Source organism: Perca flavescens, chromosome 20 (assembly GCF_004354835.1).
Source record: "Perca flavescens isolate YP-PL-M2 chromosome 20, PFLA_1.0, whole genome shotgun sequence".
Taxonomy (NCBI): Eukaryota; Metazoa; Chordata; class Actinopteri; order Perciformes; family Percidae; genus Perca; species Perca flavescens.
Window position 1 is genome coordinate 28,062,258 of NC_041350.1, and position 144,179 is coordinate 28,206,436.

Genomic DNA, 144,179 nt, shown 5'->3' on the forward strand with positions numbered 1-144,179 from the left:
GGATGGATGGATGGATGAAAATTCCTTCATATTAAAATAGTGTTATGTAAAATGTAAAATTTCTAAGATTGCACTCAAGTATTTAAAATAAGCTTCGTTTTCAGCCTATTCCTTTTTCGGTTTAGTTGCGGTGGTAAATTGTGGGAAATCATTGTTTCTTTCATGTATGTTAACCAAATAATATTCATCATCATCATCATCATCATCATCATCAAGTATATTAGGCCATATTTCTACGGACTTTTCTAACAGTGTAACTATGTCACCACCTCTTAACACAACTGCCAACTTAACAACAAGTAAGCAAAAAGTTCAAAAATGTCCATAGATTTTAAAGTAAAAGTGCAACATTTAAGGTAAATACGTTTTTGTGCATCTCCTGAGAATTTAAAACCATAAGATGAATCGACTAATATATAAAAAAAAAAGATGAATTGACGACCAAACAAATCATTAGTTTGCAGGCTTCTCAAAACCCTGTTAGAGTTTGGAACAGGGACACAGCTCAGGTGTGAAAGTGCGTTACGTGGAGGAATATGAAAAAGGAGGTTTCTGAAAAGGAGCGTGCATGCTCAGCACATCGTGCCTGGACGAATGATGGCTAAATAAAGGCACAGGAGAGGGAAAAACAGGTTAAAGCAGCTTCAGAGTCAGACCGAGGTCTATCTTTGAAAAGCAGTAGTCAATAGGTTCAGTAAATCCGCCAGGATTGAAACATAATACTTGTGGGGTTAAGAGGTGTGGGTGGACTGACTGACACTAACACCCCTTCCTCAAAGATCATTTTTGTCTTAAGCGTTCAGTGGTGGACAGAGCAGCGTTAACAGGCGGCTCCTAGCGCTTAGCCAAGCAGTTGTGAAAACACACGGACCCCGGCGCCAGGGATCTCACTGTGCGTTTTTTTTTTTACCAAAACCGAGAAGGTCTGGCTGAGACCAAGGGGCTTGGAGGGGGCAGTGGGGAGGCGAGAGTGAATATGAGGGGCTGGAAATTGAGGAAGATTATTGTTCAAGGCTTTAATCGGGTTTCTGAGGCGAGGCCAGGCTCAGCACATTTAAAGGGAGGTCTGGAGTCAAGTAATACTCGGTCCGTCTGTGGAACTCCTGTCAAAACAAACTATCGTGAGAATGCAAAACCGGCTATTGGCACAGGGGAGGGAATAAATGCAACCCACAAGACCAGCAGAGGTAGTTTAGAACAGCTAACTGAACACTGGATTTGAAATGGACAGTATAAACTAGATTAAAAAAATATGGAGTAATACTCTAAAATGGCCCAATTTAAAGCGCCCATAATATGTTCATTTTCAGGTTCATAATTGTATTTTAAGGTTGTACCAGAATAGGTTTACATGGTTTGATTTTCAAAAAACACCATATTTTTGTTGTACTGAACAGCTCTCTCACTGCTGCAGATCCTCTTTTCACCTGGTCTCTGTTTTAGCTACAGAGTAAGACCTCTTTTCTGTACTATCTTTGATTGCACTCGCACATGCGCAGTAGCTCAGATGTAGATCATGTCAGCTAGCACCATAGACAGTAAAAGAAAGGCTGTTTCTCCAACTTCGGTCAATTACAAGGCAGGATTAACTGGGAGACTTCTTCTAAACGAGGGCGCACACGTAAGTAGTTCTTTTCTAGATTATGGTGAACTTGTGTGTGTTATAGCAGTGCTTTGCTATTGAGAACGAGGTAGCATGCTAGTGTTGCACGCTAACGCTAGCATGCTAACGGTTGCGGTTAGCCAGCTAGTTCGGCTAGTGACGTAGAAAGCCGTGCAGATTTTGAACAGCTCACCCAGAGACTGAAGGCAGGAAACCGTATCTCACTCAAAACAGCATGGATGTCAAAGTTTGTATGCGTGTGGAAGCACCAGAGACACAAAATAACAGCCCAAATCCCAGAATTTTTTTTTTCATAATATGGGCACTTAAAATCTAACTCTAACTGTAATATATATAGCTCATTTGCATCTAATCAAACAGGTAAACATGTACAGTGCCAATACAACATGTTCAACCCTTTAATGTCAAAGTTCAAACAGGGTTCAATAGAGAGTGATCTAAATGAAGTGTGGATATGTCTCTATAAGTTTTGTATATGTGGACACTACAATTATTTCCCATTGTTCTGCACAAAACTGCTCAAGCTTTATGTTATTGTTATTGTCCTAGACGGTATATACAGTATTCTTTTGCACAGTACATGGCTGGATGTAAAATATAATGTTCTAAAATCTAAATCTTCATACTTCTCCAATTGGGTTATGTTTTTGATTCTATTTTTTATTTTTTTTTGTTTGTTTACTGGATATCTCAAAAGCATGACAGATTTCAATTAAGTTTGGTGGTGGGAAAAAGGGTTATATTTTAGAAACCGTTTCACTATTTTCTCAACAACCAATGCACTCACTTGAATTTAACAAACATACACACGTATCCCATGATTTTGATGCAGATCCATATCCAGATTAAAAAAACATCTACTATTAAAAAAAAGCAAGATTAGAGAATTGTGCAGCCTTGGCGGAAGCATGTGCTCTCTGAGTGCTTTTTAGATTCTGTTGTATTACAGGTGTGTTATGTGTGAGTGAGCAGGCTTCTATTTGTATTAGTTTACAGACTGAAATAAGCCAAGGTAACAGAGAGAAACAGGAGGCTGTTATATCCAAATTTGTTCTGTATCTATAGCACTCTGCAGTTAGTGTTGTTCATGCTGAAGTGCTCTCAAAGCTCTTTCTATTACTGTGGTTTATTTGCGGTCTTCTATTTTGGATGCGACCTATTTAAGAGTGATGTGTGTTTATGCAGTCCTTTCGCCCCCGCAGAAACACTCAGGTTACTATGCAGCAGTAATTACGCTCCCTGCTTTTAGCTGTCATAACACAAAATGTTTGGGCCTCGGAGAGAACAGCCTGGGGTGTCACGCTGAACAAAACCGCTTACCAGACATAGTAACCCGTATTTAACTGCAGCGGCCAGCTGGGCTGCAATATAGTAACGCTGACAGCTGGAGGGAGCATGAAAGTGGGCAAACGTCCACTCATTCCAGACAATAAAAGAAAAAGAGAGGCAGATTTGGGAAAAACAGAAGGATGTGGACTGACTGACTGACTTTGAACTTGCTCTCAAAGAATCCTTTTGAACGTTATCACTTTCTAGATTTTGAGAGGCAGACAAGCAGAGAAAGGCAGGGAAACTAAGAGGCAGTCAGACACAAAAGCAGATAGAGACGAGAATACGCCAAAACTGAAGGAGACGAAAGCACCAGTCCTCATCAGCGTGAGCTCCGGTCCAGCTGGATCCTCCTTCATCCAGGCCATCAAGCCAGGTCCGCTGAGGTGTTATTACTTTGTCGGGGCGGACAGGGCTGTTTACGGATGATGGATGATCCTCGGGACGAGTTGGTTCTGAAATCAGCAATAGCGTCCCGCCTGTGCACAAACACATCTTTAAATAACCACAACAATGTTAATGCAGAGCGTTTCTTTACTGAAAAATGCAAAAAAAAATTCTACTCTATTTCTACTGCTAAAAACCTAAGCCGGAAAAAAAAAAACTAACCAAACGCGATGATATACTACTTTAGACAATTTGCGCACCAGAAGAATGAAAGGATATTTTTTCTTCCTTCACCAAATTTGACCAATTTGTTCAAGTCTTACCTGTCCTGCTAGACAACACGAAGAATCAGTTATGAAAGAAAAAACATTCTAAAGATCATAATGACAGCTTAACAACTAGCAACCAGCAGAGGCTCCAGGAAGTCACAGCTAAGAAATAGTCTCACACACAATTATAATTTTTACACTTCCGGTTTTGTATGGATAAAACAAATGAGATACAACATGTTATAAGAATAAGTGAGCTTAAGAGATGCGTGTAGACAGAATGTGTTTCCTTCAGACTGAGCCAGGCTAACCGTTTCCCCTTGTTTCCAGTTCTTATGCTAAGCTAAGCTAACCGGTCGATTGCTCCAGCTTCATATTCGACTGATACACTTGAGAGTGGCATCAACTTTCTCGGAAGTGTTGGCAAGATCAGAAGATCAAAATGTCAAGCTATTCCTTTTTAAAAATACAGCAGCATGGTTCCACAATACTTTGTTACTATGGTATCCTGTGGGATGTCTTACACTTAAAGCAACACTATGTAACTTTTCTCACTTTGGTCCCCCTACAGGTTGTCTCATTGGAACTACCCTACAGGTTGTCTCATTGGAACTACAGCTCCCGCTTCGGTCCCCCTACAGGTTGTCTTATCTCATTGGAACTACAGCTTCAGTCCCCCTACAGGTTGTCTCATTGGAACTACAGCTCCCGCTTTGGTCCCCCTACAGGTTGTCTTATCTCATTGGAACTACAGCTTCAGTCCCCCTACAGGTTGTCTTATCTCATTGGAACTACAGCTTCAGTCCCTTTACTTTGAATCAAACAAAAATACTAAATATTCAAAAGGTGAAACCAAGCCATTTGTGTCATTGCATGATGGTCAAAGAAATAACAAGTAGAATGTATAGAGACACCAAGACTGGTCTTCTGTAGTAAACTCTACACTTATTGTCTTTATATTTTTTCTTCTTTCTAAGTGCATTAAAGAACAATATCAGCCCTATTAGAGGGCCATCCTCTGCTGTTTCCAAGGTAACCACCAACTGCCTGCCCAGTGAATGAGGTTCCACCATGCAACATAAACATCCTCACATGTTTTTCTAGGTTTATTTCCAATTACGGTTACCCACCATTGTTAATCACACCATTACTCTCGGGACTGCTCTGAGTCTGACGAATTGATTTTGAGTATTATCATCATGATTGCTTTAATGAGACACTTTTTTTTATATTCAACTAATGAAGCTCACTTGTTTGTTGAACTGGAATTAGCACTGTAATCATCCCAGTGCTTTGTTTTGTGGGCTGCTTTAGCATTATTGTTTAAACAATCATTCCCATAATGCATTTATTTTTTTTTTTTGTATCTGAACATAGCCTGATCATCATTAAAACACACTGGAGAGGTGCAGACTATTTTTTTTTATGCTCCCGATGTTTGCACTTTGAAATATCGTTACACGAATCAGGTCATTTGATCAAGTCTGGAAGTTATTTCTGTCGTGATCGCAAACACAAACTTTCTTAGGGTTTGTTGTGCAGTGACTTACACTTGAGTGCACGTTAAGTGTGTGTTTGGAAGGTAGCAGCTCGTTCCCCTGGGGGCAGAAAGACAGGTATTCAACACACAAAGAATCTAAAGACTGTCACATATCCGGTCCGAACGCTGAGCTGTTATCCACCTTTGCTTAACACTACATATCTTGGATTCTTCTCTCTCTGCTGCCTTTAAAGGTCTCTGATAAAACTTTTTTATTTGTTTTCAGCCAAGGACCCCTTACAAGATAGAGAATATACCAGGGACCCCCTCATGTATGACCCTTGGAATAACTGACAAAGCCAATTTTTCTACACTTGTATAGTCTTAGTTATGTGAAAGAACAACACAAGAGAAATAATAAATCTGAAAACATTTGGCAGAGTGCCAAAGACCCCACTTTATGAATCGCTGCTTTAAAGTGAGGAATTGTTTAACAGACACGTATTTACATCCACCCAATACTCTGTTCCAAGAAATTTCGTCATGACAGCCACTCATTACTACTTTGTTCCTTAAAAACTCAGCTATCTGCAGCCCCACTTGAAACATGACAGACTTCATCACAATCACCTTTAGTTGCTTCCACAAATGGCATCTGTAAATGCAATGTATTATCACTTCCAGCGGTTCAAAAAGCAACGCTTGGTCAGTTGCGTTTAGGGTTTGTTACTGGCGCAAAAAGTCTCCTTTAGAGTCTAGCAATTTGGCATTATTTTTAGACATGCTTGGGAGGGACTCTGGGCATCACTTTTTGGCACTCTGGGTTTGGACGTATGTTTAACTGACATGCGGCACAAAAACGGGACAGTTAGGTTTATGGAAAGATCGAGGGTGGGGTTATAAAATGTAAGTTTCAGTGACATGCGGGTCAAGAACGGCACACAAACCCTATCTCCTGGGTGAAAGTCCTGTATTGTTTGACCCATCCACCACCCCAACCCGTCTCCTGATGCGATTTCGGTCTTTTATACTACTCGCTACCGTTGTCGCTCCTAATGCTACGTCATCTTATAGCGCCGTGGTTGAGCTGCTGCTCTGCCCAGTGCGTTCCATAAAGACGCTAAAGGGCGATTTTTGCGTCGGTATCCGACGCTGAAAGCCACTGACCAAGCGTCAGTATTTAAGAAGTTGGGAATGAGAGTGAGTTGGTAAATGATGAGATAATACAAGTGAATGGGAAGTCAGAGGCACAGATTATTAACTGGAGTAACTGAATAAAGATTTTGAAAAAAGCTGACCATTCTGATTTGTGGCCATGTCACTTTTCAACTTCTCAACATACACAATTGTGGGATATTGAACAGCTTAATTATACAATAATGCATGTCAGGGGTGACCGTGACCGTAAGATGTTTTTCTATAGGTCCAAACCCTGCAGGGGTTCCATACCATCACTGAATGTCAAGGTGTAAATGTTCACCCCCAACAACAAACCGCACATATCCCAGCTGAAGCCATGCTGCTTTTCATCTTCATCTGCAACATGCATAATGTATAGCATATAGTCTTTGAAGGTTGTACATGAAAGCTTATGTGTTACATAAATGCAGCACTAAAACTGGTTTATGGTTTATTTGTCTCCTTATTGCTCCCTGCTGCTATAATCCTTACAGAGTAGCATCATCATAGGGTTGCGGGACGTGAATCTTCACACGTTGTCCCTGCTGGCCTATTTAACTTTTCTGACCAGGGCGTTTGTACATTGACTGAATAAGTGAAGCAAAAACATCTTGATCGCTGGCAGCAGGATAGGTTATAAACCCCGCCTTCTCCATAAAAATGTTTCTCAAAGCTGATTTCTTACATTTTAGGAAGTTCTGATCGTTAATTAGTTATTTGATGCTACTAAAGCAGTGTGAAACGGGACTTTGATACCTCAGCTCCACCACCCGATAACTACCTACCGATAAGACTCTGGCTCACGTTGTCCATCTTTATATACAGAATATGGTCTTTACTGCAGTGAAAACACAAAAATGTACTCGGTAGGGCTTTGGGGTATTTGCACAGAATTACTGTGACTGTACAAAGTTTACCAAGGATGAATGCACCTGTAATAAACAGGCCCCCAGGAAGTGTGCCAGGCTTTGAAGTAAATTGAACATAGTGGCCAAATGGTGGAATTGCAACTCCCGGCCCGTCATGTGATGCCCTCTGGCTCAAAAAGACCTTTCCCCGTAGACTTACATGGTGAAAGAGACGTCTGTAAATCAGTGGATAATTATTTTTGAGCATCATGCGTCACAACCCCACAAAATGACTTGTTTCACTTTCAGAATTCGTGCCAAGCGCTAAACAGGAAGTAGCCATCTCGGCCGGCGAAGCTCTCTAGTGTGCCTGCTCTATTGGCCACATAGTGATGATGTAGTGCCGATCATCCGGGCAATTTTGGCTCCATGAAGGCTTTATGCACCACTCAGTGACTCTCATAGGAATGAACAGGGCTCCGCCTCCAACGCTGTATCCAGGTCTACATCTATGGTAATAAAGCCAGTGTAAAGTACTAAGCATTAGGGTTACATTTAAATCTCCTGTTGAATGTGAGGAATATGTTTGAGGATTGTATATATATATATGAGGATCAATGTCAAGAATGCACACCAAAACATACAAACAATGAATGGAAAGGTTTTTTTAAATATGCTTTAAAATGTTCATACGTGCACTGTCAAACACAAGAGACTTGAATCCAAAAATGAAACTTCAATCAGTGATTGTGACATCTGTTCCTCTCAGCTTTGCCTTTGAATCATCAGGGTGTTGCATTCAACTTGGATTCCTTTGGTTTAGTTGTGGCCATCAGTGTGTTGTAAGATTTAGTAGTAAAGGGTGCTGCCAATGGAATGAGATAAGCATAATAAACATGCCAAAAAGTTGAAATTGTGATTTTTAGATACTCCTAGTTGACGTAATAATCTTTATTTTGTTCAAACTAATACATTTTCTACTGTTCTCTATCCCCAATTAACAAGACGCAACGCTAATATAGTAAAAATATATATATATATTATCCAGCTTATAGAAGCATTTACATTTGCTGGTGTAAACTTGTGTCTGTACTTACCTGAGTGAAACTCAGTGGTACAGAGGAAGTGATGCAGCTGGCTTTCCAAAAGAAGCAAGTCAGACTTTACAGTACCTCCCATTATGTTTGATTGACAGGTGAATAAAGCACAGAAACACCACAGAGATTAGCTCTTAGCAACGATGGAGACAAAACAAAAACAAGAATAAAAACACTGTGCCACATGAAAATGAAATCTGTGTGGTTGTGGCATTATTAATACATCAATAGCATTTCATATGCATGTTATTATTGTGATGAGTAAGGGGCCCTTAGAAATATATCCATATATGTTACAGTATGTTTTTCTTGCTCTAGTAAGCCATGTTTGAAGATATTGTATTCATTCTCCAAGTAATACTGGTAGTCCAGCGCTGCACACACTTTCCCACAAGTTAGCCCATAAAGTGGAGAATGTGCCTAATCCCGTGCAGAGTTATGACATATGGTCAGTGGCTTAAGTGATCTGGGCCATCTTAAGATGTAGCTGGAATGCAAAAGGGGGAGAGGGAAGGTAAATAAAAGGAGACAACGCTGAGCAGATTTGGAAAAATATTGACACGACTGACCTCGGTGCTTAACTGATTAAAGGCGGTAACATCTCACAGCTGTTTACCTCACAACTTTTAAAAAAAAATCAAAATTCTATTCCAAAGTAATTGCACATATTTTGGGGAAAGATTCATCCTTCAATCACTATGCAGTCGAATGACGTGTCATTGTTTTTTGGGTTTAATTGCAATGCTCCATTTCTAAAAGTTGCTCTAATTCGGGTTTAGTTTGTAATGGGTAATATAGGCAGAAATTAATTTTGAAGCCACCCCAGGCAAAGAGAAGAGGGTCCCATTCCCCTTTATTTAGCCAGTGTGGTCAGTGTGATCACTTTTCTCAATGTTAAACAGTTATATTGTACATATTTGTTTCTGTATTAATTGTTTATTTCACATTAATGTTTAATGTGTTCATGTATGCACAACCAAGGCAAATTCCTTGTAAGTATAACTTACTTGGCAATAAATCCTTTTCTGATTGTGATTAAAGGTCCACTCTGGAGTTTTTGACCACGAGGGGCACTATAGAGTACTTTTCTGATCATATTTTTTAATGCATCCATGTTGGTGACGTTATATACATATCTGATCTGTGTTGGTAGTAATGCATCATAACCAGGAGCAGTACACCAATACAAGTGGAGAAGAGAAAGACAAGATGATGTCAACAGTGCAGGTTTTAAAATATTAAAAATGACTGCAATTAATTTACAAGGTATAAAATTATACGTGCCTCTTGTCTTAATGTAAAGATAAATGTAATAAACTGCATATATTTCCAATGAAACTGGGTTCTGATATGAATGTGGTTTATTAAAGCACCACTGACTTCCCTGGTTGTAAAAACCTGTTTTGGTTTACAGATTCAAATTACATCATTTCTGGGCCTGATGTTTAAAAGTTCAAACTCCCCACTCCCACTTATACCGGCAAATGTACAAATATGCAGATCCATTGTAATTTTTGCATCAAAACTCATCCCAAGTGGTAAATGCTTGAACTTGTCTGGCTAGTAAAGTGCAGTCTTCCACACACTGCAGAGGCAATACCAACAATTCAGAACATATAGAAATGACAACGATTGTAAATAGCACTTCCAGGGCCATTCTCTTCAGATGGACCCCACTGGTATGGTAAACCATATCATTCTCACTTTTGGTTTCTCACCATAACTGGTTCGAGACAAACTGATGAATGTACGAAGACTTCAGAGAGTGGGAGCTACTACAACTGTTATCTATTGCACGTTTCCCTCTTGACCTCAAAGCCCACATGATTGCTGAGCTCCTGTGCTGATCAATACAGATCGATACTCAATAACTCCTCTGCTTGTTTTGGCTTGAGGAGAGGACTCTGAAGGACAAAGTACACTCACAGAGGAAACGTGGAAAAGAAGCATTTCTTCAAGATAGGGAATTGAGAAAAAACCGTAAAACAAATATGGATTCAATAAATGAACAACAGGCATTCAGCGCTGCTTTGAAATAAGAATTTTCATTTCAGTGAAACAGCTGATGTGAAAATGTGGCCAAAAACAGGAGTTACATCATTTGTTATTCATTACATTCTTTTTCTCCCAAATTGGATGCTTTCATCCTAAAAAAAAAAAATCTTTGAAACAAGTTGATGCCGATACACTAGAAGAAAATATAACTTGATCCCAAATTGGGAAATTTCAGTGCTACAGCAGCACAAAAAAAAGACACACAGCACACATACAAGAACATAAAAGAAATAATAAATACGACGGAATACAAGAACAACTGTTCAAAAATAAAGATTAAAAAATACAAAGAATGTACAAAGTATGTACAAGTGGGTGAATAAAAACGTGCAAGCTACTCAAACCTATGTTGCACATAGTGCAGTATTCTGACGTATATGAGTCTTATCTGATGCTCAGTGTTAAAAAAGTTGTTTTGCCTGTGGTAGTAACGATTTCTTGTAGCAAGGATGTTGTTAAAATTCCATATAGTAACCTTGAACACCTTATTTTTCACACTGCAAGTGAGCGTGGTAATGGGCCTGTGTTGTACCTTAGCAGAGTTTAACTGGGTATTTGGCATCACCTGAATGAAGACAAATGACAAACAGTGCATAAAGCAGCCTACAGCGTTGCTGCCTTCAGCTCCTCCTCTGCTGCAGATGTGACTACACAAAGATTGTAAAGAACCATTGGGGGGAATTTGAGGGGGTTTGAACCCTCTAAAGCAGGGGGAGAGCACCAACTCAGCTGCACTGCGGTTTTAAATGAGACGTCTCTAATTGACAGCCTGCTCCTCCTCGGTGTTTCAGACGGAGTCTTGTCGAGGGTTCTTCTCTGTTACGCCTGTTCTCTCTGCTGGCCTGGGACTGATAACAAAACCCCCTCTTTAAAACAATCCACACCCCCGTCACATAAACACACACACACACACACACACACACACACACACACACACACACACACAGCATGACACAAGCACCAAAACACCCACATGTAATGCTTTGCACGCTTGTATGCATCATATTGAGCATGAGCGCACACACACATGAACATGCTTGCACACAGACACTTTCTATCTCTTTGTCTCACAAACACGCACACACACACACACACACACTCAGAGGGAGGGAGGAGCCAGCGCTAAAAGACTTGTAATTTGTGTTTTGCCAACAAAGGCTGGCTAATCCTGCAGAGGGCTTTGTCACAGCTGCTATTGTGTGTTTGTGTGGTGTGTGTGTGTGTGTGTGTAAATGGGGGAGAGAGAGAGAGAGAGAGAGAGAGAGAGAGAGGTTGAGGAAAGGAAAATGTGAGGGAGAGAGAAAGAGAAAACACGAGGGACAGAGTGTGAGGAAGAAAGAAAAAACCAAGTGTGATTGCTGTTGCGTCTTTTATTAATCTGTGTGTGTGAGTGTGTGTGTGTGTGTGTGTGTTTGTGTGTATCACTCTTTGTCCCAGCTGTGTGTGCATATCTGTGGGGGGTGGGAGTGTGTATTCGTCGCCTCACCCTCCTGCAGTTTTCTGCATGACAGAGCTCATTTGGGCCCATCTCCCTTCTCTTCCACTCTTCCACTCCCCCTTCGGCCTGGCCTCAGACCTCTGCACCTCAGGCGGCCCGTGGTGCCGAGTGGGTCGCGGGGGGTCACGGGGGGGGGACAAGAGGGGAGAGAGCCGCAACGCTTGTTGGAGTCATTTAGCTTAAGACGGAGATGATCTCTCTGATGTCTGCCAGGGGGCCTTGGCTGAGTCGAAATAAAGTCACCAATGTGTGACAGGTGGAAAGAGAGCGGGCTAATAGCTTTGGAGCGGCGAGGGCCTTTTTGTCCCATTCACAGACTTAAAGAAACCACGGACTCAAACTTACCTTCCAGTGACAAACAGAGAGGCAACCCTGCGGGAGGCTAATCAGAATTAGGCAAATTCATCGGCTATCCCAAAGTGTCTCCTCAAGCGTAATTTATGCTTCTGCGTTAAATCTACGCCGTGGCTTGTATACGTAGGTACAGGGAGACACGGACCCTACAGCGTAGCCTGACGTGCCTCTCGCAAAATGTAACTACGCACATCGCTAGGCCGTGGCTTGGTAGCGTTGCATTCCCCCCCCCCACGGACTCATTTCCTGGTTCTCCTTCTCCATAAACAACATGAAATCAAGGAGAGGGTTAACTTTTCCTGCTACACATTTCCCACCGTGGTCAGAAAGAACAAGGGAGACACTTTGTTTCTCTCACTATGACTCTAGAGTCGGTACTCGCTCCCAAGCTAATCGCCATCACTCTCTCACTTGCTCTACCACACACTCCCTAACACACACACACACACACACACACACACACACACACACATGGCGGCCCTTAAAAAGGTCGACGCACACACCAACTCAAGCATAAACTTCAGGCCACTTAGGTAGTCTACGGCGAAAGCTCTGCTTGGAACCTCCATAAATCACGCTTAAGAGGTGGAGCCCAGGTAACACAGAAATGTCATTGTGTCAGATCTTTTTGTGAGAATTTGCTGACGGGCCTCGGCGTTCGATCCAGAGGCCTCAGGGAAAGCAACTGACATGCAGCGTTCACATTTTTTGCTCTGTTCAGCGAGCGCTGCTGCGATGGAGAGGTGCTGAGCTGCTCTTGGCAAATTCCCACCGTCTGGGAGCAGAGCTCATAATCCCCATGTGGAGTTCAGTGTTTGTGCGCTGATAGCATGTGACAGAGCACGCAGGTGCAGCGGTGGCCATGTGCGAGGTAACAGATGTGCAACATTAGATTTTAACACTGCAGCACAGTCACCAGTCGGGGTAGATAACAGTTGTGTTTATCAGTTAGCTGTGATGTAGCAATACATGGAAATGTGGGTAGACTATGACCAATCAATGAGCACTCTGTTACACATGCTGTTTTTGCAATAGACAGATTTTATTTACTTATTTTAAGCTATATATTTGAAGATTTGGAGCCACAACCTCCAAACTACCTTCCCACCCTGCTGGGCCTGCTGAGGTACATCAGCTTTCACGCAAACACTAAATATAAAAACAACACAAAAACTACCATAACCCAAAACTTTAAAACATGCACCTAAAGGAAAATGCTCAAAAACTAATTAATGAATGCATAGTTAAACTTTGAATAAAACAAGTGAGTAAATAATTCAATGCTAAACCAAATAAATAATCAAATGCATAAAATTAATTAAAATCCTAGATGTTAAAAACTTGGAACACGCAACATGGAAGTGTCTTATTTCTTGGTTGGAAAATTTTTTTTGTTCAAGAGACCAAAAAAAAAACAGGTTTACATACTTAAACCGGACTTGAACTGACAACCTCTCTGTTACCAAATCTACTCTTTAATAAGCCGAGCTCTGAGGGCTTCCTGAGCTACAGCAGACAATAAAAATAGATATATGGAGTTCAAATGAGAACATCAGCTGGAGGGTTTATCAGAATTAAAACAAATAACTGAATGATCTGAATAAAAACCAATCAACCGACAAAAAATGATAAAAAAAAAACTAATTTAGAAACTAGGGCTGAATGTGCAATATTTAGTTGAATGTTTAGTCTAACATTTCTTATTCCTCTTTTTATCATTAAATTGACTGTTTGTTTCATAAGATGAATGCTGGAATAATGTTACATATCACAGATTGTTCACAGAAATCTCGTATTTTCAGTGTATTTTTCACTTATTTTGTATTACTTGGTGGTAGAAGGTGCCATATGGAGATGCTGCTATTGAACTGAGGCAGATCAGAAATTTAAGTTTACAGGAAAAGTACTGATATTTTTTATTGGAAATTGTTTTTGTATTATTACAACTTCTGTGTTTGACTGTTCAATGTTCCATGCTTATTAAAAGAACAACACTTATTGCTGCCAGGTCATATCCATGTTCTCATCCTTGTATCAGAATATAGAGCAGTTTTGATGGTGTCTCATGTTATAATGCTCCATGACATGTTTTATATGTTACACAGTACACTAAACTAAAAAAAAAAAATTGCGTAATCGCAATATCTGCCAGAAAAATTGCATTTCTTCTCCAAATCCTTCAGCCCTATTAGAAACAATGACTAAAACTAAACACTGGGTGAATACCTCTCTTACAGAGCGTTTCCCATCAGTTGCATAACAAAATGTGGACAACTTGTCCCACCACACAGCTACGCCTCCACTCCAACACACAGCCAGCTCACCTCAGGTATTACTGTGCCTTTTATGTGACAGATCGAGGCCAGCTCAGGCAAAGGGATGATTGATAAACGCAGTGACATACCTGCCGTCTGCCAACAACACTCCCTCACAGGCCTTTTCACTGCTCAGGGCAGGAACTCAGGTGAAACCGCCTCCCAGCACGCTTCTATGTGCACACACAACGCTTTATGGTCTTTATGCATGGCGCAAATAAAAAAATGTATTATTGTCCCAAAAGGTGCTATTTTGTCACACTGGTTCCTGTGAAAAAGGACAAGTTTTTGTTGAAGGTTGTCTCGTATTGCCAGACCGTCCTCCACAGCGCCGCGGTGGAGGGTCTGGCTAGTTCACACAGCATTCCGGGATGGGAGAACAACGTGCTCTGGTTTATTGGCATTTCTTTAAACCAATCACAATTGTTTCGTAAAGGACGGAGCAATGGTTCCTCTGCAAAATAGCCTTTGGAAGGAACTTGTTTTGGTGGAACATGTGTACTTCAAAAGTAGTTTTAGTCGTGCAACAGAAAACTCCGATTGGACAGATAGTCTAGCTAGCTGTCTGGATTTACCCTGCAGAGATCTGAGGAGCAGTTAACCATAGTCCTCACAAACAGACGGCCAAAATGAGGGACATCCGGCGGAATTTCAGGCAGCACCGGAGCAATCCCATAAATGAAACATTGTCAATATAGACTATGTTAAAGGTGACAAAATATGCTGGCATCTAGGCCACATGCCCTTATACCTAAACTACAGAATAGGTTGTTTGCCAATAGGTTGTTTGCCAGTAACTCCCAAAATGACACGTATGACCGCTCTAACCAGTGACATGCACACGTTGTTAAACGTTTGCAGTTTGAAACATTAACACATTAACATTGTGAATTGGTTAGAATTAGGAAAAGATCATGATTTGGGTTCAAATAAGTACGTTTGTTACATAACTTAAAGCTGCATTGGGTAGAAAGCAACAAAAAAAAAGGCCAGATTCTAAAGTAGAGTGCAACCTCTTTCTGCTGCGTATTACAATGGTGGGCTCAGGGGATGTCCATAGCCACCATCGACTATTCATTTTTTCTTTGTTGTACAGAACCATTCCTCATAACAGCTAAGTTTCCTTTTGCATTTTAAGTTCATTTTCACCTGGACTGTTTAGCTTGGGTTTAGTGAACAGTGGTGGAGTCAGGGGCGATTCTAGGATCAGAGCTTTAGGGGTGCCTGGCAGTCTTTTAACGTAGTTTTTTTAACGTTATTCTACTGTTCATTTTAACATCATTTTGGACCATCATGATAGGGCAAACACTGAATTATGTAACTAGAAAGACGCCAACAATTCTGAGAAAATTTACTTTAATGCTAAGCCATTACTACACAGGTGAGGTGGTTTTACGATTGAAACTTGGTATTTACCTACGAATAAGCAGACATTTCCAAAATGCAGTATCAATAACTTTTGAAAATTACAGATTTATGCGATTTTGGTTGCGGTTGCCATGCACTATTTTCTGAAAATGGCTCAGATTTAAGGACCTAGGCATCTAGATTCTGGGTTTAGTTTCACTGTCATATTCCTAGAGTAGAACTCCTTAGCTCACAATGGATTAACACAGACTATTTTGTTTGTTTTTTTAACAATAATTTTTTTAAGGGTGCCAGGATCATATTTAGAAATGCTTCAGCACCCCTAAAAAGGGGCTAAAATCGCCCCTGGGTGAAGCGCAGAGGTAAAACAAACAGTAGCATGGAAACAGTTTACACAATGTTCAGTCACAATTCATGTGTTCCATGCTGTGTTTAAACAGTGGTTAAGGAATTAGCAGTGATCATTCACACCTGTTGTCATGCACACCTGTTTGTACGGCGATGAAGTAACGCTTCACAGCACATGGGATAACATCCAGTTTGATTGGCAGATTGTAAATCAAGTCTAGCTGACGTCAGTCATCAAGGTGCTTTGCGCAGAGCTTTCAGCCAGGCTTCAACCAACAGGTCCAACTGGCTGTGTGAGAGTCCACACGCCCCCCACCCTCCCTACATCTCCACCTCTCCTCCCACGTTGCTGCACTTGCAATCCAGCGGACGAGCCTGGCAGGTCTGTGCAGAAACATGAGAAACTGGGGTCAGAGATTCCACCCCCCTGCCCTCCCACGCAGTCATTAAAACAGCCACATGCAGCAAATATGGAGAGAGAGAGAGAGAGAGAGAGAGAGAGAGAGAGAGAATATCTCGCTCTGTCAGATGAAGGCAACATATTCTCCAATGTGTTCATGTGATAAGAACTGGCAGTAGTTGAAAGGGCACCACACTGCAGCACAGCTGAATCATGGGAGAACGCGGCACCAATGTTTACAGCAATAGCCAGTGTCATTTTAATTTGTTACCCTTCTTACATCAGACTCGGGGGCGGAAAGTCTCGCACGCTGCTCTTGCTGCAGCATCAACATTATTAAAGAAAAACTCACGTTTCGCTCCCTCTGGAGTATTTCCTCTTATACTATTTATTATACTCTCGACGAAGGTCCAGACGGACCAAAACGTTAGTTTTGTTTAATAAATGGTGATGCTGCGGCAAGAGCAGCGTGCAGGATTTTCCTACTTTTCCAAGTCTTTGTGTATTTTCCAACGCACCACAGAAGAATTGTTGGACGTGCAAATTTTCTTACGTGAAAACCCTTCTTAAATCACCCAAACCCCAACCATCCCCCACCTGTTTGATCACCTCTGCGCTACATTGGCACAGCTGTGTTGACGTGCTGGCGCTGACCTGCACACACACACACACACACACACACACACACACACACACACCCACGCACAGGAATACGCACGCACGTGCAGATGCATATTCTCCCATCTCCTCTCATAACTGTATCTTTCTTTTAAGCCCTCGATTGTTGCAGCGGCTTTTTGATGTCGGTGAGAAACTAAGGGAGTGGTTCTGTAAAAAAAATAGCAGGCTAAAAATAGCTTTTGAATGAGAAGGGGACAGAAAATAGCCTTTCATATGTCTTTGCAGCGCTCCTCGGTTTGCTCTCTTCTTTCTTGTCAGGCACAGAGAAGAGATCCTGAGCTGAAAACATGGATGATAAGAGATTATGTAGTACAGGCTGGGATAGGGAATGGGTCACATGTTGCAGTCGGACAGAATTTCTGACCCTTGACACCTTCTCATCAATTCTATTGCTCTTCTTTTTTTATCTGTCAGTCTGCTAAGAAAGCAGTAAAGCCTAAGTGGTACATCACACGTTTATAGCTTCTATCTGTTAGGTTTACATGACGTGTTGAACCTTTAAGGACTCAATCGCTGTCAGGAGTCTTTCTTATAAAGGATTGTTAAAAAGCTAGAAAGCAAATCTGTTAGTTCCTCAAAGCTGAAATACTTATTTTTTCCCAATGTTGCTGCATGATGATGTGATGTTTGAACTAAATTCATAACAAAAAGGAAGTATACAAAGTCTGACTTTTGATGTTGGCTTACAGCCAGATAGATGAAAACTGTGTGATACAAAGTGACGTAACTTTCGCTTAGGTATGCAATGGCTCGGGTTTGAACAGATTTTTAGGCATTGATCCAGACCTCTGACTCAATGCTAACACCTTAGATTTAATTAAATGTTTAAACAGCTGTATTATTGTCCTCAGTAGGCGTGTTTCCATTCACCTATTTTGATGCGCATTTCGTTAACCTGACAAGCCAGACCCACATCAGATATTGGGGTCTGGAAACACACCATTTACAGGGCTCAATCCGAGGGGCGGGATAAACGGTTGTCTTTCAAATTCTCTCTGCACGCAATAGGATAGCGCTACAACCAGGCAGAGCAACGCTAGTTGATAGATTAAACTTTTGCCGTAGCCGGTCGGCAAAACTCGAACACATCTTCCATTTTAAGAATTACTTCTTACTTTGTTCTTTACTCAAAGAAAAGCTGAACTCCAAGTCTTCCAGAGTTGCGGCCAAAGCCGATTCCAAAGACCATTTGTTGAAAAAGAGTTGATGCAATGAATGGAAAATGGAAATAAGTTCTGACAAAGCAACATTTTAACTCACAGGACTGATCAGCTGTTTCCGTTGCCGGTGTCTTTCTGGATATTCCCGTAACATGTCCTCATCTCTGGACGGCATGACACATGGCTTTTTCTAGCTGACATGAAAGAACAATTACAACTCGCTCAGTTGAACCAAACTCTTAAAGACCTCTCTCCATGTTTCCAGTTAGCAACCTCCTTCTACTCTGTTTACTGGCGGATTGAATGAAAACACAACTATTGACACCATGTAGATGGCAAGAAGTACTACATATGACCCAAAATGTGTCAGGGATTATGTTTATATTGATAACATTAAACCATGATCAATTATATGCGATATTCTGCACACACAAAAAATACTGCTTTTAAACCTATATCGACCATGTTTCATTTCCGCGATTGTTCAGAGGTCACCGGAAATTCCGCCCGATTTCCCTCATTCTGCCTGGATGTCTGTCACCTTCCGCTTACTTTGTGTTGGTGTTCTAACCTCCGGTGAATTTCTGAGGACTATGGTTAACTGTTCCTCAGATCTCTGCAGGGTAAATCCAGACAGCTAGCTAGACTATCTGTCCAATCTGAGTTTTCTGTTGCACGCCTAAAACAACCTTTGAATGTACACGTTCCACCAAAACAAGTTCCTTCAAGAGGCTATTTTGCAGAGGCACCGTGGCTCCGTTCAGCACTTAGAGCCGCCCAAGACAATTGTGATTGGTTAAAAGAAATGCCAATAAACCGGAGCACGTTTTTCTCCAATCCCGGAATGCTGTGTGGACTAGCCAGACCCTGTGGAGGAAGGTCTGGCTATGCGAGACTATTACCAATGTAGCAGCTATGCGGTGTGATCAGAGCAAGATAAACCCGAGACCGTGGCTGAGAGGAGCAGCTGAGCCAGTAAGAGGCCGAGAGACAGCTGAGTTTATGTAACCTTAACACAAGAGCTTGTATACTGTTTTGGCTGTGTGCCTGCTCACTGCTGTGTTCAATGTATGTTTGCACAGTGAAATGTATAGTGTGCTGTCTGCTGTGTCTTGGAGCATCCTCCGGAACGGAGCGCGAAGCCCTGCTGTCATCCTAACAGTGATGGAAGAAAAAGTCTGATTAGTCACTTCTGTAAAAGTAGCATCAAGACACGTTACAGTTATACACTACAAGAAACAAAAAAGGGTAAAAAATTTCATTTCAAACCTATATTTAAAACTCTGGCCGAGTGCACAGCATGCATTTCAGCAAATAGACAATAACATTTAAATTACAACAGATCACAGTTTAAACAACCAGGTGAAGCAGACACAAGAACATACATAGAAGTCATTTATCAAAGCCTTAAATTGACTGATAGATGGGGGAGAGACCAATTCGTAGGTGCTTCGTGCCGCATTCCAGGAATGTAGAGCGTCAAATGAAAGAGCAGTCTTGCCAAGCTCAGCCCGATATGAGGGACTTTAAGTAAAAGCCATTCACTGGAACGAGTGTGAAATATATTTACAGATGGATTTAAGGAGATGGAAATGTAATGGGGTGATTTACCAAAATGTGTTTTACACATGAAAACCAACCAATGAGCGTTTCGCCTCATCTCAAGAGATGGCCAACCAGTCATATCATACAAAAGACAGTGGTGAGTGTTATAACTTGCATCCGTAATAAAACTATGGACAGAATGATGGAGTTTTAACGTTGAAGACGCAGCATGCCTATAAATCACATCTCCATAATCAAAAACAGGCAAGAGAGTATAGCTTCCACGATTCTTTTCCTGCAAGATATGGGAAAGCAGGATTTGTGTAGCACAGATGCATGTAGAAGCAAAAGAACCAATTTTCTGTGGCTTTAATTCTTTCTGATTAGTTAAAGAAAGAAAGATACCAGTAGAGGAGAAATAATATAAGGACACAAAGAAGAACAGAAAAATGTAGAAAGGCACTTGGAGAGCGCAGACCTCGGCCAATGCCCATGCCCTATCTCACAATGTTAATGCAGTGGGAATTTTCCTAATTGGGAGCTCCTTTTTTATTATTATTCCAACGTTACAAAAATGTAGCACTATGCCCTATCTCGCTATTTGCACAAAAATGATATACAATTTTTGTATCGGATGTGTGTTTGTACGGATCCACTCCAAAGTTGAATGGGTTCTTCCTTGGCCCATGCCTCACCCTTCCACCAAATTTCATAAAAATCTGGCCAGAGGTTTTTTCCATAATCCTGCTGACAGAAAAACAAACCAACAGACAAACCAAGCCAGAAACACTACCTTGACGGAGGTATAGATGGGAGAAAATAAGGAAGGAATTACGGAGAAAAGAAAAGAAGGAAGGAAATAAAGCAGAGAAAAGAAAAAACGGTTTGGAGGGAAGGACCCAAGAAATAAGGAAAGAAGGGAGAATATAAGGAGGGAAGGAAGGACAGAAAGAAGTAAAAGAAACAAGAAATGCAGGAAGGATAAGAGGAAAGAAATAAGAAAAGATGGGAGAATAAAATAAACTTACGGTCCCATGGCATGAAAATGTCACTTGATGAAGTTTTTTAACATTAATATGAGTTCCCCCAGCCTGCCTATTGTCCCCCAGTGGCTAGAAATGGTGATAGGTGTAAACCGAGCCCTGGGTATCCTGCTCTGCCTTTGAGAAAATGAAAGCTCAGATGGACCAATCAGGAATCTTCTCCTTATGAGGTCATAAGGAGCAAGGTTACCTCCCCTTTCTCTGCTTTGCCCGCCCAGAGAATTTGGCCCGCCCATGAGAAACAGCATTGCATTTGGTCAAGGCCACACCCCCAACCTCCATCTTGCCCCCCCCTCTCTCCTCCTCAATAGCATTTAAAGCTACAGACACAGAAATTGCACATCCTAAGGAAAGCTCAGTGTGGGACTGGCTCTAGTGGCTGTAATTCTGCACCAAGGCTGAATTTCGGGAAAAAGACTTCAGACCACTGAGGCCTATATAAAAGAATCCAAAAAGCAGCATGTCACAGGACCTTTAAGAAAATTAAGAAAGGAAAGAAAATGAAAGAAGTGGGATATAAGGAAGGAGAAATGGCCGTAAAAATGAATGATAGTGGAAAAGATACAAGGAAACTGGGAAACTAAGGAGGTAAAAAAGGACATTTAAAAAAAATAAAATAAGAAAGATGTAGGGAAAGATGGTTTGAAGGAACAAATATGGAAAGAAAGAAAGAATGAAAGCTCAGAAGACTCTGACATCTTATATGTACAATTAGTGTGATTGTGATGTTGAAGTTTCTCAGTTAGTATATCTCACATAACTTCCTTTGCACTTCTTGATGATCTATTTTGGACAGACTGTGTGAGTGGTGAGGGAGGTACAAATGCACTGTAATCCAAGCACAGATCCGTGTCTCCACCATCTCCACCTTGATTCAATAAAGTTCAAGAGAGCTTTTTCTTTTCTTTTTTTTTTCTTCACACTGTCTGGCTAGCAGCGAGGCAGTCGGCCAACTCTTCCAGATACACAGCAGGCTGTGGTTCGCATTTAAAAAAATAATAAATTCTACTGAGCTTCTTGTCAAGCACTCCCATCTGCCTATTTAACCAAGATATCACTTGACGGTTCAGGTCTACCGATTAGATAACGCTGCTTTGTTTGATCCGACTGAAGTGTTTAAGCCTGTGCTGGAATTAAACAAGGCTGCATGGGAAGAGAAATCTACCCAAAAATGTTGCCTCTTTTATCTGATTCTGCTTTTGTTTACTCATTTCTACAAATCTTTCTTCTTCTTTTTTTTTTTTGCTGCTATGCAAACAGAGACAGAAACTCATAGCCAGACGTTTAGCTCGCTCCCTGGCCTCACAAGAGCGTTGCCTCTTATTTGATTTTGTCCGTGTAGTTTAAATATAAATGGATATGTGTGGCATAGTGCTTCTGTTGTTTATCCCCTGTAAACAGCAGGTTTTCTCTGAGTTCCCTGGGAAGGGAAGGCAGGTCGATAGAGAGAAGAAGAGAGCTGCTTTTTGACTCTTGGAGTTGTATTTGGGTGAGTGTAAATGCAAACACAGCTGAGGGCTTGTTTTGTTTCCTTCTGTTGACTCTCAGTTTTACACCTCAGCTTATAATCAGGGCATAAAGGAGGTAAAGCCGGAGCTGGAAACGGAGACGGACGGAGTGTGCCAAGGGCCCGGGCGTAGAACAACAACCCTCTGTGTGCTGGGACAACACCCACGAGATTTGGCATCTCAGTGCTTTTGGGCCAAACCAGCTTTGAATGGCGGCAAATAAACGTTAACGAACTTGGTTTTATTTACTCGGAGGACCAATTCAGTGGCTTTTCACTAGATCGGGAGGATTCAAACCTCAAATTCAGATGGTCCAAAGTAAGAAGACAACGTTTAGAACTAGGGCTGGGTGATAAGTCCTAAATCTTCTATCCCGATATAGATCATTTCCAAAACATCCTCATACCTAAACCACAGAATAGGCTGGTTACAAATCACTCTCAAAACGGGAGTGTGTCTGTTCCCTCAGCCCTATGTTCCCTCAGCCCTATGTTCTCTCAGCCCTATGTTCCTTCAGTCCTATGTTCCCTCAGCCCTATGTTCTCTCAGCCCTATGTTCCTTCAGCCCTATGTTCCTTCAGTCCTATGTTCCCTCAGCCCTATGTTCCCTCAGCCCTATGTTCCCTCAGCCCTGAGTTCCCTCAATCCTGGGTTCCCTCAGCCCTGTGTATCCTCAGTCATATGTTCCCTCAGCCCTATGTTCCCTCAGCCCTGTGTTCCCTCAATTTGATGTTCCCTCAGTCCTATGTTACCTCAGCCCTATGTTCCTTCAGCCCTATGTTCCTTCCCTCAGCCCTATGTTCCATCAACCCTATGTTCCTCAGTCCTATGTTCCCTCAGCCCTATGTTCCTTCAGTCCTATGTTCCCTCAGCCCTATTTTCCTTCAGTCCTATGTTCCCACAGCCCTATGTTCCTTCAGTCCTATGTTCCCTCAGCCCTATGTTCCTTCAGTCCTATGTTCCTTCAGCCCTATGTTCCCTCAGCCCTATGTTCCTTCAGTCCTATGTTCCTTCAGTCCTATGTTCCCTCAGCCCTATGTTCCTTCAGTCCTATGTTCCTTCAGTCCTATGTTCCTTCAGCCCTATGTTCCTTCAGTCCTATGTTCCCTCAGCCCTATGTTCCCTCAGCCCTGTGTTCCCTCAATCCTGTGTTCCCTCAGCCCTGTGTATCCTCAGCCATATGTTCCCTCAGCCCTATGTTCCTTCAGTCCTATGTTCCTTCAGTCCTATGTTCCCTCAGCCCTATGTTCCTTCAGTCCTATGTTCCTTCAGTCCTATGTTCCTTCAGCCCTATGTTCCTTCAGCCCTATGTTCCTTCAGCCCTATGTTCCCTCAGCCCTATGTTCCCTCAGCCCTGTGTTCCCTCAATCCTGTGTTCCCTTAGTCCTGTGTATCCTCAGCCATATGTTCCCTCAGCCCTATGTTCCCTCAGCCCTGTGTTCCCTCAATTCTATGTTCCCTCAGCCCTATGTTCCTTCAGCCTTATGTTCCTTCAGCCCTATGTTCCCTCAGCCCTATGTTCCCTCAAACCTGTGGTCCCTCATTCCTATTTTCCCTCATTCCTATGTTCCCTCAGCCCTATGTTCCCTCAGCCGGCTCACAGTCACGTTTTGTCCCGTAAATTAAGCTTGGTGTTAGTTTATGCAGCATGCTAATTGAATTCTCATTCCTATCAGACACACATCAATCACAGCCATTCTCACATCAAGGTGGCCCTTTTAAAAGGGACTCCCTCCTCACTTGATCCCATGCTTCACTGACGCTGCTCTACTCACTGCCGCTGCCGCTGGCAACGCTTTGCCTCCACCACCCCAGCCTCCACCTTTCTAGTTCAGAGTCCTAACCTGACCCAAAGTTTAAAATGGTTTTCAATGTCTTTCTTTTCGGCTCACTCTTTTATAGCCAGGGGCGGTTCTGCATTGCGCTCCCTGTTTCAGCTTAACATGCTGCTTGGATGGTCCAGGGAGCATTATCAAGAGCGGAGCCATCAGTGCCAAGCATACCTGTATTTCCATTTGTTGCAATAAATGGTTAAATCTATGACGACAGTGTACCTGACTGAAACGGCAACATCTCATTCTATTTTCTTAGAATATCATACGGAATTGGTGTGCATACATTTTCGTACGATATCGTACAAAAACCTTTCATGAGAATGCGTTGAGTTCATACGGTCAGTTTCCTCATTGCCACAAGAGACAACAGGAGGAACTTAAGGTCTCATCTGAGAGTTCTGAGCACAGTGATCTAGTGTTGATTTACTCTCCCTCGGTCTTTAGATGGATTTCTGAGCAAACACCCAGGAGCTCCGAGTCAAGCTGTCAAGCCTCCCCAACAAGGCCTTCCCCTCTCACAGCGAGGAAAACATCAAGCCACAGTGCGAAAATGACTCGCAGCTCGGGGCTCTTCAAGAGAAGTGTAATGGGGGAGCTTCTGTGCCAAGCAAGGCTCACTTCTCTCTCCCCCTCTATTGCAAAAAACCCGCTTCCATTACGGAGGCCATTACAGCCAGCAGAGCCGGAGAGACAACACGAAGCGCGTGCCGGAACCCCTGCAGAGAGCGCTCAGCTTCAAACCTGCTGATCTCATTTCGTTCGGAGGTGTGGGTGCTCAGCGCTCATCCCATGTGGTTACATGAGATTCACTGCACACACATCTCCCTGCGTTCTGACGCCTGTAATGTAGAAGCATATGCTGGTAGCAGGCTGACATGTCTGCGACTGGGGTAAACAGAAATGACTAGATAAGATCTCCTTAAACAGCGGATTCGCTCACAACGTTTTTGCATATTGAAATTCGGTGAACTCTGCAATTTGCTGTTTTGAACCTGTTCTTAAGCCACACAGTAATTTGCTTAGAGCAGGGGTGTCAAACTCAGTTTCCCAGAGGGCCACACTGGAAAAAGAGAATTGCAGTGGGGGGGGTGCAGAGAGGTGTGTGTGTGTGTGTGTGTGTGTGTGTGTGTGTGTGTGTGTGTGTGTGTGTGTGTGTGTGTGTGTGTGTGTGTGTGTGTGTGTGTGTGAGTGTGTGTGAGAGTGTGTGTGGGTGCGTCAGCAGAGAAGAGTTTTGTTTTTCCTAATATGAGCAGTTGTGGAGAGCTGAGGTGTGTGTGTGTGTGTGTGTGTGTGTGTGTTTGTGTGTGTGTGTGTGTGTGTGTGTGTGTGTGTTTGCATGTGTGTATGTGTGTGTGTGTGTGACCTCGTTTAACTACATTCGTGGGGTCCAAAAACTGGGAGTCCAGTATACTTGTGGGGTCCGTACAGCTTTGTGGGGCTGGCCCCAACAAGTTTAAAGGGCTGTTTGAGGGTTAAGACTTGGTTTTGGGATTAGGGATAGAATTAGGTTATGGTTAAGGTGAGGGTAAGGGTTAAGGTTAGGCATTTAGTTGTGATGGTTAAGGTGAGGGTAAGGGGCTAGGGAATGCATTATGTCAATGGCGGGTCCCCACAAAGATAGTGAAACGCACTATGTGTGTGTGTGTGTGTGTGTGTGTGTATGGCTCAGCAGTACAGAGCAGAGAGCAGTGGAGTGTGAAGTGTCCTGGGTGATCAGCTCCCTCCCTTCATTCGGCCGGGATCACTCGTGTTAATGATTAGTCCGGCTGCTTTTTGTCCTCCTCCTCTCTCACACACAAAGCCACCGGCAGTCCATCGCTGGTTGCCCCACGCACAGCCAATGTGCAACAACACACAGACCAAAGAGAAAACAGTCAATGCTGCTAGCTCCTTAAGGTTGTCAGTGGAAATATGCGCCATGATAACACCGTTAGGTTTTCAAGTGATCCTGGATTGTATTCCCTCTTTGGATCATGGCAGCTGATAGTAATCAATCTCAACTCGGAGGCTTTTCTTGTTGTTGTTTAATTTTTTTACTCCATTTTAAATGAAAAGGCCTCACCTTTCATCTCCTGCTGATCTGCTCCCTGGAGGGCTGGGGGGCGAGGAATGTGTGTGTGTGTGTGTGTGTGTGTGTGTGTGTGTGTGTGTGTGTGTGTGTGTGTGTGTGTTCCTTAGAAGTTAGGGTGTTGTGGGGGGGGTGGTGCAGAGAGGAGTTTTGTTTTTCCTAACATGAGCAGTTGTGGAGAGTCGAGGAGTGTGTGTGTGTGTGTGTGTGTGTGTGTGTGTGTGTGTGTGTGTGTGTGAGAAGGGGTCATTTGGTCAGTGTGCCCATCAGTACTCGAGCTGTCTGACTGAGCATTCTCACCATCTGTATGACCTCTCCTCCTGACCGCCTGGCTTTTGTTCCCGAGCTCGCCCCCTCCCCCCCTCCCACCGACGGCTCTCACAGAGCACCGTTAGTCCAAAGGCCCTTCATCATCACTCTGCTCTCTTCTTCTTCTTCTTTGCTTGCTTTAATCAGAGTGGCTTGTTGTTTCTCCGTGTACTTTCCCATGAGGTTGAGCACTGAGGCATCATCACCAGTATGTAGTAGGGGAGGGCACACAAAAAAGGAAATCGGTATGGCCATTTTTACTGTGACGATTTTTTTTTTTTAATTGATTCTTTCCCCAGAATCAATATTTTTTTTTATTTATTTTATATTTACCAATGATTGACCTTAATATTTTCTGTTTAACCCGTTGCGTTTTCTTCCATTGGACCATGCACTTCCTCCCAGGTCAAAAGTGAAAATTTTCAGATGTTTTTGTATCTTTTTTCAACCCTTCTGGCATTTTTTTCAATGTTTTTGGCCCCTTTTTTCCCCCCGTTTTACACTTCCTTTCACTACCATGTATAAACACCACTAAAACCAACTTATTACTAGTTTTACACTTATTTTTGGAATTCATGGTCAATAAACCTTATTTTAGGAAATTATACCTAATCCTGGAGATAAAAAAGCAGAAATTATGAATTATTCAGACTAATAATAAAGGTAGGATAATCCCAGAAGGGTATACAGTATGTCAACGTTCAAGTCAGGATACTAATTCAAAACATTGTAGATTTTTTTTTTTCAAATGCGAAAAAATTTAACAAAACGCCTAAAATTCAATGAAAGTAGCGATCCGATCATTCATTGTACTTGCGATGCGCGTTGTATGGAATCATCTGTGTTATTTTTGGGTAATTACAATAAGGTAGTAACAAAGAAACCCATATTTCTGATATAGACATTTAGAAAACGGGTCAAATTTGACCCGAAGACAACACAAGGGTTAAACAGTACCGCCGACGGCAACTTCATCTTATCCATTTCCAGCAAAACGGAGCGAAAGCAAAAAATGCAGAAAATCCATCTAATGTACTTCTTTACGAATGAAAAAAAAGCCAGACTGACTGACACATAATGTGCATTTTTTTCAAAAAAATAATTAGTTTCTAGAAATGTCTCATCATATATTGTTTCGCGCTAATTTTTCGCACTACTCAATAATTGAATCGCAGTACTTTGAGAATTGCAAAAAAAAAATTTAAATCCCAATACAAATGGAATCGGCACCCATGTACCGTGAAAGAATCGAATGGGGACAAAAGCATCCAGTATGTACAGTAGTGTGTGATGTGTTTAAAGGGATTTACCGGAATGATTCAGCACTTTTTGAGCTGCGTTGTTATACGCAACGCGGTCTCACGGCAGTTCGTGAAATGGTCACGCTATTGATTTGTGTTCACGGGGACGTTTTTCTCGGTTTTTTTTTCGTGGTGGCCAGCACGAAATGGTCTATACGGAGATTGCGGGGGAGGACGCCTCACACGGCGGGAGACGGCCGCGGGGGACGCACGACAATAACGGGATGGCGGAAGTTGGGTTAAAAAACAACGGGGAATGGACGCCTTACACGCCGGGAACGCGTGACAATAACGGGACGGTTAACGAGGGAAAGAAAACGCCACACGCGGGGCGCGATCCCCGGTCTGAATTGTTTGACCCATCCACCACCCCAACCAACCTCCTTACGCGGATTTTCAGCATTTCATACCACTCGCTACTGTAGTCGGGCTGTGACCAGCACATATGCTTCCCATTTAAATACATTAGTTTATCAATAGATTAAATAACGTGACCATTTCACGAACTGCCGTGAGACTGGGTTGTTGTACGAGTCATAATTTGCGTTGTCCTATTAAAGCGGGAGAATACAATATGCAAACATGTCATTGGTATTTTATATTTGCAATTCATTCAGATCACTTTGTAGCAATTTGTTTTCACTTTGACTTTTTCTTTAGTTCGGTGTCAAAAACAATTTAATCTACTTTGAGTCAAAGCTGTTTCTAGGTACTGTAAATAAACATTATTGCCATTATCGCAGACTTTTGAGCAGTTTAGTTGATTTAAATGCCAAATTTGTGGAGTAGAATTTGTGGAGTAGATGTAGAACCAGTTCTAATATAATCTGCTACACAAATCTTTTTTTTTTTTTTTTTTATCCAGATCTTACTTTGATTTAGCTTTTTGCGTGTGAAGTATGGAATCAATTTAGCCTAAATTATTCAAATAAAACAGTCTGAGCGGAGAAAATCATCCTTAAACTGAACTGCTCGCACCTCATAAACATACAAGGGGTCTTGTTTAGTGGTTTCGTCAATAAAAGGTCTGCAATCTCTCTACCTGATGATGCTCGTATCCTTTTTTTCTGTAATTTATGACGTGTTTACGTGGATTGTCACAGATCGCAGTCACTTTACTGGACAAACACAGACGGATGGCGGCACACTCCACCCAGCCTCCTCGCCGTCACTTAGCAGAGGGCCGCTCTGCTTTATGGCGTCATAAAGTTGCTTTCTCCAAACACAGTTTAAGAGATGACAGTAATTGGAGTGTTGTTCAAAGCGGCTATCGCCTCTGTCCTGACAGCAGTAATTAGCCCAATAGCGGAAGGATATGGCAGAATAAATGGGTGGTAAATGGTAATTTACTGTTTACTCAGCACACTTTAGGGCTGACTGGTCAAACATTGGTCTGAACCGCTATCTTCTAATAACTCAAAGGCCATTCTGCCTGGTGGTGGTGGGGGGGGTAATCAGGGGCCCCACCAGAGAATAGTTCAAAAACAGCTCTGGCACACAACCACACACAAAATATCTGTAATCCCTGACATGTTGCAGGGCCTCTGCATGTGCAGCTCTGGGCTGGGCCCCCTGATTTTTTTTCCCTAATGGCACCCATGGAGATAACTGAAAAGACGTGAATTATCTGATCACAGTAACTATCTCTGGACATTTGGTCACTGTATTAAACTCCACAGAGGGACATAATAGCTAAGGTATTTCTCTTTTTTTCCTCAAGGACCACCTAGGGCCCCTCACAGGTCCCCTTGTGGGTTCCCAAACCCAACATTGGCCACCACTGTAAACCATTCAGAAATCCAACAACAGCTTTGGCAATAACGCCTCGCCTGATTGAGTTTTTCTTCAACGAAAAAGGAGTCGTGAGAGGAGCTTGGACAAGCACCAGGCGTCACTTGCTGCCTCCAGCGGCCCCCGGGGGAGCGGCGCGCCGGGATCTGATCTCCCTCCTCCCGCTACGGACCCGCGGTGGGACTGGAGAGAAGAGCAGCAGCGTAGAGCAGCAGCGTCAAGTCTGAAACACACACAGACACACGCACGCACACACACACACACAGACACACACACACAATGAAACACACGCGAGCCTTCAAAATAAAAGTCTTTTCTGTATAGCTGCAGCAGAATGTGATCCTGTGATGGCTTAATTGCGATCCACCTAAATTATTTGCACTTGTAAGATACAAAGCCTACTTTACTAACTTTTTTTATTTTTTTATTTACTCATACAATTATTGTCAAGTTTTATATTTGGCTTAAAACTTTTGCCAAGAAGTTGCTCATAAAATACCTTGATACAAGTAACACAAAACATGGAAGCAGATGATACAATGTTGAGAGGTTGGGGGAAATTGTGCTAAAAAAAATATATATATATATATATATGTATCTAATTTAAGGTTGGGTGTTTTTGGCGGATTGTTTATTGCACTTGATTATTGCTTATTTGTTATATGTTCTCATATTTTATCCTATTATTATTTCATGTATATTGTATGTATGTATATTGTATCCTATTATTTCATGTATATTGTATCTTAGTAGGTCATGTATATTCTGTGCTGTGTGACTGACATTTTGAACACTGTAATTTCCCATTTTTGGGATCAATAAATATCTATCTATTTAAAAAACAACTGAACTTTTTCAAATGATTGAACATGACCTTTAGCACACATCCTTTTAGGTTGCCATGTAAAAATGAAACGTTTGGGGAAATGCATATAGCTACTGCACTTCTGTATCTTTCATTTTTTATTTTATTGACAAAATGCATCATACAAAGAATCAGGTAAACAACAATAGCACACAAACATCAAGACTAATTCTTACAAAAAAAAAAAACATAGGCCTACATTACATAAAAAATATAAAGAAAAAGAGGTACAAGTAAACTGCAGTCAAACCCGTAACTTACTACCCGTGAACTGGTACCAGATGGTTATACTCCCAGTTACAGTTGTTGACGTCACACACACATAAACAACAATGGCGCCCCCTGTTGATGGTGTACAGACGCCGGTTATTAACAGTGAGAAATAGAAATAAATAGACATGAATAGGCAACGTAAAGTAATTCCGCACATTGTAATCAAAACAATACACATACGATTGTGTACTACTACAGGTTATGTTTATTACATGAAGCCCAAAATATGTCGCCGACTAGAAATCGCTAGTATCAGCTAGCGCTAGCTAACGTCAACGTTAGGTAGCCGCTAGTTAACGCTAGCTAGAAGGGTTTGTCGTGACTTTGCCTGGAACGCTACCAAGTCGTGACTTGAAGTCGTAACTTACACACTAAAAATTGTGTCTGGAATGCAGCATAATACCTGCATTCTATATCTCACATTTACATAGGCGGAAATCACGTGGGGGAGGTCAGGACCCACCCCATCTGAGGGCTGTCCCATCTTATATAAATATCATTAAAACCATGCTTTGTATTGTAAATATTATATACTTGAAATAATTGTGTAAGTAGTAAAACAATATAAACACACAGGGGGCAACAAAATGCGTTTTTAGTTAAGAAACATTTTGACTCCCCCCTCCGTTGCCTAACAGTGGTTTGGTCCACTGCTTGCTTTTTTTCCCCTGTATGCTAATGGTACAAAGAAATCCCATGAGAGAGAATGATTTGCGTCAGTAAGTAGGCTGGCAATGCTGTTTTATTCACTTTAAACATTGGATATAGTGATTATTTTCTCTAATACAGATGACGCCAAATTGATGTATTTTTCCACGAGTCCACTATGTTAGCAGTTATAACGTTACCTAGCTTGTTTGGTAACGTTAGCTTGATGGATAGTTAATAAGCTTAAGTTAGCTCGCTAATTCCACCCAACGTGCTTTCACTAGTTACAGAAAATGAGCTTAACAAAGTTGTCACTCATCTTGCCAGAGCACTGTGCTTTCCTACAATGTAACAACGGTGTGTGAATGAAATGTTTAAAGTGAATATAAGAGCATTGCCAGCCTACTTACTGGAATTCCACAACTCGCATATCCTGTTACAAGAACTCTTAAACAATTTTAAGTCTATTGCCCCCCATCTGTTAGATGAAATGTACGCCCATGCGCATTTAACAGAGCATTCTGCCAAGCAATGCGTCACTGGTTCATCGGTCAAGCTTTTATTTTGAAGGTGCAAACCGGAACTCGTCGTGTCTCCCAGCCCGTGTGTGGTGACGGCAGCACCGTGCCAGCTACTTCCCAGACAGCCAGCGGCGGAGAGCCACCAGTCCGAGTTGGCTGATCCGAGGCAGCGCAACACACCGACGGCCATCGGCGCTGGAGCCGAGCGAGCGAGCAAGCAGCCGCGTTCACTGCGTCCGGTCCGCTGGACTTCACACTGCCACACTTGCCCCGCTGATGCGCGCCACACCATGAACGCCTTCTGGACGTTTGGACACTTTGACCGCCAGCACGCAGTGGAAACCTAGGATTTAGTGGACAAGAAGTTGTCTTTCGCAGCGGCGGTGCACGAGCCAAAGGGACTCGCTGTCAAGTCGTGAGAGGGATTTTCTTATTCTTTTTTTTTTGCTGCCCGATGCGCGAGGACTTACGGATTTTAACGTTGTTTTGTGGGTTTTTATGAAGTTTAAGGGAGAATAACTGTTGTGGTTTTTTTAAATGAATGCTTGGTGACATCTGAAAGACTGAGATCTGCTGTCACAACGGGATACTTTGGGTAAGTATCTTATTATTATTATTATTGTTATTATTATTATTATTATTATTATTATTCACGAACAACTCTTTGCAGCCTCTGTCCTGAGAAAAATAGCTCCACTTCCTTGTAGTTGTGAGTCAGACAGGTTGAGCTCTCCAATCATTTAGCGTTAAATAGCCGTGTTGTACTGAAAAGTATGTACAGTGTGTGTGTGTGTGTGTGTGTGTGTGTGTGTGTGTGTGTGTGTGTGTGTGTGTGTGTGTGTGTTTGTGTGTGAGCGCGTAAAGCGTACCGTGCCATCGCACAGGTGTAGCAGAGGGAACGGTTCGTCCGTCCCCGGGCTGTGCGCAATCAGCGCGCCTCGGCCGGTGTCAGCGGAGCTTTCTGCGCGCATTTCTATCACCCTGGCTTGGAGAAAGCGCGCACAGGTTTTTTTTTTTCTGTTTCTCAGCGTATTAATTCTGGTTGCACTGTGTGTGGCGCAGGGTAGTGAATTTTACGCACGCTGCAGAGCTGAAGAAGACATCCCCCACCCCACCCCTGGAAGTGCCAATTGGTTGAGCCAATACCTTTTTTGAATGGAAATCCACTTGCTTAAAGATATCTCAGTTTTTCTAAATAAAAAGTCCATCTCGAGGCAGTGACCCGCCTCGATCTGCCCAGTTTTATAATATGGACACTTTGGTTTCTAGAAAATTCCTGGAATAAAAAAAAAAGCAGATGTAGCCTATAATTGTGCAATTGCGCACGTTTATCTGTCCATCAGGATGGGCTGAGGATGCCCATTAGATGCGTCTAATAAAAGTTCGCTTTCAACTCTTTATCAACTTAACGTTACCCCTGCATAATATCCCTGTCAAAAAGTCAATTATTGACTTTCATCGCCGTGCTCATGGTGGTTAGGATGAAGACGCCTTTTCTTCTCACTGCAACAGTGACGTCTTATGTGCTTTGGAGCAGAAATATGAATTACGCATCAGCCTCTTTCACAGAGCCGCGCGCCCTAATGCCTCTGATCGTCTCTGAAGTTTCTCCAGAAAGCAGCACATTTTTTTTCTTCTTCTCTCTCCTCCCTTTGAAAGAACGAGCTGTGCGGTTCTCTCTCTCTCTCTCTCTCTCCCCTCAGCAGCACATCAGTCATCCCCTCATCAAACACGCGCGCTTCAATCGGATTCAGATGGTGATTTTGGCCACTCAGCTCAGCTTTGACTCCCACCATGTCAAACCATCACCGGAGAAAATAACCGGATTAGCATCCTTGAGAGAGGGGGGTGCTGAAATAAGATTTGGGACCTGCATTGCTTTAGCCTATTCAATTTCGGAGCCTTAAAAACAAGCGTGCGGATGATAATAGCTTGCATTAGCTGCAAATTAATTGTATCTATTGACCCAAGAAATAACGCATGCCAGTTTGCAGCGTTTTCAATCAGAGGCGACCCTCAGACACATTTCGCTTCCAAATTGAGACTCTGATTGCCTCTTTTCATTACCCAAATTGGGCTGAGACCGTGGAGTTTTGGGTGCCTTTTTTCTTTTCTTTTTCCTCTGCTCTTTTTTTTAAAGAGGAGAATAATGCATTTAATTGGCTCCCAATATGTCTAATTTGAGACGAAAAGCTGATCTTTTTCATGCTCAAACACTAACGTACTATAATAGTTCAATAAAAACAATGTCTCTGTGACCTTATCTGGTCCGCGTTTGCAGATTAACATCTTATTGGATCTCTGTGGGTCCCCCACTCAGAATGTCTCAGTTATGGCACTCAGTTATGAACTGTATTGGCCTTAATTCTTATACCTTAACTACTTCTGTAGAAACTCATACTGTAACATTCAAAAGAGAGTTGACCGTATCACTGCAGTACTTTATGGTGTTCCCTTTTTCCACACAGCTTCACTATAATAACTCTATATGTAAGTCTGTTCAAACACTTTATATCGACCTCAGTGAGCATTAAAGCCTTTTCATTTCCCACGGTAGCTGCTGTAATATACTATCAAAGAGAGTAATCTATGTCTTAAGTACTTTAAATCAACCTGTTTTGCCTTGGTTTGCATACTGTGCTCTCTTTTTGTATTTCTTATATATTCCCAGAGGGACTAACGTGTCCCTCTATGTCCTCTGTCTCACGCAGAGGACAAATTTGTGGGTATAGTCAGGGTTTTTACCTACCATATTACACATAAGCCGAATGATTCTAACTGAAAGACTTTTCTCAGATGTGATGGCTGTAGTCGGTCCCCAGTGGACTTCTTTAGCAAGTTGTGTCTTTCAAGCTTTTAGAGTGTTATTTATTTATGATTTGCTGGAGCTTTTCCAAAGTTGTAGATACAGATACGGTAATAATAATGGCCTGACTCGATGTGCAATTGCATATTTTGTATTGGGAAAAAAAACCCGTCTGTACCATGAGACGTGTGTCGGATGGGCATGAGTAAGTCAAAAGTTCCAAAGAAGCTCCAATACGCTGTCTAACTTGCTTAAAAAATAATAAATGTAACAGCAACGTTTTAGTATTTTTTTTTTGCAAGTAAGACGGTGTGCAGGTGTTGAAAAACTTTACATTTTCTTGAGGAAGGACCTCTAAACCCTCCGCCATATGCACACACACTAAGTCTTCCACAATCCTTTGGAGGACACGCTGACAGTCGTTTACACGTGCAGCCTCGGCCACAAGTGTCAGATTCCGAGGTGTCCACAGCGTGCGGCGAACGCCTCGTCCCCCCGGCTCACACGAGCTCGCCTCGGCTTCTCAGCTGATCGATAGCTCCACTACACTGAGGGTGGCGTTGTGATAAAAGAGCAGTGCCGAGGCAAGAGACGAGAATAAATGGGAGAATGTTTATAACAGGAGTATAGGAGGGGAAAAAAGAGGCACTGATGTGGAAGAATACCCACTTGCGTGGTCTGTCTATCTTTGTGCCCCCTCGCCCCGGCTGCTGTTTGCACTTGTGCTCTCCCAAAAATCCTCTAATCCCCCCCACCCCTAAAAAAAAAAAAAAAAAAATGACAAAGTCAATCCAGCCCCGGCTGTTGATTCTCCGGCTTTAATTATTAAAGATTACTGACACTGCGGAGAGGTGTGACTAGCATGTGATCCTCACAGAGGGGAGAGGGATGACAGGGATTTGAACCCCGGTTAAAGCATTTTTTCTGCCTCCGAGCTATTACAATGTGTGGATAGCTCTGCATGATTAATGTTCATGTATTATTCACCGGCGTGGCTGTGTTCCCCTTTCATGCGTTAAGAAAATATTAGCATGAAAACACTTTGGGTGCTTTGAACTCCTCGCTGGGTCTTTGGGATCCATACCGCCTCCTCCTCCTCCTCTTCTTCTTCTTCTTCTTCTTCTCCACTTCTTGAGGTTGTCGAGTGAAATCAAAGTGTTTTCAGTCGCCTGTGGAGTGTGTGAGGAGTTCATTTCCAATGTTCAGCATGTCCACTTTGGTGTAGAAAGTGCTTAGTTTAATCACTCAATACTTAAAAAAAGAAATAGAGGATATAAGGTTCCTGTTTTGTCAAGGAAGGGCACACATTACCTAGATTTCAGTTTCGTGCTATCAATCATGGCAACGCTGTTGCTGCTCCTCAAAACTCAAGGATTCACTTTGTACACAAGGTAGTCTCAACCATTACCTGTCACCAAATGAGTCAATCTCAAAGCCTGTATTGTTTCCTAGTTCCTTCTCCCGTGGCTGGAGAGGCTGTAATGCTGCTTGTCTAAACACATCTGCACGTTGACACGAACCGACTCCGGAGCCTTTGTCAGCTCTCGAAGTGAAGTGGCTGTACAAAAGCTGAGATATTTTTAGGTGTGTGTGTGTGTGTATGTGTGTGTGTGTGTGTGTGTGTAACTCTGAGAGGCCTGCCGATCAGCTGTACCTCCACGCCCTGGAGAGCGGAGGCCTTATCGCGCTGCATAAACAAACGGCAGCAGCACAGAGGCGCCTTGTGTTGTAAGAAGGGTGAGGATGGACTGAGAGAGAAGAGTTCATCCAAGTGCCTATAGAGAACATAAAAAGGCTGCAGTGTGTTGAAGCCTGAAAAGGTGCAGTGTTTAGATTAGACTCCTGGGTGCAGGGTTTTCCCCTAACGCTGTAAGGTATGGGGCGCAGCACCCAAGGCGTTTTGTGCACCACCTAAGCTAAATGAATGTAAAAAGAATTTGAGCATAAAAAAAAGAAAAGTTTTTTAAGTTTGAATTATCTAGCATTTCTAAAGTTTTAGTTACAGATATGGTAATAATCATGAAGCAATTTCTTCTTTTTTTTTAAATTGAAAAACGTAAAGGTTTTTCTTAGGGGACTCGGGAGGACCCTTCAACTTACCGCAAAATATGTGCATCTAAGTCTTCCTCAAACCTAGGGAAAACACTGCATATGTGTGTGTGTGTGTGTGTGTGTGTGTATCTAGTCATGTTTGTCTTGTGAAGTCCCCCCTCCCCCGTTGGTGTCTTCTGTGTTGGAGAGTGATAATGTGCAAAACGGAGGCTCGCAGGGGCCGGCCTGCATGCGCTTCAGTTTGTGCTGAGCAAGGAGTGGGTCACAGGTTCCTCGGAGAGAAAGGAAAACATTGCTGTTAAGACTCAAGACAACACAATCTTACTCTGGACTGTGTGTGTGTGTGTGTGTGTGTGTGTGTGTGTGTGTGTGTGTGTATGTGTGCCCATGTGGGGGGCACTTTGCTTTTCTGGGCACCTCACTCAGAGCTTTCTCCCCCGAACCTCAGTGCATTCCAGCTTCTCCCTGCTTAAGCAAACACGAAGCAGAGCACTCCGCCGCCGCTCGCCGTAGCCGTCACACTCCCTCCTCCCTGTCCCGCGAGCCGCCGGGCACGTTGGGCAACTGATACTGTAGACGTCGGCATTCCTCCTCCTGCAGGAAGATTAGTGAATCCGTGTCAGTCGGTTGCCAAACCATGCAGAAGAGTTTCTCAAGCAGAAAAGAGTCCCGTGGAAAGGACTGACAGGCTGTTTAGGTCTGAAATAATGTGAACCCCCCCCCCCCCTTCCTCCTTAACTAATCCTGTTGCAGCAAAGTTAATGGATTGGTTAATGAACTTGCATTCTAGGCCGGGGGGTGTGCGGTACATAAGGTTTCCTGAGCTCTTCCAATATCAGAGCTCCCATTTGACCATTAAAAAAAGAAAGAAACAAATAGGGAGGTGGGGGGGGGGGGTTCGAACACAGCTAATATCCTCTTCAGAGCGACGCGGCCCGGCTGTATTTGGTGCTCTGAGAAAAGTTTCTGAGAAAAACTGCGAAGCGGGATTTCCACTCTAATCCTCGAAATCTTTTTGGAATGTCAGGTCAAAACATGGCAGCATGTGTGCACACCCAAAGGCGCTTCTTTGTACTGTGTTTAATTTGCGCTCTAATGTTCCCATTTCAGAGTTTCAGAGTTCTACCTCCAGTCGAACCCAAGCCGGAATCTCACGATGAAGACGCAGACGTCTCCGTCTCATCCGGCTCTGATTTTATTTCTCAATTTTGTCGTTTTTTCCAGGTCAGCAGAGTCGTTGGATAGTTTCTCGCGGCGCCGCAGGCCGCCGTTCTGCAGGACGGCATGCTAACGGAGGATGCCGTCTGAGTCGGGCCTCGCCGCTCTGCGTCTCACCTCGTCGCCCGGAGGGATGGCGGCCCTGTGGTGCTCACTCTGGCTCTCCTTCCTCCTGCCTCTCTGCGTCACTCCAGCCAGGCTGCCCACCGCTCAGCCCACAGGTAGGACACGATATCGAACCCTGGCATGTTCCTACACAGTGCCAACACAAGTGCTGAAACAACACCGGTAGTTGCCTTTAAAAGAAATCCAGACACCAGAGAGCATTTGAAGCAATTTCAGGACAGAAAAACAAGGCTTAGTGCACTGAAATACAACCAACTTGTTACTGCTGGATACTTGTTACTAGCTGCAAAGAGTAGGGATGGCTGAAGTGAAACTGACGTTTTTTGTCGAGATCCCGAAGCGCAGATGTTTCGAAACACTGATTGAAAGCGTGATTCAAAACACCCATGTCACGTGACTACGGCTAAATGAAACATCGGAGTGTTTCACAAGTGTTTCAACAGGTGGCATGAATCAGCGTTTGATTGACAGGGTCGGGAACACACAATCGCACATCAGTATAAAAGTGAAGTCAACGCATCTTGACCTCGTGGGTTTTTGTGAGAGGAGTTTGATTTTAAGATAGCGGATTTTTGGTGATATAGTGACATTCATAGTGCGAGTTGTTTAGTTATATTTAGGCTTACATTTAAATTTACACATTGACTGAGACAGACAGAGTATACATAGTGACACATTAACATATTGATAGGTAGATACATATATAGATACGCAGATAGATATATAGATATAGATATATAGATATATAGATATAGCTAGATAATTATGATTGAAATATAATAAACTGACATTCATATTTTTGAATAAAAATCTATAAAGAATTGAGACATTGTGGCTTGATTTCTTTTATTAATATTCTTTTGTCATGACCAAAATAACATTATGCACAGTGAGGAGCCTACAGGTTACAAGCTTCACATATTAGAAAAATACAATAATAAAAAATGGCTCATTGTACTATATGTCATGTCAAGGTTGTTTTAGATCAACACCTGCAAGTGACCTCTAGGTGTCATCGTTGAGACGGATGTCGGATTGTTTCGAAGCCTAGGACACAATATGGCACATTTGCTTCAACGGTTTCATTCTTTCACGAAGCCTCGATCTGCCCACCACTAGCAAAGAGTAGCTACCTCAGAGGGGAAGACTTCTGTTTTACTCCCTGCCGAGTCAGCAGCAGACACAGGGAGATGGCTAAACAGATTGTCCATCTCCGGGGCTGTCAACGCCTTGTCTTGGCAAAAAAAAGTGAAGGGACCGAGCAGCCCTAACGTTAACGTTAGTTAGCTAAACATCTGGCGAGAACACTGTGCTTTCCCACGCTGTGACAAGAGTCTGTGAATAAAACATGAAGTCGTTACATTTGTATTTATTTAGTGGCCGGTCGGTGTAATTTTGACATAGGTCATCGGAAGTAAAAGCTAGTGTTGTGCATTGGCAGAGCGCCACCTGCTGTACCGGAGGTAGAGTTACTCCTGTCCTTTTTCCCATTCTTCCCCAGTCATGTATACGGGGAGAACTGGCAGAAGCCGGTTACTGCTGTGCATGTAAACGTACTGTCTCTTGTACCTTCTCTGTCACCTTCACAGCCGAAATCTAAGCAGATGTCCATTGCTGCTCATAGGCTGTTCTTCCAAGTCCATGAGAATTAAACACATAAAGAGAGACGGGAAAGATCACAGTTGTCATCAGTTGTTCTTATTGGTTGTTGTATTAGGTTGTTATCAGTTAGTCCATGAATTAATTAGATCATTTGTCATTCATCAAGCAAAAATGCCAAATAATGAAATGTGAGGATTTGCTGCTTTGCTCTGTTTTATATCACTGTGAAGTGAATACTTCTGGTTCTGGTTCTGGACTGTCCGTCAGACAGAAGAAGCGCCTTTGCTCAGGCGTGAGGTGAGGAAAAAGAAAACTTAAAGCGACACTTTTCTTGCGGCACGACAACAAAAACAGAGCTCAGAAGAATTCCCCCTCTAAAGTTGGCTTTACACTCAGTCATAAACCAGGATAAAAGAAGCCTGGAAGGGTATTCGTCCCAAAAAAAAAAAAAAGAGAAGAAAGACTATGTTTAGCTGCCCATACACATTTGTTTCCACCCTCAATTGTTCCTCTCTTAATTTTCCAATGCTAATATGACATCTGCTTTGAACCACGTTGAGTTTTCAGTTTGTTCATCACTTCAAATAGGGGAATTTCAAAAGGCAATTTATTGTTTATACGAATGTGGCAGAGTCTTTTTATTTATTTTTTTTACGAGGAGGATTTAATTGGACTCTTCTTGGTTCGCTGAGCTTAGCGCGATATTCCCTCTTTGTTCTCGAGGCAGAGAAATACCCAAAGATCAGTCCAAAGTAAACGTTGACTGTGTTTGCTTTAATCTCTCCATATTGCCCAAAAAAACTAACACAGCAGAGTAATCTCTTTTCTGAGGCATTAGCCAAGTGTTGTTCCCCCCCCCCCACTCTGTCTTATGCGATAGTTATATAAAATGAGTCTTTGACACACTTTACATGCTTCAGTACATTAACAAAGACAAGGAGCCAGGCGCCTTTTTGGGATAGGATCCAGCTGTGTGTGTGTGTGTGTGTGTGTGTGTGTGTGTGTGTGTGTGTGTGTGTGTGTGTGTGTTGGTAATCATGACATTATATGGACATCACTCTGTTTATACAGTCTGGGGACCTCTGACATTATGTGTTCCAAAAAAGAGGTCCCCATTGGGAAAACCCTTTCAAATGTAGTCCTGCAGATATGGTTTAGTATGTTGGTATAGTATCTGGTATAGTGGTTTTTGTAACTCGTGTATATAGTGCACTGTACATCAAGGCTATCTTCTGAATAACCAAGGTCAGACCAGAGATGTAGACTCAAGACTTGAGACAAGGACTTAAGTCACAAAAATAAGGACTTGACTTGGACTTTACTGCTGTTACACTTGACTTACTTTAGACTTAACTACCTGAAGACTTGACTTGAGACTTGAAAGCAAAAACGTTCTATCTCAAGTTAGTGCCCTGGAAAACACATGGAACAAGAAAAAGTAGACATTGTATGTTTCAGTTTTAGGCCTCTGCATTGAGAGGATTTGGTCTCAACAATGGGGGGGCAAGCACGATGAACCCAGCTTTGGAAGGAATGTTCAAATGTCATGTAGTCTTAAGCATTCAGAGACTTAAAAAGACTTGCATTGTGACTTCAGTTTGACACGGACTTGCCCCAAAAGATTGAACTGCAGCTATGCGTCAGGCTGATCTAACAGCCTCTACCTGTGTGTAGCCAAAAGAATCCCTCTCCTCCTCTCCTCTTTCTGTCCCCTGCCCTCTCTCATGTAAAACCCCAATGCTACAGTAGAAGTGTTGTGATTCTGTCCGCCTGATTGCCTTCCCTGCTGGGTGCCATCACAGCCTATCATGCTTGGCATCATCCAAAGAGCCCAGTGCTTTTTAAACCCCTCTGGGTGGCGGGTGTAAGGGGCTGTGATCTCGGTGTACCTGCGCGGTATGCACATGCCGCCAAATACAGCCGGGCCGCAGCGCCCTGAAGAGGATATTAGCTGTGATCGAAACCGTTCCCCTTTCACTATTCTTTTCTTTTTTAAATATTGTTTTTTGGGCATTTTTAGGCCTTTATTAAATCGGACAGCTGAAGACATGAAAGGGGAGAGAGACGGGAACGACATGCGGCAAAGACTACACACTATACTATACTATACACTACGCTATACACACTAAAGTTTTTCTGCAGGGCTTGGCCAAATGCCTGGAACAAGAAAATGTAGATCTGTTATTTTTTAGTTTTAGGCCTCTGTATTGAAAGGATGTATTCTCAACAATGCAAAAAAAGCACGATTAACCCTAGTCTTGGAAGTCATTTTCAAATGTCATGTAGTCTTAAGCATTCAGAGACTTAAAAGACTTGCATTTTGACTTCAGTTTTGACACCGACTATCCCCAGTAGATTTAAAGGAACAAGCCGACTTTTTGGGAATTTAGCTTATTCACCGTAACCCCCAGAGTAAGACAAGTCGATACAGACCCTTCTCATCTCCGTGCGTGCTGTAACGCTGCCTGACGGTTCCAGCATTAGCTTAGCCTAGCACAGATCCTGCAGGTAACTGGTTCCAACTAGCCTACTGCTCCGAATTGTGACAAAAGTGACAAAATAACTCCAACATGTTCCTATTTACATGTTGTGATTTGTATAGTCTGGCGTGTACAAAAAAAAACAACGTAACATGAGACACAGCCATCTTCTAACAGTAAACAAACCGGGAACTATATTCTCAGACAGGCTTGCTGAGAGCATATCACTCCGCCCAAGTACTATATTCTTCCGCCTGAGAATATAGTTCCCGGTTTGTTTACAGTTAGAAGACGGCTGTGTCTCATGTTAAGTTGTTTTTTGTACACGCTCTGACTCTATAAATCACAACATGCAAATAGGAACATGTTGGCGTTATTTTGTCACTTATTCGGAGCAGTAGGATTGCTGGAACCATTCACCTGCATGTTCTGTGCTGGCCTGATGCCGCTGGAGCCGTCAGACAGCATTACAGCACGCACAGAGATGAGAAGGGTATGTATGGACTTGTATAACTCTGGGGGTTACGGTGAATAAGCTAAATTCCCAATAAGTCGGCGTGTTCCTTTAAAAGCAGCTCTGCGTCAGGCTGATCTGCAACCGGCCTCTGTGCCTGGTAGGCATCTCCGGCCTGCGTCTCGTCTCCCCCGCGGCCCCCTGGCCTCCAGCAGAGTACCCCCATGTCCACAGATGGACGAGCAGTGGGGATAAAATGACTCGTTTACTGGCAGATGGCACAATTTCCCCTCAGCCGCCACTGCACTGGGCAAAGTTGTCACTTAGGTTTGTGTTGTCTGTGTGTGTAATGCTGTGTGTGTGTGTGTGTGGGTGTGTGTGTGTGTGTGTGTGTGTGTGTGTGTGTAGAATAATGTTTGTATCTGCTTCAGGGTCACAAATGAGCAGGTGCTATGGATTAATGCCCTTGAAAGTTTACAGCCCCAAACCTAAATAAAGGTTAAAAGTAATTGTGCTGCGATTTGGACAACCGTATTAATATATCAAAGTTGTTAATGGTTTTAATCGAGCTGTCATAGATTAATGTATGAATGTGACCGCAGGACCCTTGTGGACCACCGTAGGAATGTTTTTGAGAAAACAGCTTTCTATTAAAGAAAAGGTGTTTTTATTGATCAGAAAACGCAAGACATCCCTACTTGTCTGTATTTATTTATTTATTTATGCATGTGTGAAATATGACACTATGGCGTGTGTGTGTGTGTGTGTGTGTGTGTGTATGTGTGTGTGTGTGTGAGATGTAATTCCTTGTTTCAATTAAGCCCACCATAATGTTGTCTCAGAGTGCGGTGTTTATGTCATCTGGTGACATTTCCAAATGTTGAGGGGGAATAAAACGTTTGAGAGGCCAAGTTGACCAATGTAAGAAAATGATGACAAAGAACAGAGGGTCTGTGCGTTAGTGTGTGTGTGTGTGTGTGTGTGTGTGTGTGTGTGTGTGTGTGTGTGTGTGTGTGTGTGTGTTATTCTTCTCCCCTCTGTATTTACTGACCACACACACGTCCCGCCGGTCCCCCCGTGGAGCTCAGATGAAATATGTGGCTCCTCTGCTCCGACCTTTTCTGGCAACTGCAGATATATAAATTCAACACATTACGTTTTCTGCTCATCTGCTGTGTGTGTGTGTGTGTTTGTGTGTGTGTGTGTGTGTGTGTGTGTCAGTGTGTGTGTGACAGAGCAGGCCTACGTGGAGTCTGCAGTTAAGTGAATGTTATGTCTGGATGAGCAGAGGCAGATTATGAAAGGGAGGCAGTTAAAATTAGATGAAAAGAGGGAACGGTAAAAATTAAAGGATAGCAGAGAGTCTGTGTGTATGTCTGTGTGTATATGTTTCTGCGTCTGTGTGTGTGTGTATTTGTCTCTGTGTCTATGTGTGTGTGAGAGAGTAATAGACATCGTGGGTGTGTGTGGTCATTATGCCCTTCAACCAGAGAAGAAACGTGTGTGTGTGTGTGTGTGTGTGTGTGTGTGTGTGTGTGTGTGTGTGTGTGTGAGGTCGCTGACCCCCTACCTTCCCCCTGGCAAGGACTGTAAATATCAGCAGGGGTTGTTTGGGTCATTAGAAGACTCGTTAAAACCACACCATCCGCAGATTTACGCTCAGGCTCTACAATTCACACACACACACACACACACACACACACACACACGTCACTTTACTCTCTCTCTCATTCTCTTTCTAGTTGTTTTTTTCCTCTGTTCATTTCATTTTTCTTCCCTACCACTCTTCTTAATATTACGGGTCACTGGCCACCAATGCCATTTATGTTATAAAAGTAACACTGGTCACTAATACCCAGTGGAGACTTTTCCACCCAGACACAGTTCTGCTGATCAGTTGGGCTTTTGTTCTCCTGAAGTTCGGCGTGTTTTCACTCCTGTAGCTCCGCCTCTCAAGTGTGCATTCATGCAAAGGTTATTTTATCCAGTACGATGATAGTGTAATCGTCTGTGGGGCTCTCAGCATCACTACTCTTTACTCATCCTGTTATGTAAATGAGTAGTGCTCCATGCGAGTCTCTGAAAATTGGACCGTTCATCACAACTAAAGCGTAAAGTTCCGCCAAGCGGTTTCTCTTCCTCTGCTGCAATACTTTGTCTTTCGGAGTCTCTTCATGAATGTTCATTTCCCTGGCAACATTATCAAGAAATCTTTTGGCAAGTGTGGGAAGCGTGCAGGCCAAATAAGCTTTGGAGAAGGACGATTCGTTGAACAATGGCTGTTCTATCCTCAGTCCATCAGACACTTAATCCAGTGGACACTTAAGACACTTTCTTGGATGGGAATTAAACATTGAACACAACTTGGAGTCCTATTTATAAAGCTATCATAGCAGGATGCTTCTCCTGGACTCCTCAGTTAGTCAATCAGGATACAGAAAAAACATCTATAAAGTCAATGTATATTTAATAATAAATACACACAATGGTCATATTTAAGTTCTCGACAACACGATACTGTGAATCGTGTATGTTCAATAACATTTGAAGATATTCTACTCTGTTGTGTCATCTGTCTAAGCACATTATGTATTAGGGAGATTTTCATTAAGCACTTTCAGAGTACTACTGTCTAGACGCAGTGTTTTTCCAAGGATAACACACAGTTGAGCACAAGTGGAAAAAAGCCTGTTGCTAAGAAAAATGTTATTAAAGGTTTTCATATCAGATCACACACTGGAGGCTTGACTGAGACTAAATTGTGAAACAAAATGTGCCTCATATTTCAGGACCAGGGCTTGGTGTTTAACTGCAATACTTTTTTGGTACTGACTAAAACTCAATGTGTCTGTAGGACTGAATATTGAAACCTGTCAAGTACTGCTATCTAGCACTGAATGTCAGGTCAGATTTGTAATCTTGTTTACTTTTTTACACAGTACTTCCTGATTGAAATACAAATCTCTGCTGCTGGAAACGACACTGATTAGAGCGGTAAGAGTAAACCAAACCAGTAAAACAACCAAGCTAAAACAATGAGCTGAACTTTCAAGCTACTTTCAAATTCCCCAGTTGGTGACTGGCCTTGCACAACTTCTTTTGTACAAGTGGCATTGTTCAAAATACGTGCAGTAGCACAGCAGTGCACACCAGTTTGCATTTAATTAAGGTATATTACCTTGTGATACAAACATTTCAGTTTTTCAGGTGCATCCAACATTTATGAAAGATGTTCATGACAGCGTAAGTCAGTTTGTCAGCTTGAAAATCCCATTTTGCAGCAATAAAATTGAAGTGAGATGAACGAACAGATGTTGACAAAGTTTTCCTTTGGGGACATACGTTGAATTTTGAAAAAAAGGTAATTAATTGTACTATATTGTGGAATATCGCAATATGTTTGAAATAGCAATAATATTGTACCATGACATAAGTATTGTGTTAATATCGTATCGTGGGGCCTTCGTGGGGATTCTCCACCCTACTATTGACTAGGGGTGTGGGAAAAAAATCGGTACAGCATAGTATCGCGATATTTTCCGTGGCAATACTTGGTGTCGATACACAGACACCAAGCATGGATCTATTATTATTAGGGCTGTCAATCGATTAAAAAAAATTAACTAATTAATTGCACAATTTGCTGTAATTAATCACGATTAATCGCTTTTTTTAAATTGAGACTGAAGCTTATAATAATGGATATTTAAATGCTAAATCACTTAACTTTGCAAATATGAAGAAAAAAACAAACAAGGAAAGGTTCTGCTAAGTTCAGAATGTTTAATATCTTTCAGAACAACAGCAGCAACAATTTGGCTTAGTCCTGCTGAAGGCTGCTGGAAACGGCTAGAAACTGTCTGACTTGAGAGCAGATTTTTGTCACCGTCCCCGGCTGCTGTCGCCTGCTCTCGTCTACTTTACAGGCGAGGCGCAGTTCATCTCCAACGAGCCGAGAGTTCAGTCGGCGGCAGGTCAGTCGGGACACACCCGGAAATGGCGATCAGGACGAGGTGACTAGAGTCTCTCAAAATCTGACGAAAATCTTCTAAACTGACCTTTGTTGAGCTGAAATGAAGACAGATTCAGCAACTGCACGGCCTATTTCTCGCTTAAAATGTTTCCAGAAACATGTTTCAGTGAACTATTTTAGTACAATATGAGATCGTATTCTGAACGGCCGCCATGACAGTCTGGCTTTGGATTTCCGGAGAAAACAAACCCATGTGACGCGTTCGTCCAATCAGCTGCCGGTTTTCATTACTTGGGTAACAATACAGAGTAGCGCCGCCTGCTGTTATGGAGGCGTATTACGTTTCTCAGCCGCCACATGAAGTAAACAAACACAGCTGCGTTAATTTCGTTAATTTTTTTAACGGGTTAAATATTAAAAAATTAACGCAAAAAATGTGTTAATTTTGACAGCCCTAATTATTATATATGTGTTGGTCAGTTTGTCTGCTTGACAATCCCATTTAGCAGCAAGATATTTAAAGTGAGATGAACAAACAGAGAAATGTATCTTTTTAGATGAAACAGATGTTGACAAAGTTTCCTTTTGGGGACATCATTTGAAATTGGGAAAAATTTGAAATTTGGGAAAAAGGTAATAAGTTGCAATATATTGCAGAATATTGCAACATGTTTAAAATCGCAATAATATAGTGTCGTGACATAAGTGTGGTGATGGTATCGTATCGTGAGGCCTCTGGTGATTCCCACCCCTACTATCGACCCCTTCGACAAACAAGTATTCATTCAATATATCATTAGTATAAAAATATTGATTGTAGCATGATTGTAGCATCTTTAAAGTCAGGCATTGTATTGAGAGACATTTTGGTACTTGTTCCTAGCCCGTACTAATTATTACATCATTACATAATCGCAGTTTCTTTGTTTAACTGCAACTAATTGCTAACATTAGCTAAGGTATTGAGGCGTATGACTGGTAATCGTTGATTTTGTTTAGATATGCCTAATTTTATAAGTGATTATTGTTCGGACTATACATTTTATTTTGCTTGTTAGTTGTTGGCACTTGACGCTATACATGCTCATAGCAACAAAAAATGACAAGGAGGGATACAGTTAGGAAAAAAAGTTTTGTATAAAAAGTTGTTGGTGATACCAAAAGATGTATCTGAATTCACTCAAAAACTTATTATGAGTGAATATAAAAAAAAAATTTTATTTGACTGAAAGAGACAATTATATTGTTAATCACAATTATTTCTGAGACAATTAATTGTATAGCAAAATTTGAAATTGTTACAGCTCTACTTGTTCCGCAACCCAGGTACCGAGATTAAAATGTTAAACAATACCCAGCTCTCAGGGTACTAGGGCAGCTCACCTGGTAGAGCTGCCCTGGTGCCCTGAGGTGCCCCCCCCCTCCCATGTACAAAGGCTCTGTCCTTACCGTAGCGGCAGCAGGTTCAACTCTTTGCCTCTCTCGCTCCCCTTTCACATCTTCAGCTGCCCTGCATAACAAAGGCCTAAAATAATCTTTAAAAAAAAAACAGATCTCCGTTATTTATGGGTTTATTTGACTGAAGATAAAAGTAACCTGATACAGATGATCACTGCCACTGGTATCCCTTCCTCTGTAGTCATAGAGTGTAAAATCCTCCCAGAAGTCATCAGACCGTCTCAGGTGGGGGTTATATGTACACCTCGTTGAGCTTTCTCCGTGTATGGAAAGAATTAGCAGACAGCTGTAGATCAGTAGGTCATTGTCAGCCAGGGGCCTTGGTACCAACCTTGTCTGCAGGCCACAGCTATGTATGTATTAATACACCTCATTAATGCCCTTTGAAACCCTCTCTGCGTGTCACTCGATGAATTATGGATGGAAATACAGACCTGTCTGTGTTTTCTGCTCACGTCAGACCCCGACCACCTTTTCTCGCAGTGGGATTCTTTATTTTTTTTTTGGTCTTTTTTTTTTTTTCCCCCTCCGGCACACCAACGTTATGTGACACTTGCACAAACACATTTTAAGCTTGAAATCTTCACAGATATCTGATCATTTTCAAACCTTCATCAGTAACTGAGCCCTTTGAAGGCTGCCTGTACGGCCCGTTTCAGCCTAATGATGTCTTCGCAGCACGTACACACACTCTACGTTACACCCACACACACCTGTAGAGTTTGGTCCTCTGCTCTACCTCTGGCTGCGGTTCAGAGTGCTTCTTAGTCCGCTGGCTGACAGCGGCGTTGACATACGGTGGGTTTTTAATTACAAAGCTCCCCTTAAGGAAATTGTTGAGATACTTAACAGATAAGGCAAACATGGAGGGGAACAAAGAGGCCCGTTGTGTCGTATCAGGAGGACTGCTTCTGTAGGGCGTGCAGGGAGGGGGAGTTAGGGGTTTGTCAGCTGGAGCTACAGATAAATCTGACAAAATATTTTTGTGCTGCGAAGTGGCTGATTGATGGTGTTTTATTGCAAATTACGTGTCTCCTTTCAACCGTCTCTCCCTGTTCCTTCTCTCTCTCTCTCTCTCTCTCTCTCTCTCTCTCTCTCTCTCCTTTCTCTTTCTCTCGGTGGCTGACACCTGGATTTATGGCCTCCATTTGTATAATTGCATAATTCTGATTGAATTGTTGTGATGGATGGCAATTGCAAAAAGAAGCCAATATACACTGTCCTCATGCATGTGTACACATGTCTCTGTGTGTGTGTGTGTGTGTGTCTGTGTGTGTGTCTGTGTGTGTGTGTGTGTGTGTGTGTGTGTCCCTGCTTTGTGCCAACCCCATTGGAAGAGTGTATTTAGTTGCTGGCAGAGGCAAACAGATGGCAGGTTGTGTGCCGAGCTGTAAGGAGTCCAACACACACACACACACACACACACACACACACACACACACACACACAAACACACACACACACACACACACACACACACACACACACACACACAAGGGGGAGAAAGAGAGACAATCCAGGCTTGATCTGTCTTACCCCTCACTCAGCCCCTTGACTCCCCCTCTTACCCAAATAACTCTTCAGCCACACACACATTACGCACACAAACACACAGTATTCTGGTAGTTTCTGTTTATTTGTGCTTCCATTTGATGTCCATTTGATGTTACTGATGTTACTTTACTTGGATTTGCTCAACTGTCCCATTTCAGTTTTCTTGTTACTCCTTAGGCCGTGCATATTAGCACGGCGTGAAACAACACAGCCACATTTTTTTAAATAACACCATATATATATATATATATATATATATATATATATATATATATATATATATATTTGACACAGAGGAGCTGTCAACACAGAGGGCTCTTATGCCATCATGGACACACAATACTTTTTAACTATCCCAGCGCCCCAAACACATATAGACAGCCATTCACTTTCACATTCAAACCTATGTGACCATGTTATACTGTATGTCTCCATTCATCAATATGTTGTGACATATCTGATATTTTTCGATATTAAATATTAACTAATCCACACCTCCCACTCCCTCTCTCTCTCTCTCTCTCTCCCTCCCTCTCTCTCTCTCCCTCCCCCCCCTCTCTCTCCCTCTCTCTCTCCCACTCCCTCCTTCTCTGACCACTAACCAGAAGCAGAGCTGTCCTGTCTGGCTCTGCTGCACCCCATTTACATTTTTGTGAATGGAAACAGAGAGCCAACAGACAGTGTTCAGCATTGTGTGTGTGTGTGTGTCCAGATAGTGTTCATCATTGTGTGTGTGTGTGTGTGTGTGTGTGTGTGTGTGTGTGTGTAGGGTTGTGTAGGGTTGTGTGCTCCTCTCCTTGCTCATCATGTAAGTGTGTGTGTGTCCCTTTCATCTTCCTGCTCCCTCTCTGTCTTCCCCTTTCTCTCTTTCCTCTTCTCTTTTTTTTCTGTCCCTCCTTCCTCGCGGTCACACTCACACATCTGCTCACTCTGTCCCTTCGTCCTCCGCATCCTCCATCCTCCCTCCTCCTCCTCCTCTTCTTCTTCTTTGTGTCTGCCAGAATTAGCTTTCTTGGCTTGACCATAATTAAGAACAGTATTGCCAAAGCACGTTAAACAAGGACTGCAATGTGAGTACACTGATTCTCAATTTGCCCTCTCCTCCTCCATCTTCTTCCTTTCTTTCTCTCTGTCTCTAGCTGTGTTCATCATCCTTTTCAGTTGTTGCAGGTCCAAGCGCTAAGAATTAGGGTAGCTCAGTTGGCCCATATAAAGAGGTCACAGAGGTCCCAGGTTTGAATCTGACCTGCGGTGATTTCCTACATGTCTTCCCCCTCTTTCTCCACTTTCATATCTAAGCTGGCCACCAAAAATAATAAAAAATAAAAAACGATTTCCAACACCACAAATTGGCGAACACAATATATAGTGCACTATTTCCGTGATAGGGGTCGGTTTTGAACGCCACTTTGTTCTAAAGGCCCAGGGTCTCCGCTCGCGCCATCACATGCGCTTCTGTTTAAAGCCCCCCCACATCCAGGCTAGCTGACACATCTAATATTGAAGCCAAACTTGGGCTTCCATCCCTCCCACGTCTCCCCCCCCCCCCTCCTCTCCCCTTATGTTATTTTGCCAGGAGAGCTAAAATAATAAACCCTGGTACCGTCTACAGAGTGTAATGGAAGGCTTTTTTTCTCCCTGGAAAGAAGAGAAAGAGAGACTTTGGTGTTGTACTGGCTAATGGCAGAGCAGTGACAGTCGAGCTGACTCAAATTTTGTGTGTGTTTTTTTTTTTTTTTTTTTTTTTCAATAACCCAGGTCAGAAATTGTTTCACAATTCCCATGAAATGATATTTTCGAGTGCGGTGTATCTGGGAACTGAGTGCATTTTTTCCTCATGTGACAACTTTCTCCCCTCATCTCTGGCGCAGGTTTTACCGCAAAGTCAGAATCGGAAAACAGTAGATTATTATGTTTATTTTGTAACAGTGTAAGAGCCCCCGGTTTTTGTCTCTTGTCGTCCAGGGAAGCAGTGTATCTGGCCATTTCTGAAGCGGAACTTGGTTGCGTACTTCTTGAAGGATCATGATGTCATTGTCATCTCTCTTTGAGCTTTATTGACGTTGATTTGCTGACAAGGAGAAGTTGCAACACTGGAAATAAGCACTCAACACCAAGACTTTGTAGTTTTTGTTGGCTCGAATGTTTTGCAGTGCTCATTAATGCTATGTTATGTTTTAGTTAAGAGCATTTATTGCATACTATAAAACCACATCGACCCCGGTTCAGTTCCAGTCGGGAACTTTTGGATGGTACGTTTCCACTTATTTCCTGTCTGCCTCTATAGTATCAATCAGTGGTGGAAGAAGTATTCAGATCCTTTAATTCGGTAAAAGTACTAATACCACACTGTACAAATACTCTGTTACAAGTAAAAGTGCTCATATTATACTAATTTTCAGGTTCATAATTGTATTTAGAGGTTGTACCAGAATAGGTTTACTTGGTTTAATTTTCAGAAAACACCATATTTTTGTTGTACTACACATTGCTGCAGGTCCTCTTTTCACCCTGTGTGTTGAGCTCTTTGTTTTAGCTACAGAGTGAGACATCTCACTTCTGTTCCATCTTTGTTGGGAGTTGCACATGCTCAGTAAGGACTACTAGCCAGTCAGAAGCAGAGTATGTATGAGGGCGTGCCATGCTAGCAGCTAGGCGAGCATTATAACGTGTGTTACAAAGTGACCACGTTTGTCTCTGAAGTAAAGGCTGGACTACAATAGAGCTGTTTGGAGCAGTTGGTGAACAGTGTTTTCTGTTGGAGATGGTAAGTCCCTTTGGGCTGGACTTTGGGCTTTTTCACTTTGTAAACCTATAACATGTCCAAAAAAAATATATATAACACAATAAAGGAAAGGAAAAAAGCCAAAAAGGTTAATATGAGCACTTTAAGTAAAATTATGTAAGTATCCTCAGGATAATGTAAAGCAAAAGTATTCAAACTAAAAGTACTTAATGCAGAACAATCCTCACATTGTAGAAAGTGTAAAGGATCCAAACAGTTGTGTGTTTAATGGTCTAATCATTCCAGCTGGACTTGTAGGCCGTTATATTGTTGGCTAGTTTCATTTATAATAAAACAACGTATTTTATAAAGTACACGTGTTTTGTGTGCAAAAATCTTAATTTGTAAAGTGACTAGAAATATGTCAGATGAATGTATTTCTCTGAAATGTAGCAGAGTAGAAGTAGAAAGTGGCACGAAGAGAAAATGCTAAGGTACAAGTACCTCAAATTTGTAAAAATATAATTTACTAAAATGTACTTAGTGGCATTCCACCACTTGTATTAACTCTCTAAAAAAGGTGAGAATACCATATGAATACTCCTTTTAAATGATCCAGTAATCAAGAGATTAATTTCACCCTCAATGCCGGGTTATGATCGTTTTAGAACTGTTCCTGTGGCCCGTTTTAATCCGCGGCCCCAAACCGTCGGCCAATGAGCCGGTCCTCTGGAGCAGTGGGAAGTCAAGTGCGAGCGCTTTTGCTCAGTGGCACGTTGGCGCCGGCTGAATAGGAAAAGCAATTGAACATGTTCATGTGTGCAGCACTATACTGTCGCATTGTCCTCCGTAGGAAACCTCCATTGACTCTTTGATGAATGGCAAAGCAGGACTTTAGGCCATAGTGGAGCGCATACAGGCGCAGTCACCACGGTTACTCAAGTGGTTGCCATAGACATGTCGGGCTGTAAACTGGAACTCGATCAACATACAAACTGAACACAAACACCAAAATCACAGGTAGTGCTGGATGGGTGGGTTAACGGGTAGTTAGACGGGAGTTACGGTATGCTGCATATATATAATTTCTTTTCTCTTTTTCTTTATCCCTTTCTTTTTCTCCCTTCTTCGTCTTTAATATGTAATTAGCTTGTAAAATATTTGTAAAGTTCCATATTGCATATAAATGTCAAGACCTATGCACAAATGCTTTTAATAAAAAATATTTGAAACGGTTCTGATGTACCTGCCGGGCACGGCTAACTAGTTAGCAGTGCTAACGCTCTCTCTTGAGATACATCAACATTTCAAAATGAGGATTTTGTACATGTTTACCACTTACAGTGGAATGTGAAAGAAAAACTGAGCTGAGCTATATACGGTTTCAGTTATTTCTTCTTAGCCCTGGTTCTGAAGGACTATTGTACAGAGTTCAGGCTGTGTTAGTAGAGATGTCTGGTATAGATGTCTCAGGACAACTGTGCTCCAGTTGTTCTTTGTCCCAAACAGAGGCTGCTGTCTGTGGCCTGTGTGTGCTGTAAGGGAAGGCCGGGTCCTGGAGGGAGGGATGATGGGATTACAGGCTTTCCTGTTCTAGTCCTGCTCTCAAAAGCAAACACACTCAACACACCAGGTTCAGCCCCAACATATATCGACAACGTTCCACTTCCAGGATTGTTCAGGTGCCGCTGGAAATTCCATTGACTGGGATGTCCGTTACCTTCCTCTTCCTTTGTGTTGGCATTCTAAACTCCAGTGGATTTGTGAGGACTATGGTTAACTGCTCCTCAGATCTCTTCAGGGTAAATCCAGACAGCTAGCTAGACTATCTGTCCAGTTTTCTGTTGCACGACTAAAACAACCTTCGAACGTGCACACGTTCCACCAAAACAAGTTCCTTCCCGTCATTGTGTCCGGCGATTAGCGCCTCCCTTGACGATTGTGATTGGTTTAAAGGAATGCCAATAAACCAGAGCGCGTTTTTCTCCCATCCCCCAATGCTGTGTGGACTAGCCAGACGGAAGCCGGAAGATGTATTCTCGTTTGTGGCTATAAATCAGTGGAATAGTCTTCCTACAGAGCTAATTTCATGCACTAACTTGCACTCATTCTCACGCTTAGCAAAGCATTGGTTGTTAACAAAGCAGACTTGCTCCCACCAGTGAATTGATGTGCTGAATTACTGTGTGTTTATGGGGTGGGATAGGGGGACAATAATGCCTGTAGATTTTGTATGGATCTGTATTGTATACTGTAAATACTTTGTCTGCATTTTATTGCGCCATCTACCTGCCCAGGGACTATGGGCGGAAACTAGCAATTTGCTACAACCTGGCACAAGACACTGTCCCTGTTCAAATAAATAAATAAATTACAAATTACCCTCCTCCGCAGCGCTGTGGAGGAGTTTTAGCCCCGGGCGATATGGAGCAAATCAAATATCACAATATTTTTGGACAACTACATTGATATCGATATTGCGGCGATATTGTAGGGTAAACTGTTGGTGCTTTTGAAAAATATTAACACAAAGAGATTCTGGATTAATAATCACCAGTAATGGGAATATTATGACTAAGTGGGTAAAGGCAAATGATAGAACAGCTAGTAAGTCTGGTAAGTTGAGTGTTTGGGGGTGATCAAAAGCCCATGGCAGAGCATCTGCAGGTTTCCCGTGGAGAGGTAACAACCAGGCCAATAGAGACGGACCCTCGCAGTCCCAGCGCACTAATAAACAGCTTCATAAACATTGCAGTAAATGCTGATCCCTCCCCCCCCCAGCAGTTGATATCCGAGACGAGACCAAGGCCTTCAAAGCCGTTTTTGTTATTTTTCCCACGTTTTTGAAGCTTTTTATGACATTTTTGTCACTTTTTTCAACATTCTTTTTATAAATTTATTTTCGAATGCTATCAAATGAATAAAACACCCAAATTCAATGAAAGTAGTAAACTTATCATTTATTTTACTTGTGAAGAGCATTGTATGGAACCATTCCATGTTATTTTCTTTGACAATTTGGTTGAAAGAAACCCATCATTTCTGATAGAGAAACTTTTTGTAAATGGGTCAAGTTTGACCCAAAGGACAACATGAGGGTTAAATCAATGACAGCCATCCTGGGGGGGGGGCTGATGTCAGGCTTTATCCCAGCACTGTACATCTGTTTGAGCCGGACCAGTGTGTTCAGAGATGGTTTCCATCGGCTGCTTCTTGGCCTGGCCTGGTTTTGGATAAGAGGCATTCAGACTTTGAACTTTTTAGAAACACTAAAAACACTAAAACTTTGTAATTCATTCAAATCATGTGGAGTTTGTACAACACGTTATGTTGATATGACATATGGTATTCTTGTTTTTCTTTAATTCTGTTTTCACTGGTTATTCCTGTAATATCTGGTTGTATTTGGCCATTGCAGGCAATGTTGCCAGTATGGTACTTTATGATGGTACCTTCATTTCTGAGGTATTTTAAGGAGGGAACAGTTTTGGAAAGAGTCTTGGATTTCAATAGAACAATTTTTTTTTGTTCCACATCCAGGACACGCGTTTATTTTTGTGCTCTTGCCCCATTTTCAGCAAGCCTCTCAGGGTACAGTAGTGCTGACCTAGCATCGGTTTTCCCTCCAAAGTGTGTGTGTGTGTGTGTGTGTGTGTGTGTGTGTGTGTGTGTGTGTGTGTGTGTGTGAAATCATGCGGCCTTCTCAGAGTAACCTTAAATCAATATACTGCACAGCTGACTCCTAAAATACCACCCCCTGATATCTTTGTTAAGGGAAAATTTAAAGTTTAAAGACAAGTTGCTGCCCTAAAAAACAAGCTTTTGACGTCCACGTTCTGAGATCCACAGAAGCTGCCTTGTAATCGGATTGGTTCCTCCGTGTTGTTAAGGGAAGTGTGATCAGGTTGTATGGTAGACCAACGCACACTTGGCAGACATCCTGGCTTTTGTTGGCCGGGCTTCTTCTTACACTTGTCTGTTGAATTGAAACTAGGCCAGTTCGTCTTTGGAATGACAATTACCACGGACCAGAACCCCGGGCCCTCTTCTGAGGCTGGATGGGACGGAGGGTAGGTGGGGTTGATGACGAGGGTATGAAAGGAGCAAAGACGATTGGGCGCTGCCAATATGTTCTGGATGTACAGTAGCTTCCGATGCTCGTTAGCGCAGCCGAGCGGAGGGCCAGGCGCTGGGGGGGATGTTGGGGGGGCTGGCACAGGCAGGGGCGGGATGTTTAGAGGCAACGTCTATCCTTAACTTGATTTTAGGGGCTCCTTTTGATAAAGCGCGGCTCAGCTCGGCGAAGAATAGAGGCAACAAGCTGGGGAAACCCTCCCTCTCCTCTCCTCTTTTCCCCTTTCCTCCTTGATCTCCGCCGAGCCACCTCTCTTCTCTCTCCATCTTTCTCCTGGCAGGCTTCTTTGCAAACGGTGTGTGGTTGTCAGGCTGCCCCAGATTAAGGCCATTGTCTAAAGGTATTTTACATCCGGCCAAACCATATTAAACAGAGATTAGGGGGGGGGGGGCGGGGGTTTCACTGCACATTGCAAAAAAGAAGAAAAAAAGTAGAGGGGGTTAAAAAGAAAAAGAAGAGGGAGCTTTTCCAGGACGAGCAGGATTCACAATAGGCATAGCTGTGAAATGGAGGAAGAGAAATGTGCTCTTTATGGAGGTGTGTGTGGGGGGCTGATCGGTGGTGGTGGTGGGTGGGTGGGTGGGGGGGGCTCAACAGATCCTGTTTGAAGGTCATGTGATGCTGGCTTGTGTGAGGGGGTGTTGAGTTGGCAGCCGGTCCGGTTTTTTCAGCATAGGAAGTAGAAGTTAAAGAATGTGTTGGCGGGACGCAGCGAGCAGACGGGCGGCTGACATCACGGTCTGAAGCAGGCTGTCTGTCTGCGTGGGGCGCTGGCTCTTCAGCACATTTCTAATTCTAATAGATAATCGCTCTTCTTTTTTACAACTCAGGCCTTATTTTTTTTTAAGCATCGGCAATCATTCCTATCATTCCTTCATTCCTAATAAGATTGTACTTTATCAAGTTAACTGCTGAGATCTGGGAGTGTGGCGACATTATGGAAGAAAGTTTGAAATGTTAATTCATTTATATATATATATATATATATATATATATATATATATATATATATATATATATATATATATATATATATAACTAGGGCTGAATGATTTGCAGAAAAAAATGTAAATGGGAATTTTCTGCCAGATATTGCGATTACAATTCGATTTGTGCTTTTTTTCTCTTTTAAAGTTAAGCTAAAGTTCAATATCCACTGTGTAACAGATAAAACATGTCATGGAGCATTATAACATGAGACACCATCAAAAGTGCTCTATATCGTGGCCAGGTTGGCTCAGTTGGTAGAGCAGGTGCACATATATGGGTTTTGGGTTCGACTCCGACTTGCGGCCCTTTGCTGCATGTCATTCCCCCCTCTCTCTCTCTCTCACTCTCTCTCTCTCTCTCTCTCTCTCTCCCCTTTCATATCTCCATCTGTTCTGTGGAAATAAAGGCCTACAAAAAACAATAAACAGCTCTATATTCTTATGCAAGGATGAGAACATGGATATAAACTGGCAGCAATAAGATGTTGTTCATTTAATAACCATGGTACATTGAACAGTCAAACACACATTTATCATGTAAAGCTAAAGTTATAATAATAAAACATGTCAGTACTTTTCCTGTAAACTGAAGTTTCTGATCTGCCTCAGTTCAATAGCAGCGTCTCCATATGGCACCTTCTAGCACCATGTTAAATAAAGTAATACAAAATAAATGAAAGATCCACTGAAAATAGGACATTTACGGAAACAATCTGGTGTTTGAAAAACCGTGTGAAAAAAACAAGGTAAAATAATAAATAATGTTAAACCAAATGTTACTCCAAACATTCGATTAACCGCCATCTTCATGATTAGCCAATCGCATTCTTTCAAAACCCCCGATTTCAGTGACTCGTTCAGCCCTAATATAAACTCTTTAATTAAGTGTTAAGTGTTAAGATTAAGTGTACCAAATTATGTGTACAGACACACTGCACACATCCCGGCGTCACACACACACACACACACATACACACACACACACACACACACAAACACACGCTCACCGATTGACCGTGAGTTATCACAGAAATGTGGAAAGCGTTTGCTCTCTCTGTTAGAAAAAGAAAAGGAGAGTCCATTCTTTTTTCTTTTCTTTTTTTCCAGTAGCAGGAAGCAAAACAACTAATTACCTGCAATAAAAAAAAAGGCCATTTGTCGCTGAAATGTTTGGTTTGAGAGAGCAGCCCCGCTCTGCAGATGTTGGAAACATGGCCTGGTTGTATTATTAGCTCAGTGTAGTGAGGAGGATGAGGAGGAGGAGGAGAAGGAGGAGGAGGAGGAGGAGGAGGAGGAGAAGAAAAAGGGAGCTTGATAAAGATGAATGTCTCCCCCGGCCCATCTGGAATACATCACTTTCAAAAGTGATTTAAACGCAGATATGGTTTTAAAAAAAGGTACAGTGTGTGTTCGTGCTTTTCTAGCAGACTCTATAAAAGTACCTGTTAAGCTCCCCCTACAGAACCAGAGTCTTGTAATATATTTTACTGTTTATGATCCTTCTCGCCGGCCTGTTTGAACCTGTGGGGATGTTTCTGTATGCAAAGCAGGCTTGCCGGAACAAGAGGGGAGTTATTCTTTAAACGGAAATGTTAAAACCGCCTTGAGAGTCAGGAGGAAGTTTAAACGATACTAAATTGGCAGAATGTTGTTTGTTTTCTGACCATATCTGGTGTTACTAAAAGTGTTTCAGCACAGCAGAAATATAAAAAAAAAAAACTCTGTATTTATCTCCTCCGGAGCAGAAAATGAATTCATCAAACTGCCAGCAGAGTGATGTCACCATGTAGTTATTTACTGACAGAAAACACCCTCCTCACTCTGAATTTGAAAAGAGGGACACGCACCAGGAAACATCGCGCACACACCCGAGACACAAAACAATCTTTTAAAGATTTTAGTGTAGTGTTCACAGTTTCTCATTTTAACTTTAATGCGGACTTTCCCATTTTTTTTTACCTGTGAAAGTGAAGAGAGACATGTTTACGACAACAACAAAAAAGCTGAAAATGGGGTGACAGTTCACGTTCAAGTCTGCAGTAACGGATTTGCTCTTGAAGAAAAAGAAAGTAAAAATGTTCACCTGAATGCCACATTTGACAGTTTTTCTTCATTCAAATAAGTGCAAAGTTTTCATTACAAAATAATTTCAATGTTCTGTGACGTCTGTACTATCGCAGATAGTGCTCATTATTTTCTCCCAGAATGCATTGCCATTTACAGTATGATCCTGTATAACATTAAAACAGTAAGATACTGTAAGTATTTTAGCTGTGAATTTACATCAAAGGTTTACAGTGTACGGAACGTATTGGGAGTTTTGCATGTTCATCTGCATGCACCGCAATGACACATTAAGTTAACGTACTTACGTAACTTAAAGGGCCCATATTATGCTCATTTTCAGGTTCATAAATGTTTAGATTTAGAGGTTGTACCAGAATAGGTTTACATGGTTTAATTTTCAAAAAACACAATTTTGTTGTTGTGCTGCCCATTGCTGCAGCTCCTCTTTTCACCCTGTGTGTTGAGCTCTCTGTTTTAGCTACAGAGTGAGACCTCTCACTGCTGAAACATCTTTGTTGGCAGTCGCATATGCGCAGTAGCTAGGTAAGGATCTGATCAGCTAGCTAGCTGTTTAAACCACTTCGGCCTGTGCAAGGCAGGATTAGCCGGGAGACTTCTTCTAAACGAGGGAGCACTTCACACTTTGCGGGGAATACCTGCAGAGCAGGGACATGGAAGTAGTTCTTTTGTAGATGATGGTGAACTAGTGTGTGTTGTAATAGTGTTTTTCCATTGAGAACGAGCTAGAATGCTAACGGTTAGCCAGTTCGTTTCGGCTACTGACGTAGAAAGCCCTGCAGATTTTGACCAGCTCACCAGGAGACTGAAGGCAGGACACATTCAGAAACCGTATCTCACTCAAAACAGCATGGATGGGTTTTTTTCAAAGTTTGTAATGCGTGTGGAAGCACCAGAGACACGAAATAACACCAAAATCCCAGAAAAATGTTTTTCTTTTTCATAATACGGGCACTTTAAACTTCCTAACAAACGTAATTATTTGAACCCAAACCATCATCTTTTTCTCAACCATTCACAGTGTCAACCCCCCATGTTTAAAACAGCGAAATACGTTTCCCATGAAAACGTATTTGAAAATGTAGTTTTGTTGTATGGGACACAGAAAAGCATCGCATTCCTTCTCCAAAAGTTGGAGAGGAAACTTAGTAGGAAACATAGCCATTGATATTAATGTAACAGCCCTATCAACTGCCACAGACGGTCAGCCCGTGTCGTAAAGCGCTCAAACTCTCTTTTTCTCGCCCCTTTAACATACAACTTAGTCGGATAAACTGGAACTAAGTGTGTTTACTGAGCTATACGTCACCCGTGTTCCCTCCTGTGACCTGATATGACAGCAGCCATGGCGACAGCTCCTCGGTCTGGTCTACACTCCTTCCTGTTCCTCCAGGATCCCTTGCTCAGTGTGTGTGTGTGTGTGCGTGTGTGTGTTAGAGAGAGGCAGGCGTAGAAAGGCTTTCCCACATAAAGAGGTCTTTTCATCCCTAGGGCCGCAGCCTGCCCACCGGCCCCTGGAGAAGTTTGTAGAGGATAAATAAACCTCTTCAGACGCACAGAGAAGACGGAGTCTGTAAGCGACGCGTTAACGCACAGCGTGCCGCAGTATCTCAAAGAGAGACTTTATATTATTCTGAAGGGCTATTTGTTATGATATCGAGCCCAAAGGGTAAGAAGGGGCCGGGAGGGCAGGGGCCTCTTGATTTATGGAGTGACCGTCCGTCCAGCCTGTGCTGCACACACACACACGCACACACAAACACACACACACACACACACACTGTTTATCGTTTACAATCGCAGATACATACACACACGTAGATATCACATTTACACACACGCGCTCAAAGAGTACATATCACACATTGCTTCCAGCTGGCCCCAGGTTCCGGCGAGAGTGCTCCCACCCCCTTCACACACACACACACACACACACACACACACACACACACACACACACACACACACACACACCAGGCAGCCAATAGCTCACACATGCCACACCGGACGAGAAAACAGCGGGAATGTCTACATGTCGATGCGAGCTTTCATGTATCTGCTTTGTCAGAATCACTTCAGGTCTGATTTATTCACCAAGTGCTTTGAAATCAAACCGTTTGTCGCCAAGAGGTTCACAGAGGACAAAGAACGTAAACACCAGCAAGCAACCAGCTTTTGTCATTGCTACAATGCTAATGCTACTACAATGCTGCTACTACTAAAACAAATATATATATATATATATATATATATATAACTGCCTGGACGACCCTCTGCTAAGATAGCTCTTAACATCCCTGTAGTCATACAGAGACGTATCATAAAGTAGGCTATAGGAAAATCACAATGTAGCTAATGTAGCAGAGTCTGGTAGGACCAGGCTAGTGTACCAGAGTCTGGTAGGACCAGGCTAGTGTACCAGAGTCTGGTAGGACCAGGCTAATAGACCAGAGTCTGGTAGGACCAGGCTAATAGACCAGAGTCTGGTAGGACCAGGCTAGTGTAGCAGAATCTGGTAGGACCAGGCTAGTGTAGCAGAATCTGGTAGGACCAGGCTAATAGACCAGAGTCTGGTAGGACCAGGCTAGTGTAGCAGAGTCTGGTAGGACCAGGCTAATAGACCAGAGTCTGGTAGGACCAGGCTAGTGTAGCAGAGTCTGGTAGGACCAGGCTAATAGACCAGAGTCTGGTAGGACCAGGCTTATGTTCTCATAGGGAATGAATTGAATCGCTCCACTCTGCCGTTATTTCAGCTGGCAGTGGAAACCCAGCGTTTCTCGCATGCAGAGGTTCACGTTCATTCAGCTCCACGCGTTCCGTCCGATTTCTCTGCGACGCACTTCCAGAGCTGTCATCTCGTCAGTGTGATCAAACGTAGCACCGGACATTGCAGGACGTTCACTTGAAAGTACAGTGAGGCAGCTACAGCCTCAGCGGCTGCTACGTCGGTCCTCAAAGGTTGTCCAAATCCACTTTCATTCAAAGCAGCTCTTTTATTTATTTATTTATTTTTAAATCTGCATTTCAAAGCACAGCATCTGAAGCAGATATTTTGTCGCTGACGGTGGCCGACAAAAGGGGGCTTTGCTCTTAGCGTGACACCTGAAAAATGGATTTATTTAGTTTATTTTTATAAAAAAAAAATTTATGTATGAGGGATATATCTTTGTTATGTTCTTTCGGTTAATTGCATTTGTTTTTTGCCTCTGGCAGTATAAGCATTCAAGCCGGTGCACAAACATTCCTCCCATCTATTTTCCCCGAGATCAAAACAAAAGTATTCCTTTTACAATAGGATCACACAAACACGTTGCCTCGCCTCGCCTTGCTATGACTATTCCTAATGAAATAAGCTGTAATATCTAATCCATATGTTCCTCCAGAGAGGCGGCTTCAAGTACATGTGTAGATGTAGAAATAATAACGAATTAAAAAACTCAGCATATAAAACTGAAACATGTTAGGTGGAAGTGAGAAAATGTTTTTTTGTAATTTGGCTGAAGATACCCTCTAAGCAGTAAATATGTGCCTAATACAAAGAAATATTTGCCGTAAATCCTCTGTGCTTGCTGCTGCTGCTGCTCCATGAAGCCAAAGTGAGCTATGAGTCTCTGGAGATTATTATATCTACCCCATAAAGCCCAATTCCCCATGTTTAAGACCTGAAGATATTCTAAGACCTATTTTCTCCTTTCCTTTCATAGAGGTCATAAGTAATGCACGAAGGTAGCGAGCCATTCATGCTGGGCTTGAATTTATGCTCCGTGCATCGTGGCCTCTGTGTTTTTCCTTCTCCTGAATGAAAAAAAAAAAAAAAAAGAAGTCGTAAATATAGTTGTCAAAGCCAGAGGCCACGCAGAGAACTGTACAGCCGCGTTCAAGCAAATTATTGACTTAAGAGCTCCATGATTTTTTTTAATGGGTGTAATAAGAGAGAAAACAATCCACAACTCATCTATTCAGTTCACTTTATTTGAAAGGCTCCATATTGTAAAAACCGAGATGTCCATGTCTTTCTCTATTATACAGCAGGTCAATGTTACATTAATACTGTAAAAGTATCAAAACAATCAATCCACAGAGAAATGCACACAGCCCTTATTCAGAAACTGTGCCTTTAAACGAGCCGTCAGGATTTCTGTACGGTTGTGATGTCACAACTATACTATATATATATATATATATATATATATATATATATATATATATATATATATATATATAGGTAGAAAGTGCCGCTACAGTGCTGTTACAGTCATTCCCTGGCTGCAATGAGTGTAAATGTGGATGACTTGGAAACGCTGACCAATCAGAGAAGAATGGGCTTTTTCGGAAGGGGCCCTTAAGAGACAGGCGCTAAAACAGAGCGTTTCAGACGGAGGGGGAATACAGGCATATTCAGACGGATAGTATGAGGGAAAATAATGTGTTTTTTGAATAATAAAGCATGTAAACATATTCTAGTAGAACCCAATAATACAAGTATGAACTTGAAAATGAGCATTATATGGGGCCTTTAAGACCTGCAGTACATAGAAGAAAATCCTTACTGTAGTTTAAATTCGGAGCACTGATGATATGCCAACATACTGGTGTTTTTTCAAGGGAGCTCTGGCAGCGTTACCTGCTGCTTCTCCTACATAAACAGCACGTCTGTCTGTCTGTCTGTCTGTCTGTCTGCGAGGGTGCTTTCGTCTCCTTGGCTTGCGTTTTGTCCACACCAGCCGCCTGTCTCCCACTGAAAAGAGCCCCATCTATAATTTAGAGCACCTATTACGTATTCCCCGTGAAGATTGTCTTGTCTGGGCCGCTCTTGATTCCAACCTTGCCTCTCAGCTCCAATTTACTAATCTCGGTTTCGAGGCTGTCTGAGAGAGAGAGAGAGAGAGAGAGAGAGAGAGAGAGAGGGGCTGCGTTCACGTTCGCTGTTGCCATCATAAAGCACGCTCTTAACACACCTCATTCAGTCTTTCCCATGGGCGTGTGCATCAGCGTGCGCAAACAAGCGCGCGTTGTGTACTCCGCTGCCCGAGCAGCGGCTGTTTGTACTACACGTCTCGCATATGCGGAAGCGTGCGTGCTCAGAAGTGTCCTCGTGTTTGTGTACATCACGCCGTTCGCTCGAAACGGTTGCCAGAGCGACCAAAGTGGTGAGCAAGGTTACTTCTGTCTCTCCCTGTGACGGCGATGATGTTTAAAAGAGACCTCTGATGGGAGGACGCGAGGAGAGCCACTGTTTATTTATCCAGACGTGCCCTCCATGTCTCCTCCGTCCTTTTTTTAAGCGAAAGCCAGTAAACATTGTTGATTTTCCCCTGGCTCTTACCGAGCTGGCACATGGAGCTCATGGAGTAAATGAGCTGGTGTTTGACAGGGAAGGTTGGAGCGGAGAAGGGCGGGAGGTTCATTTCCACACAGCCCAGATCTGTCTTCGTCTTCACGCTGGAATAAAGAAGTTGCACCGTTCTGACTCGCAGAGGCAGATTAGTGGATAGCTCGCCAGCGGGTCGGCAGTTAATTTTGCATCACTGCCTCTTTGTTTCAGATGGCGGGGGTGGGGGTCGTTTCTTATACTGAGAAAACTGTGACTGAGTTTGCCTCTTAATTACACTGAGGGAAAAAGGAAGAACATGTTTATACAAAGTCCTAATGCTTTAATTATTAGAATTTTACAATCTATACCCGTGGGGAGAAAAGTGATTCTGATATTACAGGATTGCAAACTGGCAGACGTTTGCCTGGCTGAGCTGCCTTGTTTTCCCTCCATATAGCCAACATTGTGTCCATGATGTTAGCGGGACGCTAGTAGAAATTTCATTATTGATTAGCCTGCTGTGTTATTCTCTATCTTAAAATGTCCAAATCGCATTAAGTATTCAATTTAAAGTGATATCAATCAAAAGAAGTATCTCACTGTGCAGACGCAAACGTCTGCATTTGAGAAGCAGCACCAGTTACAAATTGATTTTGCTCTATAACTGAAAGACATAGGCTATCCTCTGGTCCTGTGATAAGGTCCATTTTGGACCGGGATACATGATGACCTACGTCAGATTGGAGGGACCCAGGTTCCATACAGCCTGAGATGAATTGTTCTGGGAGATGGGTCAATCCTTAACGGGATGGAATAGCACATAAGAAGATGGGTCCAGACTAGTTTAATGATAGCCAGACAGGTTATTTTAAGAGGATGGAGGAATGAAGGGGTGCCATCAATCCAGGAGTGGGCTTGAGAGAGATGGCTAGGGTGGCAACGTTTGAAAAAATTCACCATACCTAGAGATTGGCGTGGTTTTATTTCAGTTAGCCTAATAGCTGGTTTGATTTGCATTGAGAGATGATTTTATGGAAAGTACCCCATGCCAATCTCTAGGTATGGTGAAGGGTATGTGATGATGTGGGGGGGGGGCTATTTTAATTCCAAAGGCCAAGGGAACTTTATCAGGATGCATAGTATCCTGGATCCATGAAATAACTGGCCTTTAAAAATAAATATCTGCCTGCCTCTATGGGAATTTAACATAGGGGTGTATTGACTTTTGTTGCCAGCGGTTTAGACATTAATGGCTGTGTGTTGAGTTATTTTGAGGGGACAGCACATTTACACTGTTGTACATTGTAGCAAAGTGTCATTTCTTCAGTGTTGTCCCATTAAAAGATATAATGAAATATTTACTAAAATGTGAGGGGTGTACTCACTTTTGTGAGATACTGTATAGAAAAGGGGGGAAAGTACCTGAGCTTTCTGGAGGGCTCCTAAGAAGCTTTGTAAATAATAAAAAATAATAAGTAATCACAATACCAAATTGAAAGATGTATTACAAGACGGGGTTCTAACACAGTGCTGACGACAGATTTACGATGAAACATGAAGGTGGATGTATGGTGAAAAGCATCGGTCTTGTCTTTGTGTGCAGACTCTGTGTCCAGCGAGACGGCCTTCCTGGAGGACTATGTCCTGGGGACGGGGGAAACGCTGGAAATGCCTTGTGACCTGGAAGAGCGCTCAGAGCCCGTCGTCTGGTTCAAAGACGGCGCCGGGCTGGTGCCTAGCAACAGGACGCGGCTGGGCCAGAGGATGTTGCGCATCATCAACGTGTCGTACGAAGACTCGGGCATCTACTCTTGCCGGCTCGCCCGCAGCAACGCGTTGCTCAGCAACTACACCCTCCGGGTGACAGGTGAGAGCAACAAGAGGCTGATTTTACACCTGTCTTTTGTCATTTTGCCCGAGCATTTTAGATTTCATCAGCACCAGTGATGGAATGTAACTAAGTACATTTACTCAAGTACTGTACTTAAGTAGAAATGTTGAGGTACTTTTCTTGAGTCTTTTCTTTTCATGCCACTTTCTCCGCTACATTTCAGAGAGAAATATTGTACTGTACTTTTACTCCACTACATTCATCTGACAGCTTTAGTTACTAGTTACTTTACACATTAAGACTTTAGCACATAAAACATATACTTTCATACTTTTACAAGTCTTATACAAGTCACCCAGTTTTCAATGCAGGACTTTTACTTGTAACAGAGTATTTTTACAGTGTGGTATTAGTACTTTTACTTAAGTCAAGGATCTGAATACTTCTTCCACGACTGATCGGCACAATAGCGATACCCTGGACAGGAGGTCGGATGTTAGAGCATCATTGCTCATGAGAAGGCCTGCAACTAACCGATTAATAATATATATATATATATATATATATATATATAAAACGGAGGCTAGCTTGCCTCTCCTTCCTCCTCCTCCTCCTCATCCCGTCCCCTCCCCCTCGCTTCCGCGCACTAACCTCCCAACCCCCCACCCCCTAATCCTTCTTGTCGGTTATTGGCTGGAACACTGTTTGTTATGTTTGGTGGCGCAGGTTGGCGCAGTTTGTTTTTTTTGCCGTTTGTGGAGCCTGGGCTGTCTCCAGAGACCGTGTTTTTTTTACAGTGTGTTCAGGGGACAGGCAGCTAGCGGATAGTGAGGAGATGTTTTTTTACAGTGTGTTCAAGGGACAGGCAGCTAGCGGATAGTGAGGAGATGTTTTTTTACAGTGTGTTCAGGGGACAGGCAGCTAGCGGATAGTGAGGAGATGTTTTTTTACAGTGTGTTCAGGGGACATGCAGCTAGCGGATAGTGAGGAGATGTTTGCTGTATGTGACAAAAAATGTTGTCGCTTAAAAAAACGCGTCACATCGCTTAGAGCACCTTTTAACAACTAATCCATTTATTGATTAATCTTTGCAGCTCTACTCATGACATGATTTAACGTTTTATTCTTACTTTTACCTCTTGGGCCTTCTAAAAGTCGTACTCAAGTACTTCAATAAGAGTTAACTAAAGAAATAGACATAGCATTGTTTCCTTGCAATGTGAATGTAAAAAAGATGTAAGAGATGTAAATCACATTTCCAGTGACATTGCCCTTTAAATAAGCTATAATACCAAAAACATACTCTTTTTCTCAAGATACTCGAGTCGCTAGCAGAGCTCCAATGGAAACAGGCCCTTTGGCTGCACCCCGTGGAACTCTCAGAAAACCGACCTGCCTCAGCTTTTTCTGCCAGTCTGACAGACAACTGAGAATCAAAAGTATTTCCTATCAACAAACACAGTGGAACAGTTAGAGCAGCGATGTCTTGACACGACAGCTTTTCATAACGGTCCGTAAAAAACACTTTTGCTCGGGAGAAAAGTTTTATTATTTTTCTCCTCCTGCTCGGTTTCACCTCCTGGCTAGCTGCCTGCCAAGCTGCACACGCACACACACACGAAAGCATGACACCAGCACGGACTTTCACCGGCTATCACCCAGCCAAGTTTCACACAGATCCCCCATGATGCACAGTCAAAGGTGAGCGTGCAGTAGCTTAAAAGTCAGGCGGCTTTTTGCCGTTAAACGCATGGACACCAGCTGAGCCTATTATTGACAACTAATTAGAAAGCAATTAGCTCCAAACATTTCATCATTGAAAACAGATGGGGTGGCAAGAAATGAGTTTGCTCCCTCTCAAACAACCCCCCCACCCCATCCGCCTCTCTCCCTCTCTCACACACACACACAAACACACACACACACACACACAGAGATACATGTGTTTGGCCCCAAGCCTGTGAGAAAATGGCCTTTTCTAGGACTGATCAGTAGTGGACAGCTTCTCCTCCTGGACCCACATATCATCTCCAGACTGCAGGACCCACACCATGCCAACACACAGTCCCCACAATCACTGATTTTAAAAGGAAGAACCCATCTATCCTTCCACGTTATGTTCAGCTTAAACTCAGATTTTAGAGCAACAAAAAAAAATAAAAAGTCTCCCATTGAGATGAGGTGAGAGTACTGCATTTGCTTCCAGCTTGGCTTCTTTCAGGAGAAAACCCCCACACCGGAAGCAAAATTCATCGCAGCACGTTGTGAGACATTTCAGATCATTTTGACACTTCATTTCAGTACACTTTTCAAATTTCTTGGAAAAGTCAGACTTCTTACAGTACGTAGCGGCAACATCCTGCTCTCTAACCCTCTACTGTAAACAATGAGCCTCGGCTTCATCTAAAACACACACGGACTATTGTGTTTTCCCTCAAATATTTGAGTAAGGTGTCAGATATTTAGGAGCGGTATCAGATTTAGCACCTGGACGGCGTCCAGACAGCAGAGAGCGGCCGGCTCATACTGTACACACACAAACTCAGCACACATGTTGAAAGCAAGAGGCTGTAATGTGAGGGCGTGAAAAAAAAAAGTTCTGTATGAAAATGAGCAACTTTTGTTCAGAGGTTTTTGTAGGTGCAGCATAAACGTCTGGAGGGCTATTCGAGAATTGTTTGTAGACGTACATAGTGAAATCTGTTGAATACCTGTGTTTAGATTAGTTTTAGCAAAAGCATGTAGTATGCTAAAATACGTATTTCCAAATGGACTGGGACATATTCAACTGAATTGTCTTTGGCACTAGTCTGTACCTTTACCGAGAGAGATTTTGGCTCATAGTTGTAGCTTGTTTTATACCTGCAAACTAGTCGCTTTTTGGCAAAAATCGCCGTTTCGAATGGGAAAAATGTCATCCACGTGAATCGTGTAGATCCAAAGAGTTGTTTTTTTTGGGGGGGGGTCCACAGTTCCACCGTGTTGGCTTATTGCCTTATTCGGAAGCTCAAACAAAGGAAAATGTTCTGTTTTTTAGCTTCAACGTTCATTATTGACCCAAGAAAAGATATTATTGCAGAAGGTCCACTTAGGAATATTCTGGAGCTTTTAAGCCACATCTCGTAAATATAATTTCTCATGATTGTAAAACAACATTTCGTTATTTGCTTATTTAATTACTGTTTAAGCTATTTAACTGCGCGTAATTGACCGCCCATTTGTTTCTCGTGTCCAAAAAAAGGTATCTTAAGCTAATATGGTAAATTCTGGGGTTTGTTGTTGTCTGTGTTTAGTGCTAATTAGCTAATGCTAGCCTGTCAACAAACATCGTTAACATGGTAAACATTTGTTAGTATTGTCATCGTGCGCATGTTAGCATGCTGACGTTAGCATTTAGCTCAAGTGAAGCCTCACAGAGCTGCTAGCATTGCAGTAGACTTGTTGTATGAAGGGCCCCTGCTTTTCTCTCATTTTCATTACTTTATTGTAAAAAAAACTAATCGACAGTGATGGAACTCATGCAAACTGTAATGTGAGTCCGACTTCTCTCCGTCGAGCAGCACCACAGTAGTCAAGTTGAGTCGTGGACTGAGATGTCGAATAATAGAAACTAAAACCTGCTCGTCAGGAGTTCCAGGAGCAGTTTTGGCTCACTGCGGTTGTCGAGGTAGCAGCTGGCTCTCATTACCCAGACCTGTGAAGCTGAACCAGAAAACCTCGGGGTCAGATTGAAAATAATTACAACACAGCCGTGAAAATGTGCGATACAGCAAATCCAAACAGTCGTATCTGCAGCTGGAGAATAATTAGACGTCATCCGATACGCTAAACTGCTAGCAAGCGTTAGCGTCTGTGTTTGTTGCAAAGACGAAGTTGGTTTTGTGTGTGTGTATCGCACGAGTGTGCCGCAGCAGGACTAATGACTCCCATTTCTAACGTCTGTGGAAATGTTTTGGCCACGCTGCAGAGAACTGTAGACTCATTCATGAGGTTCTCAATGAGCTTAATATGCGTGTGTGCGTTTGCGTGCGCGCGCGTGTGTGCGTGCAGACTATCTGTGTGTACATGTCTAATCATAGTTGTTGGTGTGCACACACCATTTAATCTCCACTGGGCATTTCACATGCACAAAATGCTTTGTTTTTCCCCCCACTCCATTTCTCTCTTGTCTTGCACACAGTCAATTCTGGGCTACAAGCTTTTCCAGATGTAGCCTACTTTTTGTCTTATCTCATGTGTTGACGTAGTTCAAGTCGTCTGAAGAATGAAGTTGTCCAGATGAATGAGTAGGCCTACAGATGCAAAATAAGATTTGTTCACCATTAGCTTTTATCTAAACATTTATTCCACTGTTTGTCTTTTCTTTTAAGATTCTCTGTCATCTGGTGACGATGAAGATTATGACGAAGATCCAGAAGATGCAGGTAATGGAAATGGTGAATTCTTAATTACTATTTTTTTTAATTAAAATTTTTTTAAACAATGTTGTTTGGTGTAAGTAAGGGGATATTTTGGGGCCTTTCCTGCATACGGAGATGAGTCAGACTAAACTGACAGCCTTGAGCTCATGATAAACAACCTTGTATGAAATTATCTTGTAAAGCCAAAAACCTGAAAGGCAAAAGAACTCAAATTCAGAAATTAAAATGTGTTGCGCCGGGTGTTGTGGTCTGCAGAAGTGCAGAGAACTCTCTCTCTTTTTTTAATCAGAAATTAAAATATTCTTAAACATGTCATTGAAACGAAAAAAAATTTATCATTCATCATTTCTGAAAGGAGAACAAAGCGACCTCCAGTTTTTGGCCACCTAGCAACAGTATTCTTAGCACTTAAACGCCAAGCATTAATGTGTTCTCGAATTCTCATGTCGACAATCCAACCTGAGTTCCATAAAAGCTGCATGAGCTGCGTCGTTAAGCTTAATGAGCAGCACCTGCTGCCACGCCGACTGCCGAATGGAGTGGGAGCTGTTAACGGCTGTGAACGGGTCAGAATGAGGCTGAAGAAGACACAGCTTTGTACATTTCTATACAACTTAATTTCCCTTCAAATTCAATTCAATTCAATTTTTATTGATGGTGTTATCGAAGGACGCTTTACAGACAGAGTAGGTCTAGACCACTATAATTTAAAAAGACCGAACAATTACCCCCTCAAGAGCAAGCACTTGGTGCGACAGAAGCGAGGAAAAAAAACCTCACAGGCAGAAACCTCGACAGACCCTGACTCTTGGCGGTAGGTTGGGACACAGAGACACTGGTACAGATATACAGATATGGAGAAATATGATTCATAACAACTATAGCAGTTGGTGTGATGAACAGTAGCAATTATAGTATCAATAAAAATAATAGTAGTAAAAGTGCAGGGCATAGTAGGGCCTTTAGCAGGACCACGGCAGCAGCTGCAACCACAATCCAGGTGCCGCACCAATCCAAGGAAAACTGCAAGGCGAGAAAACATAAGAACTCCGGGGAATGAGCTCTTCGGAGCTAAATTTGCATGACTGGGAAGTACAGAATTTAAACTAAAGCCCTATTCACATAAACCTCTCTTTAGAAATTACCTTCCCATTTCTGTTTTTAGTGCAGCACATTGGCATGAATATGCCAAGTCTGTATTTTACTCAAATGGACAGACATTATCCTCCACATATGAAGTCTGTCAAAACTTTGATTTATAATTGCCAACACAGCCAACGCAGCCCTAAATGACTGACATGGCATATTTACACAGGATTAAGATCACAGCCGACCTCCACAATTATTACACCTTACTAGAGGTCCCCAGGTAATACTAGTCCCCTGCGAATAGGGCTCAAGGCTGTGAAAAGATAGATTGTACCCCTACATCGGATATATTGATTATAAAGGTTGTGTGGATCAATTCACGGATCTAATCTTAACCATAGCCGAACCACAGTTGATTTACAATTTGAGGTTGTGATTTGTATTATCTTTCAGAGACCAAGATTACTTAGTATGTAAGTACAAACATTCACGATACGTTATTGATATAAGAGAAGGACTGCAGTGCAATATAAGTGACTTCAACAAACATTGCTCAAAGAAATAACCTAATTTAAAAGTAACTTCTTGGTTTAAATATGGTATTTATATTTCTTTCACAAAGTATGATACTTGCCGCCATGCGGTTCTTGCAGACCCTCTGACTCCGAATCAAGTCTCTTCCATTTACCTTAGGGATTGTTGTGTGTTGCTAACCCTGAACTATTAGCAAACCTGATGAACAGGTTCAACAGTGCGAGCAAAGTGGTTGCTGTAGTTCCCCAGTCCTCTTGTAGAACAAAAGGTCCCTTCACCTTATTTATGTTGTCAACAGTTAATCTGCATTTTAGAGTCTCGCTTGTCACTGTGATAAAAGATTGTGTCTGTAGAAGCCACAATAATTGCTTAGAAAAGAGCTTTTATTGGCAATTACATGACTATCATGGCGTGTATGCAACTGATTAGATGTTATATATCTGTAATTGGTTTTATATGGCTCTCATAAGCGCTCACTGTCTTGCTGTGCTCAAATTGAAGCTTCTCCCTGGGGGACATTAAACTAACCACCACTATTGCACAGATCAAAAGCCTGAGGTTCTCCGGCAGGTAACACCCCTCTACGTTGTGATGGGAGCTGTTTTGGCATTTGGAGACGTGCAGAGTTCAGTTGCAGGTGAACAAAGAAGGATGAAAGATGACTTCTGCTGGCTGCTTTTGGACGCTCTGTTCTGTCAGCTAGCATGACTCCGGAGAGACAGAAAGCAACACTGGGCTGCCTTTGTTGTAGCCTACGGAGGGAAATAATAAATAAGATAAATGAAATGATGGAAATATGGTGAGAGAGGAAGAGATAACGGGATAGAGGGAGACAATAGGGTGGCGGTCCGATCCCTTGGATCCCTGCAGTCCCATGTCAAAGTGTCCTTGGGCAAGACCCTGGACCCCCAATTGCTCCCGATGCTTCGCCATCAGCATGTGTGTGAATGTGTGTGAATGTTTATCTGATGAGCAGGTGGCAACTTGTATGACACATAATCTATATTCTAAAAATAAGCCCTTAAAAAGTCAGCAAAAAAGTAAAAGCTTAGCCATTATAGAATTGACCAAATCAAGCAAAGCATTACATTTTGAAAACCAGGCTTTCACATGGCCGACTCACAGCAACCTGTCTCACAGCCTAAATATGCAAACTCACCAGTTCCGTGGTCATTTTTGGAGTCTCAGTGTTGCGTAATTGCAGTTTGAAAAACAGTTTTCCGATTTATTGTGAACCTAAATGGATTTGCGGGCTGGATCAAAATTTGAGTGTGTTTAAAATGTACTTACTATTTTTAGTTTCATAGCATAACTGTTACACGTTGACACGTTGACTGTTCACAATAGTTCAAAGACAAAGGATTCGATTAGACGACGTGTCTAAGCAGCGGACGGCAATGAAAACCAGCCAAAAAGCATGCCAGCAGTGTCAAACAAGCCCATCAGATCTTGAACTGAATCCCAGTCCACCTGAACTGCTCGACAAAATCGGTGCCAGAGGCGAAACGTGGAACTGTTTGTAGTGACAAAGTGACAGACGGACGCCCAACCGAAATCAAAGCCTCTTTGTGAAAGTCGCTACAAAAGCTCCGACCAAATCAACTGTCGCCGTACTCGACTCGAAAACAAAACGCTGAGACTGACTCACGCTGCGCTTACTGAAACAGCCCCAAAGGCCGCATGCTCGTCATTAACGTTTCACCCAATCTATTGTCCACTACAATGATTACATAGTGAGAGAGAGAAATAATGGACTTGGGGTGGAAAAAGGGACAACATTTCTAACTAAAATGATGGGACAAGTGAACATTATAACCTTCATGAAGGAATGTTCTATAAGTTTTGGCTAGGTGTACCTAATAAAGTGGCAACTGAGTGTATGTCCGCTGTTAGAGGGGACTTTTGTTGTCAACCCTAATCTCTCTCTTCCCACATTTTTTTTTTGTGCTTTTATTTTGATAGTAGAGAGGCGCTCTACTATCAAAATAAAAGCAAAAAAAATAAAGAATCCCCCAAAATTGCATGGCAAAAGAGCTTTTAATAACGACATCATGTCAAAACTTGTTTCTTTTTTTTATTTAAGCTGTTGAGGGTTCTGGGGAGCTGCTGAATTTCTCTTTCTCTGCCATTTTTTTTTTTATTTTTTTTAATACTGTACATTCAGGATTTCCTCACTGTTTGGAGACAGGAAAGAAATCTGTATTTTAATGAGGCAGTTGTTGCTGATGGCAGCATGCAAAGGCAGCTTTGAGAAAGACAGACTGTCAAAAACAGGTAACAACTGTAAGTAAGAAAAACAAGAGTAAAAGCCCAGTTATGGATCAAGAAATCACCTCCTAATTTTTCCTAATCCTGTCATTTTACCACTTGGAAAGCAAGTAATCATAGTTATTTTTGTTGTGTAGTTGCACTCAAGCATTTACATAATGTAATGAACACAGTGATGCCTGTTAATATTCTCTGCATGGTTCACTTTTAACATGTAATCCCTGCATTCTGCTCACCTCGGATGTTGGACAATTCAAAATGTAGTCTTTATGTAGGCTTTATATTCATACAGCATTGCCTTTTTCTTCAAGGAATTTAGCTGGTGCTCTTATCCAGAGAGATTACAGGAGAAAGCAGCAGAATAAGCTGCAGAGTAACACTGCAGAAAGCTTCTTGTTGCCGTCTTTGTACCCGAAAGTCGCTGTGGATAAGCTTAACACCTGCAATGTAAAAAAAACACCAAAAAAACAACCTGAATGTGTTTGAATGCGCAGCTTCACTTGGCGCTGAAAGCCTCAAGTGTTTTCTAAATGGGCCGAAGTGGCAGCAGCTTTACTGCAGACATCCTGAATGCCAGTAAATAGCCTCAGACTGCCAGACTTAATCTCTGGATGTAAGTCTACCTCATGACATACGGGGCTCCAATTTCCCGGCCAAAAGGGAGAGGGATTAGCCCAGAAACGTTAAACCCCTATCGCCGCTTAATGTCCGCTAAACCAGCGCTAATTAGCCGGCTATGGCAAGGAAGGAGGCCACGTGAAGAGCCACACAGCCAGACGGAGAGTCCCTGTCGGCGAGCGGAAGAACATCCACATCCACATGCAGAGGGACGATAACAGAGATGTGGAGATGGGGAAGAGTCAGGCTATTAATGAGGGAGAGGGGATAGAAAGCAATCGCTGATTGACAATTATTCAAGATTTGTTGAAATGCTGCCAGTTGAAATGATGCCGCTGCTGGCCACAGCCGACTGTTATCGGAGGCGTGAGGATCAGACAGACAGGAAAAAAAAAGACCAGGCAAGCTGCTGCAGTCATGAGCTCATTCTCCACTAACCTCCGCAACTCGCTCAGCACGGCCTTCTGGGAAAACGGCAGAGCAGATAGATTCCTGCCCGGCAGCCCACAGCAATTCCGGCGCGTGAACGATATTATTGACCAATTTATAGGATTGACACCAGATTTGTATTTCTTTTTTTCTTTTTTCTTTTTATTGGAAGAGAAAGACAGCAGCCGTGTGCGTGTTGCCTCTGTATCTCCAGGCATCGACACTGTTCGGGCAGATACATAGGACATTCGGCATGTTATTGACTAAAGTGGGAGGCTGACATTTCTATTGTGAGAGGCAGCACAAAGGAAACCACATGCAGACGTCAGTTCAAGTCCTGTCAGGTGAAAGTGTGACAGTGATTACTGATAAGGACATCGCCAAACCATGAATATCTCCCAATAAAATCTCCTTTGGGAACAACCTCTGCAAAATAAACTGTTCAAATGTTTAGTCCTGTTAGTCTTAGTCGACTAATCAGCCGTTTAGTTCTTGGTTCGGTTTTGATCAACTCAGATTTCTTTAGTCGATTAGTCATTTGATTAGTCAATGATTTCATTCTAAGAAACCTACGAGCACATGTGGTACACAGATTTACCGCAAGATTTCAAGCGGTGCTTTTGCAGGATTCTTTGTAGAGAAACTCGGTTTTAAAGATGGTTAAATTGAGCTTTTCTAGTCTTTGCAGCCGCTCGAAGCGCGCACATCTGTCGATTGAACTAATCGATTAGTCGACAAAAACGTGCGTGGTACCCCGTTTACACGTACATGGTTATTTTGAAAAGCGGAGACATTTCCCTTCGTTTGTGGCCCTCCTTTTGCACGCAAACGGAGAATTTGCCTCTGAAAACGAGTCTTTCTAAAAACCTCCGGCCAGAGTGGAGATTTTGGAAGACTTCGTTTGCACGTTTGCATGTAACCTGAGACAAACGGAGGTTCAGGCAGCCGAGGAAGTGAGGAGGAGAAGAGAGAGGAAGCTATTCCTTGCTGTTGTTGCTATTTTCGGGATTCCGATTGGCTAACGTGGGCTTGAGCTTCTCGTTTACACCGCCACCTACAGGTTTTGGCGTGCTCTTAGCGCCATTGACGGCGTATATACACGGGTACGTGTAAGCGAACACTTTTCTGAAAACTGACAGCTGTGCACGGTGTTATTTTTGAAAACGGAGAGGTTGAAATGTAGCCCTGTCTACGGCGGGTTGATAATGCCCAAATAGATCCTGAGAGGTGTGCTGTCTCCCTTAAACGAGTTATTTTGGACGATTACCAAGTTTCAAAAGTCATCGGCTGGGTTGGAGTTGTCACGCTGACCTGACAGAGGAGCAGAAGAAGAAATGGTCAGAGATCAAACCATCGTACGCCCCCACACGATGTGTGTGAGTTATGAAAGTGAGTGTTTTTTTGCGCAGAGTGGAAAACAGTGTACACACTCGGAGGCTGTGTGAAGTGAAAGGGCAGTGTGTGTGTGTGTGTGTGTGTGTGTGTGGGGGGGGAGGAGGAATGTTAACAGAGCCTAATCTGTGCTGTGCTCCTGAGCTATGCAGCCTCCTTGTTTACCCTGGCAGGAGAGCAGAGAGCCGGACGCCGGGCCACGCTACGCTGCTCGGCGGCCGCCGTTCCCTCCCGACTCTGTTTGCCCTGAGTCCCCGCAGGCCCTCCAGGGGCTGCGTGCCTTCAAAAGAACCCCAGTGTAATCTGTAATGAAATCTGCCTGTGTGCTCGCAGGCGTCAGCGAGGGCAAATTATACAATTACACAATTACCAAACCCCCGCCCCCCCCTAGATCGGTGTCTGAGCGCGGAAGGGCCTTGTCCCGCGGCAACCAGCAGCACCGCGCCGTGTCCTGCTCCGGCTTATTGCTGTTGCACCGGCGTCGGGGTTTACAGAGAGCCACAGTCACGCTCCTTCGACCCGCAACACAGAGCCAGGAGTCAGAGGGAAAAGGGAACAGAGAGATACAGGGTTGTGTGTGTGTGTGTGTGTGTGTGTGTGTGTGTGTGTGTGTGTGTGTGTGTGGGAGGGGGCGTGTTTCCATGTGCGTGTAACACTTGGAACTGCAAAGCTTAGTGCAAACACAAAGAAAATGTAATCGTGCTCTATGTTGTTAACAAAAAGAAGTGCTACCCCCTGCAAGGCTGCACAGTCCTCTGAAGTTATTTTAGTAATAGGAAGCATATAGAACATTTTAATCCGCTTCTGGTTCTGCATTATTATACACACAGTGACTGACTATCATGGGATACATGGGACAGATTCTCCTTCCTGTGAGTGAGTGCAGTAGTTAGAACAATAAAAAAGAAAAGAAGTCATTAGAAAAGCTCCTGGATCTCCACTCAAAAATAACTTACCATTGGCCTAACTTTCCACCGAATACCATTGAAATTAGTTACAGTATTGAGATACTCCTCTAACTAGCAACCAGAGTGACTGAAAATATCACCTGCTTGCCAGCGATAATAGAAAAATGTGGACTTGCCCAAGTACAGATCCATTTGGGATCTCGTCAAACTTTGAAAGATGAAGCCGCTCTGTATTTGCTGTCAAATCACGTACTGTGTTATTTAAAACTGACTGAAAGTATTCAGAAAAGTTTGGGACGATGCTTCAGGAGAATATCCAAATACAATACTGGGAGCTGGTAGCAGTAGTAGAATACTATTCCCCCCCAGTAGACATAACTAGTGAGTGTGTATGTGTTAGTGTGTGTGTGTGTGTGTGTGTGTGTGTGTGTGTGTGTGTGTGTGTGTGTGTGTGTGTGTGTGTGTGTGTGTGTGAGTGAAGGTGTAAAACCAAACAAACAGTACCTTTTTAGGCTCCCAGAGAGATTCACCTCCTTGGTTAACCCTCCGCAGGTGACAGGTGGACACCTCAGGGAGCTCAGAGAAGATGTTATGGAACACCCCCCGTCGTACATCATAACATCTCTTTATTTACACTCAGTGCTCATTACGTTAAGTGAAAAACTGTACTATTATTTCATACAGTTTGCCCCTTAAATCTTTTCTCGTTTTCATAATTACCTTTAGCTTTGATTGGGGTTTTCTTTCTATGCATTTTTATCCCATTTCTTCCTGATGCATATTCTTAAGATGATTTCCCCAAGTAAAAGAAGAACAGCGTGGTTGGCATTAGCAGTGTGAGCTCTGACCAGACCAAAAAAAGCCACTTACAGAAAACGAATTGCTAGAAAATATGAAGGAGGATTTCGCCACTGCAGTTGCCCACTCAGTTGGACTGGCAGGTGATCCTAGCAGAAACACTGCAGCTAGCACAGCTAAAGGTCAGCAAATAAACCAATCTCAGGGTGGTTTTATTTTTGGGGGGGGGAGAGAGGAAAAAACCCATGGAGACGTGCTGAACCCACACAAGCGTCCTATTTTGGGTTAAAAACATCATCGTGGCTGAAGAATCAGCAGCAGCAGGACAGTGTTTTTCAGGCCAAGATGAGTTCAGGAGCAACAGCAGCAGCCTGAGGAGGAGGACCACACAACAGGAGAGAGACTGTTTTAAAAAAAACAAAAAAAAACCTCAGTGTGTTTCTGTTTGAACCGAGTGTGTGTGTGTGTGTGGCTGATTACGATGCCAAGAAAACAATGTGTTCAGACTCCTTGGAGGGTTGTCCCACGCTGCGCCGAGTGTCGCTCTAAATACGCCGAGACAGAGGAGACACAGAGAGAGAGAGAAGTAATGAAATCTAACAGATATTTCCCTTTTAAGGTGGAGGCTGTGTGTGTGTGTGTGTGTGTGTGTGTGTCTGTGGTTGCACGTGGATAGCGTTTGTCCTAGCGAGCTGGGGAGTCTAACTCAAGCAGGGAGCGCTGCTCAGCTGCTCCATTAGAGTTTGCGAACACACGGCGAGTTAACAGTCTGTTCAATAGAGTGGAGTGACTGCTCTGTTTGTTTGCTTTCTAAGAAGATACGTCTGTGTCTTTCATCACTTTGAGTCTCTCTCTCTCTCTCTCTCTCTCCTGCTCTGGTTGTAATTACTCTGTGAATACCAAGCCAAAGTTTGATGGCAGGAGTCAAAGAAATGTGTGTCAGAAATATATATCACAAAGCAGTGGCGATAAACAGACACACATGCTGTAGATCAGAGCCATTTAGCCAATCACAGACAGGTATTCTGTGATTGACATCTCACCTGAGATGTCCCAATGAGATAAAAAAAAAAAAAAAAAACTGTGGTGCTCGAGGGTGAAAATTACTTTTTCAACTTTTGTTGACCCACACACACACACACACATTCGTACGAACACACACACACACACACACGTACGAACACACACACACACAGTGCAGAGATTGAGAAGGTAATTGTCTCCTCTCTCTCCTCCTGCATTTAGAAAGTAAAAGAGACATCTGATGACCGGTCAGCCACCTCCCCAGCTTTTGTCCCGGGAAACACACACACACACACACACACACACACACTACCACATACCCACTTACACACACACAGAACCATAAAGAGAGTGAGCCATACCACTGTGCTCTCACCCTCCACACCCACACAGCGGAACAATAGGCCTCTCTGACTCGCTACACCCTCTTTGTCCGCCGTCTTCTCAATACAACTCAATAAATCGCCCTGACAGGTTTCCAAACTCTCAGGATCGGACGACTCAAATGAACTGTTGCATTGTTATCGGGGGGAGGGGGAGAGATTATAAGCTTTGTTTGGTCCTCGTGACGCTTCACGCACACGTTTTGTGTCCTTTCAGCATCTGTCAAACTGTTTCACACCGTTTAACTGTTTCTCTTGGGACTGAAGGGTGGGCTTGACGTTGGAGAATAATGGGTCCAGGTACATTATGTTGTTCATCAGAGCAGCGAGGGAAGACCTCCAGTGAAACCTCAACCTTACATCTGTTCTGGCAAAGTACTTAACTTATCCAAGATGGACCAATTTGAAGACAGGACAGAGGAGCAAGTTGTACCGGCTGGGCCATCTTTTAGCAATTACAAAAACATGTATCTATGAATTCCTGGAGGGTCTTTCCCAAAAAATGTCTATGATCTAAGAACATAGAAAATGGAAAACTAGGGAGTGATCTGTTAGGGTAGGAAAGCGGTACATCTTGGCAAAGCAAGTCAGATTCATGTCACAAAATGGGAACAATAAGCTGGTCTCAGGTTTTGACCTGTTTCTATCACAGAACCATATTCATTGAAAGGACTTGGTCCCAGCTACATACCACCATTAACTCTTGACTAGGACTTGGCCTCGTGGACTTGACTCAAACATGTCTCAAATGATCTGAGACTTTGGCTCGTCTCGCTTGACTTCCAACTTGACATCGACTTGTCAAAATTGAACTGATGCTTGACTTGGACTTGTCTCAAGTGACTTAAGACTTTACTCGTCTTATATGACTTGAGACTTGCTCTAACATACTTTACCTTACATAGATTATCTTAAATGCCTTGAGACTCGAATGACTCGCTACTTGTGAGTTTTTTCAAATGACTTGAGACTACGCTCATCTCACATGACTGAGGACTTGACCACGACTTGTCTAAATTAAATTGATGCTTGACTTGGTCTTGTATCAAATGACTTGAGACTTTACTCGTATTACTTGAAACTTGCTCTAACAGATTTTAGCCTGACATAGATTATTTCAAATGGCTTGAGACTCGAATGACTCAATACTTGAGAGTTTTTTCAAATGACTTGAGTATGGAATGACTCAAGTTATTTCAAATGACTTGAGTATGGAATGACTCGATTCTTGAGAGTTATTTCAAATTACTTGAGACTTGAGAGTCCCAGCTACACTTCCAAAGGGGACGTTTGATATCCTCTGTCATTTTGTGTTCAGGATTCTGACCAGAAAGGTCTGCATCTCAACTTGCAGTTTGCTTATGAAGACTCATGACTCACGCCCTTATGGACTTGAGACTTGACTCGAGACACGGCTCATCTCAAACGAATAGGACTTGAACGTGACGTGTCTGAATTGAACTGATGCTTTGACGTGGACTAGTCTCAAATGACTTGAGCGTTTACTTTAGCCTGAGATAGATTAGCTTAAATCACTTGCGACTCGAATGACTTGAGACTTGAGATATGTCAGAACTACCATACAACCATCCTAATAGAGTGTCTGTTCTGTTTTTGGAGAATAAGTACTCCATGACTCACGCAACCCCTTGTGCTGTGTTTCGCCAACAGAAGCTCCATATTGGACCAGGCCAGACCGGATGGACAAAAAGCTCCTGGCGGTTCCAGCCGCCAACACCGTCAAGTTCCGCTGTGCCGCGTCCGGAAACCCGATCCCGACCATCCACTGGCTGAAGAACGGCAAAGAGTTCAAGGGAGAGCAGAGGATGGGAGGAATCAAGGTGAGACAACTTCGACTTCAAGTAGGGCTCCTGGATTGCAGTCAAACGTTTTCCCGTTGAAGATTAGAACTTTTTGAATTCCCCTTCAGAACACAAGAGAAAATAAGCGTTTACCTGAGAAATGTTGTGTGCAAAATAATCCTCTTTCTCGGTTACTCTGGTATTGTGAACGATAGAATAAGACAAATACACATTAAATAGACGTAGGAAAAACATACAAAAAGTATTCTAAGAAATAGAAAAAGAGTTATGATAATAACAGATATACAGATCAGTAAGGTGCGGATGAATAGAAATGGCATATTGCACAGTAGGAAAAGGGCACCATCGGTGCTTGAGCTACTAGCCAATGGAGTGCCATTTAGCAAGGCATCTTAATCCCCTGCTACTCCAGTGAGGCTGTGTCCATCAGTAGCTCAGTACGAGTGTTGCGATGCTCCCCGGTGTGAGTTGCTATAAGTGGAGGCGTGTGAAGCAGAGTGCTGGGAAGCAGGACTCAGGGCGCTCTCAGCACCGGCTAGGCTGACCGAAATACATTCGGAGGGGTCGAGCTGCTGCGCTGCACAGATACATGCGTGGCTCGCGTGTATAGCTCAATGTTGACAGTAATGCAGTGCAGCAAACAGCTGTTGCACTTTTGTCGTCGGATTGACTTTAAACACTGGGCTCTCGTGTAGAATGGCACTGCTTAAAGTAAAAGGGCTTGGTTTACTTTTGTCTTCCTTTAATGGCCCCCGAGCTGTGGGATTAAAAGACAACCTCAGTGTGGTAAGAGCATCGGAATTCAAACAGTCAAAACGTGTGTTACGGTTCAAAATAAACTCAAACTTAATGACATAGAAATTCTAAAACGATGCCCAGAGAAGAGTCTCTCCTGCGTATTATTGTAATGTCATGTAATTCATTCAAACAGGGACAGTGCACAATTAAACATGGACCTTGTATAAGAACAAGGAGAGACCAGGTTGTTGCACAATTGCTATTTTCTGCCCGTAGTTCCTGGGCAGGTAGGTAAATATATTAAAATATATTCTCCCTCTCAGTCCTCTTGCTGCCTTCATAAAGGCATGATGATGGGAGAGAATTTACCTGTAAATATGTTCCAATCATTACTAACTTTCACACAGTTTCAGTGCAAAATATTGCGACATTTACATTTAAAAAAAAAAATGTCTTTTTGATGTTGAACTGTTGCATCAGGGAAGGCTAACTTTTAACTTAACTTTTTTTTTTTTTCTTTGTGCATCTTTTAACGTCATCATTGAAGCCGTTTGTGTGTCAGGCTGGTAGTGAGGCAACGAGAGGCACTTTCTCCCCCAGTAGAGGTTTGGCATTTAAAGAGTTAAATGTAATGAGATCCTGCAGCTATTAACAGTTTACAGAGATCTCCAACATCTGCTCCCAGCAGACCAACAGCAGTTGTCTCCCTCCCTCTGTCCCCATCTCTCTCTCACACACACACACACTCACACACACACACACACACACACACACACACACACACTCACACAGATTTACACACACCTGTCACCAGTCCTCAGGACACTCTGAAGTAGCTCCCCAACAGCAACTTTTAGCATGTTTAGAATGCGTGAAGATTTGCTGATGATAAAGTTTGCGGCTGCATTGTTAGCAGCAAACTAGCTTATGGAAAAAGAAAAATCATAATCCCAATTATTTTGGTCAATATTGAAATCACCATAATTTGACACAATTACTCATTGGCTTTTGGAAAGACGTTGCATTTATTGAACTTCAAAAACAGCTAAGCATTTAAACAAATCAAAAGTGAAAACACCTTGAACTGTGAAATTCCCCTTAATACTTTATACTTTTTGAATTCCCCTTCAGAACAAAATAAGAGTTTACTTGAAAAATACCATGTAATAATTTTTTCTCAGGCACATTGTTTTTGTGATCGTTAGGAGCCAAAATCCCAATTGCAATCAAAATTGGATTAATTGCACAGCTCTACAGCAAATGAATCCCAAACGGACCGGTCACAGCACTTAGATATGCATTCTGTTCACCAAATCTCTGACTTATCCCCCAAAGTGTCCTTTTTGTGTAAAGAATGACTCACCAATGGCTCATTAAAGAGTGCAATACAGTGCAAAGAAACTGTCCCTGAATCTTGAAATACGCACCTCCAGATTCAGGGACAGTTTCTTTCCACAAGCAATTTGCACATAGAATAACAAAAAAACATAAACACTTAAGCTCCACTTGCATTTCACGTAATCATGTGCAATGCCTGTAACTTATGTTTTCGTTATTTTGCTACTTACTTGCGCGGCGCAAAGCGATTTTAAGACCGTCCAGCACCCACGTCGTTTAAATAGCAAATGCACCTGCGCCCATCTCTGCGCCCGTGGGCGTGCTGGTCTTACAGGGAGGTGTGTTCAGGTTGAATTTCATTGTATGTGCCTATCACTTGTTCAGTTGATTTCCCTGTCCAGCAGTAGCCCTTCCGTACACTCCCCTGCTTTAACTCCTATGGGATGTTACACAGCTCTACTATGTATAGCGGACTATCCATAGTATGCCTTTACAGCGTACGTGAGGAACTGTTGGCCTTGTATTGCGTTGTGTCAGGGTGAGCTGCGACATTAAGTTGTCAACAAGCCACCGAGACAAATTCCTGTACATTCTCCGCTCTGTATAGCTCAGCGGGGCGACCTTGGCACCATCCATTGCTGTGGGGTTAGTTCCCACTGTGGCCACCCATGCTGAACACACAGGCACTCACGGTGCTGGTAAAGTCTGTAGGTGTCCAACCAAACAGGACATGTAATAGTTGTGCTGTGCGTTAACTTGGACACAGGCAGTTGTAGTTCAGTGTCGATTTTCTTTCTTTTCCGACAAATCGATTAGTTGTTTGGTCTATAAAATGTGAGAAAATGGTTTAAAAAAAATATCGATCAGTGTTTCCCAAAGCCCAAGATGACGTCCTCAAATGTCTTGTTCTTAAAGATATTTAGTTTACTGTCACAGAGGAAGGAAGAAACTAGAAACTATTCACATATAAGAAGCTAGAATCAGAAGTTGAATTGATTAGCAAAATAGTTGGCGATTCATTTAATAGTTGACAGCTAATCGATCAATCGATTAATCTTTGCAGCTCTAGTTTTAATGTCATCATTTGTGCTTTTCTACACAATCAGACTTTGTTAAAATCCTTTTTTTAATGCTGCCCTTTAAAAAAAGTTAAATAAATGGGTCAAAGAGGCAGTTCACCTTAATCACAAAAATCAACTTTTTGTACCACTTACCTTATCAGAGCATACATAACTATTTTAATTCACCTCCAGTGAATTTGGCCTCATATAACTTGCAGACTTTATGCTTTAAAGCCACCTAAAACAAATATTCATATTCTGATTACAAAATACAGTTACATGCCCTTTTTTGCAGTGCATTTTTGTACTGAAAGACATCCGCAAAAGACTGTCCTTTGTCTGCTCACATCATTATCAGTGATCAAGCTTTAGTTTAGTTCTAATAGAGATGAGGCGACCGAGGCCTTATTAAGACATTTCTCTGGTTTCTCTTACCCCCCCCCACCCCCGGGCTCTGAGCTATGTGGATTCCCATCAGCCAAATTCCATCATAATATCCGTCCTTATTATGATTTCAGTACATAATTTAACTGATGGTATCTCCTATTTGGAACCAATCCAACTCTACAGCTACCTTAAATGGAAATGCACAATTTAACCCTCCTATTGTCCCTGGGTCAAATTTGACCCTTTTTCAACGTTTTTGTATATCAGAAATACGAGTTTCTTTCAACCAAATGGCCCCAAAAAGAACATGGATTTTTTATGTAATTAACAATGTATTTTTGCAAGTAAAATGAATGATCAGTTGAACTTTTCAAAACAGTTACTAAACGCTGACAGTGATTATAGATCAACATAACTTTGTCTGATCTTACCTAAGCAAAATAATTCATAATTACATTTTTAAATTTTAAACATTAGGCATAATTTCATATAAATGAGGTCTATTGACCATGTATTCCAAAAATCTGTGTACGACTAGTGGCAGTAAGTTGGTGTTAGTTGTGTATATACTAGTGGTAGTAAAAAAGAAAATCCAAAAATGTTTTTTAAAAAAGCGGCAAAAAACGTCAATGGTCATCTTCGATTCTGACCCGGGAGGACAGGAACAAGTAAGACAACACAAGGGTTAAACGCATGTGTTTAGTCTGGATGAGATGTAAGATTGAAGTTGGCAGTTATTAAGACGTTCCTTTCTGTCTTTATTGAGACGTTATCGCATGCTTCTCCTCTCCCTCCCTCCCTTCCTCCCTCCCTCACTTCTGTCCCGGAGCTTGTTTTTTTTTTTAACCCTAACCCTATCCCTAAAATCCAGTTAGCCAGTCACCATGTGGCCGCTGTTGGCCTTGAGGGAGGTGAACGGAGAGGTCACCCTCTATAGAACCAGGGTGCTGGGTGACAGACAAGCCTGTGACATGGCCTGGCTTTAGAGGGGTCCGGGGTAACACCCCCACATATACTAATGTCAAAACCTCTGCTAACCCCATCGCCACCATGCAAAAAAAAAAAAAAAAAAAATGAGGCTTGTTTGTCCAGCCCGACACAATGGAGATAAATGAAATTTCGTCACCAGAGCTCAATCCTTTTAAAAAGTAGAATTCAAAACTCATCAGTAATGTCTTTTTCTTTTTAAAAGCAATGTCCCAGCTGCTGAAGATAATCCACAGACACATTTGCACATGTGCACACAAAAAATCCCGTTACATTATCTCCAATTAAGTTGAGTGATGTGCCTAATACCATTATTTTGTCCCCTAATTTTTAACATGGTTATGCTTTAGATCCTCTTTTTCATCCTGCCGTACGTGCATTGCTGTTAGTGTCAGTATGCACTGCATTTCCCAGAAAGCCCCTGTCAGTAAAACACTGAGAAGCTCTGCTGCCTGTCTTGTCTTTGTCCTGTCAGTCATGGTGGCCAATGCTGCTGGCGATGGACGGCCATCGTGGTCCATTTGTGATGTTTTTAGCTTTTGGAAGCTGCGGGAAAAACATAAAGTGCGTCATTTGTCGTTCACCGTGATGGTTTTTAGTTTCAAACGACGCTGAGAAGAAACCAGAAATCCAACACGCTGTTGGTCACTTTTTTTTGTTTGTTACAAGAGCAATTCAATTCAATTTTATTTATAGTGTCAAATTATAACGGAAGTTATCTCAGGACACTTAACAGATAGAGGAGGTCGAGACCACGCTATCTTTTACAGAGACCCAACAATTCCCCCCGCCATGAGCAAGCGTTTGGTGCGACAGCGGCGAGGAAAACGGGCAGAAGCCTCGGAGAGACCCTGGCCGATTGGGGGAGAGGGCTGATGAAAGAGAGTCTGAGGCTACATTTACACTGCAACGGTTTGGTTTAAAAAAATGAATATCTTTTGCTACGTATACACCTTGCATTCCCACTGCTCTGGCGTTTCCGTGCCCCTAAACCGGAGACATTTGGGAACACTTCCGACCCCGCTTTGGCTTGGAATCTGCGAGGTTGCGTCGCAGTCTCAACGGCCGCGAACGGAGCCCTTCGTCAACACCGACGCTGACGCCAACGTTTCGCCGCCTGATTGGGTCTTACCGGTCGCGACGTCCCGTTCTCTGAGACTAAAGCTACTAACGTGACCACGGCAACTACCAGCAACTACTACCTCCTGTTTACCCTGGCAGGCGCATGCCCAGTATACGAGACTGTTGATGAGATATTTTGGTTTGGGCGTGTTAGTTTAAACGGAGATCAGTTCTTCTACCGGAGCTAAAACCACTTGTGTGCACGGAGATGGTTTTTGGCTCAAAACTCCGCTTAAAAACTCAAACGTAGCGATGTTTCATGAACTGGCTGAAGATTGAATCGTCATTGTGTAGACAGACACAATCTATTGTCCGGATGGACATTTTTCGTGCAGTGCATTGAGTCGTGCCGTGTCGCAGCCCTCACATCTGCCTGTGACGCGTTCGTCTGGCAGGGTCCGGGGGGGGGGGGAGGGCGGGTAGATGGGAGGGCACCCTGAGCCCTGACAGCCTGACAATGGCCTTCTAAAGACTCTATTCCTCCAACTGGGTCCTCAAGGTGAACCTGTCTTCCCCCGGCAATCCTTGTTGAAATGACAAGATCATTTTTGGATTCGACAGCCGTTGTTAATTCCGGCTGAATGAATCGCGACCGTGTCTGATTTTTGGACGGGTGACTTTTAAGTGACTTGCTAACTGCTCCATGCAGATCAGCACAGTGTTGTCCTCTCCGCGCAGCACTGCCCACCATCCCAGTTTGTCATTTTGGATGAAAGGGGCCTTTCTGAGGATGCACCGTGTTCTTCTTTGTTCCTTAAAGACAAGACGTGTTATTTTTTATACAGATAAATATAATCTCATCAGGTTCACTTCCTTCTGCGGAAGTGGATTAGGGCCACATGTGAAAAATGTATTTGAGTTTAATGTCGGAATTCTGAGTTTAAAATTAGAACATTGAGAATAAAAAGTCAGAATTCTGACTTTAAACTCAAATAAAGTTTTCACATATGACCCTAATCCTCTTCCGTATCCTACAGAACATTCCATATATTCAGTTGTATTTTTTATTTAATGGACTTTATGTTGGTTCATTTGTGAGGGATATTTTGTGTTCTGAACTTTTTAAGGTGCAGTAATGTTTCCTAGAAAGCGTTGGTGCAGGTCACACGGTTTTCAGTGGACATTCTTATGTAATCTCCCGTGATGGTCTGGATGCTTTTTCACACGCTTTTCCTCAATGTATTTCTGGGGGGAAAATGCTAACTATTTGTAGTTGTGAAAGAGAGGTAACACTTACATTGGGATTATGCAGAAAAGTATCAGCAAAATAAATCATTATCAACAACTGCAGTACGGAAACGTCAGTATTGGTAGTACAAGCAAAGCGCAAATCGGACAAATCCTCAGATTATCCAGTTTTACAGGCCGGGATAGTTGTACTACACTAACATCTTCTCAGTAGATTCTTTTCCATGAGCACGCTGGAGGTTGTTCAGACATTCAGTTCTATCTTACAGCCGCTTTGTAAGTCTATTGAGATGCAACCCAGAGAATTAAACGCTACGTTTGTTGAAAGTAAATGGAACGCTAAATAGGATGTGTGGCTCATTTGTAAAATGGAAAATTAAATTCCAGCAGGGCGACGACGTGCTGGAGCATTGTGCGCCTTCCCAGACAACTGTGGCGCTCAGGGCCTCCTCCATAATGGAGGGGCAGGGCCCAAAGGTTAAAGTTCACCTCTCTATTGAGCCATCAGACGGAGGTGGGGAGAGATGGGCGTGTCACCAGCCTATTGAGCTGGCCTGAGGCTTTGACAGCCAAAGCCAATGCTGTTGTATGCCGCCACATATGGTGGAAGGGATTTTATTGTGTTTCCGCTGAACCACGGCGGCAAAAGCGAAACAAAAGTTGACAATGTAATTATTGTGTCTCATTTCGTCCAGGGTCGCTCGGTGCTAATAACTGATTTTTCAATCCCTGTTTTGACAGGTTTCCAAAGGCAGGGCTATTAAACTGGCTCCACACTGTTACTTTTTAAGACTTTAAGCACTTTACCTCTTTGTTTTTTCCAGTCCAGATTTTAACACAGCCTGGATTGTGAGTCTCTGTAGGCCGCTTAGGAATTTCTACACTTTAGATTTAAAAAAGAAAAAAAAAAGAAAGATTATTTTTGGACTCTTTTTTTTAATTTTAGACCTTCCACGGTCGGTCATTCACCCCCCATTTCTCCCCTGTTGTTTTTACCCAAATACATCAGGGATATCACAAGATAGATTATCCTGTTTATTTGGTTTTCTCCCCCATTTCTTTCTCCTTTGAACTCTCAAACTTTGCTTTTTTTACGGTCTTCTCCTCTATGTTGATGTACAGTACATGGAGCCAAACTCAGGGAACAGACCCACCAACTCTGCAAGCTCTAATAGCAAACCCTTTAGGGCCGCGTCTATCTGTTTCCACTTTCTCTGTAGGTCAAATTAGACGGTAGCACGGATCCGGGCCACTGGTCCGCTCTGACACAGTCATAAATTCTGCTAACTGGCCCCGCTGGTTCTGACAGGGCTATTTTGCGAGGTGAAGACGGAGGCTTTGGACTATAAAGGGAGCAGAGCTTCCTGTGTTTTTTTCAGACAACTGCTACACTGCAAAAAATGTCTGTATCTTTATGAACCATTTAAGCTGGCTCCTGACTCGTGAATTTGTGTTCTGATTAAAATACTTGAAAGAATCTGCCATTGTGGTGAGGTAACCTCACTGTTTTCCATGGCAGGCAAGCAAAATCATTTTTTTTTTGCACATTTCCCCCGAGATATGTCATGCTGAATTCAATACAAATCCCAACATACTTCTCATACTCTGTTGGTTTAATGGCTCCTTCAGATGCACACTTTTTGCAGTGTGAAACTCCCTGTCCATTCCCATGGCTTGGGCCCTTCTGTCGGTCCACAGCCAAAGCCCTAAAACCTTTAAAGCCTCGTATGACTCTAACGTAAGCTCCTTAATAATTTAATTCTGTTTGGAATCTGGCATGATTGGAATGGATGGGATTATCACGTTTGGGGACTAATGCTGCAGGTTCAACAGTTCAACACAGTAACATGGTCATAAAAGCAAGTGGCATGTATGGCGAAAATGATTAAATGCGCCAAGGGAAAGACCCAAGGGAATTAAAGTGTGAACGTCCCTCAAAGTTAATAATTACCACAAACAATAGGGCAGTGGTGGCAGTCAAAGTCCAGATTTAAAAAATGTTAAAGCAAGACTGTGAAACCATTGCTGATAGTGGCCACTGTCCTCATACATGACAGATATGGAATAACCATAAGCTACTGGTCATACCAGACCAAGTCAGGCTGTAACAGCAGCATGTCGGAGTGCGTACAGTTGTATGGTTACCTCCACCAAGGAGGTTATGTTTTTGGTTCAGTTTTTCATGCAACTCGGTGGAAGGGTGCAGCATGGGCCAAGGAAGAAACCCATTACATTTTGCAGCGGAGCTGAATCACGGGGCGGCCACACACATTATTTTTCACTTACGTTAGCATTCGAGATACGGCGCTTGTGCTGCATTCATGTGGTGTCTGAATTAAAAGGAAAAATGACTTCCCGACTGGGAAAATTCACGCTGCGTTAACATTGGGAGATAGGACCTGCCTTGCCCGAGGTCTGCGCTCTCTAGTTGCTTATAAATTTAACTTTCATTTCTAAGTGGAACGTTGTGGTATTTCCTCCTTCTAAAGTTGCATAGTCTCGCTTTAGGATAAATAAAGTATTAGACGCAAAGCTTTTATCACCTTTTTGGGAAAAGTACTCATTGTGAAGATTTTTTAAATAGAATACATAACTGTATAGTGAAATTATCAAAATCCCCAAATGTGTAGGTACATAACAAGATAAAAGAAATCTGCCCAGTAATAAATGAGATAAATGTATCTCCAGTTTGGGGGCTTTCATGCTGAGAGGTTAAGTTAGAGGATTGCTTGCTCCTCTACAGATTGTATCAAAAATACAGCTGAAATTAAGCGGGGATTTTGAGAGCGTCACCGTGCCAGATTTTTCCTTGACAGCATCCATAATCATCTCAAAGTAAACGTAAAATCAGAATCTGCACAACTAACTACAGTAGTCAGCTGTATTTATCTGAAGTACTTCAAAGTACCTTAACTTAACTCTTGTGTAGTCCTCCCGAGTAAAAATGTCCGTTTCAAAGTTCTTGACGCTTTTTTTCAAGGTTTTAGTTTCTTTTTTCTGCGCTCTACACTTTTATACCTATTTTTTCAGTTATAAAAAACTGAAATTAAAAATTCTGTTAAAATCAGAGGAACATATTGAGAGGATAACCGACTGGTATATGTCAAAGTTTAGTCAGGATGCTGTTCTGAAACAGTGTTAGAGACCCTGTCTCAAAAAAACATTTGCCAGTGTGGAGCGGGCTGCCCGGTCCATGTTACCACGCAACTGCAAAAAGCACACACAGGCATAATATTTACACTGTTACATTATTTTCCGCATGCGCCTCCAAGAGAGAGAGAGATTGAAGGAGTGTATACTCTAATACAGAGGGGAGGAGAAGGAGGGAAGGAGAGTATGATCCTCAATATATATATATATATATATATATATATATATATATATATATATATATATATATATATGCACACACCTCCTACCCAAACGTGTGGGGTTAAACGTTTGTGAAAACACACAGCCCTCTCTGGGTCGGCCCATTTTCCTACGCAGGTGATGTTAAGTGTTCCACCCTGAAAAGCCTCTTTGTTGACATCACTCACTCCCCGTCTTTTAGTGATTCTGACCTCTCTCGGAGGAGTTCACTCCACGCTCGTGTCGCCGCAATGAGCACAGCATCGGCGTCTGCGCCGCATGTTTCCACTTAAGCTTGCAGAGGTCGTCCCTCTTGGCCCGCGCCCATCGACGCGTAGCAGCTTCTCTGTTCTCGCCTCGCCGGGCCGGGCTGTGCTGTGCTGTGCTGTGCTGTGCTGTGCTGTGCTGTGCTGTGCTATGCTGTGCTGTGCTGTGCTGTGCTGTGCTGTGCTGTGCTATGCTGTGCTATGCTGTGCTGTGCTGTGCTGTGCTGTGCTGTGCCGTGCTGCTCACTCTGCCTCAGAGCAGCTTCTGAATCTGTCAAGTTAGTATCTGTCCACAGCCACACCTGGTTTGAATTACTACAGTATGCAAAATTTACCCTGCGACTCCTCTCTGGGGATGGATTGCTCTTGACTGGCACAGTGGAACCAATTTCAGAGGTGCAAAAAAAAAAAAAAAAAAAAAAAAGAAAAGAAAAAATCCTGCCTCCCTCCAATGCAGAGAGAGAGAGAAGGAAATTATTTTAAGAGACTTTACTGAGCTTTCTCTTATGAAAATAATCCCACATGCAATGCTCTTTATATCAATGAGTTGAAATTACTTCTTTTTTTTCTTCTTTCCTTTATTAAAAAAGGGACAACACACATTAACCAACATGGCTAATTTTTTATCTGCAGTCCCTAGTAGGTTTATGGCTTAAAACAAAACATTAGATATGCTACATATATACAGCACATGCGCATAAAATAAGAACACATAAGCATGGACTAAAAGTAAAATGACACCAACCACTTTTCCAGATCATTACAGATGGCTCTCAGGGGCTATTTGTGGCATTCTGGTTTTTTTTTTTTAACTCTCGTCGTGCACCCTGAGAATGACCAAGTATGTCCCGTCACATTTGTTCAGAGTCAAAAACATTTCATATCAAATCTGATCCAGAGTCTGCAGCCGACACCTAATGGGACTGCTCTCTGCTCCTTTTCAGTACTTTGTGCTGTGGGCACGCAGAGCCGTCCCATCAGGACGTGTGCACCGTGTCAAAAGTCCCGTCTGTTCTACGTCAAGCAGAACGCAATTAATACCAGGAGGTTTAATTTGCGCCACCATTTACTAAAATGTTTGTTCAAAAAGGGTTTGCACCTCGGTAAACATCGGCGCACACTGCACGCTCTGTCCTACCAACCTGGCTGCTCTGTGATGTTTTATTTCAAGGGTTCGGGTTAGGTGAAAGTGAAAGCATGATATATAAAGTCCGGAGATATATACAGTAGATAAACTTGGCTTGATACTGTATGTCTTCATAAGTGGAAATATACTGAATGAGCGCTTGTCTATCAGGCCTGAACATAAGACACCAAACTCCCCGTGAGATTTCACGAAAAATGCTCAGTATCCTCACAAATGTCGATTGTGTTGTAATGACATAGAATGCCGGTTGTGTTCTGTCCCCCCCCCCAGTTGAGACACCAACAGTGGAGTCTGGTGATGGAGAGCGCCGTGCCGTCAGACCGGGGAAACTACACCTGTGTGGTGCAGAACAAGTACGGCGCCATCACCCACACCTACCAGCTGGATGTGCTAGGTAAAAAAACACGGAATCATTTGCTCTCACTTCTACTTAATTCTGTGTTAACAACCAGTACATTAACACCCCCCCCCCCCGCACAGTACGTCTCCATTTTCCTGCAGCACATCATTCCCATGCATGACTCGTGCTAATAGGTCCCTGCTTTGTGTCTCAGAGCGTTCCCCCCACAGGCCCATCCTGCAGGCAGGCCTGCCAGCCAATCAGACGGTCGTGGTGGGCAGCGACGTGGAGTTCCACTGTAAGGTGTACAGCGACGCCCAGCCCCACATCCAGTGGCTGAAACACATCGAGGTCAACGGCAGCCGCTACGGCCCCGACGGCGTTCCCTACGTCAACATTCTGAAGGTGGGTGTGCGGCTCGCAGCTCTGACGAGTCTACGGACACGGAGAGGAAGTTTCTCCAGTCCACCGGAACACATCTACACATTCACGCTGCCAGTCCTCGACGACAGAGGGAGCTGAGTCTTGCCTCGCCAGACCGTCCTCCACAGCGCCGCGGAGGAGGGTCTGGCTAGTCCACGCAGCATTCCGGGATGGGCGAAAAACGTGCTCTGGTTTATTGGCATTTGTGCCTCTGTAAAATAGCCTCGGGAAGGAACTTGGTTTTTTTATACTTCTGGATCTCACACTTTCCCATGTGCCTTTTAATAGTCTTCCCTCTAGTCCATATCGACAGCGTTTCATTTCCGGGATTGTTCAGGTGCCGCTGGATGTCCCTCATTTTGGCCAGATGTCCGTCACCTTCCTCTTCCTTTGTGTCGGCATTCTAACCTCCGGTGGATTTGTGAGGACTATGGTTAACTGCTCCTCAGATCTCTGCAGGGTAAATCCAGACAGCTAGCTAGACTATCTGTCCAATCGGAGTTTTCTGTTGCGCGTACACATGTTCCACCAAAACAAGTTCCTTCCCGAGGCTATTTGGCAGAGTCACCGAGCCACCGTTGTTGCGTCCGGAGCTTATCACCGCCAACGACGAACACGATTGGTTTAAAGAAGTGCAGACAACCCAGAGCGGGTTTTTTTTCTTGTGTTGTCTTCCCATCCACCATGAAAAAAAAAACATTTGTTAAAGTTGCCTTTTTCAAAGTTTTTGTGTGCTTTGGTCACTTTTTATCAACATTTGTATGGCTTTTCCCAGACGTTTTTGTGACTTTTTCAGTGTTTTGGGCACCTTTTTTTTGACGTTTTTGGTGCTTTTGCTAAAGTTTGTAGGTCTTTCAGTGTTCAGTGTTCAGTGACAGTTTTTTTTCATTGCGTTTGTTGCTTTTCCTAACGTTTGTCGTTTTGATTTTTTTTTTTTTACATTTTCAGCGCTTATTTCGACGTCCCATATTTTCTGTTGTAAAAAAACTTTGAAAACGGGTCAAATTTGACCCAATGACAACATGAGGGTTAAAAAAAAAAATTCTCAATCACAAGCACTCTTCCTCTTGAACCGAAGATGAAATAAACGCAGCATTAGGCGGTTAATAGTTTTCGGAGCGTTTGCTGTTGTTAAAGAGAAACTCCTGGAGGAGTCATCACCTCCCCAGGGCAGCGTTGGCGTTCAAGAATAGAAAGCATTCCTCACCGAGGAGGACAACACCCTAACCCACTGGGAGCCGTGTTTTTTTTTTGTTTTTGTTTTTTTTATATTTGGGGTGAATAGAGGAAGACTCCCATTGAAGAAAAAACAAAAAACGAGAAGGCCCTTTGCTTTCTTATTTGGCCTCTCCCTTTTCTTTTTTCTGCCTCTAAAGAGAGCGAGGGAATAAAACAAACATCTGGTTTGGACTAAGTTAACTGCCGTGGTGGCGGCAGCGCAGGGAGAGCGAGACGGGCTGTGTTAACCGCCGCTGCCGTCACATGTGCTGCGTCGCGTGGTTTCAAGAGGAGGAGGAGAGGAAAGAGGGAAGAGGCACCCAAAAAAAGCCATGGAAAAAATGAGTGGAGGAACACAAGCAAGGGCAAAGTCAGCAGGGAGAGAGAGAGAGAACATTTGTGACAGAGTGGTGGTTAAAGATGGAGGGCGAGAGACTTGGAGAATAAGTGGCAGGGGGTAAAGAGAGACAGAGACAGAAGGGACGAGAAAGAAGGAAAGAAAGAAAGAAATAAGAGGTGAAATTGACACAAGAGAAGCAAGAGAGAGACAGAAGTGGCGAGAAAGGGAGGGAGAGAAACAGGACATTGGAATCTGAGACATTGCTGTTCATCCTGTTAAGATGATGGAGGCAAGGGCGTAACTTTGGGTGGGGGGTTGAGATCTCCACTTTTGAGCAAAAATAGAAATTTTGGGTATATAAAACACATTTCCTGCATACTGGTGATTTTTTTTCTGCAGCAATTTGTGCCTTTTCTGCATGAAGTTAGGGCGCAAATGTCTATATTTCTGTAAAGGGTTGTGACCCCCTCTCTCCCCTGTAAATTAAGCCTATGGACAGAGGTCTACTTTATTCAGCAGTGAGTGGAAAAATATTGATATCAAGGTAGAAGAGTCTTTCTCTGCAGCTGCCTGCATGGATGATGGGTTATTTTTGCAGTAATTAATTATAGTTGTGAGCACGAGGGGCGCTCATTGCCCCCGCGTCTCACTGATGGATCCTGTAATGAACTTCATAATGTTTTTTTTTAGTTTTTTTTTTAATCATTTATTAGATAGAAAATAGAATAGATTTTTGCAATGAACAGTTTGCATGATAGGACACATTTAGGGGAAACTGATTGTCTGAGGATTATTGTGGCTCTCCTCTTTTGCAACAAAAAAGTAAAACACATCAACACGATGTGACATTAAAATAGCTGTCACGACTTAAAGGAATCCTTTGTAATATCCTTCTTCAGTTTCTTGCCATAAACTAGATGAGAAGATTGACACCGCCGCTCTCATATAGCTACAGCGGCACAGCGTCTTAGCTTAGCATAACGACTGGATACAGCTAGCCTGGCTCTGTCTAAAGGTACCAGCTAACGGCCCTAAATGTTGAACTACTCCTTTTAAAACGGGCTCATTCGCGGTATTTCATGATGTATGCGTGAAACAGCCATTGATGGTCGTTTTTTTGTGATGATTAAGTAACGGCTTTAGTACAGCGTTCCAAGAAGACGGAACAAGACGCCCCTTTAATATCTCTCTGTTTGTTTAACCTTTTGCGCGCCGTGGCGTTCCCGTACACGTAACGGCGTGCGGCTCAGGCGTCAGCCGCGTCGGAAGCGTCACAGAAATGTTTCTAGGTCCGACTGCCGTCGCGACTTTTACCGAAAAGTGACTCCTGTAGCCCGATCCGCGCCTTTTAGGAACGAGGTGCATGTCTGATATAGAGCGAGAGAAAGAGAAGAGGGAGAAAGAGGAGGAGAGAGACAGGCCAACAGAAAGAAAGAAAGAGAGTGAAGGGGAGAGGGGAGGGGGGTAAAGTAAGCCTGTCAGCCCAGACTGCGGCTCCACGCTCTATTTTAGACTACCACATAATTGAAACAGTATTTACTGAGATCTGTGTGTGCCTCTCTCTCTCTCTCTCTCTCTCTCTCTCTCTCTCTCTCTCTGGCCTCACCACAGTTCATTCAGCCTCTCTGCCACATCTCCTGTGTGGCATATACTGTAGGAGTTAAATACAGCTGGGGGTGGGAGGAGGGGGTCATGCAAGATTTTATTTTTTTTTTTCGTTGAAATGCCTGAATTGCTCCTTTGATGCCTGGAAAAAGAGTTAACGATGAGCGGCTCGGCCCGTTGTGGGGAGAGAGAGCGAAGGGGGGTGGGGGTGGGGGGGTGGAGGTGTCTGGAGCCGAGCCCGGGATGTTCATTAAGCAAACCGTAAAACATGATATGTTTTCTCCTTTATGTGCTTTGCTCGTTTAATTATTCATCTGCCAGGAGAGCCTGTCTCAAGCAATGTGTGTGTGTGTGTGTGTGTGTGTGTGAGCACCCAAGCGCACACACTTTGAGATGATTGACACGCTGAAATGCCTTTAATCTACCAATAGACAGCTTGTGTTACGATTTTTTCGTGTGCGTATGTGTTTATGATCTTACGGGTTTGACGTTGTAATGCTTTTAATCTCACAAACAGACAGCCTGTTTCACTGTGTGTGTGTGTGTGTGTGTGTGTGTGTGTGTGTGTGTGTGCGTGTGCGTGTGCGCGTGCATGTTTGCATGTGTGTTCTGTACATGCCACGGGCCTCACTGTGCCTCTCGATTTTCCCTTCACAGAGTGTTGTCAGTAAACACACCGAGGCCCACAGTAAGTTGAAACTGTCCAACGTGACAGAGAAAAACGCCGGCAAGTACTGGTGCCGCGCCTCCAACTTTGTAGGCAAGTCAGAGAACGCTTTCTGGCTTAAGATACACAAAGCAGGTAAATCCTGAGCTCCGAGCGGCTGCCGCCGTCACCACATTTGATCCTCTGCTGTGTCCTCTTCTCATCTCTGCGGGGCTCCTCTTGGTTGCGGGTTGGATCGGCTCACTGGCTTGCTAACGGGACAACACACACACACACACACACACACACACACACACACACACACACACATTCCTCTGCTAGAATTTAAGTTCCAATGTTCACGTTCTGTGCCACTTTGTCTTCCTCCCCGATCAATTACGCTTTTACCTGGTGTCAGGTAAAGCGTTCGCTGGTTTAATTTCACGTGTGTGAAAACTCTTAACTCTTCCTGCAATGTCTTCATCAATACTCTAATCAAGTCCAATGTTTGTCTATTGCTGAGCGCTAAAACAAGTGATAAAAACTGACATTGCAGTAAGAATGAGTTCAACCTGTCTCAATGGCTTCTTTGGCAGTGTGGTGAAGGTGCCGCTTGGGTGTTTTTCAGGTGTCGGTGTCGGTGCTGTCGGCCAAATAAAACGGCACTGCTGACTCTTTCAGATCCTCCTGTCCTCTCCTCCAAGCTGGCGTCATTTGGTGTTTCCTCTAAGAAGCTTTGGGGCTCATGATATCTCTTCTCTCTCTCTCTCTTTCTTTCCTCCCTATTTTCTCCCCCATCCTCCACAGACGGCAGGTATTAACACTACAGATAAGGAGCTAGAGATTCTCTTCTTGACCAATGTGTCTTTTGAGGATGCGGGCGAGTACACTTGCCTGGCAGGGAACTCTATCGGCTTTGCTTACCACTCTGCCTGGCTGACGGTGCTTCCAGGTACATTCCTCCTCTCTCTCTCTCTCTCTCTCTCTCTCTCTCTCTCTCTCTCTCTCTCTCTCTGCGGGTCTTTGGACTTTTGTCGGCCATTTCTTCCATCGCAAATGCCATGCACTCTGTGAAACTACGATTGCATCTGTACTGTTTTTTTTCTTCTTTTGCTCAGTAAGCACATCTTTGACTTCTTTTTCCAACCAAACGATCACACGTTAGCGCAGATTGTTACTTGTTAACGCGTTTTTAAGTGCGTTGAAGCTGTGTCACGGCCCCTGTAATTGGACGATCTGAACGTGTAATCCAGCCCCCCCGTTGCAATACGTTTTTTTAATCAGCGCAAATTGTTTGAGGAAATGTCTCAAGGCTACGAGGCACAAAGTACAATAATTATCTCCCGAGGGAGAAACATATCGCAGGTGCAATTACCTGCCGCGGAGATAAAACTACAAGCTCATTACTTCTGATCTGTTTCTTTTTTTTTTTTTTTTTTTTTTTTTGATTTATAGATGTTATTCCATAGACAATTGCTTCTTACAATCTGTTCAGGTAAAATGTGCTACTGAGCAAAGCAATATTCATCTTTTAATCACAAAGAAGAAATATTTTCAGTGAGATTAGGGGCGATAAAAGTATGAATAAAACATCAAAATGATCGTGTTTTGACCGACCGATCCCATGCTCGTGACCTCCTCCTCCTCCCAAAGCAGTGAGCCCAGAGAAGGAGGACTACTACGCCGACATCCTCATCTACGTGACGGGCTGCGTGCTCTTCATCCTCGCCGTGGTCATCGTCGTCCTTTGCCGCATGCGGATGACGACGCAGAAGACGCTGCCCACGCCGCCCGTGCAGAAGCTGTCAAAGTTCCCCCTCAAGAGACAGGTAACAGAAAGTAGATACAAGATTCGTATGAACACTTTCCCCTCTTTTTTCTGTCTCTCTGTGTTTAGTTAAGCTTGATTTAATACACTACCTTTGGTCCAACATTATGCAGACGGAGAGTAGTGTAATTTTTATAGAGATCTGGCCTTTTCCCCCCACAAAACTGCATTGAAAACAGAAATGATTTAATTCCTGAGGTACTTTTGCCCTCATTATTAAGCTTTTTTTTTTTATTATTCCTCAACATTTCAGCAAACCCAGTTGGCTTTAGACACAAACCTTTGAATTCCCAGGGTGTATTCCAGACACAGAAAGTTAAGAAAAATCAGGCGTTATCTTTGAAAATCAAGACTTTGAAGGCATCACATTCTGTTTTAAACGGGGCCCTTTTTCTCCAAACTGAACTGCAGCAGAATTATTTTAAGAAAACAACCTCAGCAGTCAAGGAAGGAGTAACATCAAGGAAGCACCCTGAATGAGTTATGGAGAGTTATGGAAAAATGGTGTCACTTATTTTTTGCATCGGTGCCACAATGAGAAACGTGCACAACCGCGTGCATTTGCAATATCTGTCTCTACAACTTTCCATAACTTCTAAAAAGAATTGCTCGCGGGACAGGACCCACGCAGGCTGAGGGTCTAAATAAATAGAGAGAGTTATCGTACGTCCATGCGTGGCTGTTCTCTCGCTGTCCGGCCGTGTTGGTGACGTCGCGCCGACGCTGGAAGGCATCACACTGGTGGCATGTGTTCACATTTATCTTGGAGCAGATTCAGCTCGGGGGATATGTATGCCCTCCCGTGACTGTCAGTGTTAGTTTTGGATTTCACTCCGTGTAACGCACACTCACCCCCTCAACTGTTTGGAGAGGAGACATGAAGTGGAGCAGCTGCGTCGGCACACACTCATCGCGTCGCTGTCTCTCGGGGGTTCAAGACCAAGCTCGGTCAAGGGCCGAGTCTAATCACGACCAAGCTCAAACACAACGCAGACAAGTTCAGGACCAAAATTCTATTTTATTTATAGTGTCAAATCACAACAGGAGTTACCTCAGGACACTTTACAGATAGAGTAGGTCTAGACCACACTCACAATGACCCAACAATATAGACAGGATTCTATATCTTAAAGCGGTGTTTCTCAAAGGGCTGCTCCATTGTGGGAAAAAAATCATCGCAATCAGTATACTCATGACTTGAATTGAATTTAAAAAACAGTGAAACCGTTAAACAAATATACAGTGGAAACACCTTCAATAATCGTTTCTCTCGACTACTCTGTCTCCGTGATCATTAGGAGCCCAAATCGTAATCACAATTTAAAAATGATCGTGAAGGTAGGAATAATTGCACAGCCCTTGGTTTGTCAGTTCAAAATAAATCAATTAAACTCATAATGTAAGTGGTAGGCATGATGTTGTTCAGGGTAGTGCTGGGCAATATATCGTATCGACATCCAGATATGAGGCTAGATAGTGTGTGTCTTTTCCTGGTTTTAAAGGCTACATTACGGTAAAGTGAGGTCATTTTCTGAACTTACCAGACTTACTAGCTGTGTCATCATTTGCCTTTACCCACTTAGTCATTACATCCCCAATACTACATCTAAAATCTCATTGTGAAAATATTTTGTGAAAGCACCAACAGTCGACCCTACAATATCGCCGCAATATCCACAGATTGATGTATTTGGTCAAAAATATCGTGATATTTGATTTTCTCGATGTCGCCCAGCTCTAGTTCCCGAGTGGGGGGGTGTTGAGGTCTCTAGACAGGCAGGGATAAAAAGGTTGAGTCAGCATACATCAGAGGGCTCCACCAGGAGAAGTTGGAGTCAAAACAGGTACGAGAATAAATCCAAGAAGAGTCAAAGGCTTTCTGAAGACCAGGCCAGAGTTCCCTCTCCACACCTCACCCGTCTTCTCCTCTATTCACTCCACTTCACTCTCATCACAAGACTTCTATCTGAGCTTCTATTTCTTTTCTTTTCTATTACTTCTCTGTCTAATATCATCTTCAGACAGCGCGGTTTGGCTCTCATTCTTTGGGTTTCTTGTGATATTGGTGATCCAGAGTGCCTTCCATTATTGGGTTAATAGGCACTGCGGATGCGAAGATCATCTGAATGAAAGGTAGAATGAAAGTGCGGATGAGTTTATCCCCCCTGCCCCAGCCTGCTGGACTCCCACAGCCTCTGTGTGCTTGTTCTGTGCGAGCTCCAGCTTTCCATCTTCATAATTAAGGGGTTGTGCTGCTCAAAATGCAAAAAGATGCATTTTTAGAACGGAAAACCGTTGCCTGAAAGTCATAATTCAGTTCTTGGAAAACAAACACATGACTGTTAAAAACCAAAGTCAGGATTCATCTGGAAAGGATGTAAACTACTGTATTTTCTAATTAGGCCTTGTTACATAACAAGGCCTAAGATGAGGTAGAAACCTCATCTTTTAAAAGGTTTTCTAATTGGATCCTTTTTTTCTGCTACCTTCTTATGCATGCTCTTATAAGGTAGTGCAGGGAAAGATATTATTGCATTTTTCTGTAATCTTTGCTTGGTTTTTTGTAAAGCTAATCTCCTCGTTCTCTCCTTTCTTTTTCATAACTCTGAGTAAATCTCCCATAAAACCCCTGGCGTGTTCTATCAGATATTGCTTTTCATGCCCCTGAAATTGTGGTCGGGGCTGCTTTTTTTTTTTTAAGCTTCACATCACTTTTTTTTTTCTTTCAAATTTTTCTCGGGTGAAGAAGTTGAAGAGGGAAGTCTGGTAAGTGGACATGTTTGTTTGAGGACCCAACCTGAAGGGGCAGACTCTGACATAAACACATTCATCAACCCACCCCCCATCCCACCCTCCCCTCCCAGCAGTCAGATAAATGGTGGAAGGATGTCGAGCCCACGGGCTCAGCAGCAGCAGGACCGCCAGTCTGGAAATGGAGCTGGCTGATGGATAGAGATGTCCATCCCACCTCTGCTCCCTTCTTCATTCGTCTTTGTTACCGCCTGCTCCCTCCTGTGCACAGCCACGGGCCGACTGTTTGTAACAGTCTCCGCCGGTGTCAGAAGTCAGGCTGATTTTTCAGAGAAACTCTGAGCTGCCGACACAGCCCTGACATTATTCCTGAGATGTGTGATGTTTGCAGTCTGTCGCTCCCAAAAAGCATTCCATCTTAAAGTTATTCCGTCATTGATGCAGTCTTTTAAAAAAATTTTTTTTTAACATCAAGTAAGTCCGAACCAAGGTTAACGCTTCTCTTCTCTGCGAACCAGGGCTTAACATATCTTACAGGGAAATGTTTGTTTTAATTATATTTGCCATTTCAGTTTCTAGGTTCTTGCCTTGACATTTCAAATCAATTACTCTAGACTAACAAGGGAAACATGTATCTGGCAACAGTGTTGTGGTCAAATCACCAACCGTCGAGTCTCGAGTCCCCAAGTTGGGAGTCACCATTACCTCAGTCTGAGTCGAGTCACGGGTCTAAGAGAATAGCAGCTCAATTTGGACTCTAGTCCGAGTCCAGAACTTGAGCACTCCATCACTGCCTATTACACGTAAAAAGTATCGTCAGATACTTCATCCAACTTCCGAGTCCTATTTTGTTAAAGCTCAAGTCCGAATTCAGAAATCCAAGTCGGAATCCAAGTCGAGTCACGGGTCCGGAGAATAGCGACTCAAGTAGGACTCGACTCTGAGTCCAGGACTCGAGTACTCCATCACTGTCTGGCAATGGTGTGAGATGAATTTAGTTTCTTGGGGGCGTTTTCAGCAATTTTGTCTGTTTACAAAACATTTCTTAATATTAACCGAGATGTATTTTGAATTATGAAACTTAAGCCAATTAAATGACTGTTATGGATGATTATTTGAAGTGTTTTTATTTTTTTCTGCCCTCTGTAAAAGTACTATCCCGTATAAGATTAGATTCTAACTTTAATATCAAGATGAAGGTTAGAACACAGAGTAACAATTATGTTGGTCTTCCTCTCTTCCCTCCGTCTCCGTGTTCAAAGACCCATCACCTGGTCCCTTTCGGAGTCTATAACAGTCTGTTTTTGGTCCCCAAGCAGGTGTCCTTGGATTCCAACTCCTCCATGAACTCCAACACCCCGTTGGTCCGGATCGCCCGCCTGTCGTCCAGCGACGGGCCCATGCTGGCCAACGTCTCGGAGCTGGAGCTGCCCTCCGACCCCAAATGGGAGTTTCCTCGAACACGGTAAGAAAAATACTTCCCCAGATCCAGTGGTGGAACCTAACTTAAGTACATTTACCCAAGTACTGTACTGTACTGTTATCACTGCTTTAGTGCTATTCAATTGTTTTGTTGCTGACTGTTATTTCTGTGTTCCTTAAATTGTAAAGTGCACTGAGACCATGTCTAATATTGATTTTACACTTTAAATACATTTGATTGATTGATTGACTTAAGTACAAATTTTAAGTACTTGTAAATATTGTACTTTTTACTCCACCGCATTAATCTGACAGCTTTAGTTACTATTTATGTTACAAATTGAGATTTTTGCACACAAAACGCATGCAGTTTATAAAAATACGTTGTTTTATTAGAAATTAAACGACCCAACATTATAACTGCCTACAAGTCCAGCTGAGATAATAACTAGTTTTGATAGTCTCCAGTTTCTAAAATGAGGATTTTCCTGCATTGAGTACATTGACTTTTAATACTTTTAATTGACTTTTTGTACATTTTCCTGATGATACTTCCATACTTTTACTTAAATAACATTTTCATTGCGTGATTTTTCCGTGTGGTGTTAATACTTTTACCTAAGTCCATCCATCCATCCATCTTCGTCCGCTTATCCGGGGTCGGGTCGCGGGGGGAGCAGCTCCAGCAGGGGACCCCAAACTTCCCTTTCCCCAGCCACATTAACCAGCTCCGACTGGGGGATCCCGAGGCGTTCCCAGGCCAGGTTGGAGATATAATCCCTCCACCTAGTCCTGGGTCTTCCCCGAGGCCTCCTCCCAGCTGGGGGAGGGCCTGGAACACCTCCCTAGGGGAGGCGCCCAGGGGGCATCCTTACCAGATTCCCATACCACCTCTACTGGCTCCTTCGATGCAAATGAGCAGCGGCTCTACTCCAAGTTCCTCACAGATGACTGAGCTTCTCACCCTATCTCTAAGGGAGACGCCAGCCCCCCTCCTGAGGAAACCCAATTCGGCCGCTTGTACCCTTTTACCTTTAAGTAAAGGATCTAAATACTTCTTCCACCAACGTCCAGTTCTGCATCCATCACTGTTGTCTAAACGCCTGTAAGAAGGAAAAACATGGTGCGCTGTGGCTGCCAAGCAACATATTTCAGAGTTGACACATACCGTACTGTTGTCCTTGTAACGTTATGTGCTGTGAAAGCATGCGAGCCACCAATACATCAAGGTTACCGTGACACCTTCCTCCACGCTTGTTGTACCTGGCAATCAAATTGGTCTCATTCAAAACCGTAGAGAGAAATAAAACACAAACACCCCCGTCAACACCGCTCGCAGCAGAAATCCGAGCTCTGAGACACGTCTTGCTGCTGTTTCAGGCTGACTCTGGGTAAACCTCTGGGCGAGGGCTGCTTTGGCCAGGTGGTGATGGCCGAGGCCATCGGCATCGACAAGGAGAAGCCCAACAAGCCGCTCGACGTTGCTGTGAAAATGCTGAAAGGTTAGTGAAGCTTTGAGTGACAGTGGTGGTACTGTGCTCTTTTTTTATTTAAGGTGCTCATATTATGCTTTTGGGCTTTTCCCCTTTCCTTATATATCTTTTTTGTGCCCGTTATAGGTTTACAAAGTGAAAAAGCCCAAAGTCCCCCCCAAAGGGACTTACTATCTCCAATAGAAAACACTGTTCACCAACTGCTCCAAAAAGCTCTATTGTAGTCCAGCCTTTACTTCAGAGACCAACGTTATAATGCTCGCCTAGCTGCTAGCGTGGCACGCCCTCATACTCAGCTTCTGACTGGCTAGTAGTCCTTACCTAGGTACTGTCAGGGCACGCCCTCATACTCAGCTTCTGACTGGCTAGTAGTCCTTACCTAGGTACTGTCAGGGCACGCCCTCATACTCAGCTTCTGACTGGCTAGTAGTCCTTACCTAGGTACTGTCAGGGCACGCCCTCATACTCAGCTTCTGACTGGCTAGTAGTCCTTACCTAGCTACTGCACAAAGATGTAACAGAAGTGAGATGCCTCACTCTGTAGCCGAAACAGAGAGCTCAACACACAGGGTGAAAAGAGGAGCTGCAGCAATGTGCAGTACAACAAAATGATGATGTTTTTTGAATTAAACCATGTAAACCTATTCTGGTACAACCTCTAAATACAACCTGAAAATTTGCATATTTTGAGCACTTCAAAAATTGGTCTCTCCCCCATCATCAGTCTTTGATAAATTACTTCTAAGTATCTTCTTGTGTCTGTTTTTACCTGATTGTTTAAACTTTGTATCTAATTTAAATGTTATTTATTTAAATTATTTATGATATGTAATTTGCTGAAATGCATGCTGTGCACTGAAAATGATGGTCTCCCTCGATGGGCCACAAGTTTTAAATAGAGGTTTCAAATGAAATGAAATGAGTAGTTTTATAAATTTTTTATTAGAAGGATAACCCCTTGAGATGACTCATCTCATTTCCGAGGGGGTCCTTAAGATAATTATAAAGAAAATAAAAAATAAATTTTTACATACACACAACACTGCCAAGCCTAACTACTGATTCCCACCCATTTTTTCACCTATATTTTTGCAGGCAAATCATTTAGAACAGGTTCTTATTTAGAATGGCGGCCTGAGAAGTGACAAAGCCACTTCGGGGGAAAGTGAAGGAGGGGCTAGGAAATTAAATACCTTTCCTGAAGGAAATCAGCAGAATTGTGTCTTTCCCTCTGTTTTTACACATATAACAATGTGATTTTCTCATATCGGTTATATTCTCAAACTGAAGTCCTGCTTGTATCTATGTTTCTGTCCTTTGTTACTAGATATTCACTACAATAACACTCTGTTTTGTTTGTCTCAGACGATGCCACAGATAAAGATTTGTCAGACCTGGTGTCGGAGATGGAGATGATGAAGATGATTGGAAAACACAAAAACATTATCAACCTGCTCGGAGCGTGCACACAGGACGGTGAGGCCACGCTTCATTACAGAGGAGATGATTAACAGTAGCTATAAACTGTGCCCTGTAAGTGACGCTGTGCTCCGTGTTGGTGGCAGGTCCTCTGTACGTCCTGGTGGAATACGCCTCTAAAGGCAACCTGAGGGAGTACCTGCGGGCACGGCGCCCACCGGGCATGGACTACTCCTTCGACACGTGTAAAATCCCCGACGAGCAGCTCACCTTCAAAGACCTGGTGTCCTGTGCCTACCAGGTGGCCCGGGGCATGGAGTACCTCGCCTCGCAGAAGGTCAGCCGCCATGACGCTGTGTCCCTAATGCTAATATGCAAACGCTGTTTCACTCAACTAAGCCTTTGTGTGTGTGTGTGTGTGTGTGTGTGTGTGTGTGTGTGTGTGCGTGCGTGCGTGCGTGCACATGGATAAATGCATGCTTTTTTGTGTTCTTAAGAAGAAAAGGCCTTAGGCGCTTCGGTAGGTCCAGGTTTTGAATCCAACCTGTGAGGATTTCCTGCATGTCTTCCCCCTCTCTCTCCTTTCTCACCTAGCTGTCTTATTAAAATAAAGGCAGAAAAGCCCCCCAAAAAAAAAAAAAAAAAAATATATATATATATATATATATATATATATATATATATATATATATATATATATATATACACACATACATACATACATACATACATACATATATATATTCTTTGCATTTAAAATGGTGTTTGAATGCTACCACCTTAGTTTGAAAAGGAACTAGCTTATTTTAAGTTCATGGGATATAATAAGAATAAGGACTGGGTTAGGGTTAGCTTAGCTAAAATGTAGGGATTAGAATGTTGGAAACTACAGCTGCAAAGATTAACTGATTAGTTGTCAATTATTCAATTAATTGCTAACTATTTTGATAATTGATTCATCTGTTTAAATCATTAAACATTACACTTTTTTATTATTATTATTTTATTCCAGCTTGTTAAATGTGCATATTTTCTAGTTTCTTCTTCCTGAATATCTATCTATAGTTTGTGGACAAACCACAATTTTGAGGACATCGTCTTGGGCTTTGGGAAATACTGACATTTTATAGACCAAACAACTAATGGATTAATCAAGAAATGAATTAACGGTTTTTAAATGTTTTTTAGTCTATGTATTCTTACGTCCGTCTGCATGACTGTTGTCTTTACCTGTTGCACTGCAAGTGGCTAGTGGAGAACAGCCTTTTCATTTTCTTTATGTATGTAAGTACACAAGGAACTATATCAAATAAATGAATCGGATTTGGAATCTATGGTAAGTGAAAGGCTTGGAATACATTTCCAAACCAAATAACTTTGGAAGTAAGGAGAAATTCGGAGGTGATAAAGTCAGACAATGGTAAATGAAAGTTGTCGGCCCACAGTGCGTCAGTGTACGAGAATGTGTGAGTGTGTCGCCGTGTGTCTGATGCGTTTGTACTTCTCCCCTCAGTGTATCCATAGAGACTTGGCGGCCAGAAACGTCCTTGTGACAGAGGACAACGTCATGAAGATCGCCGACTTCGGCCTCGCCAGAGATGTGCACAATATAGACTACTACAAAAAGACCACCAACGTGAGTCTCAGTCGCTCAGCTTTTCTCTGTCAGAAATAAGTATTGACTAATTATGTTAGGCCTTGAATGCACAAAGTGAAGGTTTTGTGAGACCATGATCATTTTGCCCGGAAATAAATATTCTGCAGCGGTTTCAAGATTCCTCGAGGCTACAAAATCAAATTATGTGATAGGATACTTTGTACAGATTTCATAACAGTGCTTGGGTGAAGATCTCAAATTGTATGGATTTGATGTGAGAGCAGGTAAAGGCATGCAAGTTCAGTAAACCAAGCTGATACAATCCAGAGATTATAAAATGACATTTTACATAGGGCTGGGCAATATCTCGATATTACTCTACTACATACTACAATACTACATTGTAATATCATGATATGAGACTAGATATATCATCATCATAATCATCTTACCATCATAATATCGCGATATGGCATAAGTGTTTCCATTTCTGCTTTTAAAGGCTTTATTACAGTATAGTGATCTATAGTAATTTTCTGAACTTACCAGACTCTACTAGCTGTTCCTAAATTTGCCTGTAACCACTTAGTCATAAATCTACATTATTGATGCTTAGTTATCTAAAACCTAATTGTGAAAACATTTTGGATCGACAAAAATATCGATATATATATATATATATATATATATATATATATATATATATATATTTTGATTTTCTCTATATCGCCCACCTCTTACTATACAACACACAGTATACCTGTTGAATGAATGGGTCTTATGATAATGAAGTTGAAGGGGTGAAGGTGTGAGGACAGTGTCCATGTTTTGCTGTCTGCTGTGTACAGAACGCTTCTGCTGACCCAAGCGCTTCTGTTGTGCCTCTGTTGTTGCAGGGTCGTCTGCCCGTGAAATGGATGGCTCCCGAAGCTCTGTTTGACCGGGTCTACACGCACCAGAGCGATGTGTGAGTTTGCACAAACTGCCCGTCGCATGCCGACCCCCCCGCTCACGTGGAGCTGCTGCTGCCACTGTACACCGGCGGAATGCGGGTTGTTGAAATATCGTGACGGCGCGCGTTAGCATCAAAAGCTGAGTTTGTGCGTGTGAAAATGGATTCGTAGCGTTCCCTTTCCTAATAACTTTCCGCTCGCCGTCATCTCCGGGCCCACTGGATAATCCCCAGCCTCTTGTGTATCAGTGGCTCTGCATTCCTCGCAGCGTTTGTTCTTTATTCTCCCGACGCGACATCTGAGAGAGACAGAAACACAATAGAGTCTCGACAGACAAGACAAGAACAGAAATGAGATAAGAGGGTCAGTGGATTAATCGCAGTTTATTAGCATAGCTCCAGTCTGCCCTAGAACAGAAGGCGATAAGAGGGCCAGTGGATTTATCACGACGTGGTTCCCACCTACCGTTCCTAGGAACCGGGGGGGCGCCGTGGACAAACGCACCTTTTCTTTTCAATTTTAAGTTTATTGACCAATCTTAAACCTACACTGTGTAATGTTTTGAGTTGATTCTCAGCAAAAACCCCTTTGTTCTTTCACAAATATGTGCTCATTCACGTGTAATTACTTCCACCAACTTATCAATGTATTCTCGTAAACAAATCATTCTGAATACATACGAGCGAGTCACTCCATCTTTAAAATACATTAGCCAAAGAGGGACATACCTAGGCATAGGCATGGAGTTGAACTGCAGGAGTGCTTGAAGTGGAAGATACTAGCTTAATAGACACGCTATTGTTCTGTAAAGTACAAAGTAGAGACAATAAAATCTGTGAGCGGGACAGCAAGACGCTTCGCTTCTGAGACGCTCCCGGTGCGGTATGGCGCGTGGCGGAGGACGGAATAAAACTGGAGCGCAGCGCAGACGCGCCCAGTGGAAAATCGGGGTCACTCACATTTCTCCCACAACGCCATCATTTTTATCCTTTTACGCAGAAACACACTCCAAAAATAGCTATATAGAAGCTATTTCATTGACATTAACAATCCACAGCAACCTCCGCATCACATACAGTTACATAGAATAAGATATACGCAAAAAAGTGCAAAAAGTACCCAAAAGCTCCTAGCCCCGTGCCTCCCCGGCCACATCCAGCCAAGGTGACAGTATGAAAGGAATTTTCTCCATTGTATAGACCAGAGATCTTCAACAGGGGGTCCGGGACCCCTAAGGGGCCCTCAGAGTCACTACGGAGCGGGCCTCCAAATTATTGCAAATTTTTCAAAAAAGAAACATAAATATAAAAACTTAAAACATAAAAACATAAAAAGTCTTTATGTGAATCCAACATATTATTAGCAAATATAAATCCACACTGATGACAGGCTGACTGGTCCATAGGTCAGGTAGTCACTAAGATAGTCATCCACAGATACAATAGATCCTAAGGAAGGTTGTATAAAATCATGCCAACAATTATTATTTTAATAGCTTAGTATTCTATGCACAAAAGGGTTGTGTAAAGGCTTTGTACACGTTATTGTAGGGCCGGTTTAACATATAATTAATTTTATTAAATATTGACAGTAGGGGATCCCTGCTCCATCTCTCTTTCAGTTAAGGGGTCCTTGGCTGGAATAGACTCCCAGGCGCACCTTTTCCGACCTCTGATTGCTCCTGTGTTGGCTGCGATCAGGAGAAGAAAAGGCCAGTTTAGGCGAGGGGGGGGGGGTCACAAAGTCAATCTGTGTTGCGGTAGCTGAACCCCCCCTCTCAGCCAGATGCTGTGTCCCCAGCACAGGCATCCAAGCCAAACACGGGCCCCTGTCAACACCGGCTCGCCGTGTGATTACACTAGACTGGGAACAAGCCGAAAGGAGAATCAGCCGGCTCTGTTATTTCAGCAGGTCTGGATTACAGAGTCGATCCTCCCGCCAAACCTCCTCCTCCCCGCATACAGTAGTCGCTCTGCAGCCAGTTTACTCTCACACACACACCCCCCACCCCGGGGGACTCTGACTTTTGACCTGTGATGGGGGTTTTTTTCTACCGAAATGTGTTACGCTGAAACAGACGGGAGACAATTAAAACGCATTAAAACCAATCCGTCACGCGCTCACATCCAAACAACACACAAACAGCAACAGCAAGGAAAGGGCTGGATAAAAGGAAGGTTTTGCAAGCAGCGGTTGGCATTACAGCTCGTGCAGCTTTCCAAACATGTGCAGCTCTAAAGGCAGAACTAGCTGTGAGAACACTCAGGGAGCCATTTTTGTTGGATTTTTACAGTCGTTTTAGACTTCTTTTTTTTTCTTCTTTTTTTTGCAGAGAGAAAGTAAGTGGTAGCATCATCACATTGTGATTCAAAGTGAAAGTTTCTACCAATAAATTAAGACCTGAATTCACTTTTCAATTACACATAAACTAAGGGTTATTTAATGCCGATATAGACCTTCAGCCTGGGATTTTATTTTTTTTTTCTTCTCCCAGTGCCAATGTCACAGAGGTGAGGATTTTATTTTGAAAAGCTTCAGAGGTGTCAGTCTGTAAAAGCTGCGCATTCAGGGCAACCCAATAACCCGTTAAAAGCGGTGACCGTGGATAAGGTGCTGGTTTATGAAAAATATACAGCACGAGACAAAAGCCTTTGGCATTGGCTCATTTGCAGAAATGATATATAGGATAGAAAACACCACCAGTAAATCAATAACGGCAGGTGTTATTTTACAACCTGACATCAATATATATGGTGATATACCTAATTTTCTTAAAGCACGATTGAGAAAGCCGATTTTTATTGTGTCTTTTCTTTTCATGCCACTTTCTACTTCTACTCCGCTACATCTCAGAGGGAAATATTGGAGTACTCCGCTACATTCACCTTTAGTTACTAGTTCCTTTACAAATTAAGATGTGAACTACCCAACAATATATCGGTTTACAAGTCCAGCTGGAATGATTAGACCATCAAACACACAACTGTCTTTTATCATTTCCAGTTTCCAAAATGGGAGGATTTTTCTGCATTGAGTACATTTACTTGGAATACTTTTACGTACATTTTTTAATTCTTCCAGTTTCTGTTTCTTCTTTTCTACCTCTGAACATGGACGTCTCTCTGTTTCACCACAGTCTCCTTTCCCCTCTCTCTCCGTGTGTTTGGATGGCGGGCACGCGGCTCGGCCAGTAGCGGCGGCTGTGTTCCGCCCTCCGGACCCGAGTGTGGCTAATTAGATAAAGCCCGCTGAGTGCCCGCAATGGGGGGGGAGGGGAGGGCGGGGGTCTGATTCTGATTCATTGGATGAAACGGACCAACAATAGTACACTGGGTTAATAGAGCGCCATTATTTTGATTTTTTTAACCATTTGGGAATATAACGCAGCAGTTGACTCGAGCTGCTGCCGCAGACAGAAAGATAAAGACAGGATGGCTCGGGTTAGAGACACAGCAGCTTCTAGAAAAGGCAGCAGCTGGAACGTAACTGTAGATACAGAACAATACGCTTTCTATTCATGTTTTGTTCTCAGGGCTTGTAAGCATTTTGGGAAACTGTGGGGTTCTCCATAGGGCTGCATGATAATGGAAACAAGAATTTTATAATTAAACCGAACTAAACCTTTCATTCCCATTTCTTTCTTTGAGTCTTGTCTCCTTTCGGTCTTGAGGGACGAGTTGTTGATTTTTTTTACAAATATTGACAGAGTGTCCCGGATAATAGGAATGTCAAATTGATTCTGAAATTGAGTGCAGGTAACATTACTCAAATCTGAGATCAATATTTCGCCAACCATATTCCTCAGTTTATCTGTGGAACACAGACAGGCCTGTTGGCTGCTTCAGGCCATGACTGGCATTTGAACTCTAATCTGTATTCATTTTGTGTGTGTGTGTGTGTGTGTGTGTGTGTGTGTGTGTGTGTGTGTGTGTGTGTGTTTTCAGGTGGTCCTATGGGGTGCTGCTGTGGGAGATCTTCACCCTGGGAGGCTCACCGTACCCAGGAATCCCAGTAGAAGAGCTCTTTAAGCTGCTGAAAGAGGGGCATCGGATGGACAAACCTGCCAACTGCACCCATGAACTGTAGGTGTCTTTATGAATTATAGTTATAATCGTAGTATATGTTGTTAGCGCAGGAGGCAGCTCAGCAGGGCTGTAGTCAAGTCCACTTGTGTTTGAGTCCGTTTGGGCTGGGCATACTTTGTTATTAAAATTATTACATTCATACAAGGTTTAAAAGCCAATAATTCCATTTTTTTTTCAATGACTTTGAGAGAGGCATTAGCAACTTATTTGGGTTTTGGGGTTAACTGTGGTGAGCAGTGTCATCTTGCAGCTGGAAACGCAACAAATAAAAAGTGAAAACTGTTTAAAACCAAAAATGATGAGCCTTTACTTTGCTTTAGCCGTAATTACAGAGCATCAGCATCCAGCTGCAGATCAAGTAGACCAACCACTGGAACCGGTCCATCCTCCGATCTGAGCGTAGTTGAACATTTTGTATTTCACATTTAATGGCTGAGCTGCAGAGTAACCGACGCTTGATGTGGCCGTTTCAGGTACATGATCATGAGGGAGTGCTGGCACGCCGTGCCGTCCCAGAGACCCACCTTCAGACAGCTGGTGGAAGACCACGACCGGGTTTTATCCATGACCTCCACCAATGTAAGCCTCCCTGCACAGCTGCCACTCACTCGCAACTTGAAAACACAAAACGTTAGCTTTAGTTTTCTATTGTCAATTCACTCAAAATATGTGCCAGATATACAGAGGAATCGAACATGCGTTTCTCTCCGACTCACGGTACCAAATACATCCCAAAAATATACAATACAATTAATACATTATATGTCACATCACATTTACACCCTTCCACCATGTTTCAAAAGCAGGCCAGTAGTGTTTCTGTAATCCTGCTGACAGACAGACAGACAGACAGACAGACATGGCAGAGGTAATAAAACAAAGTTAAACCACATTAACAAAGGATTTGAAGTTAAGTTTAATGTATCTTTTGGCTGGTGATACTACGGTAACTTCCTGTTCACATAGTTAATAGCTTTTTAGTGGACAGCGTTACCGATTGATCTATCCCTAGCAGACCTTGTATAATAACAGATATATACTGTATGTTGCCACTGTATGTATCGTTCTAGCGTTAGCTCAAAGCTAATTTTTGCCGTACAAAATGATGCACAGCAGGACATCGCATATGGCGTATGAATACATAGGGGGATGCCGGGGATACGCCTTTTTCTGTATCGATCAAGTAATGATGTCTTTAATCTATTTTTGAACTGAATGATGCATAAGACTGCAGGAAATGAAGTGTTTGGCACTCAAAATGATCCCCAGAACCCCACATTATAATGTGCACCCCGCGTGTTGAAACAAAAACTACACCCTTGTATGAATAGATATGTAGGCATGTACATTTTTAAAAGGCAGATGTTTAAAAGGCAGAAAGTAGATGGCAAATTAGGAGCCTTTGGCAGGTTTCCTCTCATCAGCTGATCATGGCTTTGACCAGCTTGCTGCTCAGCTGCTCCTCGTTTGCTCGTCAGGCTGAATGCATGAAGGCAGCAAGAACTTAAAACACAGACATAGTATTGTACAAAGAAACATGTTCAAATACAACCATAAAACAGAGGTTTATGTCTTTTTTAAAGATGTTCTTTACAACCAATGTCTGACAAGATTATGGAAAGGAATCCCAACAGAGATAGGTCTTTTTTAAAACCTCTTTGAGAACTTTCTGTTTAACCAGAAACAGCTCTGAGGTCGCTAGTACTAAAACCACCAGACTCCATTGAAAAACACAATACTTTTAGCGTGTATAGAGCCAACATATTTCCACATGTATATCAGTGAACTATATGTTCATTTCAACCAAAACTAGAGTTGTGATTGTTGGAAGAGTGAAAAGACGACCCAAAGTTGTTTCTATGGACTTTAATGAGGTGTATTTTACGATGCTAAAATGACTGTTTACATAGAGTCTGGTGGCTTTAGAAAAGGATCTTACTCATTAACAGAAAGGTAGACCTCCTTAGAAATCCTTTTAATCTGAGACTGTCAGAGGCAACTTTTGTGAACGTGAATAGAAGCTGGACAATCACCCTATTAACTTGCATTGTAGCTTGTTTCTCCGCTGCCAACTGCAGCGATCTCGCTTAATACTGGACCAATGTCAAAGACTGTTGTTCCCATCAGTCACTTAGACACAAAAACATAGGAAAATAGGGTCCAGATTGAAAAAAATGGAACTTACTCTTTAACATGCAAACAATCTAAGGGCCCTATTTTAAAGATCTAAGCGCAGGGCCTGAAGCGCCTGGCGCAGGTGTGTTTAGGGCGTGTCCAAATCCACTTTTGCTAGTTTGAAGGCGGAAAAAAGGGTCCGTGCGCCAGGCACATGGTTCAAAAGGGTTGTACTTAGTGTCTTCATTAATTCATAGGTGTGTTTTGGGCGTAACATGCAATAAACCAATCAGAGTGTCATCTCCCATTCCCTTTAAAAGCCAGGCGCGTTTGGACCTTGGCCCATTGCTATTATGATGGAGGATTTGCATCATAATATTTTTATTTGTAATCTTTTGCATGTTTGTGTGCTGCTGTGCGTCCATGTGTGTAAGAAGCATAGTGTGCGTCCCTGTGCACGAGCCTAGGACCATTTTACTAACGTGCTGTTAAAATAACAATGAAATGCTGCGCTATTGACTTTAGACCAGGTTTTTGTCTGTAAGACCAGCACGCCCATGGGCGCACAGATGGGCGCAGGTGCATTTGCTATTTAAACGACGTGGGCGCTGAACGGGAAATTGACAACTGCGTCGGCGATAAACTAGCAAAGACACTTGCGTCGGGCTTTTCGCTGCACTGCGCCAGGTGCAAGACAGGGCCCTAAGTGATAATTCATGAACCCTCTATAATTCTTGACTTGTATATGTGAGCACAGAAGGGATTTGACAGTGACAGCCCGGTGTAACCATTGCCCTCTCCTCTGACAGGAGTACCTGGACCTGGCGGTGCCCTTCGAGCAGTACTCGCCCACCTGCCAGGACTCCAACAGCACGTGCTCGTCCGGAGACGACTCAGTGTTCGCCCACGACCCGCTGCCTGACGAGCCCTGTCTTCCCAAACAGCTTCCCAGTAACGGGGTGATCAGGACATAAAAAAAAATAAAACCCTGGGGGGGGAGGAGGGGGGAGTTGGACTTTAACTTCCTCCCACAGGTCGCCATGAACAAAACACCTCTCAGTGACTCCTCAACATTATGGAAATGGAAAAAATACTTCCACAGCGCTTCAGCTCTTCCATTCGTCTTAAAACTCTCGCTCGAAATCCCCCCCCTCCTCCCCCCAATCCTTTGACTGAGTTTTTTTTGTTGTTGTTGTTCTTCCTCCTCCCTCCCAGAAGACTCTTGAAACATTGAAGGATTATTTTTTTTTTTTTTTTTGCCGTTGGAAGCGTGTTTGTGTTTCTTCTTTTCAGAAATGAAATTTATATTTTTCTACTCGGGCCAGTCTTTTGTTATGGACAATCTGTAAGGGGGTAGGGGGGTAAACCATTCCGTGCCTACTGGTATAAAAAAAAAAAAAAAACCTCCTAAAGAGGAGGGAATGAAGGGCATTTGTCAGTGACTGCTTGGCGATCCAGTAGGCGAGGACCTCGGAAGCCCTCAGATCGCCGTCAACGTCTGCGATCTAAAGCGAAATCCGTTGCCGATTATACCAGCAAAAGCCAGAATCCTCTCGATGATGGGACTCGTTCTTCCGAAGACGCTCACTCACTTTTTTTTCTTTCACAGAAGACGCTCAACCACAGAGCGTTTGGTGAGCATTTAGCAAATGTGTTTTCTCTCCAACGTCCCATTTTAGTATCCCGAAAAATCATGGAACAAATTCCTCATCAAGCGTGAGGCGAAGTTTCAGGGCAAGTCAGTAATTAGGACAATAAGGTTCTGAGTTTTTTTTTTTTTTTTTTTTATGTATCTAGAAAAGGATTTATTGTAAATATATAAATGCAAATATGTATCATATTGCTGTTCACAGCCATGTACTTAAAAGACAAGCAATTCAATTTTTTTAAAGTAATGTTTTAGGACGGAAGCATTGCAATCTAGAGGACACAGTGATACAGAAAAGGTTTATTTGAATAATTAACGTGTATATTTGTAAAGATATTTATAGACTTAACATGTGGGTTCTTAATGTTGAGAAGTCTAGTTTAGGATTTTAGTACTGTACGCAAAGATTTTTATTTCAAATTTCTTTTGTAACTTATTTTACAACAGAACTGCAACGTTATTTTCCACAAACTCCTCTGATTTTTGATCCATCTTTTTTTTTTTTTTTTACAGTTTTCAAAAAATAATAAGAATGTATGGCAGACGCAAAGATGAATTTTTAGAGCGAGTGTGATTGGAGTGCCAGAGGCGGGGGGGACTCGTAAACTGAAGGCTCCCACCGAAGGGAAGCCGGATGTTGCCACCAGAGTTCAAAAAAGTTGACGTTTGCAATATCGAAGTAACCGATTAACTCTTGCTGGGCAAGAAAATAGCAAGCGCTTAGGGATGTGTACAGAGAGGTACGACTGAAGTACTTAAAGACACGTTGGACATCAGTGGCGCTGGCAGGATTGTATTTCATAGCACGCACAAATACCGCGGTTAACTGCGCCAGAAATCAGCTGCTCTTAGAATATTTCATTTGTATGAGAGTGTGCTCCTAGCGTACTTTTATCATATCACGGTGACCAGATCATGAAAATATTTTACTGAAGAGAGAGAGCGAGAGAGAGAGAGAGAGAGAGAGAGAGAATAACATGATTTCTCTGAGTAGCATGTAAACATCATATCCCGAATATGATCAAAAACGGGATAGGCCTCATAACCAACAACACGCTAGCTCCGCCCGCGGGTTTAGCGCTACTCGGCGTCCAGCAAGCCTTTATCCACGCATCGAGTCCTAAAAATGAACACTGATTAATAGTGGATGACATAATGTACAATTAATGACAAAATGATGACTGGGAACCGACTGCTGCTCCTATTCACATTTACGCATTGTTATCGTTAGCCGCGTTGCTCGTCTGTACAGCGTGTGTGTACAGGGTTACGGCCATCAGCAACAACTAGCTGGGAGTCCTAAAGAGCCTTCAGAGAAACCTCAGCGGCATGGCGACCTCCTACTGATACGGTTTCACTGCTCAGTCTGTGATGGGTAATAAATTCCAGGATGGACACAACTTTAGCGATGACTACATTTCCCAGAATGCTTTTCGGCAGTTATCAGAGAACGTGCTCCAACTCGCGGCTGAAAACACTCAAGGGGAGCGAGGGTTAGCGAGAGACCTTTTAAGAGAAAAAGTTTAATTTCTCTCCTCAAACTTACTTTAGCTGCAATGCATTCTGGGGGTTTTGAGTGCAGAGCCGGTTCTCCGTTCCGCTTTAACCATCACGCATGATTGTGAAACGTCAATGGCTTTGCCTTTTAATTAACAAGAGTAGGATGGTGGAGGTGGGTTTTTTAGGTGGATATTTTCCTTTTTAAAGGTCACTCTGAAGGCTTCAGACTCTTATATTGTAACAGAACGGTCACAGGGTCGATGCTAACAAGCTGCATGCGGTGTCAGAGTGCCCTTGAGCAAGACACTCGGCACTCATGGATAAAAAAACATCAGCTTTAAAGGTCCCATGACATGCTGCTTTTTGGATGCTTTTATATAGGCCTTAGTAGTCCCCTAATACTGTATCTGAAGTCTCTTTTATATAGACCTTAGTGGTCCCCTAATACTGTATCTGAAGTCTCTTTTATATAGACCTTAGTGGTCCCCTAATACTGTATCTGAAGTCTCTTTTATATAGACCTTAGTGGTCCCCTAATACTGTATCTAAAGTCTCTTTTATATAGACCTTAGTGGTCCCCTAATACTGTATCTGAAGTCTCTTTTATATAGACCTCAGTGCTCCCCTAATACTGTATCTGAAGTCTCTTTTATATAGACCTTAGTGGTCCCCTAATCCACTAATAGTCCCAAAATTCATCCTTGGTGCAGAATTACAGCCACTAGAGCCAGTCCCACAATGAGCTTTCCTTAGGATGTGCCATTTCTGTGTCTGTAGCTTTAAATGCTATTGATGAGGAGAGAGGGGGGGGGGCAAGGTGGTGGGTGGGAGTGTGGCCTTGACCAACTGCCACTTTGCTTATTTGCAAGCCATGATGTCTCTCTCTCTCATGGGTGGGCCAAATTCTCTGGGCGGGTAAAGCAGAGAAAGGGGAGGTAACCTTGCTCCTTATGACCTCATAAGGAGAAGATTCCAGATCGGCCCATCTGAGCTTTCATTTTCTCAAAGGCAGAGAGCTCGGTTTACACCTATCACCATTTCTAGCCACTGGGGGACCATAGACAGGCTGGGGGAACTCATATTAATGTTAAAAAAACCTCATAAAGTGAAATTGTCATGCCATGGGACCTTTAAGGCAGAAAGGTAAAGCTGTCATGTCCTTTTGCGCTCGAGTGTTGCTAACAAAATCCTGCCCAGACGCTTGAGATTTTATCGCTGCTCTATAGTATTAATACTGAAATGAAGGCATGCTGTGCGACTTACAAATCACACAGCAAAAAAGAATATGTATATATATATATATATATATATATATATATATATATATATATATATATATATATATATATATATATATATATATCTTGGTTTGTTAAAGAAAACTCAGAAGTCTGTGGTGGATCCTTAGCTTAGTTTGCGAGGGGTTGGGGGGGGGGAAATGAGCCAAATTTCTTAAAAGTCAATGGCTGCGTCTGAAATTCCATACAAACGTGCTATTTAGTAGGCTTAAACAGTATGTCAACATTTTGAGTACGTCCCAAACCTTAATATGAAACCAAATTGCATACTATTTTGCAAGCTCTTCGTTAGCTCTGTAGCCTCAATGACACTCTTAATTTACATTTCTACATATTTAAACAGCCGCTGGCCCAGGTATTCACCTCTCTGAGTAATTTAAGCGTTGTCTGGCGATGCCGCTTAACCACGGTCAACGGCGAGGAGGCTCTCAGGAAGCGACGTTGAAAAGGACAGCTTAGTGCGTGCGAAAAGATACACGCTACTTTTTTAAATTTACACAAAAGCACGTCGATTGATAGTGTACGTCTCGACTGTGTAGTGCAGAGGATGCAATTTCGGACGCAACCCCGTTTCACCTTGTCCTCCAGATCTCTGAACCCGAACGCTGCACTGGTGAACGTAGAGGCGGGCTGAGGTGACGTATGCAGGGGAGGATCATGGGATTGCCAAATGGTTTAGAAACACGATTCACTCGCTGCTAGATGGAAACGGGCGTAACCCTTCGCTGTGCAACGGCCTTATCCCAGTGGGTGAGCTGCGTTTATGTAGAGACGTGTATGTAACAAGACTGTGTCCATACACCCCTCCCTCCCCACAATATGTAAATACTTAAATGAGTGGAAATCTGTATTTAATTATATTGCTACACTGGGAGACTTTTTATGTTGTTTAGCACCAAATTATCATTGGTTTATGCACCGAAACAAGGCCTTTGTAAAGTGGAAGGTTACACCCAGTTATTGGTATTTCTGTTTTCAGTACAGTTTTCCAGTTCGGGCCCAGAATCTTTAAAGTGCCTGGTATAATTTAGCAAACAAAAAAGGAGATTCATATTGATCATGTTTTGAATGTATAATTGCAAAAATATATACAAAAATAAATAAAAAAGAAGCAGTTGTCCCTAGAAGGCTATGCAAGTATTAGCCTCTTTTTTTTTATTTATTTTTTTTTATTTTTTATTTTTGGAGTGAACAAGAAAGAGAAAAAGGCACTTGTGTAAAGGTTGGATGGATCTAATGAAACGCTGTTTGGTTTTATTTATTCTTCCATGCTGGGTAAAAGCTTTCCCTATGGTGAGAGTATTTTTTATTCATAGCTATCCTCTTTTCAGTGTTGTTTTTCTTCATTAAAGAGCCAGAAGATAATGAAGATGATGTAGAGTACTCATTTTACTAGATACTGATTACCCCCCCCCTCAGGCTTTGCTCCTTTCCTTTATTTTATTTTTATTTGGACTCCCTCCCTGGCCTTTTTTTCTGCATCCCTGTCGAGCTTTTTTACTCGATTCTGACGGCCTCTGTCTCTCTGTTAGAGCATGTGTTGTTTTTAACATGTGTGTTGTTTACGGCGACAAAAGTAAAGTATTATTCCATGTTCCAAAAACTTCTGCGATTCTGGTTTTTCAAAAGGAGAAAAATCCTACTTTGAAACTATATTAGGCCGATCTGTTTGCTGATACATTTCGTTGCTGTCGTGGGAAAGTTGTAACCAAAAAATTTACTTTTCAGCAGCTTTCTGACATTTATTTTTAGATAACTCTACAGTGTCTTCAAATCACACTGAAATTTTAATATCCATATTGTTTGTGTGTAATCTATAGCAGAGGTTTTTGGGCGCGTGAGACTTTATAGTTGTCTGTACAACTATAACTACATTGCAAACAACTGTTACCAGCTAAATTGGCATTCTTTTTATAGTGTGAATTTGCCATAATGTAAAAGAACCATTAGTGACATCTGTCCCTTTTACAACATTACGCATTTGGCTGTTACGTTTTTTTTTTTTTTTTTTTTTTTTCGCGCAAAACGGAAGCTTGCATGCTAAGCTAACTAGCCTCCACTGAGAACGTGGAAGCTAATTAGACTATCTCGCGAACATTAGCAGAGATTCCCAAACAAGACGTTCATTTGGTTCATGTTACATCGACACCTCAGCATACAGTTTTATTCTGGAAGTTATAAAAAGTTATATATTAATTGTTCCTTTGACATTAAAGGTGCCGTAGGTTGGGTTGGGAAGATCCAGGACTTTGAACATTGACAACTTCTCAGTCCCTCCCCCCTTTCCGCTAAAGCCCAAAACGGTCACCTAAGCCCCTCCCCCCACAAGGGAGAATGAATGCATGTATGACCAGTGATTGACACGCATTTAGACACCCTCCCTGGCCCTGATTGGTGCATCTGAACAGGGAGCGGTGGATTTTTGCACAATCGCACCACAGGCTGGAGGTGGAGCCAGAGGAGCCGGATTTATTTATTTTTTTAAATGACCTGCTTCATTCAAGCTTGTTCTGCAGATGGAAATTAGCCAAAGGCTATAATCTGGCATATTTACATTTGTGAAAATGTTCATTAATATATGTATTGTCCCCTTTTTCTTTCAAATAAATAAAATAAAATAAATGTAGTTCTACTGGAACATAGGGTCAGTTTCAGCAGATATGACAGAAAGATAGTTTTATAAGTCTTATCTACTGCACCTTTAATGCTGTGAAAACAAATCTGGAGTTTTAGTTTCAGAAGCTTTTTCATCATGAACAGGGGGATACAGGGGATATGTCCCCCTCCCCCCCCCTCAAAAAATATGAACGACAACCCACCCAAGTTCAATCCGTCTCTGTATTACAGTATTGAAGGAAAAACCAAGCCAATAACGACTATTTGAATCCCAAAATTGAAAGTCCAATAGCTACCGAACAAAAAAATGTTCCAACAGTCAGATAATCGGATCCAGCCTGACTTCTTACCAGTAAATCTATGGTGTCCAACCATTTCAGACACAGGAATTGAGGTGTTTGATGGTCAAAGGGTTTTGGCGGAGGACCCCCCAGACCCCCCTCCCCAATTTTGAAACAAAACCTGGGCCCTTGCTTGGGGAAACTCTCAGCTCATTTTAAATTCAACAGCATTTGTATCAGCAAAAATCAGCTCTAATGCAGAAATACCAGTATTGTTTTTCTTGAAAACTTGAGACAGCAACATGTTTCTTAAGAGTGAAGATGTTTTCTTGGCTCCACAGGGAGGGGCCTCTTACTGTATGTACAGTCACATATCGGCCTTTAAACCCCCCCCCGGTCGTCGTCTTTACTCTGACTGAATTATTTATTCTCTTTTCTGCTCAACATAAAGAAAATCAGGATTGAAGATTAAAATCTTTCCTGCCAGAGATATCAAAACTATACATATTCCACATGTTTTGGGTTAAATTTTAGTAAACTTTTTTTTTTTTTGGAATGGGTAGTTTTTCACACAGTTATTCATCCCAGTTTTCATTGTATCGTGCCGTTCGTACCCGACAATGTTAGTCCCGATTAATTTATAGTTTGAAATATGCTTTGACGTGTACACGAGTAGAGTTTTATATAGCAGTGTGAGCTATTTTGTAAGAATCTTAGAGAGGAAATGATTTTCATATACAGTTTATTTTCTTTCCGTTTCTAATTTGGAATTCCAAATTATTTTTTTTTTTAACAACAACAGCAAGACAAAACCATGTTTGTCCTTTGATTTTCTTTTTCCACTCCCACATAATTTATTTTTCCTCCCTCTGTATTCATGTTTCTAACATAGAAAGGTGGAACTAACCATTTGGCATTGTGTCATTTCTTTTGTGTTGTTGTCATATTTTGTAATTCATAAGCTTGTTTTGTTGCAATGTACCTGTTTTGATCATGATGAATCCTTTGTAACATTCCACCACAACAACCCCTCTGGGCAAACATCTCCCACTAAGGGGGAAAAAAAACACATCTATTTCACAACACACTCTCTCTCTCTCTCTCTCTCTCTCTCTCTCTCTCTCTCTGCCCTGACAAACTATGCTGTCGAAAAAGGTTTTCAATAAACATGTTATAATAGCGTTTGCTGTCATTGCTCTTGTCTGTCACTGAGGCTGAGAGAGTGTGTATTTTGGAAAAAACAAACAAAACAAAAACATAAAAACTCAAAACAGACTTTGTGATTTATGGCGAGCAAATGGTAGAAGTTTGGAAGTTTATGTCAGCGAAACCAAAAACACAAAATACCACAGAATACGCACGACAGTGAGCTTGTTTGCAGAGTGTCTCGGTTTGTTTTGTCAGAACTCTTTGTCGGCAAACAGTCGCGGATATCGAGGCTCGTTTTTCCTTCCACACAAACTAACCGTGGGGGAAAAGAGAATACAAACAAGCTCTTTAAAAAGACTAAAGTCTGACAACATCTCACATCTGAAGAACAAATGTGTTCTTAAACCCCCACTTACGCAGTTCTCACGAAGATTCTGGCGTTCGCCGATGTTTTCTTATTTGGGATTTGTTCTTAGGTTGCATCGGTTTTTATTTGCCGCTTTGTATCCACTGCTGACGCTACTAAATATGACGTCTCGTTTTTTCATTAACTTCTTGCAGCAGTACCTCCACTTCAGAATTACTAAACACAACATTTCTCTTAGTGTGGCCCTGCCATCTCATGCCCTTTTATGGGAATTAATGGGGCGTGTACCTACGCTAAATAGGAGCAACGGGCACGAGCTTTCAACTTATGAAGACGTTGGGATAGGGGTGGTACGGTTCACAAAACCCACGGTTCGGTTCGTATCACGGTTTTAGGGTCACGTTTTTTTTTCTTTTAAACTGACCTTTGTCGATCTGAAATGAAGACAGATTCAACAGGTGCACAGCCAATTTCTCGCTTTAAATGTTTTTAGAAACACGTTTCTGTGAACTATTTTCGTAAAATACGAGATCATATTCTGAACGAGCCCCCATTAAAGTCGGTTTTGAAATTCGGGAGCAGCCAGAGCAATGTTCGTCCGATCAGCTGCCATGGGTTGTGTTTGTCACGCTCATCCCGCTCGTCATTTCCAGTTAAGTGTTTTAACGTAGGTGTTGGAAGCGGGCACTAGCGGACCGAGACTAGCGAACTGAGACTAGCGGACCGAGACTAGCGGGCCGAGACTAGCGGGCCGAGACTAGCGGACCGAGACTAGCGGGCCGAGACTAGCGGACCGAGACTAGCGGGCCGAGACTAGCGGGCCGAGACTAGCGGACCGAGACTAGCGGACCGAGACTAGCGGACAGAGACTAGCAAACCGAGCGGTTCGGATGTTTTTTCATGAACCGTACCACCCCTAAATTGGGATTCGTCATTCTGAGAACACACCTGCGAACAATTCTGCTGTTTGACGTAGACTTTTCTTAGGGACTTCTTTAACAACGTATTTAAGAGAAAATTTAGGAACTGTGTTCCAGTTGTGGCTGCGTAGGATTGTTTCTGACTCATGTGATCCACTCCGGAGCGTTGTTTCTGTCGTAGCATAATGTCGCCTTAGCTTCAGGGCGCGATTGTTAGGCTATTTCATTATTATATATGCCCTTATTGGATTAGCCTGGTGCCTACGTGTATTTATGTTGACAAAACCGACGGGGATACATTCATTAAAGAAAGTTTATTTAATAAAAAACTGAAGACTGAAGGCCATCTGCAACGTAAACGATGCTTTAAGACCATTGCTGCGCTTGTAAACACATCTGATTCCATAAAATAATCTGATTTCTTCACCTGATTTGATTACTGGTGTGCATGTGAACGTTGATTTAATTCAAGGATGTTTGACAGCACTTCATTTCAATATGGTATTGACACGTGTATTGAAATGGAAAAAATAAATGTGATCACATAAAGACATGCACGAAGGATGCAGTGATGGAAAAGTCAACTGGATGTAGATCTCAGTGACTCCCAATCCAAGCTGTCTTCTCCTTTAACTTGCAGCAGGAAATGCAGGCGGCACAGATTTCTGCCCCCCGTTTCCTGTTGATTTTGTCCCACAGTGAACAAATTAGCCTCTCATAGCATCTTAACTGCTCTTTAATCACGGAAAGTCTTTGCCCCCCGTGTCTTTGTTTGCCGAGGACAGTTCCACGCCCCCTTCCCTCGCCCCGCCTCGCTGGCCGCGGCACAGTGAATGCCCGTTGGGAGGGGAAGGAGCAGGCTGGGGGGGGTTGTTTGAGGTACTGAAGCCACTCTGCCCCGGGTGGGGGGCAAAGCTGGACAGTGACAAGGGGAGAGAGAGAGGGGTCTATGTATACAGGCTTTTGGCCCTCGGCCCGGTCTCGAGTGCGTCCTGAGGGGAACATCCTGCCCCTCGTTGGAACTTCCTCGGCCCGCTGAAGTGGCCCATTCACGGAGGTCTTGTTTTTTCACTGCTAAATGGATGTTTCTGTTTCAGAGGTGTTTGCGCTGGTGGATGCTTTCCATTCCTCCTCCTCCTCCTCCTCCTTCTCTCTCCTTCCCATTCCCTCTTTTCCTCCTTCTTCTTACCCCAACATTCGTCCTCCCCACTCCCCTCTCTGCTTACCATTGGCTGTTGGTCGCCAAAGCCACTGTCCCTCTTTAGGCTGCTCTGCAACCTTTAAACTAGATTTATATCCAGTCTGTGCCTTCACACCACCCACTCACTGTCCAACCAGAGGAGGAGGAGCTGGAGAGGAGGAGGAGGAGGAGGAGGAGGAGGTGTGGCTGCGCAGCATCTACAAGGTGATGGGTTAGTGATACATTAGTCTCACATTGCCAGACCTTCCTCCACAGCGCTGCGGAGGAGGGTCTGGCTAGTCCACGCAGCATTCCAGGATGGGAGGAAAACGTGCTCTGGTTTATTGGCATTTCTTTAAACCAATCACAATCATCTTTGCAACGGACAGAGCCACGGCGCCTCTGCAAAACAGCCTCGGGAAGGAACTTGTTTTGGTGGAAGATGTGTACGTTCAAAGGTTGTTCTAGTCGTGCAACAGAAAACTCAGATTGGACAGATAGTCTAGCTAGCTGTCTGGATTTACCCTGCAGAGATCTGAGGAGAAGTTAACCATAGTCCTCACAAATCAGCCGGAGGTTAGAACGCCAACACAAAGAAAGAGGAAGGTGACGGACATCCGGCAGAAAATGAGGGACATCCGGCAGAACCTGAACAATCCCAGAACCTCGTCAATATAGACTAGTGATACATTAGTGGAGTTTGGGGGTATTTTCCTAGTTAGTCTTTAACGTCTGGCTACACCACAGATACATTCTGGGATAGGAGAAAAAAACGCTCTGGGTTGTTTCATTCCTTTAAAGCCTAAAATACTGTATCATTGCTTGCTGTAATGATGATTCCCCTTTAACTGGAACTAAGGGGCACCAAACCATGAAATGGTAACAGCCCAAGACCAAAAGTACACAAGTATGTGGACAAGAGTGGCCTGTCCACGGTGGGAACTACAGGGAAGCGATGGGTAGCCTGAAAAACATGTTTTGGGAAATTTTGGGTGCTCTCTACAGGATTAGTCTTGCGTTTCCAGTCTGGCTACACCACAGATACATTCTAGGATAAGAGGAAAATTCGCTCTTAGTTGTTTGTATTTCTTTAAACCAATCACAATCGTCTTTGAGGGCAATAAACTCCGGACGCCGCAACGGTGGCTCTACAAAATAGTTTCACAATGGAACTTGTTTTGGTGAAACATTTGCACCCTGCAAAAGAAAACATCACATCCAATATTAAATGAAGTTATGTGTTGACACAATGCAGTAACGTGAGCTATTTAAATTAGCTGGCTACATGGTTAAACCTCATTGGCTCTTACCAGTGTATCTCTGTGTGTACTTCTTCCACAGCAAGCCCACCAATCGGCCCCAAACTGTCCCAGTTAGAGAGGAAGTGCTGTAAACATATTCTTTGTAAATCTTTACAATCATTCCCTGAAAGAACCAAGCAGGCCTGCCTTGTTGCAGCATCCAACTTTTCTTGAAAACTTTCCAATTTCAGCGTGTAGCTCGCTGGCTCGGAGTTTGTTTGTTTTGTGGATTTTCAGAACGGCAACAAACCGAGAGCGGAAGGGGCAAAGCCTGACAGGTTTTATAACGGAAATGTACTTCCATTTATCCAGACTATGGCAACGCAGACAGCAAATTCATTCTTAATAGATTGTTTTGTAAAACTCTTTCACAGCAAATGGGAAAATGCGGTGATGCTTATTAATCAACCTGCCGCATTTCTTTATCCTTTTACCAATGTAGACAATGCAACAGTTCCCAAACGAACAATGATAAGAAACAAACTAAATTAAGATGCCAATCTCCCTTTCGAAATATGACATTTTCTCCTTCAAGAATGTGCAAGCAAAAATAACTTCTGGTTAATCAGACTTAGATTCTGTAGTCTTGTTAATATGCTCTCTGTAAGTCAGTGTCTGTACTCAGTCAAATACTTGAGATTTGGGAAGGAAGATTAAGTGCGAGTGGACTGTATGTTTCTGTAGTTCAACAAGACCAACGGAGTGGCCACGCTTCTCTGGGGAGTTGATCTGTTCGTGTCTATTTCAGGCAAATCTATCAGATAAAGGTTTATGCAGATGACATGAATATGTTCAGATGCTCAAATATGGTTACAAAGACATTCAGACAACACAAGATAGCCATGGATAGTTTCAGATAAAGTTTATAATCTGCTTCAAATTTGCAACCTGCAAGCAATGGGCAACGTGAGATCATTATATATCGTTTCATAAACAAAACACATGACATGTGACCGTCTCTTGTCAGACATACAACAAAAGAGATTACAATCCAGTTTTTTTTGTGTAATGGTGTGGGTTTGTCACCCCAGGCAAAGATTTCCACCAACTCTGGTCAGAATGTTTATGCAGGAATAGATAATGAAGAGAGCACAACTCCACGCCTCTGTGGTAAAAAGACAATAAGCGCAACTCATGCTAGCAGATTTGCTTGCTCGTTGTCATGCTAGCTCTTCTGCCCCATGACTGTCGGTAACTTGATCCTCAAAGGTTGTAGTGGTCCACCAGGAGTCCCGACTGTATGCTGACTGAAAGATAAGATTTCAGAAAAATTAAAAATAAAAATGGCCAGGACTTTGGTTCTCTCTAACATCTTTTATTTATTTACTGTCTTATTAAAAAGTTGTATTTTGCAGCTACAGTGTGCTCCCGAAACTGAAGGGAAAGAATTTCTTCTTTCCTCAGGAAGAACAAAAACGGAGTTCAGCAGGAGAGTTTTCTAGAAGATTCTCATGACTCAGACGGGCCGGGTTGAGGGGCCTCACTCACTGAAAAGCTCAGCCATTTTTATCGCCGTATGGTTTCATGTGCTGCCAAGAATCACTTAATTGTTTCCCATTCAGTCAAAGCCACAAAGCTTTGAGCGTTCCAGTATATGCAAACTATCGGCCTTCGTCTGCAGACAAGAACAACAATTGCAAGTTTCAGCCTGGCTTTGAATTTGTTGGGATTTTTTTCGGTTTTTGTTTTTTAAATAGCTTTATGTTGTTAAGTTATTTTGGTGTGTCAACAGTTGACAGAAAATCAAAGATGGCTGCCGGACTGGTTGTTTCATCATGAGGTGTGTGTGTGTGTGTAGATCTGTGTGGGTCCGAGGTTTTAAGCGGTACCGTGCATCTATTTGTGTGTGTGTGTGTGTGTGTGTGTGTGTGTGTGTGTGTGTGTAGATCTGTGTGGGTCCGAGGTTTTAAGCGGTACCGTGCATCTATTTGTGTGTGTGTGTGTGTGTGAGTGTGTGTGTGTGTGTGTGTACTAAGTTTCTGAAACTGGACCTTGGTATGTTGTCACTGTAAGTGTGCCAAATCAGCGATTAACTGCGCTCCCTCTGAGACAGGCGTGTAGCCGAGTGACGTTCAGGAACAGGTGTGTGTAAAACAATCCGGTTTTCAGCGCTCCTTGGAGAACCCCAGTCCCACTGAGCAGCAGGAATAGACCTGATGATAGTTTAGGGACCAACATAAGTTTGTTTGCTGCTTAGGTTGTGGATGCCCCTCTGACAGCGGGGGTTCTTCTCGGGTGTCGGTCAGAGAAGCAACAGTTGGTTTTCTATATTATTCGTTTTCAATCGGTTTTACTTTCAAAAGCAAGGCAGTCAAACAAGAAAAGAAAAAAGGAAATACTCTATGAATAAATAAATCCAGTTAAAGCTGTATTTAGATTAAACTGAAGTCTTGCTGTACAGCTGAACATAATTTCTGGGGACAATAAGGAAACTAGACTACAGACTACAGTCCCGCCCATACTGTTTGATTGACAGGTGAGTGCTCAATGCAGGGACTCCACAGTGATGAGGGTCAGCTCACTGGAAACGCAATACAGTATACAAAGAGGAAACAACTTTATTACATTTATAAAAAAAAATTGTAACAATGGCAATAGAAGAATGATGAATGCCTAAATACATAACATACACATTTCAAGCTACTCCTCCTCTCTTGCTTTTGTGTTCACAGCAGGTTTCTTCTCTAACTGATTTCACAGCGTTAGGATTTCTGGACACTAGAAGTACTTTGTAGCACATTAAAGTCTTTGACTTTGCAGCCAAAAGCCGATCACTGTCAAACTGCTGGACACAACTTCAAAACATAAAGCGTTTGGACCTAACCCGGACTGTACAAATCAGTTTCACACCACCTCAAACAGTGCCGTGCAGACAAGCTCTTTACTGTTTTAAGACAGTGCTGTTGGTATGGCGTGGGTTGCGTCTGTGGGCAGTTTTAGGGCTTGTTTGCTAGCTTTGTTTGTTATGGAGGGTGGGGGGGGGTTGATAAGAGCTGTGAAATTCAACCATACAGCCTGCGTGCCACTGGGGAACCAAAACAATGAGCCGAAAGAGGCTAAAAGGCTGAGAGCTGAAGAGCTTGGCGCTAACTCTCATTGGGTCTGGCACTACAAGCTACCCCCTCTAGTCACTTGACTAAATATTAGTCGACCCGTTCTCATTTCAAACTCGTAAAATACGGACGTTTGGGCAGTGGCTGTCAACGCCAGATACGACAAAAAAAAGTGCCCTTCAGCGTGTGTGTAGAACGCACCGGGGGCAGCCGCTTCACGGCGCTGGAAGATGATGTAGCATTAAGAGCGACAACGGTAAATTTTCATGGGTCAAACAACACAGGACTTTCACCCAGGAGACCGGGGGATCGTATCCCTCGTGTTCACCTTTCCTAAACCCAACCGTCCCGATGTTCTTTTCCTAAACCCAACCGTCCCGATGTTCTTTTCCTAAACTCAACCGTCCCGATGTTCTTTTCCTAAACCCAACCGTCCCGTTGTTCTTTTCCTAAACCCAACCGTCCCGATGTTCTTTTCCTAAACCCAACCGTCCCGATGTTCTTTTCCTAAACCCAACCGTCCCGATGTTCTTTTCCTAAACCCAACCGTCCCGATGTTCTTTTCCTAAACCCAACCGTCCCGTTCTTATCCCGCGTGTCACCTTTTCCGTAAACCTAACTGCATCAAAAGTGACGCCAATAGTCCCGACCCAGCATGTTTAGATAAAGCGCGTTTAGATATGACGCTAAAGGAGACTTTTAGCATCAATATCAGCACCTGACCAAGCGTCCGTATTTTACGTGATGGGAGTGAGAATGTGTTGCCACAGCGTAGTAGGATTGGCATCAATTTCATCAACTTTGAATTCTTTAGAAAATTCCATTTCCGATGGAATCGTTTGGAAAAATTTGGTTTCAAATGCGATCATCGGTTTCAAATTTAACACGCGCAAGTTTTGGTTTCCGTAGCGACCACCATACTTCGAGACGCTTGTTACGTTGCAGCCATGGAGCACAGTAAGCGGAACGCTGTAAGTGTGGCTTTATTTCACGTTGAAAAAGCGGTGAAACTGTAAATCGACATTGAATCAAAACAAAATGTTCCTCTTATCTTTGAAATTAGCATGTGACCTGTTTCAGTCCACCCCTCAAAGAATCGATATCGAGAATCGATAAGAACCGGAATCAAAAGGAAGAATCAGAATTAGAATCAGAATTGTTCAAATCTAAACGATGCCCGACCCTACTGTAGAGTAAGGTCTGGCTACAACCCACACAGTCTGGGATAGAAGAAAATAACACTCTGGGTTGTTTGAATTTCTTTAAACCAATCACGATCATCTTGTGCGGCGCCAAGCTCCAGACGTAGTGACAGTGCCTCTGCTCTTACCAGTGTATCACCGTGTGTACTTCGTCCACAGTAATCCCACCAGTCGATCCCAAAATCTTGCTGTAAACATTTTCTTTGTAAATCTTCTAAATAATCTCTGAAAGAACCAAGCAGGCCTATCTTGTTGCACGATTAAAAGTTTTGCCAAAACTTTCAGTTTTCAGCATATAACGTAAGCTGGAAAGTTCGGAGGTTGTTCTTGTCATTTTCTATAATGAAGGCATTTTGACACACGTTGATCCCAACTATCAAAACAGTAATGTAAAAGGTATTGCTTAATTGTTAATGGAAAGTTAAAAAAAGAGTAGAGAATTCAAATGTCAAATATCATAAACTCCTGGCCAAATACTGCGTGAGGCCGTGCTTGTCGGATAGTTGGTTTCAGAAAATTAAAAAAAATTGGCGGACGCTTCCCGAGGACAGGTTGGTGGGTTTGCGTAATGTAGTCTCGCATTGCCAGATCTTCCTCCACAGCGCTGCGGAGGAGGGTCTGGCTAGTCCGAACAACATTCCGGGATTGGAGAAAAAAATTATCTGGATTATTGGCATTTCTTTAAACCAATCACAATCGTCTTGGGCGCCAGACGGAGCCACGGTGCCTCTGCAAAATAGCCTCTGGAAGGAACTTGTTTTGGTGGAACATGTGTACATTCAAAAGTAGTTTTAGTCGTGCAACAGAAAACTCAGATTGGACAGATAGTCTAGCTAGCTGTCTGGATTTACCCTGCAGAGATCTGAGGAGCAGTTAACCATAGTCCTCACAAATCCACCGGAGGTTAGAACGCCAACACAAAGGAAGAGGAAGTGGATGGAAATCCGGACGAAAAAAACAGTGACAACAGACCAATCCCGGAAGTGGAACGTCGTTGATATAGACTACGTAATGTACAAATATTCTTTCAAAAAATGATCCAACAATCACTTTACTTACTTTAAAGCAATCCGAAGCATAATGACCCCTCAAGTAGCACACCCCACCCCCCTGCCTGGCAACTGATGGTGCTTAAAACAAGCCCCATGAATGATTAGAAGAGCACTGTTTGACCCCAGTCTGTGCTGCAGCAGGGTGGCTGCTCCCTTTTCTCTCCTCGGCCGTCCTCTTCGGAGAGATTAGGAATACCATCGGCGCCCAGGACTCCCTCTGCCATTCCCATTTATGGAACATCTGTTCCATCTCTATGGCCTGGTCTCTAATTGCTGGATTAGAGGGTGACGGGAAGGCCCTGGTTGTTGAGAGTCGTCTCTGAGCTGTTTTGACATGTTCACCCATGATGTGCAATCATGAGGGAAAAATGTTGGTGCAGGTCATGGTATCTCAGTGTGCAATAGCATTTTGCAGGATGATTCGAGGGAGAGGAGGGCATGGCGTGTTTACGATTCCCTCTGGTGTTTTTCTGAAGCTGTCCTTGGTGATTTACAGAGCGAGAGGTCCTGCAAACAAATCATAACTCCTTTGTGTGCAGCTATAAAAAAGTGCCTTGCAATTTACATGACATTTCCATCTATAGTATTGCTTCAACATTTTCATGCAAAGCTTCACATGCATTAAATAACATGCTCGCTATTTAGACGATTGATTTCAAATACGCTCAACAGTACAATGAGGCTTTATGTTTTGGTTACAACCGGTGGTTTTGCAGCACAGCACAGCACCCAGCAACAGATACAATGAATGTTTGGGTGTTACAACAGATTTACTAATTATGTTTTTTTTAAATAGTTGTTTACCATATGCAAGAAGTCCAATCAGCGATAAAACACAGAGGCTAGAGGCAAGACAAAGCATACCATCTGTCATTTGAATACATTAATGCAAAACACAGAATGGGCTGTCACAGAACTATAGATAAAATCTGCTATTGTGTTGTTTTTGTTTTTCCATTTTGGTGCTGCAGCTACGCCGTGGCTCTGTGGGAAATGACTGGTTAACGATACATTAGATGCATCCTGGTTGCTAATTAAGACATGCAATCTTCATATGTTCTGTTACACTTTCATTTGCAAAAGAAATAAGTTGTTCTATAGCTTTCTGTCCCTAGTCACACATTCCCCTGTTACACAAACAGAGATGTTAACAAACCCACTAATGCACAAAAGATTATGGACGACAAAGTGGGGTCTTCCTGTGTTGTAGGGGGGCCCTGTGTCAGCATTTAATATTCCTAAAAAAAAATGTGTTTAAACTAATTATCTCAAACAGGAGATTATTGAGGGTTCTTTTGAGTTCCTGAAGAATTAATCAGCCCGGCCTCTTAAACACAACATATCCACTGTAGCTGACAATGTTATCTAGATTAGCACTGCGAACGCCAACACAAAGAAAGTGGAAGATAATGGAACATCCGGAGGATTTTCCGGCGGCACCTGGACAATCCCAGAAATGAAACGTCGTTGATATAGACTAAACTGATAGAGATGTTTGAGGTGCCTTAAATGCGTTTCGAGACTCCTGCCTGCTTCTCCAAAGTGGGGGCGTGCCAACTGCCATCTACTGGAGCTAACACACTGACTATGGAGATGTAGCTCATACGGCCACACTTCAATATACCCAAACTATCCCTTTAAGTTTAACTGCTGAGCCTGTGCAGTTACCAGTGTGCCAATAACCAAATAAATCACTTAGTAATAGAAAAGTTGCAGTGATAGTTTCCCAACCTGAGGCACCGCCGGACCTCAAACACGTTGCACAACCTGAAAAACAAGATCACAACAACAGGCCGAGTGCACTTGCAGGTCGATTGGTAGATAAGAAAGGAACATTTAGAGCTGCACTTTAACTGGAAAGGAATGTGATTTTGTCTTGTAGAGACTCAAAGGCATCATTGTTTAGTTTATTTGCCATGAAATTAGGAGTCATTAAGGCCAGGGAAAATGGTTCCACATGCTAAAACCGTCCTCCATCTCACGTTCAAGGTAAACAACAAAGAAAGACAGCTCTCTCTCTCTCTCTCTCGTGCCCCGACTCTTTTGTTTTTATAACCTTAGGCTAGCTGCAGGTAGCCCCACTGACAGTACAAATCTCCCTCTCACGTCTGACCTAGAAAGTCGCATCAATGACAGACTTAACAATGTACACCACCAACAATACATCCTTTTTTTCTCACATTTCACGTTTTAGTTTGACCTTGCAAAGAGTTTTTTATCACACACACACTCACACACACACACAGAAATGATCATGACTGATGACACAGAGGCAACACAATGCTACCGCTGGGGAATTTAAAGTGGTCCTGTGAAACTTAGCTACTACCGTCAAGACACACGGGGCCGGGCACACGGCGATGGATAGATGGTGTGAACAGGAAGTTGGCATCTTTCCTTTCTGACAGAATGGGATGTGATCACTTGTGATCTCACTCAGATTATTCTCTTTCAAACATTATGAGAACATGTTTAAACTGTGATTTTTAAGAGATGGAGGCCTGTAGTAGATCATGCATTATTATGCATGATCAAACTTAGAATACTGATGGTAATGCAGTTATGAGATGCATATGCAAATCAAAAATATAAGAGAATAAGTCAAAATTGGTAAGTCAACATTTTGAGCCAAAATAATGATATACTAAAATAGTTACTTATTAATTCATAATTGTGACCTCCATAGAATTCAAAATTCTCAAAATGTTGATTTATTATCTCAGATAGAAGATTAACTTGCTTTTTTTCACGATTTTGACTTGGTAACAATTTGGACTAACTAATTTAGATTTAGTAAATCCAAATTATTAGATGGCAAGTAACCATTTGGATTACTAGCTCAATATTTATTATTATAAAGTTTTGACTTACAGTACTTAGTCAACATTTGACCTCCCGTGAGTATTTTCATTTTTATTATGATTAACTTTCATGTTTCTTTATTTTTTTCTGATGGAAAATGGACTTCCATCATGAGCCGTATGCATCACAGCCAAATCAGATTGCAACTTGTTGAGATATCATCCTGCAAACAGATCAATAACAGAAAGGGATGTAAACACCCCCCCCTGTAGTTTGCACAATGCTGCCGTCAGCCAGTGTAAGCATGATGAAACACACTTATTTATGCAGCAAAATAACAGCACAGCTCATGCATTTTTCAACAGTGCGGCCAACTTGTTTGCAAAGTTTGCAAATCATCCGTTTGCATTTTAATTCTTGACTTTAGAAACTTTAATATGGTCCAACTCCAACCAATTGAATGAAGCAAAAGCCTTGACTAAACAGGTCGCTCTTGTACGCGCACACTCAAGGGACTCAGATTAAATCTAAAATAATTCAGAGCAAAAATGTTAAAAGTGAACGGCAGTGAATAGAGAGTCCATTTACTACTGTACTTGTACTACTCAATTTCCATCGAATGCTATACTTTAAACACCTACTTGATAACATTTTGGAATCAATTATTGTACTTGTTACTTCACTACATCAGTGGCGTGACATTTAGCTCGCAAAGGTCTAGGGCTTATGGGAAATGGTGTTTGCCATACAGGAAAAAAAAAATCCAAACTGCATTATGGTACAATTGCTACAAGAGCCTTTTGAGAAGACCAAAATGCATAATAAAAATCTATCCTAAGCCACATGAAACACAATAGAAATCCATCCAGCACTACCAGCATTGGTACAACTATATATATATATATATATATATATATATATATATATATATATATATATATATTGTATATATGCCTGTACAGAGCCACCCTGCTACTGTTCATACTTCTTATTCAGTATTATTCAGGTTAAGCTGTCAGACCTTTACATGAACCTTTAATACTGTGGGATTGAGTTTCCCTCTTGTCAAAAAAAAAGTTAATAGAATATTCCCGTCTGCTCCGAGTCTTCTCCTAAAAGTCTTTTCCATGAAATATATGAAAGACTCTGCTGCGAGCTCCCTTAGTGACTGAGGCTTCCTCTAATAGCCTACAGGGGAAATAAATGAGGATTCCAAAGGCAGCAGGGCTCACTTGCCATGCCGTTTTATTGACATCCAAATCTACCTATGACCAATAATTAAATTATGAGCGTATAGCAAGGTTATCCAGAGCTATGACATTTATATGCATCGATCCAAACCCGGGCCGCTTCTGTGCATGCAAATGAAATATATCTTAGAAAATGTTTCTCAGCGTGTAATTGTTTTTCATTCAAAGCAAGGACAACGGAGCTATGTGCGTTGGACATAAATCAAAGTATTACTTACTGATAGGGTCCTTTACTCGTCCCCGAGAGTAAAAATTGCTAGCACACGAGCAACCAGGTTAAGAAGTGAACGCTCTGCGCTGTCTCCAGCGCTGTCAGCGAGTGATGGATGAGCTGTGAGCGAGATGAAACGCTGCTCAGTGTGCAGTGACAGGTGAGTCCAGCGGCTCTCTGCTCCACGCTGCATTTTCTGTGTGTCTCCAAACGGCATCAGGCCCTTTGTCAAGAGCCGGGCTACAAAGCCCCTTCAGGTCTCCATTGTTCTCTGCGATGAATATGGAGTTACAGTGTTGGAAAGCACCGCGAGCACTGTTAGGGGAGTTCAATTGAAATGATGGAAAAAATATTGTGTATCATGGTAGAGGGCTTTTATTGATGGAGGAAACACCTACTCAAAATTGTAATGCGTTTCTACCTAGTGAACATACATTTATGTCCGGTTTGATATACTTTCAATCTTCTTTTTTTTTTAAGTCAGTCAGACTGCAGGTGTCTCCATGGACCTGCAGTGTTATGTGATTAGAGTATTTGGGGATGTTTTATATATTTTCCTACATTATTGTCTGTCAAAGCAGATTGAAACATATGAAAAGCCGTTTGAGCATTAAATACATATCAACGATGTCAAAGGACAATTTCCTCTACTAGTTAACCAAAAAAAACGTCAACTCGTTTGAGGTATAATATGTAATATTTCTGCATTAAAATGTGTAAAAAGGACTATACCCATGTTATATATTTTGTGATTATTGTACGTTTAACTAGTAGAGGCTGTTTACCCTTCACTAACTAACTAGTAAGTGCAAATACACCACTAATTCTACTAGTGGACATTTTTTGTCCCACTATTAACTAGTAAGACCAAAAAAGATGCCACTAGTACTACTAGTGCACCATTTTGACCTTACTAGTGTTACTAGTAGACAGCGTAAACAGTTACCCTCTACTAGTTAACTAGTTGACGTTTTTTCAAGATTTTTTATTTGCCATTTGTGCATACACTAAACAGTCCAGGCACAGGGAATGTGTCTGTCTATTCTGACTTCTCTTTGCTCTTAGAGTCAAGTAAAAAGAGTTAAGGACACCAACTAAAATACAAAAACACGTAAAAGTGTGCAAAAGATAAAATACATTCTGAATACTGTAACTGGAGTGTGTACTACTGTAAACCAGGAGGAGAAAGAGTAGAAGTAATACTTGTAATACAGGTTATAAACACTATCTTAGAAGTATTCAGATCCTCTTTTTAAGTAAAAATAAAAGTAAATAAAAATACTCCGTTACAAGTAAAAGTCCTGCATTGAAAATGTTACTTAAAAAAGTATGTAAGTATCATCAGGAAAATGTTCTTGAAGTATTAAAAGTAAAAGTCCTCAATGCAGAAAAATCGTCACGTTTTAGAAACTGGAAACGATCAAACAGCTGTGTGTTTAATCATCTAATCATTCCAGCTGGACTCATAAGCCGTTATATTGTTGGCTAATTTAATTAATAATAAAACATTTTATAAACTACGTGTGTTTTATGTTCAACAATCTTAATGTGTAAAGTAACTAGTAACTAAAGCTGTCAGATAAATGTAGTGGAGTAAAAAGTCCAATATTTCTCTCTGTAATGTAGCGGAGTAGAAGTAGAAAGTGGCATGGAAAGAAAAGACTCAAGTAAAGTACAAGTACCTCAACATTTGTACTTAAGTACAGTACTTGAATAAATGCACTTAGTTACATTCCACCACTGCTCTAAATACATTACAGGAATACATGTACTTACACAGAGGGGTGTATAAGAGAGGCTGATCAGTAACCAACAGTAACTGTATTCCAGTCTGAGATTTAACTGGTAGGAGGCTAATAAGTTCTGAGTATTCCTGAGCCAGCCCCAGTGGCTGACCCTGCAGTCTGACCCTTCTAAATAAATACATACATGACAGGAGTGTAACCAGGGAGCAGTATTCAAAAAGTTTTAGCTGTTTTTAAATCGGTAGTAAAGCTCTCTCTCTCTCTCATTCACAGCTGCATGGCAAAGAAGACAAAAGGAAATGTCAAATAATCTTTTTGCCCATTTTTTTCTGAACTGCAGCCTCTCTTGTTGAAAGGAACCGCGGGCTGTGGTTTATAGTATAATCACATACTGTACTGTAGTATGTACATTGTGTAATCATAGTATCGCATGCGGCCGTACAGTTGCAGCGTGTTTTCCTACACAGCGCCAACGAAGAGCCAAACAAAATCACAGGAATCTCCCGCTCTCTTCTTCAGAGTCGAGGCCACAACTGTGGCTCGGAGCATAGTTTCTATGTGGTGTAACTACAGCACTGCGTCCACTCAGACATATAGACTGTCTTTGTAGGGTATTAAAAAAGGGGAGCGACATTAAAAATAATCACATAAATCTCATGTTTCTGCCTTTTTCTCTCTCAGAAACAGAGTCTGCAACTGATTAGAGTAATTATATAGTAGTTTCTTGCATCCATCCATCTGTTTATCCTATTCAGGGTCACTGAGGGCTGAAGCCAGACTGTACAAACATACATCCAATGTGTAATTATAGTGCAGTGTAGTCAGAAAGTGGTAGGACAGTGATATGTTTGTCCTCCAACACACTGGAATTGAACAACAGACTGTCAGCTTTAATTTCAGTGTGTCTGCATCTATATTGGACATACACTATATCACACAAACACTTTTATTCATATTCAGTGTTTTATATTTCACATACTTTTCTACACCATTTATAGTCAGTTTGGTAGGTGTCTAAAATGTATTTATATTTGTTATCTTGTTATAAATGTATAATATAAAATGATATATATAAAATATGTAGTATTTACAGGAACTATTTAGAATTCAATGAGGGGAGGGAAAATTAACAAGCTTCGGCTATGCTATTATGTCCTGCTCCTCTTCGGACATATTGAACATATGTTTGTAACACTAATTTTTCCTTTTTGTGTGTTGCCACGTACTTATTGTGTTTTTATATTTTATTTTATTGTTTACTGTATTTTTTTGTCAAAGAAAGTTGTTCCATTTTTCTTTATGTATTCAGCTTACTTGCACTGTCAGTGGGTGTAGAAGACATCTCAGTATTTCACTGCATGTATAAAAATATAGATATTAATGGTTGTCTCTGGTCAGACACTGTATAACTGTATATAACATTGTGTATATTTTTTTCTGCCACATCATGTCAAAAATTCAAAACCAAACACAGAAATCCCAGAAATCTTGTAGCTTTCATTTGTCAGCCAGAGACTGTCAGACGGTCCATTCCAGCCAGAGGGGCTTATTGTGCTGTGACACTGAGCTCAGCCAGGAACTAAGCAGAGCCCCCACACACACACACACACACACCCCTCCTCCACCAGCAGCAGCACCACCGCTGGCTCTGGACCCGCTTGTCCGGGCTGAAAGCGGGCGGCCCGGCAGCTTCAGGCCGGGCCGGGTCAAAGGAGCGCGGCAGGAGGACGGCCAGCTCTGGCGGCTGCTGTCCCTCTCCAAGACAACTGTTGACGGGCCAGAGAGGCCCAACTGGGCCAGGACCGGGCACGCTCAATAGTCCCCATTGACAAGGCACTTCCTGGAGGCAGCAGTGCACAGAGAAATAAGCAGAGAAGAAGAAGTTGCTGCAAGAAAAGGAGAGGAACACAAAATGGAGGGCGGAAAGAGAGCGGAGAGAGGGGGAGCAGAGGGATGTCAAAACGGACAAAACGAGAAAAGCTGGAGGGGAGAATAGGTGAAGAAGGAGATGAGGAGTTTGGATCTATAAGGAGCAAGGGGGTTACTTTGGGTTCAACATTGGGGGGGGTTGAGATCTCCACTTTTGAGCAAAAATAGACATTTTGAGCATATCAAACACTTCATTTCCTGCATTCTGGTGAATTTTTCTGGAACAATTTGTGCCTTTTCTGCGTCACATTACGGGGCAAATGTCTTTATTTATGTAAACTAAATCATTATTAGATATTTGGGGGTGGGGGGGTTGTAAATTACGATGAAGAGGACAGGAGGACAGAAGAAGATTGCTAGGATTTGATGAAGTGGAGAGGTGAAGAGTCAAAGAAGTGGTGAGATACGGAGGAAAAAGAAGGGACAGAAAAATACTAAAGATGCACGCTAACATGCTTACAATGACGATGCTAACAGGCTGATGTTCAGCAGGCAAAGTTTGCATTCTTAGTTTAGAAGGTATTGCGGGGGGGAGGCAAAAGTCATTAGGATTCATCCTCTGGGAACCCTGAATGTCTGCACACAATTTGAATATTTCTCCAAGCGTTGTTGAGATATATTTTGTTCTGGACCAAAGTTGTGTGCCCACTAACCCTACAATCACACATCTGGGTTTCAAATGACAAATATTTATTTACAATTTATGCACCGAATGTACAACCCGTTCTTACTCCGAACTCGTATAATACGGACTGTTGGAATGTATGTGATGTCTCGTTTTGTTTGTCTTTCACTGAACAAAAGAGCTCTCCAAATTCCGTTGTATGTCACCATGTACAATGACAATAAAGGCTATCTAAAAGTAGAACGAGAACAAGAAAGGCTGAGGTGACAAAAGTGGGGAATCGATAAGAAGAGGTGAAAAGCACACAGAAGGAAAAGACATGAGAGGAACAAAAGGAAGGTATTGGACTGAATAGGATGCAGAAAGGTTGGAGGGTTAGGGGAATTACATGTACGCAGTGTAACATATCTTCCCCCTCTCTCATCCCACCTTCTCCACTTACTTTTTCTTCTTTATGCCCTTTTTTCTTTGGACTGTGAACAATTATCACATCTGGAACATTCTTTCAGATGTCCCCATCCCGTATCAACAAACATCCAGCACTTGTTCAACCTTTTCATCTGACCAGAGACAACCATTAATGTCACCATCTGGAACTTGAACTCGTTCGCCTCACTGATGCAGAAAAACGCTCCTTAATAATGTGTAAATTGTACAAACAAATTAAATTTTGTTTTCCTGGTATTGTTTATCACTGCTGATATATCAGAAGAGTGAACACCAAAGGTTGAACCAGCCTGGTCTCGCAGAATTCCGTGAAATGATCATGAACTGTTAACAGCGCATTACGTGGTGGTGGAACGGAATGTGTGAAAATTCCGTGTGGCCACCACGGAAAACAATGCCAAAGTAAAGTCATGAGAAGATGATGTAGCATTAAGAGCAACTACGGTAGCCTGAAAATCCAGGTAGGGAGGTTGGTTGGGGTGATGAATGGGTCAAACAACACAGGACTTTCACCCAGGAGACCAGGGATCGTGTCCTGCGTGTTACATTTCTTAAACCAAAATGTCGCTGTCTTCTTTTCCTAAATCCAACCGTCCCGTTGTCCCTCCACGACCTATTAAGGGGCAGTGTTAATTTCACGGAATTCTTCCGTGGGCCCATCACGGAATTTTAAGGGGCCGTGTTATGCTGCGTTCCAGACACAGCTTTTAGCCCGTAAGTTACAACTTCAAGTCACGACTCATGACTTGGTAGCGTTCCAGGCAAAGTCACCACAAACCCTTCTAGCTAGCGTTAGCTAGCGGCTACCTAACGTTGACGTTAGCTAGTTGACGTTAGCTCTCTAGGTTACTTTACGTTGCCTATTTATGTATGTATACTATTTATTTCTACTTATCACTGTTAATAACCGGCGTCTGTACAGCATCAACCGGGGTTGCCATTGTTGTTTGTGTGTGTGTGTGACGTCAAAAACTGTAACTGGGAGTACAACCATCTGGTACCAGTTCACCGGTAAGTTACGGGTTTGACTGCCGTTCCAGGGCACTTTCACGGGTAGAACGTTGTGAAAACACGAGTTACGGGTTGCCTGGAACGCAGCATTAATTTCACTGAATTCTTCTGTGGGCCCATCACAGAATTTTCGGCGATTCCGTGAAACTGCCACAGATTTTGAGTTAAGGGGCCGTGTTCATTTC

At 42.6% G+C, this 144,179-nt stretch overlaps 1 protein-coding gene across 5 annotated transcripts; it reads left to right on the forward strand.

Annotated features, from left to right (window-relative positions):
- The first annotated feature begins 32,256 nt into the window (after window positions 1-32,256).
- On the forward strand, window positions 32,257-117,759 carry fgfr3 (fibroblast growth factor receptor 3). Of its 5 annotated transcripts, none has more exons than XM_028565587.1 (18): window positions 32,257-32,694; window positions 38,182-38,396; window positions 66,674-66,937; window positions 71,272-71,337; window positions 82,436-82,605; window positions 94,443-94,566; window positions 94,727-94,917; window positions 99,552-99,696; window positions 100,398-100,573; window positions 104,640-104,788; window positions 106,126-106,247; window positions 107,604-107,714; window positions 107,804-107,994; window positions 109,171-109,293; window positions 110,151-110,221; window positions 114,152-114,289; window positions 114,766-114,871; window positions 117,217-117,759. In XM_028565587.1, exons 2-18 carry the CDS (start codon window positions 38,255-38,257, stop codon window positions 117,379-117,381), a joined length of 2,454 nt encoding a protein of 817 aa, XP_028421388.1. In that variant the 5' UTR covers window positions 32,257-32,694; window positions 38,182-38,254; the 3' UTR covers window positions 117,382-117,759. The 5 variants fall into 5 exon arrangements, with proteins under 5 accessions (XP_028421388.1, XP_028421390.1, XP_028421389.1 ...); XM_028565589.1 differs by having other exon boundaries at window positions 100,401-100,573; XM_028565588.1 differs by having other exon boundaries at window positions 104,643-104,788; window positions 117,217-117,381.
- The last annotated feature ends 26,420 nt before the right edge of the window (window positions 117,760-144,179 follow it).

Excerpts from the sequence above, each read along its gene's own strand:
- fgfr3 (XM_028565587.1), top strand. The coding sequence starts at position 38,255 with ATGCCGTCTGAGTCGGGCCTCGCCGCTCTGCGTCTCACCTCGTCGCCC. Across the intron at positions 82,606-94,442 it reads AGAGGATGGGAGGAATCAAG|TTGAGACACCAACAGTGGAG; the intron begins GTGAGACAACTT and ends CCCCCCCCCCAG. Across the intron at positions 114,290-114,765 it reads GCCAACTGCACCCATGAACT|GTACATGATCATGAGGGAGT; the intron begins GTAGGTGTCTTT and ends TGGCCGTTTCAG.